At 33.2% G+C, this 144,179-nt stretch overlaps 13 protein-coding genes across 27 annotated transcripts; 2 read left to right on the top strand and 11 right to left on the bottom strand.

Annotated features, from left to right (window-relative positions):
• Positions 1-1,566: 1,566 nt before the first annotated feature.
• On the bottom strand, positions 1,567-3,882 carry LOC144567151 (polyubiquitin-like). The gene is made up of 2 exons (XM_078317209.1): positions 3,738-3,882; positions 1,567-3,076 (listed from the first exon to the last, which is right to left on the bottom strand). Exon 2 carries the CDS (start codon positions 3,074-3,076, stop codon positions 1,700-1,702), a length of 1,377 nt encoding a protein of 458 aa, XP_078173335.1. The 5' UTR covers positions 3,738-3,882; the 3' UTR covers positions 1,567-1,699.
• An 8,134-nt stretch (positions 3,883-12,016) lies between these two features.
• LOC144567704 (brassinosteroid-responsive RING protein 1-like) lies at positions 12,017-12,835 on the bottom strand. Its single transcript, XM_078317870.1, has one exon. It carries the CDS (start codon positions 12,772-12,774, stop codon positions 12,295-12,297), a length of 480 nt encoding a protein of 159 aa, XP_078173996.1. The 5' UTR covers positions 12,775-12,835; the 3' UTR covers positions 12,017-12,294.
• A 15,882-nt stretch (positions 12,836-28,717) lies between these two features.
• Positions 28,718-31,391, bottom strand: LOC144567703 (caffeic acid 3-O-methyltransferase-like). Its single transcript, XM_078317869.1, has 4 exons — positions 31,383-31,391; positions 29,268-29,442; positions 29,025-29,032; positions 28,718-28,954 (listed from the first exon to the last, which is right to left on the bottom strand). The coding sequence occupies exons 1-4, from the start codon at positions 31,389-31,391 to the stop codon at positions 28,718-28,720; spliced, it is 429 nt and encodes a 142-aa protein (XP_078173995.1).
• A 3,019-nt stretch (positions 31,392-34,410) lies between these two features.
• Positions 34,411-40,616, bottom strand: LOC144566991 (flavone 3'-O-methyltransferase 1-like). Its single transcript, XM_078317016.1, has 5 exons — positions 40,185-40,616; positions 36,235-36,440; positions 35,300-35,610; positions 34,977-35,041; positions 34,411-34,866 (listed from the first exon to the last, which is right to left on the bottom strand). Exons 1-5 carry the CDS (start codon positions 40,416-40,418, stop codon positions 34,576-34,578), a joined length of 1,107 nt encoding a protein of 368 aa, XP_078173142.1. The 5' UTR covers positions 40,419-40,616; the 3' UTR covers positions 34,411-34,575.
• An 11,070-nt stretch (positions 40,617-51,686) lies between these two features.
• Positions 51,687-53,647, bottom strand: LOC144567702 (caffeic acid 3-O-methyltransferase-like). Its single transcript, XM_078317867.1, has 4 exons — positions 53,505-53,647; positions 52,664-52,983; positions 52,351-52,415; positions 51,687-52,145 (listed from the first exon to the last, which is right to left on the bottom strand). The coding sequence occupies exons 1-4, from the start codon at positions 53,645-53,647 to the stop codon at positions 51,849-51,851; spliced, it is 825 nt and encodes a 274-aa protein (XP_078173993.1). The 3' UTR covers positions 51,687-51,848.
• Positions 53,648-53,709: 62 nt separating this feature from the next.
• On the bottom strand, positions 53,710-59,585 carry LOC144566990 (flavone O-methyltransferase 1-like). Its single transcript, XM_078317015.1, has 5 exons — positions 59,317-59,585; positions 55,563-55,768; positions 54,659-54,969; positions 54,343-54,407; positions 53,710-54,170 (listed from the first exon to the last, which is right to left on the bottom strand). The coding sequence occupies exons 1-5, from the start codon at positions 59,542-59,544 to the stop codon at positions 53,874-53,876; spliced, it is 1,107 nt and encodes a 368-aa protein (XP_078173141.1). The 5' UTR covers positions 59,545-59,585; the 3' UTR covers positions 53,710-53,873.
• A 4,966-nt stretch (positions 59,586-64,551) lies between these two features.
• LOC144566989 (flavone O-methyltransferase 1-like) lies at positions 64,552-68,553 on the bottom strand. The gene is made up of 5 exons (XM_078317014.1): positions 68,206-68,553; positions 67,453-67,658; positions 65,325-65,635; positions 65,141-65,205; positions 64,552-65,046 (listed from the first exon to the last, which is right to left on the bottom strand). The coding sequence occupies exons 1-5, from the start codon at positions 68,440-68,442 to the stop codon at positions 64,750-64,752; spliced, it is 1,116 nt and encodes a 371-aa protein (XP_078173140.1). The 5' UTR covers positions 68,443-68,553; the 3' UTR covers positions 64,552-64,749.
• Positions 68,554-72,525: 3,972 nt separating this feature from the next.
• Positions 72,526-77,085, bottom strand: LOC144567701 (uncharacterized). The gene is made up of 4 exons (XM_078317866.1): positions 77,077-77,085; positions 74,364-74,682; positions 73,833-73,884; positions 72,526-73,730 (listed from the first exon to the last, which is right to left on the bottom strand). Exons 1-4 carry the CDS (start codon positions 77,083-77,085, stop codon positions 73,646-73,648), a joined length of 465 nt encoding a protein of 154 aa, XP_078173992.1. The 3' UTR covers positions 72,526-73,645.
• An 11,511-nt stretch (positions 77,086-88,596) lies between these two features.
• LHY (Homeodomain-like superfamily protein) lies at positions 88,597-100,004 on the top strand. 9 transcript variants are annotated; one of them, XM_078317060.1, is made up of 11 exons: positions 88,597-88,825; positions 88,930-89,004; positions 89,744-89,769; positions 89,866-89,895; positions 89,982-90,182; positions 95,960-96,071; positions 96,270-96,331; positions 96,902-97,132; positions 97,468-98,580; positions 98,672-98,897; positions 99,586-100,004. In XM_078317060.1, exons 5-11 carry the CDS (start codon positions 90,144-90,146, stop codon positions 99,735-99,737), a joined length of 1,935 nt encoding a protein of 644 aa, XP_078173186.1. In that variant the 5' UTR covers positions 88,597-88,825; positions 88,930-89,004; positions 89,744-89,769; positions 89,866-89,895; positions 89,982-90,143; the 3' UTR covers positions 99,738-100,004. The 9 variants fall into 9 exon arrangements, with proteins under 9 accessions (XP_078173186.1, XP_078173188.1, XP_078173191.1 ...); XM_078317062.1 differs by lacking the exon at positions 89,744-89,769; XM_078317065.1 differs by lacking the exon at positions 89,744-89,769 and having other exon boundaries at positions 89,822-89,895.
• Positions 100,005-103,617: 3,613 nt separating this feature from the next.
• On the bottom strand, positions 103,618-104,815 carry LOC144567700 (B3 domain-containing protein Os02g0764100-like). The gene is made up of 2 exons (XM_078317865.1): positions 104,502-104,815; positions 103,618-103,945 (listed from the first exon to the last, which is right to left on the bottom strand). Exons 1-2 carry the CDS (start codon positions 104,813-104,815, stop codon positions 103,618-103,620), a joined length of 642 nt encoding a protein of 213 aa, XP_078173991.1.
• Positions 104,816-119,995: 15,180 nt separating this feature from the next.
• On the top strand, positions 119,996-121,152 carry LOC144567599 (B3 domain-containing protein Os03g0120900-like). Its single transcript, XM_078317768.1, has one exon. It carries the CDS (start codon positions 120,216-120,218, stop codon positions 120,888-120,890), a length of 675 nt encoding a protein of 224 aa, XP_078173894.1. The 5' UTR covers positions 119,996-120,215; the 3' UTR covers positions 120,891-121,152.
• A 7,105-nt stretch (positions 121,153-128,257) lies between these two features.
• Positions 128,258-131,345, bottom strand: LOC144567598 (uncharacterized). Of its 4 annotated transcripts, XM_078317763.1 has the most exons (5): positions 131,063-131,345; positions 130,094-130,582; positions 129,110-129,267; positions 128,725-128,796; positions 128,258-128,614 (listed from the first exon to the last, which is right to left on the bottom strand). In XM_078317763.1, exons 1-5 carry the CDS (start codon positions 131,214-131,216, stop codon positions 128,471-128,473), a joined length of 1,017 nt encoding a protein of 338 aa, XP_078173889.1. In that variant the 5' UTR covers positions 131,217-131,345; the 3' UTR covers positions 128,258-128,470. The 4 variants fall into 4 exon arrangements, with proteins under 4 accessions (XP_078173889.1, XP_078173893.1, XP_078173891.1 ...); XM_078317767.1 differs by lacking the exon at positions 128,725-128,796; XM_078317765.1 differs by having other exon boundaries at positions 128,258-128,796; positions 130,106-130,582.
• Positions 131,346-138,350: 7,005 nt separating this feature from the next.
• LOC144567184 (uncharacterized) lies at positions 138,351-143,133 on the bottom strand. Of its 4 annotated transcripts, none has more exons than XM_078317251.1 (8): positions 142,716-143,133; positions 141,509-141,795; positions 140,838-141,185; positions 140,439-140,696; positions 140,102-140,296; positions 139,304-139,711; positions 139,090-139,198; positions 138,351-138,909 (listed from the first exon to the last, which is right to left on the bottom strand). In XM_078317251.1, exons 1-8 carry the CDS (start codon positions 142,882-142,884, stop codon positions 138,665-138,667), a joined length of 2,019 nt encoding a protein of 672 aa, XP_078173377.1. In that variant the 5' UTR covers positions 142,885-143,133; the 3' UTR covers positions 138,351-138,664. The 4 variants fall into 4 exon arrangements, with proteins under 4 accessions (XP_078173377.1, XP_078173376.1, XP_078173374.1 ...); XM_078317250.1 differs by having other exon boundaries at positions 139,090-139,201; positions 142,716-143,132; XM_078317248.1 differs by having other exon boundaries at positions 139,090-139,201; positions 139,304-139,723; positions 142,716-143,126.
• Between the last annotated feature and the right edge of the window lie 1,046 nt (positions 143,134-144,179).

The following is a 144,179-nucleotide window of genomic DNA, read 5'->3' as shown; positions in this document are numbered from 1 at the left end:
TAATTTAATTAGAGTTGTGCAACAAAAGCATAGTACAATTATTTGCAATATATATTGGAATTTTGAGGACAAAATTCTTTTTAAGAAGGAAAGAATGTAACATCTCGAAATTTTTTGAATTATTACTATTTATGCTTAAACATTATTTTTATAATATTAAATATATTATATACATCTCTTTTAAAAAAAAAATCCTTTTAAACGAAATTAATAAAATAATGGTAACCGCCAAAAATTTATATAATCGAATTTATTTATATTTTTATTCATAAAATAATGGTATTTCCTTCCAAGCGGCTATTTGTGACAATTGTGTATAAATGGTAAAACCGTCTCATTTTTCATACCTTGTTTTTGTTTTCTGATTGATTTGATTCGATTATGGAGAAATAAAATTAATAAAAAATAATGCCACACGGATGCACCCTTTGATTAAACCTCCTATAAATAAATTCCTACTGAAACCGCACCTTTGATTAAACCTCCGTCAATTCTTGTTTTGTCTTGAGTACTGCCTCCATTTTAATTTCCTCACCGTATCAAATTCATGTGAAATCCAAGTACGATTCAAATACGACCACATCTCTTTCCTCTTTTTCTTGCACAATCGATCAAGGAGAACTTTATTGCATGTTCAATTTAAATTTCGACTACGTTGCCGTGATTATGAATTATCATTGCAATCTGACTTGAAATTTCAAAATTCTCGCTATAAGGTAATCAGACTTCTCTATAATTTGTGTTTTCGTTTTGTATGGTTGATTTGGATATTGATATTGCATATTGGATTATGATGACATATTTAACGGGATAGCGAGTCTGAGGTTGTAATTTGATTTGTCCGATACACGAGAGTCGTGGTCGGGACTGATATGCAGGGAATGCTAGTCGCAGTCAGGTTCGATGGTTGAAAATATGATATGACTTATTTTATGGATAACCTAGGCCGATGTGCTATTGCTGGTTAAATATGCATGCATAATTTTATGTGAATTTGTGTGAATTAATCCGGCCTATTTGAATGGTTGTTAAATTAAGCCAATTATAGAGAAGCGCATCGTTAAATAACCGGTTACTGAGCTTTGTAACTGACTCCATTTTGTTATTTTGTTTTCATTTCTGTAGGCGACATAAGTTGACGGGCTAAGGAAAGATGTGAAAATGCTTATATAATCACGCTCCGGATGGTAAAAATTTGGAGTGTGACCATTTTATAAACAATGTTGATAAAATTATTAATTTTTTTATTTTTTATTAACTTATTCATCTTATAAATTAATTTTTAGAATGTATAAGATTTTTTTAGTTTCCGAATGATAAAAATAATTAAAATTAATTGAATGCGTTCAGTATTGAGAAATTGACATCAAAATAATTTCAACTATTTTTATTCTAATTTTATAATAATAAAAATTATAATTTTATGAACATAGATGCTCCAAACAGATGTTTTATATATAGGGCAGGCGACCCCACCAAAATTTAAAAGGACAGAACGCCTATCTAAATAAGCAATTGAATACAAACACCACGCATAAATGATAAAAGCAGGCACAAAAACTAAAAACACAATAGAATTCCACGACTTCAATTATGTTCTTCGTTATTCAACATAGATCACAGTCCCACCTTCCAACAACCCCAAAAGATACAAACCAGAAACCAGAAACGGAAAGCAACAACATACTTCTACACGAGTTTATGCATTACCACCACGAAGACGGAGTACAAGATGAAGAGTAGATTCCTTCTGAATATTGTAGTCTGCTAGAGTGCGCCCATCCTCCAGCTGTTTACCGGCAAAAATGAGCCTCTGCTGGTCTGGCGGGATCCCCTCCTTGTCTTGAATCTTCGCCTTCACATTATCAATTGTGTCAGAGCTCTCAACCTCAAGGGTAATGGTCTTGCCAGTCAGAGTCTTCACAAAAATCTGCATGCCTCCCCTGAGACGCAGAACAAGGTGGAGCGTCGATTCCTTCTGGATGTTATAATCTGCCAGAGTGCGGCCATCTTCAAGCTGCTTGCCAGCAAAGATAAGCCGCTGCTGGTCTGGCGGGATTCCCTCCTTGTCCTGAATTTTTGCCTTGACATTGTCGATGGTGTCTGAGCTCTCCACCTCAAGGGTAATGGTTTTACCAGTGAGTGTTTTTACAAAGATCTGCATTCCACCACGGAGGCGAAGAACCAAGTGGAGGGTCGACTCTTTCTGGATGTTGTAATCGGCTAGTGTGCGGCCATCCTCCAGCTGCTTGCCGGCAAAGATAAGGCGCTGCTGATCAGGTGGGATACCCTCCTTGTCTTGAATCTTGGCTTTAACATTGTCGATGGTATCCGAGCTCTCAACCTCAAGAGTAATAGTCTTGCCGGTCAAGGTCTTCACAAAAATTTGCATCCCACCCCTTAGACGAAGAACCAAATGGAGGGTTGACTCTTTCTGTATGTTGTAATCGGCCAGAGTACGACCATCCTCTAGTTGCTTGCCAGCGAAAATCAGTCTCTGTTGGTCTGGTGGGATCCCTTCCTTGTCTTGGATTTTAGCCTTGACATTGTCAATAGTGTCAGAGCTTTCGACCTCGAGAGTAATGGTTTTACCAGTCAAGGTCTTGACGAAGATTTGCATGCCTCCTCTCAAGCGAAGCACCAAATGCAATGTTGACTCCTTTTGGATGTTGTAATCAGCTAGAGTGCGACCATCCTCTAGCTGCTTACCAGCAAAGATCAGCCTCTGCTGGTCCGGTGGGATCCCCTCCTTGTCTTGGATTTTGGCCTTGACGTTGTCAATGGTATCAGAGCTCTCAACCTCGAGGGTAATGGTTTTACCGGTCAAGGTCTTAACAAAGATCTGCATGCCTCCTCTTAGACGCAGAACCAAGTGAAGGGTCGACTCCTTCTGGATGTTGTAGTCGGCAAGAGTGCGGCCATCTTCGAGCTGCTTGCCGGCAAAGATAAGGCGCTGCTGGTCAGGAGGAATACCCTCCTTGTCTTGGATCTTGGCCTTCACATTGTCAACGGTGTCAGAGCTCTCAACCTCGAGAGTTATGGTCTTGCCCGTGAGTGTCTTGACAAAGATCTGCATCTGCATTAACCAAAGAGATTGTATAAGCAAACCTCGATTACCAGATGACTTTTCCATTTCATGGAAGAAAGGAGGATCAGGACAGTATTTAGCATAAGATAGTTGCTGGCTCTATATTGCAGCTAGTAAAGTTTGGGGAACAATGAATTGCTGCCTACATATCTTATAGATGGTCTTCCTTTTAGCATGAGTAGACTTAAAAATAATCTACCCTAATTTTTTGTGCAAAAATTTCAACATAGTCGGATTGTGCTAACATGGATAATCAAAAGATTCCAAAAGAAATCAGAATCTTCTTTTGGAATTCCAAAAGATAAGAGCCACGATTCCAAAAGAAGATTCAGATATCCTTGACGAGAAACAAGATGACATGAACTCTCAAACCATGTCTGAAATACTAAACTAATGGGAAATTCAACCGCACAATTCTGGACAATAAAGCCTAAGATAATCAAATCAAAAGATTATAACTTCTGATAACTAGGTCAAACTTCAGATAATTGCAAGAAAAGCCTAATTAGCCATAAACCAGACCGATATTTTACTTCGGAAATCAATCTCGAAAACCTAGGTCGGATTAAAGACGGCGACCCAGTACAATCTACAGGAGAATCAAGAATTATTCAAACTATTAAGGAAATTTCAAGAAAGAGATGAATACCTTGAAGGCGGTAGAACAAATATCTGAAGAGAGAGTGTGAGATTTGAAATGCTCAGAGAAGCTTTAGAAGAGAACTTGTGAATTTGTTTTGAAAGAGAGAAGAGGAGAGGGCTAATTATAAATAGCTGGGGCCTGGGGGTTGGATGTTAAGAGAGTTCGAGAATTCTCTCTAAGGTTAGCTTCCTTACTTGGGGAGGTAAACTAAGCCGTGCGGAGCAGGTTCAAAGAAACCCGTCCGAGCCGACAAGAAATATACCAAGACCATGTCAGATTTTTTTATATTGAAATTACAAATAATATTTGTTTATTTAGAGCAATCGCCAACCCTCCAGAAACAAACCTGGTCCTGGTCAAGGGCTGTTGAGGCTTAAGCCCAAACTTACATATAATGGGCCAATTCGGAGAGTCCAGAATTGCAAGTTAACAACTTAAATAATAATTTGACGACCTGGCCTAATCTCTTCACATAATTCAGAATTCGTCACGACAGCTTATTCCTTGGGTGCTTTACTATTGACTGGCCCACGAGCCTGTAAGTTCTACTATGAGAGGCCTAGTAGTTTGTGTCCAGTTCCTTGGGCTAGCGTTGTGATGTCAAGCATTTTTTTAAAGAAAATAATTTATTGATTCAAGATATTATTTTGTTTGCTGATATTAGAAGTGATTTCTCTGCAAAATCATTTATACAAAATCACCGGAGGCTGTATGTTACCTAAATCGCGTGCGTGTCGAGTCAACCCCTAGATCTTGTTCAAATACATAAATAGGGTTGATGTCACTGGTCTTTAATAAGAGTACGTTTGGATTGTGCAAGAATTAGTACAAAAATAATGATTTTTGAATTAGTGGTTGAAAATAGTGCTAATCCGAGTAGTTTGAAATAGCGCTAACTTTGAACTATTCGGGTTAATAAAAATATCGTTTGAATTGTATATTTGGAATAGCGATGGAGGGAATAAATAAAATAATGATTAAACTAATATAATATTTAAACTAACATTATATTACATTTAAGTTGATTTTTTTAATACTAATCTAACATTTCATTTAATACTAATCTAATATTTTATTTAATAATATCTAATATAATATAATCTAATATGATATTATATTTATTTAATACTAATTTAATATTTTATTTATACAAATATAATATTTTATTTAATACTAATCTAATATGATATTATATTTATTTAATAATAATCTAATATATTATTTATTACTAATCTTATATTTAAACTAATATTATATTCGATTTAAAATTTAAACTAATATTATATTAGATTTAAAATTTAAACTAATATTATATTAGATTTAAAATTTAAACTAATATTATATTAGATTTAAAATTTAAACTAATATTATATTAGATTTAAAATTTAAACTAATATTATATTATATTTAATACTAATCTAATATGATATTATATTATATTTAATACTAATCTAATATGATATTATATTTATTTAATACTAATCTAATATTTAAGTCAATATTATAGTACGTACAACACTCAACATTTAAACTAATAATTTTTTTAATACTAATCTAATATTATATATTATACTAATATAATATTTAAACAAATATTATATTAGATTTAACATTTAAACAAATATTATATTACATTTAACATTTAAACAAATATTATATTACATTTAACATTTAAACAAATATTATATTACATTTAATATTTAATAAAATATTTTATTTAATACTAATTTTATATTTAAACTTACTCTAATTTAGAAGAATGAAAACTATTTTTTTTTTATTAATATCACTAACTCCACTAGTTCTATTCTTACTAACCCACCATTTCTATGAGTTAATAGAATAGAGCTATTGATCTCGAGCTAATCTAATTTTTTAATTTGTGTTTGGATCACCCAAGATCTATGTTGCATGAATACGGGTACGGCGATACGGCAATTCTAAAAAATGAAGGATACGATATGCTTATTATATTATATTATTTTTATTATATTTTAATTCAACACTTGTATTATATAAATTAAATATACAAAAATTCTAGGTATACATTAAATATAATAGCTATTAAAATTAAACATCAAAGTTGATCTAGTGCAGTTAGATTGTATGTTGCTAGAGGGAATCACCAGGGTTCGATTTCGCTCAGGCGCAAAAAATATACAGCTTGGCGTGGTCTACAGCTTGGTTTATGGTGTATCCGGACGTATCCAGCCTCGGTGCACTAATTCAAAATTAACTCTATTCTTGCTCCATCCAAACACAACCTAAAACTTTTATCCTAAAAATCTTATTCTGATCACTAACATATAATTATTTTCCACATAACTAAGCATTGATTTTGATACAAATTATTTTGTTTTCTTCAATTCATTTTTATCATTTACATAAATAATATATAGATGCGGCGGCTTCGACTGTTGGGCGAGCGACAGGACAGGAGTCGGCTCAGCTTATTATTTTTTGCCTACTAATTCTGACCAAATTTCTGACTCGCCCCTGTATAAGGATTAGTTTTAGAAAATTGACAAACACATTACGAAATCAAATAAACGTATTTATATATTGTTATCTAAATTATGAACATTAATACAAAGTTTTGGAAAATAATTAAATAAAGATCTCAATTGACCTTCATTCTCCTATGTTCTATCTGCTCTGATGACGATTGTTGAAGTGTTGATGCTGCCATAACGGCGAAATAATAAACATAGATAACACCCTTTTTAACGTTGGCATGACTCACCAATAGTATAAACTAAAGCATGAAAAAAATTCTTCTTTTTTTCTGAAAATTTGTAACAAGCATTTATTTTCAAAGAGCCCAATAACAACCCCTGATCAATCCGTAGAAGCCTCCAATGCAATTTCTCAAATATATATGAATGCACACGTCTAACTTCCACACTTATTTAAAAAACCTTTCATATGCATATTCAGCTATTACAATATGTGCACTTGAAAAACACACTCCTGATGATCGAGTAGAACTAGGGTGTTCTTAGGTTCACTAAATTTCTTGGTGAACTCAAGTATAAAATCAATCGAATCGGCTTTAAATGAAGAATCCGAACCGTTGAAACCCTCCTATTTTACGAGTAATGCGTTTACATATAAAAATTTTAAACATTCGAATTAATTTAGTATAAAGTCAAGCGGTCAAAATTAGAAGGTTAATAAATTAATTTTAATGCATTCATTTTTTGAACCTTTTTTGACCACTTGACTCTATGCAAAATTAGTTTTAAAATTATAATTTTTTATGTGTAGAAGTATCACTCGTAAGGTAGGCAGGTTTCAACAGTTCAGATTTGTCATTTGAAGCCGATTCGATGAGTTTTAGACTTGAATTCACCAAGAGGCTTGATGAACTTAAGAACACCCAGTTTTACTCTTCTTTTGTAAAATGCACACTTGTTGTTTTGAAGTTCAATATTTAGTAAAACATTTTTCAAATGTACACTTAACTATTGCATAATACATACTTAAAACTTTGCAGATTATACACTTGTCTATTGGAGAATGCAAACTTGACAAAAAAAACAAAATTATGAAAATGGGCAAAAAAAAGCATATGATAGGTGTTTGGGGCAAGAAATTTCAGATTAGTATTCTTATTTTCATTATTATTATTTTTTAATTTGTGGCATTAACTTAGGAAGGAACATAGCTAGAAAGTCGAATACGACGGGATGAATTATAAAACCGGGCATAATTTTATGCATATATTAGAATTTGTTTTGCTAAAAAAGGTATAATAATAAATATATACTTTTGAATTAGGATTAGGGGATAACGTGGCTCCGCCATTGACTAAGTTATTCTATTGTCAATTGCAGATTTCACATTTACATTTTGGCTCAAATTTACTATCACGAGAACTTTCGTATAGAACTAGTTAATTAGTATTTTGTGATCTTATCATTTTAAGTTGCAGTTGTTTAGAAAGTCTAATTTGGTACATTTATTAATTCGATATTTCCAACTGGTAGCCGGGTAGGTCATGTATTCTCATCGATATGGTTACTTTTTAGGTGTTGTCTGAGCCCGACATCAACATATACATTTTTTTTTTTTTTTTGTGCGTGCGTGTGAAATCTAACATATGCTCAATTGTTAGGGCGTACTCCTGAATCGGCGTCTATAGAGGAAGGAGAAGAGATGGGGAGAAAAAGAAACGAGGGTTGTCTTCTTTCGAACAGTAAATTTTACACCCTGAATTGAGAGTGACAGATCAAAAATCAACACCATACCCCTCTCTCTTTCCTTCCGAACAGTAACTCCTCTCTACAACCTCTCCATTTCTCCTCTTATGGAGCAGGTGAACGACATGGACAGTCCGTCATTTTCAAACTTTTCCTTTCTTTCCCTTTAACGAAGGAGTTATACTTCTTTCTGGAGCACACTCTTACAAGCAAATTTGTTCATACCAAACTTCTTCAACTGTATGTAAAAATGGTGGCTACATAATTTATCTGTTTTTTAATTTAATAAAATAATTCAGAATTAATGCAGATTTTAATATCCGGGTGGACAATAATGATGATTAATTTGAGCAAATATCGTCGCAGAAATAATTGTTAGGATAAGGGTGGTGGAGCATTTTATTGGCCGTTTGATTTGTCTAAAAATGAAGAAAAGTATCCGAATAAGAAATCTATTATTTTCATGTTGTTTTCGTTTTAATTTTTTTTTTCTATAAAGGGAAAGCTTATGTTCCCCTTATCCTCGTCACTTCCGTTCCCCATATTTGTCTAGCTTTTGGGAAGAAAAAGTATCTTATATTATATTATCACCGTTATGATGAAGAATATAATTATTGTTGTCATCAGTCATCACCACATTTAAGCAATTTATATAGGGGTTAGGCTATGGTGCTATGGGTTGCATAGAGAACTACGGTGCTACGGCTGAATATTCGAGTTTTCAAAATCATAACGGTCGATCCGAATTGTTCATCTTGTTCTTCATATTAATATGTGTTTGGAGACCAAATTTTACATTTTTTGAAAAATTCTAACTATTTTTTTAGATAGGTAAAAAATCACTTGATATAAAAAATTCTGCACCATTCAAATATTTGATTTTCTACCTATCTAAAAAAATAGTAAATTTTTTTTTAAAAATGTAAAATTTGGTCTCGAAACACATATTAATATGGAGAACAAGATGAATGGTTCGGATCGACCGTTAGAAATTTAAAAACCAGAATATTAAGCCGTAGCACCGTAGCCTTACCCAATATAGACTTGTGCATTTATATGATACCACCTAATTTTTGAAATAGTGTGTTAATTAATAAGGACTTAGAGCAAGTGAACAGATAAACATTTGTTTTGTGAATTATGCCAGATTATTCATGTAGTAATAAAATTGATCGAGATTGCTCAAAGATTTTGATACATACAAATTTTCAATTTTGAAAAATAATAAAGTCAAGGGCTGTTAAAATCCAAGGATGATAATTTTAAATCTGGCTGTTCAATGGCCATGATTCTTACAGTCCAACAGGTAGTGGTATCTCAAGGGGCTGACATGTCTTTTCAACGACAATTAAGTGGTGTGCTGTTGCATGAATGGGGAATACTATTGCAATTGATTAGCACTCTCTCCTTTACACATAATTGTGATCACCTTGCTTGGAGATGGGAAGCAAATGGAATTTTTACTGTCAAATCCTTGTACAAATTTCTCAATTTCAGGGGGGTTACTGTTAAAAATCCACTGTTATGGTGGAAAGTTCATGTGCCACTTAAAATCAGAGCCTTTATGTGACTGGTACATAATCATAGAATTTTGACCAAAAAAGTTTTACAAAAAAAAGGTTGGATTGGAGATATGAATTGTCAGTTTTGTCACCACATAGAAGATTATAATCATTTATTTTTCAAATGTCACTATGCTAAACACATTTGGTTATGGATGGGTCAATGTTAGGTCTTACATCAACAGTGGCATTCTATTGCTGATGCGATGCAGTATGCTATTTCTCTCCCTAAATTCCAGCAATCTGCATTTCTTATTGTTGTTTGTGCAGTTATTTGGAGCATCTGGAAGCATCACAATGATCTTTGTTTTAACAATACTGTTATTTATACTTCAAGAAATCTTATCTTACAAATTGTTTCTTTGGTCTCTTATTAAACAGGTAGCGTTAAGCAAGAAGTGCGGGAAGCTACACAGCTGTGGCTGCCACAAGATATTGATGCTATTCCTCTTCAAGTGTTGGATCCTGAAGATGTGCTTCTGCTGGACTGGGTGACAGGAGAAGAGAATGAGTGATCCTCTTTGTTATTTTGTTATGACTGTGCATGTGTGCACATTATCTAGTTTACTTTCTAGTTTAACTTTGTTTTTGAGTATTTTGATCTTGGACTATATCTGTGTACACCTCTTAGTGAGGTCCAAAATTGCTAGATGTTTTTGTTTTCTTGATTTCCTGGGATGCATTACGCATGCATCTAACATTTAGTATCATGTAAATATTATATTCGTTTCAATATATGAAACGGGCAAATTATTGTCTTGCTTCAAATAAAAAAAAAAAAATGGCCATGATTCGAAAGTATGATCCATGAGGACTGCTAGTTGAAAAATGGTTCCTTTTTTATATTAAAATATCAAATTTTAGGAAGAAATTTAAATATTTGGCCCTTCATACGGGAATCCACATCACTCCAGATACCTGAGGCGCAAGTGGTGAATTTGGACAATTCATTTCACTTGGCACGAATCTCAAAGCAGCACCTCTAAGCCTCAACAGCTACCAGATTGAGTTTAGCCTGGATGGAATTAATCTGGACCGTCTATTTTTGTTAATTACACCTCAAGTACCTGGGGGGATACGGACTCTTCATACGGCCGGGCAACCAAGCCAACTGAGTGTCCTCATTTCTATTAAGATTTTAAATATATGCCCACCCTAAGTCCCTAACTAAATTTCGAAATTCCTTAATGTTTTTTTAAGTTTTATTGTTTTAATTTGAAAATTTATATTTATTAATAAAAAAATTAGCAAAATTGCTCATTTTTGTCTTCAATAAGTTGAACTCGAAAACAAGTAAAATCTCGGGGAAGCTACATCCAACATCTTGGGCGTACGTGAAATGTATTACTAATCAATTCCCCCGTCTTTTAATCAAAAAAAAAAAGAAGAAAAAGTAAAAAGCAAATGAAAAGTTAAAGTCAATTCCTCTATAACCTCTTTGTCTTTTCTTTCCGAAACACACATGGTTACAATGTTTCCCGGGTCTTATTTAATGTTTGATTTGGGAAGGCCGAACAAACGACAATGTACAATGCATGATTTTCCCTGACAAAATTGCTGAAATGATAAAACTATGCATGGGATAGGTAAGTGGGGAATGGTAATTTTGAAGGTAAGTGGGGAATGATAATTCGATATCGTACTGGTATGATGCATGGGATAGGGTCCCGATTCGATTTCTCAAAGATGGTCTGAGTAAACCACGGTTTCCAAGTATTTCGTTGAGAGAAATGTTAACAAGGTGGCCGGTCATACTCTCTATTCCAATAGAATCGGTCCCAGTGTTCTCTAATCAAGAAGACGTGCTACACTGGAGATGGTCGATCTAGAGATGGCATGTACTCCTCGGCATCAGTTTATAAGGTCATGCTGTCAGGGGGGTTATTGAACTGGAGCTACAAGGTGATATGGCGTAGTTATGCTCCTTCATAGGTGAAAATTTTTACCTTCTTGTGGTTGCATAACAGGATTTTTACACGAGAGATGATGTTGAGAAGAAATATGCACTGTTTTGCAAACTGTCCTATGTGCTCGGCAGGCCCCATGGAGACTTCTTTCCATTTGTTCTTCGAGTATTCTTATGCAAGGCAGGTATGGGGATGCACGGGCAGTTTGATTCAGATTTCGCACACAATTTTCAGCACTTGGGACTCTTCGTGGAGGCACTATAAATCAACCATGCATGGTGACAAGAGAACGTGGGTGTCTTGTTTCATGGGAGTGTTGTGGGGGATTTGGAAGCAACGAAATGAATTAATTTTCAGAGGTAAAAGAATGTCGCCGCAACGTTTGGCAGTGTTGATAAAGGAGGAGAATGCATTATGGTTGAAGTGCTGCAGGGGAGATAGGGGTAGTAATTTTGCTAGTGGTGCAAATGTAACTTGAGAAGCACTTGTTGATTTTGTAGAAAAGGTTGTATTAAACACATTTATCTTTTTGTAACTTGGTAGTCACTACCAAGGATTTCAAAAAAAAGAAAAAAAAGAGATAAAACTATCAACTTGCATAGTTACATGATGCTGATTAACAAGATTTACAATCAAGAACATTAAATCTATTCCATTAAATCATTAAATTAGGACTTCAAATTTGAACCTCTTTGTCACCAGCGATTAAGATGTTCTTGTGCTCTGTTAATTAATAACGCAATGAAGTACGTACATGGCAATGTTTTCATATGTAATTAAATTACATCATGAATTGACGCCGATTCTCTTTTTATTTACTATATATCATCAGTTTCCAGATTAATTCTACAAGTTTTATTTCACCACCAACACAAATTAAGTCATCCAACAATCAATTCCACCATCTGACCAAATCAAAACAGCCCCTCTCTCCTTCTATGCCTCCTAGCGCTCTTGGTAATAGAAGACATCTACACAGAGGGCAAGTAACCTTACCCAAATCAACCCATTTGTCGATACATTCTCTGTGAAACAAATGGGAACAGTTGCCTAATTCCCTCACCTCATGGCAAGCGTTCAATTGCCCCAAACACACAGCACACACAACGGTCTGATCATGTTTTCCCTTCTTTGATTGCAAATTCTCGAGTTTAACCAACCGAAGTCTGGATTTGATCGCAGATGACGGAGACTCAGTCAGGCAGTCTATGGTGGAAGAGAGCGACAAAAGCGGGCAGTATTCGGCCGAGTTGGTGAGGCCGATGCGAAAGAAGAAGAGGGAGATGACATATCTCAAGAGGTTTACGAATTGAAAGGTCAAAATTATAGGTTTTGGGAGGATTGTACAATAACACAAAGAAGGGAATCCCATGTTACTTATTTGGAGAGAGAGAGAGAGAGAGAGAGGGGATGATGGTGTCAGATAGGCATGAGAGTGTGGATATATATATTTTTTGAGTTGAAGGCCCTTAGGCTGAGAATGCGGAATTTGTTACTGATAAAATGTATATATAGAGTCCCCGGTGTCTTTTGAGGGGCAAGTGCCTTGAACCTCTGTCCTCTGAGGGTTGTTTTTAATTTTCATTAAATAAATGATAGCATGTAATTTAGATTCATGTCAGCCTTTTACCAGCAGTCTCAGCTAGGTAGTTGGGAATGGGGGAAATAAACTTTGGAATAACGAGAACCTGTTAGTCTGATCTCAACCATTGATCTTCGTTGAGATTCGCATATGAAATTTTTTCTTTCTAGAAATTAGTACTTGGTAAAATTTGAACAGTTGGGATCACAGGTTTCTGTTATTCCTTTGGAATAACAGCAGATTTATTTCCGGGAATGGGAGTATTGGTCATATAAAGGTCACTATGGGTAATATCAAAGCCAGGTAGGCATAATTGATTGAAGGCTGCTTGATAGAAATTCCATATGACTTTTAGAAGAACTCTTTTAAAAAATCATATCGCATCGTGAATATTTAACCTTAATCAGAATATTGAGATTGCGTGTTATAATTATTTTTATAAAAATAATGGAGAATCAAATCATACCGCAGTGAAAATAAATTTTAAAGATCTTGTGTGCTTATTTTAACATCTCATGTTTAGGCACTAATTTTATCGCTTGAAATCAATCGAGAGATGTATTTTTTTCTTTCTTGTTTCTCTCTCTATAATTCTTAGGAGCTTAGATATGTTTATTGAATAAACTGAGAAGAGATACAGCTTCTGATTTATATACAATTTGAATAGATTAGTTTTTTTTTGAGTAAAATTTGAATAGATTAGTATAAAACAATTATTTTTTTGGACAAAAGACGAGCAGGGTACAGAGCTGCCTCACATTTCTAACTAACAGGATATGTGAAGTCGCTTCTACAAACATTTATGTGGAAATTGGAGACACATATCATTTGGGGAATACATCCGTTGTCATTGTCATAGTGTCGGAGACTCGTAGTTGCGTAGATTCGTAACGTTTTGTGGATTAGAAGTTAATCAAATTTATACCCTTTCCATTCTCCAGAAGCAAAAAAAATATTGTCCCCCCAGTTGTTCATGCAATGTGAATTTATATTTATATTTTTAAAGTTTAAAAGGTCTTTGAATAGTTAAACATAATTTTTAAATAAAAATATACTTGCAAATTAAATTTTATATTTTTAGATTTTTTTCTAAAAAATGACTGCTTTTAAATAGTTCAGGTTTTTGAAATCAAGTAATCTTCTCTATTAAAAAAAGAACAGTAAAAATATTTAAAAATACGTAAATTTGGTCAGCAAATGCATTTTCATATGACATCATATTGAAGGTTCGTTGATGATCATGTAAAAATGTAATTTTTCCTAATGCAGACCGCTGTATAATTTGCATATTACCATAATCTTATTCTTATTTATGACGACGTGAATATGGGTTATTCAACTGGGAAGAGGATCTACCACACGTACCTGAGAAAATCTCAACCGAGTGATTTTATTTCGGACCGGTCTCAGCTGATACACCGAGTATTTTTAAAATTTGTATCAAATTGAAATAAACAATTCGAATCTCATTTTACCGGGTCAGATACCTACTGATCACAATTCATCCAACTGAGGATCTTTATTATATTACTAGTATTCCACTCATGCGTTACAACGGAGACATATTATAAGATTGAATATAATATGAAAAGACCTTTTTTGTTTGGCATTCCCACAAAATAAAAAAAAAATATTTAAATGAAAATACAAGACAAATGAAAAAAAAAAATTCAAATAATAACTAACAATAAAAGAAACAACAACAAATGAAAAAAAGGATCAAATATAACATGAAAAAAAATCTTGAAGTATCATTGCGATTTAATATCTCATTTTTTTCACAAGCAAGACAGACCATTAAACAATTTAGGAGAGAAATGATATGTAAATAAACAAAATCAGAAAAATATGATTAAATAATTCAAATAAGAATTTTCTCTACATATATATTCTTGATAAAAATTATTTTAACAATGAAAATTTATTCTTGATATTCTTGATATTCTTCACTTTCTCTCTAGATCAGAAAAATATGATTGTTTCTATTTTCATTATCGAAACTATAGAGACAAAGGAGAAATAAAAGAGAGCAAATAGAGAAATAATTTAATTTTAATGTGACATAAGGAGAAATAAGAAAATGGGTCACTAGAGATACATTCAATTTTAATGTGGCAAATCATGTAGTAGTCTGTGCGGCGAGCATATTTTTAATTAAATTTAGATTTCTATACATAAAATAAATATATTTAATCAAAAGAAGACATATTATGTGATTGGAGGGTTAATATTCAATTTGAAAATTCATCTTTCAATCTTAGCCGTTGGCGGATCAGAACAACTACATACATAATATAAGAATGGAGATATTTATTTTGTGGAGATATGCGTATTCAAATAACATAGGTGTTTACTGTAGGTTTGTTGCAAACATACGGCCATTTTTATTAATACCCTAAAAAAAGATTTTTTTTTTAAAACTACCCCCGCATTTTTAAAAAAAAAAACTGCCCTGACCGCCAGGCCCACGGGCGGCCCAGATCCTATAGCAGACCGCCCGGGACAGGGGCGGTCCGTTAGGGACCAGACCGCCTGGGGGTCGGGCGGTCCTCTATTTTTTTTTAGAGATCTTAATATTTTGATTTAAATAATTTTGTAGGAAAAAAGTTTCTTGTATGCCAAAAAATAAGACATTTTGATATATTTATGAAGTGATGTTGTAATTCTTTATAACTTTGATTTGATTTGTCAGTTGGATATCATAAGTCTAAAGATAACACTAATTAAGGACTTGCCTTGATTACAAAATTTCCAAGCTCTGACAGCTTGTTGTTATTCTTCTCTTTATTTCTAGTACTAAAACAGTAGTTTAGAGCTACTAAAATATGTTCGAACCTCAAATTAGATCTCTGTCCATGCACAAGCACCCCTAGACTGACCTCTGGTGTGGTACCAAGTCCAAACTCAGCAGCCAAGCATTAGGCAAAGGCCACTGGTATGGTGCAATGCACTAAAAACATCAAATTTGACATTTGCTGGTAAATCAGCAAGTATGGATTGATACAGGGACCAAATTGCAAAAGTGATTATACCAGCATGTAGAGCATTAAAAAATACACAGAATTGACATAAATTTTAATTTATTTGGATTTTTCTACAGTTAGTTATAAATTTTCAAAGTTTAGCTTTCGAAAAAACTTTAAACAGGCATAACTTTGGCTAGGAAAGTCAGATTTGAGCGTATGACCACTTTTTGCAAAGGGGGGACGAGTCGGATTTGAATATCATTCGGGAGTTTTGTCTCATCCCCCCTTTTTGAAAAGTTATCATATGCGCAAATTCGACTTTTTTAGCCAAAGTTATGATTGTTTAAAGTTTTTTCAAAAGCTAAACTTTGGAAATTCATAACTAACTGTAGAAAAATCCAAATAAATTAAAATTTATGTCAATTCTGTATATTTTTGAATGCTCTACATGTTGGTGTAATCATTTTTACAGTTTGGCCCCTATATCAATCCATACTTGCTGATTTACCAGCAAAGGTCAAATTTGATGTTTTTAGTGCATTGCTGCACTATACTAGTGGCTTTTGTATAGTGCTTGGTTGCAAAGTTTGGACTTGGTACCACACCAGAGGTCAGTCTAGGGGTGCTTGTGGATGGACAGAGATCTAATTTGAGGTTTTAGTACTAGAAATAAAGAGAAGAAGATCAATAAGCTGTCAGAGCTTGTAAATTTTGTAATCAAGGCCAAATCTTTAATTAGTGTTATCTTTAGACTTGTGATATCCAACTGACAAATCTAATCAAAGTTATAAAGAGTTACGACATCACTTTATAAATATATCAAATGTCTTATTTTTTGGCATACAAGAAACTTTTTTTCCATAAAATTATTTAAATCAAAATATTAAGATCTCTAAAAAAAAATTAGAGGACCACCTGGGAAGTTTGGTCCCTAGCGGACCGCTCCTGGCTCGGGCGGTCTGCTAAAGGATCTGGGCCACCCGTGGACTTGGCGGTCGGGGCAGTTTAAAAAAAAACAGAATGTGGGGGCAGTTTTAAAAAAAAATCTTTTTTTAGGGTATTAATAAAAATGACCGTATGTTTGCAACAAACCTACAGTAAACACCTATGTTATTTGAATACGCATATCTTCATAATATAGATATCTCCATTCTTATATTATGTACGTAGTTGTTCTGATCCGCCAACGGCTAAGATTGAAAGATGAATTTTCAAATTGAATATCAACTCTCAAATCACATAATATGTCTTCTTTTGATTAAATACATTTATTTTATGTGTAGAAATCTAAATTTAATTAAAAATATACTCGCCACGCAGACTACTACATGATTTGCCACATTAAAATTGAATGAATCTCTAGTGACCCGTTTCCTTATTTCTCCTTATGTCACATTAAAATTAAATTATTTATTTATTTCTCTCTTTTCTCTCTTTTATTTCTCCTCTTTCTCTATAGTTTCGACAATGAAAATATAAACAATCATATTTTTCTGATCTAGAGAGAAAATAAAGAATATCTAGAACTTTATTGTAGATAAATTTTCATTGTTAAAATAATTTTTATCAAGAATATATATGTAGAGAAAATTCTTATTTGAATTATTTAATCATATTTTTCTGATTTTGTTTATTTACATATCATTTCTCTCCTAAATTGTTTAATGGTCTGTCTTGCTTGTGAAAAAAATGAGATATTAAATCGCAATGATACTTCAAGATTTTTTTTCATGTTATATTTGATCCTTTTTTTCATTTGTTGTTGTTTCTTTTATTGTTAGTTATTATTTGAATTTTTTTTTTCATTTGTCTTGTATTTTCATTTAAATATTTTTTTTTTATTTTGTGGGAATGCCAAACAAAAAAGGTCTTTTCATATTCTATTCAATCTTATAATATGTCTCCGTTGTAACGCATGAGTGGAATACTAGTAATATAATAAAGATCCTCAGTTGGATGAATTGTGATCAGTAGGTATCTGACCCGGTAAAATGAGATTCGAATTGTTTATTTCAATTTGATACAAATTTTAAAAATACTCGGTGTATCAGCTGAGACCGGTCCGAAATAAAATCACTCGGTTGAGATTTTCTCAGGTACGTGTGGTAGATCCTCTTCCCAGTTGAATAACCCATATTCACGTCGTCATAAATAAGAATAAGATTATGGTAATATGCAAATTATACAACGGTCTGCATTAGAAAAAATTACATTTTTACATGATCATCAACGAACCTTCAATATGATGTCATATGAAAATGCATTTGCTGACCAAATTTACGTATTTTAAAATATTTTTACTATTCTTTTTTAAATAGGGAATAATAAATAGAATCCAAATCTCACGATTAAGTCATTCATATCAATATTCAATTGATCAATTCAAGATGTTCTAATTAGGATTTGACTTCACGATTAAGTCTTTCACCAAATCCTAATCCTAATTTCTGTAGTTCCGGTTTAGATTACAAATTGGTTAGATTCTAATTCAAATTCTAAGGTATTTAATTTCACAATTTGGTACTATCCTATATGATCTTAGCAATTTTGGTTCTTTCAAATCCAAAACGGGAGTTGTTCAATTCAAGTTCTAATTATGTAATCAACACAAAGAATAAATCACAGAAATTAACAATCAAATCAAACAATCATAATAAAAACAAAGAATCGAATAAAATAAAATTAAACAAGTTCATGCATATGACCTAAACCCCTAGAAAGGAAAACAAGCCTCTCATGAAGATGCAAGAATTCAACAAAAAATTCATCACAACAATTGGCTAAAACAAAGAGAAATTAAATAGAGAAATACATTACACCATTCTTTAGATGAAGAACCCTTATTCTTGCATTCTTCTTCTTCTTTCTTGAAATTCTTACTTAACTGTAGAATTTTACACTAAATATAGATGGGAAAAGATATTGAGATATGAGATGATTTTTGCGAAGAGATGCCTTGAATGGGAAAGTTCTCCTCTTTTTATAGCTGAAATTATGTCCAATTTGGAGCTTAGAATGTGTGGAGGTTATTAGATACTTGTTCTACATATTTCTCAAATTAGCGTGGTCTAATTGGAGCCCTTCAAACGCGTCCTGGATGTGTCAGAAATAGAAAAACTGTCAAAAACACGTTTTTTGGTTGTCTGCGGCTTCAGTGCGTCCGCACCAACGTCCCAGTGCATCCGCATTGACTCCTGAATTTCTTTTTTTAGATTCTCAAGTTGTAGACCTTCTCGTGAGCTTTCCGAAGAGTGGTAATACGCTTAAAACGGAGTTACGAGTCAAAATCTATGACTGTTTTAAATTCAGGTGCCAATCTACGTTGCCCTCTGCGTTCGCACTGTGTTCAGACTTTTTCTGTGCTACCAGAGTTCGGCTGCATCAAAATCTATGGGTCCGCACTAATTTTGATGCACAACTCATTATACCTTTTTCAAATTGGCACGTGTCCAGAAATCCAAGTACTTAGTGCGGCCGTATCAAAATCTATGCATCCGCAATAGGCATTTTTCTTCATTTCCTGCAAATTAAAACCAAACAAATGCAGTAACTTGATTCTAAGTGTATTATATTTTTTTATATGAAAATACAAGATATTTGGTATTATTTCATGATAAAAACCAGATCGAACGTGTATATAATTTATCTATCAAATTTGAATAAAGATAAAACATGAAAGTTGTAGATCTCGATTTTTTGAAAATTTCAAGCTTTAATTCATTCAAATCGGAGCTCGTATGACCAAACGGCGGTCAAAATATGAGATGTGTGCAGGCTGTTGGAATTAAACCGTTATCCGTTATATCGGTTCGGAGCCGTTGTGTAATGGAAAAATTCATTTCCGAAATCCATTTTTCTATCAAAACTCCAGTGGCTGACTATTGTGGCACCGTCACGTCGGTCTATGACCGTTACAATGGTCTATGGACCGTTACAACAGGGGCGGAACCAGGATTTGAATTTAGGGGGGCCAAACCGCTGAAAGACAAAAGAGCAACCGCATAGGGGGTGCCAATCGGTATGCATCGGTAAAAAATCATATAAAAATAATCGCCCGAATAAGCAACTTCCGATAAGTTGGGGGGTGCCTGACCCCCCTTTGCTTGTACTTAGTTCCGCCACTGCGTTACAATGGTCATCAACTATTGTGGAACTTCAGCAATCTTCAAATAGGAGTATATTGGCGCTCGAGTGTCCGATTTTGGCATATGACCACTTTTAGGAAAACTTGTGAATAGTAGATATTGATTTTGAAGTCTTAACCTTCATTGGAATAATGATGCAATCAGTTATCTCAAGAACAAAGGAAAGAACCTCAACAGTCTTGTTGCAATTCTAAATCTTATGAACCTGTACATTTTTCAACTTAAGAAAATTGTTAAATTCAATAAATATATATTTTGCAAATCTAGTCAAACAGTTAAATAGATTATGGCACAATCCAACAATAATCACATTCAACAATTTAGATTAAGCGTTTAGATATGAAAAAAAGAACATATATAATTTGAAGTACGTGTTAGCATATCAATGAAATGTTAACATTAGTATATTAGCGAAAGTCCTAAAGTTTATAATACACATTATATACCGTTTATAATACACATTATATACCAAAGCATTGTCATTTTTGTTGGACAAAACTGAGCTTTACATGTGAAACTTGAATTATACTTGCCTTTCATCATTTGAATAAAATTTGACTTATGAATGCATGATTTTGTTTCTTCTATTTTATAGGATTGAAAATTTGAAACAAGGTGTCTAGCGCGGAAAATAGTTAATGACATTAATTTATGTTGCTCTATGAGGTGTAGGTTTCAAATTCCCAAACCGGTTATCTTGCATGAGACATGAGTATATCTGCTCACTGATGGCCACAGAAGATCCCACCTCAATAAAATATTTGATTTTCCTAAATTATTCCCATACAGTTTTATAAGCAAATACATGCACTAATATATTCCAACCACAAGAAATAATTCAGCCCATAAGCAACTGGATTCACAAAAGTTATCTGACCTGATGGAGTGATGGATTCTCCAGATAATTTTATCAGGAAATTCCAAGACACTAATACCAGATAAATCCTCTGAGTTTAAAAAAAATGGAAGCCATAGACTTTTCTTATAAAAATTTAGTTGCAATACTTCAAACTTTAATGCATGAGTTTCAGGATTGAATTGAAGCCGATCTCAACAAATCTGTATTGTTAATAACAGCAGCGGGCATTTAGCAGACAAGATATAGCGGCAATACAATGCTTCCCCCTATCCATTTTCCTACCTGAAACTTTGTCTTATCCATCAAAAAACTTTACACAGCTGCATGATTACCTCTCGTTGACAAAATTCAAAAACATGACGGCAGGTGGCCGGAAAGCCAATCTGCTGTCAATTGGAGGAAGAAACGTCGTCGTCGTAGTCATCTTCATTATCATCATAATAATAATAATTTCATGATAAAAAAAAATTAGAGTCAAGTGGGCACATAAAATCATGGCCAATGCAATGAAGCATGTGTACAAAATCAGGATTTCTATATATAAAAAAGTGCGTAAAATATAATGAATTTGGATTTCCTGTTACCTCTCTCTTAGGACCGAATTTGTTTTATTTACGGCCATTTTTATTAATATCCAAAAAAATATATTTAAAAATGCCCCCGACTGCCAGGCCTACGGGCGGCCCAATAAACCCACCAGACCATCCCATGCAGAGACGGGACAGTCCACTAGCGGACCACCCCCTGCAGAGGTGGTCCTCTATTTATTTTTTTATTTTTTAGAGATATTAATATTTTGATTTAAATAATTTTGTGAAGAAAAAAATTTCTTGTTTAGAGTGTACGCCAAAAAAGAAGACATTTAATATATTTATGAAGTGATGTCGTAACTCTTTACTACGATTTGTACAGGATACGCGCATGGGAATCAAATCTGCAGTTCACATGCATTGTTTTAACTTTTGTCAAATCAACATTTTACTTTCGTCAAATCACCACTAAAAAAAAATAAAAGAGCAAACCGGAACACCACACTCAAAGAATCCGTATCTTATGGGACTTGAGGTGTAATTTATATAGACGGTCCATATTAATTCTCAGCCGAAATAAATTCAATGTCTTAAGAAAATATAAAAGTCTGTTTCAAGATGCGTGCCATGTTAAAAAAAGGTTCAGATTTTATAATTGAACCTCAGGTATCTAGGATCTGAATTCCACACTCAAGGATCCTATTAGACATTTCAGACTGTCACATGTACTACTCAAATCACTTTTGCATTTTGGTCCCTGTATCAGTCCAGACTGGCCAGGATCATATTAGAAATTTCACACTGTCACATGTGCTACTCAAATCACTTTTGCATTTTGGTCCCTGTATCAGTCCAGACTGGCCAGGATCCTATTAGACATTTTAGACTGTCACATGTGCTACTCAAATCACTTTTGCATTTTGGTCCCTGTATCAGTCCAGACTGATTTACCAGCTGAGGTCTGGATTGATACAGGGACCAAAATGTCAAAGTGATTACACTATCATGTAGAGCATTAAAAAATACAAAGAATTGACACAAATTTCAATTTATTTGGATTTTTCTACAGTTAGTTATGAATTTTCAAAGTTCAGCTTTCAAAAAAACTTTAAACAACCATAACTTTGACTAGGAAAGTCGGATTTGCGCGTATGACAACTTTTCAGAAAGGGGGGGACGAGATGGATTTGATTTTTCCCAGGAAAATTCCAGGCATCGTCGCATCCGAAGCATCAAAATTTCAAAAAAACATCGTTTAGTGCCTCAAAAATTCAATTTAAGTTTTCGTTCAATTGTAGACGTACGTACAACGATCAGTATTTTGTTTAGTCAAAAGCCTAAGAGATTATTCAAGAATTATTCATATACTTATTTTAAAATGCATTTACTATTTATTGTATTCGTTTGCCTATCTCCGAGCAAATGGTATATGTCGACAATAATCAAATAATCCAATTATTATCTAAAAAAGAAGAAGTTGACATCATTGAGGCAATCTAACTATATTTTCTTGTGTATATTTGAATAAAATAAATTATTAAGAATCTAGGCAAAGAAAACTTCATAACTATATCCCATGCACGTATCATGTATAAATTGTAGTAAAGAGTTACGACATCACTTCATAAATATATCAAAGAGTGAGTCTATCGTACTATGCATATCACGGGTTGTTACTGTGCTACGGCTCTATATTTGAGTTTTCAAATCCTAACGGTCGATCCGAACCGTTCATCTTGTTCTCCATATTAATGTGTTTGGAGACCAAATTTTATATTTTTTGAAAAAATTTTACTACTTTTTTAGATATTTAGAAAATCACTTGATCTGAAAATTCTGGACCATCCAAAAACAGTGATTTTCAATAAATCTAAAAAATAGTAAATTTTTTTCAAAAAATGTAAAATTTGGTCTCCAAACACATATTAATATGGAGAACAAGATAAACGGTTCGGATCGACCGTTAGGATTTGAAAACTTGAATATAGAGCCGTAGCACGGTAACAAATCGTAATATGCATAGTACCATAGACTCACTCTATATCAAATGTCTTATTTTTTGGCGTACACTCTAAACAAGAAAACTTTTCTTCACAAAATTATTTAAATCCAAATATTAATATCTCTAAAAAAAAAAAATAGAGGACCACCTCTGCAGGGGGCGGTTCGCTAGTGGACTGGCCCGCCTCTGCATGGGGCGGTCTGGTGGGTTTATTGGGCCTCCAGTGGGCCTGGCGGTCGGGGCAGTTTTGAAAAAAAAAAACAGATGGCAGGGTCATTTTTAAAATTTTCTTTTTTTGGAGGTATTAATAAAAATGGCCGTTTTATTTACCTTCTTTTAAAAAAAAATAATTCTATTATTTTGAAATTATTTATATTTATTAGGATCACAGTTTAAAACCACAATATCAAATTAATACACTTAATATTAAATGTTCTGCTAGTATCGCAAGGAGGTAGTGCAGTTTCAAAAAGTTATCCTAGTATATATGAAATTTTTCCGGAAAAAAGATTAATTGTTTTTTTTTTTTTAATTTTAAGATGGAAATTAAAAAAATGTCGGCTCTTGGACATAGTTCTGCTTCTGCATGTGCCAGAGTTCCTGACGTAGGCAAATGGCATATTAGTAAGGGTCCTACAAATAATAAATTTTGTTTATTCCTCTTATTAGGATCTGTAATAATGGAAAATGTGTCAGAAAGGTAGACAAAGCATAGCAAAATATTCCGACTATCAACAGAAAACATAAGGTCGCCGTCCCACTATTCCGACAAAGCATCATGCATGATTCGCAAATTCGCTCGTAAGGTTAAAGTGCTTATTGTTTTTATTATTATTATTTTTTTAAATAATGCCTAATTGATTTGAACTACATACATTCCTTGCCACTTACATGCGACCCCGACATTTTTATTTTTACTCCATTAAAAAAATATTTTAATAATAATAACCAAAATTTAGTAATTATTTTAAAAATACTCCACCTGTGGAATTTTTCCGAATTTTAATTCCATTTTTTTTTATAAAATAGAAATTTGTTTTTATTTTTTATTTTTTGTATTGAAATATTAGAAATGTTGGATATATTTCTTTGAAAATAGATGGAATATAATATAATTTGATTTATTAGAAATACTGTAACAAATAACCCGAATCAATATTTTTCAGGCCGGATTTTTCGTGGCTGTAAAAAAAATTAATATATTTCTTTATGTGTTATTGGAAAAAAATAAAAATGCTTAGATTCTGAGTTATTGATCCCGGTTCAAAAGTCACATCTATGTAATATAGAAAATTTTGTGATCCTTCTAGGACATTTAATTTATGAAAAGTTGTATCTATTTTTGAAAAAAAAACAAAAACTTTAAGTTATTTAATAATTATTATTCAAAAAGAATTCTCAAAATAGATACAACTTTTTATAAATTAAATGTCCTAGAAGGATCACAATATTTTCTAGATTACATAGAAGTGACTTTTGAACCGGGATCAATAACTCAGAATCTAAGCATTTTTATTTTTTTCCGATAACACATAAAGAAATATATTAATTTTTCTTACAGCCGCAAAAAATTCGGCCTGAAAAATATTGATCCGGGTTATTTGTTACCGTCTTTCTAAAAAATCAAATTATATTGTATTCCATCTATTTTCAAAGAAATATATCCAACATTTCTAATATTTCAATACAAAAAAAAAAAAAAAAAACAAATTTCTGTTTTATAAAAAAAAATTGAAATTAAAATTCCAACCCGTGGAAAAATTCCACGGGTGGGGTATTTTTAAAATTATTACTAAACTTTGATTATTATTATTAAAATAGTTTTTAATGGGATAAAAATAAAAATGTCAGCATGCGACCATATGTTTTGATATGCAATTTTCATATGTGACCCTACCATATTTCATACTATTCCATATTTTAAATAACGATTATCACTGGAAAAATTGAAGTGCACGCCTCTTTGCTTCTGCAATGATGCATTGATGTATTGATGCTGCGAAACAAACAAACATCAATAATTTACTACCGCAAGAATAAAAGAACGAGTGTAATATGGTTGATGAATTGATGCTTATTTTATAATTTAGTTTGGGTTTGTTTACTACTAGGAGCAGAGGCGGATTTTAATAGAAGGAATGAATTCAATTGATTTCAGTTTTTTTATTTATTTACGTATAATTTTTATATAATTAAGTGTAAAATGTTATGATACTGTAAAATTGACTATTTTTAGTAAAAATTGGAGGTCAAGCAATGACGTAATTAGGATTTGAGTTAGGGCAAAAGCAGTAATAATTTAAATTTCATCAAAATATTAAAGTACAAATTTAAAAACTGTAAATTGTATCATGCATCAGGAAATTCAAACTTCACATAGTAGGACAAAAAAAAATTCAGGCTAGAACAATAACCCAACACTATATGGGCTCATAAATAAAATTCAAAATCCATGGCAGGGCATATGCCTAACCCTGAACTATAGTAGTTTTGTCACTCAGATCAAGTTACCAAACTATTTAATATCCACGAGAGATTTCCTCCTTCAGGTTTTGAATTTGCAACCTCCCACAAGGAGGGCATTGTCTTTGTCACTTGAGAACCGGCCTTTGATTTAGAGGCAAAGCCGCAAAGGTAATATCCTCCGTGTAGGAGGTCGCAAATTCGAAACTCAAATAAGATTTTTTTTTTTTTTTTGATATTAAATAGATTGATTGGCTTGACCTCCAACCTCTACTAATTAAATAACTTTTTTTTATATGATTGACATCCATATATTTTTTACTATAGATTGAAAATCTAACTCTACCCATAACTAGAAGAACGAGCATGATCGTCAAATAACATATGTAGATTGATCTGAATAACTTGTAACTTAACGTGTTTCAGTCAATAATGAACGCTACAAACATTCTTTCTCAGTAAATTTTTAAATAAAATATATTTCGTGCTTTAGTTTATGAGTGGGAATTTACTAAAAAAGAAATAACAAATTTCATGATCTCAAAAATTCGTGTATCGAAGTACCAACAAAGGATTAAGGAATCGCTTGTATTTAAAATTTTGTAAGGAAGGAAGATAAAATTAAAACAATTAGATGACAAAGTTATTCCGAATTATATGGTGATAAACTGCATTTTTGTTTTAATAAAATATAAAAAAATTCATATTTCTGAAATCTAAACCAAAGAATGTTAAAACAATTATAAAGTTAGCCTTGAAAACTTTGTACCGTCTGATTTTTCAAATTTTTTCTCCGGACGGGATAAAGATTCCCGACCACTATTTTTTTTTATATATTTATTTTCAACAATCTGATTATAATTTAAATTAAGTTGATATGTGGACGGAGATGTCTATCCCGTTCTGCGAACGGAAATGAAATTCCCGTAATTCCTATAAGTCGACATTTTCTGAAAATTTACCCCTTTTCGATTTTTTTTCCTCACGTTTTCTATTAATAAACAAATCAACTGATTTACAATAAAAATTAGAATTGCTTAGTCACTTCTATGATTTTAATTATGTATATAAAAATACATATTTATTTAATTTCTTTATAATTAAGTTCTCTTTATAGAATGCTATATGATATTTGTAACTTTATAATTGTAGAAACATTGATTCATATTAGGACTACTATATGTTATACATTTTACGTTCCAGTCATTTGTTTTAAATTTTCTAGTTAGGGTTTGATGACAAAACCATAAGGACCCTTCAAGGAAAAGGAAGAAGAAAGAAAAGAAATGAAGTTAATAAAAATACGAAGTTACAAAAAATGTAGTTTGCAGTGGTAGGACAAGACTGGTGTCACTTTCTCTATTAGATTGGGCAAAATCTATATCAAGATTTTTTTTTTTTTTTTTTTTTGAGAGGGGAATATGATCGGTGAAGAATAATTGAACGGCGCCACTCATAAAATATTACCAGTTGATGTTTAAATAACATTAGTAGTTGGACATCGCTAAATGGGAAAAAAAAATATTATTGTAATGTTCAACCATTGGTTTTATTTAATACTACCTATATTTTCAAAAAAAAAAAAATGTACCCATTCGGATACATAGTTCCTGTTTGACATATAAGATTCTGAATGAGCGTGATGAAAAATGTCAAACTTTTATAGATTCATGCCACCTCTTGATTTCGAATCTTTTTCTTTAATATCAGAGATTGTCAGATCTCTGTTGCTATTTTTCTCATATTATTTTTTCGAGTTGTTCTTTTATCAACGCCTGAAACGGGCCTACAATGTGAAAGTTTAATAGTTTATAGAGTGAGTCTATGGTACGATGCATATCATGGGTTGTTACCGTGTTACGGCTCTATATTCGAGTTTTCAAATCCTAACGGTCGATCCGAACCGTTCATCTTGTTCTCCATATTAATATGTGTTTGGAGACCAAATTTTACATTTTTTGAAAAAAATTTACTATTTTTTTAGATATTTAGAAAATCACTTGATCTGAAAATTCTGGACCATCCAAAAACAGTGATTTTCAATAAATCTAAAAAATAGTAAAAAAATTTCAAAAAATGTAAAATTTGGTCTCCAAACACATATTAATATGGAGAACAAGATGAACGGTTCGGATCGACCATTAGGATTTGAAAACTCGAATATAGAACTGTACCACGGTAACAAATATCATAGTACCATAGACTCACTCTAGTTTATATAATTCATACGATATTTTGCGATTTTGGGTCTAATGGCCCATGTGGCAAGAAAACATCGAAACATACCAAATCAAAATTTATATGCATCTCCAGCTGATACCCTGGCCATAATGTGTCAAACTCAACATTAGTGACCTATAACCCACATTTACTAACCTCGGGCCTTGTCAGTAATTAATTCAGACCCAAAATTAGCCTATTCCGGGTCAGAAAGTAAATTTAGAATTATTACTACGCTTATTTCCGAACTTCAAAATAAAAATAACAGAAAGGCAGATGATCAAATATTATTCCATTTACCATACAATGAAATTATTATTCGAAATTGACTAGGAATAAGGACAGTGAAATAAGTTTATTTCTTCAAAGTACCAAAGACTGGTATGGTCTCTGAACACTGGTAAACAAACACAAGTACTTCAACAGCATTACTTTATTTCTTTAGCTCAATTGCCCATGTATTGGCAAAGACATGAGTAGCCTTCAAACTGGAGAAGCTTACTTCCATTGCCAAAGCCTCAAAACACTTTCTGGGTTCTTTCTTTGCCTCAAGGCGTTTGCAACAACATGATGAGGTCCACATCAAAAACACCTTGTGATTCGGGCATTACTGTTGGGTTAACCAGAAGGATTCGGTCGACTATGATCACTTTGCCATAATCTGGAAGAGCTTTGTAACAACTCTTCAGTACCGTCACACAGTGCTTGTTGCTCCAATCATCCAAGGTATACTGATAATTATTTTGTTGCTTAAATTTCTGAATTTTGAAAATCATATTGGCCTCCTACACCAAAAATTGTTTGATGATAATGACTGTAGTTAACTTTTTTTAATAGACGGGTTAAGTCATAAACAGTATTACCTTAAAATTGAAATAGGTACTTAAAAACTTAGTTCCAGTTAAATCAGGTACGATTAATTATTAATTTCCTCTGTAAGAATAGAGTTCAGTTCAGCTAACCTTTATTAGAATGGAAAAACATGGTCGTACATAATTTTTTGAAAAACATGGACATAGATTGACTAATCATGATCAATTTATTATTCCAAATTAGCTTCGTACATTACTCAAAGTTATCTACTGTTATGAAAAGTACCAGGCAAAGCTGGGGCCCTGAAGATAACATGCGGAAGATCAAAATTGATGCCATTGATGTGACTATGCTCGGAGGTGATTATGTGAAAAATAGCACCAGTGCCACCACCAACATCAACAAGTACCTTATCAAACCCTTGGTAGAATTCAAGCAATTTCTTGGTGATTATTATAGTCTAGCTCTTCATTCCCTCGCAGATAAAACAAATTCTTGTAGATATAGTCAGTCAGGTTAACTCCACAGAAAGCTAAAAGAAATAAAATTAAAATGGAAATTAAGTACCAACTCTCCATAATGAGCTAGTCTTGGCTCAAAAGACCTAAAGATGCCATCGAGACACCTTCATCGTCATAATTTGTTAGCCACTTTCAAACCCGTAATGCCAAGTCACCTTTTCTGTTATCCTCTGGCTCTGCTGTGCATGCAACTATGTTGTGTGATGCCAGAAGTCTTAAGAATTAAGATTCTCTCTATTGTCAGCTCTGCCTGAAAATACATGGATAACAGATACAATTGATGTCATAGTAATGTAATTAAGCTGCGCTCTTTACTGCAACTAAAATTATATTGCCAGCATGGGTTATTTCAGATTTTATAGAAGTCTGTTTTCGCTCTTATCAATCAACTGCCTGTTTTGTTTTCTTTGTTGTAATTAGATTTTAATTTATGAATGAAAGACTGGAAAATAAGAAAAGGGTTAATGAACTCATAATTGAACTAGTTGATTGTTCAGCTATCCGTTTGAACCATCAAATTGATGCATCATTTTTAAATTCACTTATTTTAATAGATTGACATAAAAAAAATGTCAGTTCTTTAAAAGCTTTTATAATTACACATCAACTTTAATAAATTTTTTATATTCTTTAATTATTTTAAATCATTTCATATTTAACCATTAAACAACAATATATGTGGAGTTTAAAAATAAATTGACATAATTTTCCTTCTTTCTCACAACAGAAAATTTTGTAAATATTTCCATTTATTTTGAAAAGTATTAGTATGGAGAAAAAAAATGAGAGAACTAATTTCTCACAACATCATCTTCATTTTCTCCTTCTTCCCTTTATGATTTATCTTCTCCCGCTGCTCAAATCTCAAATTTGTTTAAATCAGATTTTTTTTTTTTCTTTTAGAATAGTGACTGAGCCAAAACAGATCAAAACAAAGGTATTTTTGAGTCAGGGATAGGCACTCTATCAAATCAGGGGTAGGCACATCAAAAAATTAGTACTAATTCTAAAAATAATTCAAATTCAGGGGTAGGCACTTGCCTACCCCTAAGCCTTCATAGATCCGCTTATGACAACACACATCCTAGCTAACATAGAATTTGCCTCTTACGCAAGTTATCTTGTGTGAGCGTTCCATTTTTTAGCAACAAGTAAGCAAATATTTTTGTTGTGACTGGGCACTTGGCCACCCAGAGGTTTGAGTAGTTGCATATTTCTCTTCCTCCCCCCGTTAGGATCCGATGTGTAATGTGTTGTGTAGCACCCTGATGATCCCCACCTCCATATAATAGAATCCTGCCCGGTATTGGTTGCCCGTCTGATGAGTTATTATTGTCAAATAACAGTTTTTAAAACAAGTGTAGATACAACTGAAATGCTGGTAAGGATGTAAACAAGTTATATATATTGCTAACCCTGAACGCTTTTACAGTATTGTTGTTAAATCAGGATCGTGTACCTATTTTCGGCTCTGCATCTGGGCGATTGGCTCTTTGATTTTACTGTTATGCACAATTTAAAGAACAGTGTCTAAGCAAGGAGACTGAACGGTAAGAATTTGACTAAAACCTTACACAGCTTCACTAGTAAGGCACATGTACAATACATATCATCATCATTTAACTGGACTAGAACAAAGTATATACTATATACACATTACATTCAGACCTTAAAAATGACAACTACTAACAATTTTTTTTTTGTTAAAAAAAAGAAAAAAAGAAAGAAAAAGAAATGAGGCGGTGAAGAAAATGTTTTCAACTCTTCGGTTAGACCTTTAATTAAATCAGATGTTCTAATTTGATAACCTACTTGTACATAATATTTGGGTAATCATTGAACTACACACACCTCTATAAGAAAATATTAACCAACAAACCTTTCCCATTCCGCATTCATGCATTCTCTCTCCTCTCAATCTTTTCCTCTCTCGCTACTTCTTTTCATCTACATTTTTCAGATAGTATCCTTTCAATTTTCATTTAAAATTAATAAAAATTAATTCTTATATTTTTTTAGCACAACTCAGTTTCTATAATAGTGAATAATTTTGTTCTATTATTTTTGAAGTGAAGTAAAGGTTATTATATAAGCCTGTCAATTTCTAGTCAATCTCATAGTATATTTTTAAAGAAAGTTGAGATAGGATGGAGATTAAATCTTTCAATTTTAAATATTTACAAAAAAAAATTACAATCAACTTTGGATAAGTTTGATTAGCTCCGAAATAGCAAAAAGCAAACCGCTATTTTGTGTTTGGGTGTAAAATTAATTATTTTGAACTATTGGGTTAGCTTGAATTTGCTCGGTATTCTTTTATTATTTCACTGATTTGTTGAATTATCGGTTGTTCTGAATTTTAAATTAGCTCCCAACTTCGTTATTAAATTGATTCATCTAACATTACAGTAATTAATAAAGGAGTCTGTTAAAAAAAAATGTTGTATTTTAGCACACACCAATGCATTTTTAAAGGTGGCTGCTTGAAATCATTATTTATTTATCGGGCCCTCAAACATAGTATAAAGAAAGTGTATAGTATAATAATAATTAAGCCACCGACTTATTTCGCCCTAAATAGGAGATAATTCACGGACACAAGGTATTAATTGTCTGTTAATATATCTTTTGCGAGGGAAAGATGGTGGTTGGGACATGGGTCCCTTCACTAACCCACCTTCAGCTAATTAATGAGATATTGAAGCTCTAATCGTATCACCAATATATGTCCCATTAGGATATCATAAAGGGCGGTGCTATACTCAGCCCACAGATTCAAATATCAAGAGCTGAGAGAATTTGTTTTATTATTATACCCTAAATATCCTTCATTAAAGTCTTTGCCATTTATTCTCCTTTGTGTGCCCTGCCTAACCCCACCTCATCCTCTGTCTCGGTTGCCGCTTCCTTCTCTATGTTATAATTGGAGCTCTCTTCTCTCTCTCTATCGCCAATTTCAGCCTCTCTAATCTAGTTGTTTCTGAAACCGCTTAATTTATATCCGATTGCGATTGATCTCTTGAACTGTTAAAAATCAATCTGATATAATTGAAGCTAAATTTCGAGTTAGGATATACAAGTTATTTATTAGTTCTGCAATCTGATTTGATATTTGACTCCTTATTTTACTTATTGACACTCCTGTAAGATATTGCGAATGGAGTGTTAAAATATCAATTTAGCTATTATGGCGGATGGATGAAGCTGCTTTGTTTGGTCCTAGCTATTTTTTATTTTTATTTTTGATACTTGCGTCTCTTAAATGAAAAACATAAAATAAAATTGTTCTGTGAGATACTAATCTATTATTTAATCGAATGTTGATTTTGTTTATAAAATAATAATTTCTAAGTCACTGTGAACTAGTAATGAAAAAAAAATGTTAGAAAGAACAAATTGAGAACATAGATCTTACATAAGAGTATATAATGTTTAACCAAATGTTATTACATATAGCTTTTTATATAACAATGTTATATAAAAATAATAATAAACAGAACCTCAAAATTCACTGCTCTACAAGCATCAAAAGCATCTAGAAGCTCACTATCATGCTCTCCCTGTTTCAATACTCCTAGCTTGATCTGAACATCGTAATTTCTTATTTTATTTCATCTTGCCATGAAAAAATAACCATCGACCAAGCTTTCTCGGAATTAATTTCAGCAAGTTTTCAATAAAATGTATTTGTACTCTGATTAATTAGTTTAAGCTCTTAATAATGGCGAGGCAATGTCTCTCGCTTGTCAATAGATTTATATTGAAAATTTGAAAGGTCACATGTAAAATAAGAATGTTAAATTATAAGATATTAACTGCTGAAAAATATTCTCCCTTGTTTACTTACAGAGAATACTTACTAAAAGAGACGTCCTCTATTAATAGCATATTTAATTCAAAAACAAAAGAAGGAAGTATTTATTAAGGGTAAAATTGGTTTAAACAAAAAAAAAATTCCGTCAGCTCTTATTATTAGAATCATTGCTCTTGGAATAGCACCGCCCTATCATAAAGGGCTGAGTAGTGAATAGGTAATTTTATCCCAGTCAACATTTAAGAAAGAGGAGAAGAAGCAGAGGGTAGAGCGGGCAGAGTCTCGGGCAGGAATTTAATCAGCTATGAAAGACTGGAAGATGGGTTCACGACTTTAATAGAAGACCGTGTAAGTGGGGCCGTTACTCAGAAACAGAAGGAAGCAGGTAAAGAGCGGCACTGGAGAGGACAGCTCACTACTGTAAATGCTGAGGTGGCAAGCTGTGGTTCGTTTGGTAGATCTAAAGCAATGTAATTAGGCAATTTCTTTTCTGTTAGTTTCGCCTATATAAGGCAAATCGTTGTACCAGACCAATGAAGAAAATCAAATATCAATTTACAGAATCTCTTGGTTCTCAGGCGGCTCGCCATTGTTACTAATTTACAGTTTCCTTAAATTCTCTGACCAAATTGCAAGAAACCCAGTGAAATTGAGGGCGAGAACACAAGTGCATAACAAAAGATCACAATTAGGAAAAAAAAAATATCCCCAGCAATGGCCAGTCGGAATTTCCATCAAAGGTATTCACATGGGGGTTTATATGACATCGTCTCTTTGATATCCATCTACTGTTCTCATTCACTTGCAAAACAAATTGCGGAGGCTAGTTTTTGTTAGACTAAGTCAAAATTCTGTGCAAAACGTAATTACTGTGCCCCAAGTCAAAATTCTCCATTAATATTCTTGTGATTTATGCAAATCTGCAGTAGCAATTTTGTTGCCGAAAAGGATGCTTAATTTGCTCCAAATATTTTGTGCACACTTGGTGCATGTATATAGCATGCTTTGCTGATATCTCGAGTATATACTGTGCATTGTTTATATCAGCAGTCACAGACTAAAAAAAATAATAGCATGCAATACAAGTTTCTAATATACCGATTTTGACAATTTTGTACTTTAAGGAAAATTGGTACAATATATTTATTACATAAAAAGGTTCCCTAAAGAATTACATACTTTCAGAAAGTGCATATTACAGCGAAGACGATTTCACAATTCAAATGCAAATAAGGTGAAAGTATTGGATTAATATCCTCTATTTTGATACTTCAATGACCGAAGTATTGGCAGATACATATGTTGTCTTAAATCCGGAGAAACCGGCACCTTCTGCTAAGGATCTGAACTCTTTCTCAGTTCTCTCTTTACCTCCCGGGTTGTATGCCAACATCATCATGTCGACATGGAAGGCACATCGTGCAGTTGCATCCGGTATTGCCGGCACAATGCAATCCAATATAATCACCTTTCCATTTTCTGGCAGGGCCTTGTAGCAATTCTTCATAATCTTCTCGCAATGCTCATCGCTCCAATCATGTAAAATCCACTGCAAGTGTTCAAGTTGTTATTGCTTTTAACCTTGTAAGATATAACGAAATTCTGCTGCACGACTTGTTGAAATTTCTTCAGTACAGATAAATTTGTGATTGGACTAACCTTCATCATGATGGCATCTCCTGTTGGTATACTCGCGAACATGTCACCGCCGACATGCTCCACTCCTAAATCAAATTCAACATATTAACTATTAATAATAAATTTGATAGATAAAGCAGCAAGACACTTATTAGCACTCTGTTCCTAATTTAATCCATACCATATTTATTTGAAAATAATTTTTTTCCAGTTAACTTGTAATATTTTAGTTATTTACCAATGTTACCAGAGAACCATAACACCGATAACATCATAATGAACCTAAAAGAGAATTTTCTTTTCTCTGTTTTTTCTTGAGAAAGAGATATCTGAAGTGAACATACCGGGGTAAGGCGGCGCATCAGCAATAACATGGGGAAGATCAAAATTAATCCCCTTAATCTTTGGGTACTCTGAGGTGATCATGTTCAAAGTCGCACCGACCCCACCGCCAACATCAACAAGTGTGTTTATGTCATTGAATCCATGGTATAATTGTAGGAAAGTTTTGGTGAAGGTGATAGAATGGTTCTTCATCCCCTCATTGAATAAACGATTGACTCGTAGATCCTTTGCATTGTACTCAAATGCTGTCATTCCATGTGCCTTGTTAAAAGGGACGCAACCTTCCAAAACTGCATCCTTTAGATAGTACCTGCCATCACAGCACAGTTTTCTTGGTGAGATATATGTTCCTTCTTCAAGAGGGCTACATATGCGTGGCACAGATGCAATACAGATTACAGAATCTGACAGTGTCAATATTTTGAAGAGTTACTAAAAACAATTGTTAAGTATAAATTTAGTCTGATCTGAATTTTGTAGTCCATGATTGACTGTTGGGGTAGAACCTTCAATCCTGGGACACATATATAAATTCCATGTATGAGGACACTGGATGCTAGATTGATTAATTAATAAGATAATGGAGCAGCCTGAGTAAATTAGAACCCGAGCAGGCTAGCTCAAAACTCGGCCCGGCCCATTCATTCTTTCATTAGCAGGCTAGCTTTTTAATTTATAATTAAAAGGAGTGTTTAAATTTGCTTCATAGCAATATACTGAGTAAATTAAGAATTGCATGCGTCTTGGTTTGGTGAATGGTGATGGAACCCGTGTCAAGTTGCATACTTGGCATTTTTAATTAGATATACATATATAAATTCCCCTCAAACAATTAGTTAATTCCCCTATATTAATTACTTAACCAGATATTATGATGCATCTTTCAAAGCACAAAACACATGACTAAAGTCATCAAAAGGAAATGCATGCATACCAGCTCTCCATAAGGACCTTGTCTTGGTTCATCAGCGCAAGAGCAGCCATGGAGACGCCATCCTCGTTCTTTGTTAGCCACTTGCACACCTTGGCAGGACCATACCGTCTCGTCACATTCTTACCATCATCATTTATTTCTACTTCACATTTGATAACATTGTATGATGCAAGAAGTCTCAGCATCCTGTCCAGCATCTCTGCTGCCTGAAAATTAAACAAAGTTAGGCACGGATTGGGAATTAAATTAAGAATCATGATAATTATCCTTGCATCTCTATCATTTCCATTTATTTCTGCACTTAACTTCTATAATTATCTTGGAGACCACAAAAGCTCCAATATTTTTTTTTCTAAAGTATTAATCTCAATGCACGAAAGTATTTATACCTAAGAACGGAAATATTTATACTTATAAAGTGAATAATTTTTACATAAATAATTATTTTTCCAATCAAATCTCAAACTACATGGAGAACAATATATGTTTTTAGAAGTGGATTTTTTACTTCATTTAATCTTGTCCAAATTTATGACAATCTATGAGGAATTTTGCGAATCTAAAACTACAAACGTTCTCTACGCAATTTTATTTTTCAAATAAGATTCATGATAACATGCTTTCAAGCTCGTCGTCACACAAGTATATATAACTCGTCGTGCAAGTATTTATATCTATACTTGCAAAGATTTTTTACATATGACACTGATTGACATATGAAAATATTAATATAAAGTATTAGAAGTATTTATACCTATGCACTGCAGTATTTATATATATAGGATCAACTATTTTTGTTAAACAAAGATTAACGCAAGTCCCCACTACTTCATTTGATGAAGATTGACGCAGGGACAATTGAGGACTGGAAAAGAGGTGGTCATATCAAGTTACGCATGCAAGTATTAATATCTTATTTTGCAAATATTAATTTCTTATATTTTAGTATTTATACTTATGAATGCTAATGCAGGGCGAGTGTGGTAATTAGAAAAAAAGAACCATATAATTAGTGAAGATCATAGTACAATTTTTCTTTAATAGAAGTGCAGAAATAAATGAGGAAATAGAGGAATGATTATAATTATTCTTAAATTAAAGGCAACAAATTCCATACTCTTAATTATTTAACGTGTGTGCTACTCTGTATGTATTCATTAATATTTGTGCTGGCATGATTGCTTGCTTACTTTGGAATGTTCCATATGGACATGGTAAAAAGTTGAGAATTGGTTGTCTAAAGGGCTTTGGACACAATTTATCCAAAACAAAATTTAAACCGTCCAGTCAGCTGGTTTGAGAATCGTGCAAATGGTTTAGAACAGAGTTCTAAATAGCACGCTATAGCGGCGCTATAACGCCGCTATAGCGTTTTCGGATCATAAAAGTTATGGCGCTATCGGCGCTATAGCGCGCTATTCCGCGCTATAGCGGCGCTATTTGGGAATAACGCTGTTTTTTCAGCCGGCACGCTATGACGCGATAAACATTATTTAAACCTTTGGTTTAAAACTTAAAAAATATATAATTGTCCCATGAATCTAAATGGAAAATTTTATAAATTGCCCTACCTATCAAAAATTTCAAACAAAATACCCTTCCTTTAAAATTATTAACAAAATGTCCTTGTAAGTCCCAATATTCTCCTCCCTCCTATTTACCCTCTTCTCCTCCTCTTCCTTTCTCCTTCCTCTATCATTTTTTTTCTTCTGAAAAATCGATCTCCTCTATACAAAATATTATGAATTATATTTTAAGCACATTTGCAAAATATATATTGAAGTACATTAATGTACGTATGTACGTAGTTAATACAATTCAAGTACATTAATCTACGAACTTCTCGTTAGTGTACATATATATTGAGACACAAAATATAATTAAAAATCATACAACAATGTACATATATAGTGGTCAGCGCAAAATATTCGATCGGTGAAGTTCCTTCACTAAGCTTGGTTGAATCAATTTTAATTAACACGAATTAGATTTTCGGCACATCATCAATTGTATGTATTAGAACTAAATAAAAGCTTCTATATACTTCGATTGCTGTGAATTCAGTTCATCAATCATTTTGCACATAATCCAACCAAGTATATATTCATCAAGGCCCTGTTCGGCAGCTTACTATTCATCGTGGGAAAAAAAAATTCACTCAGAGCCAAGTTATTTTTCCCACGATGAACAGTAAAAATTAGTTCAAAATTATTGATTCCCATTCCCATTCCTTAGCAGGCCGCCGAACAGGGCCCAAGTGAATCAACACATAGACAACGTGATGATATGAATTTTTCTCAAATTTGAAATTATCAACAAATTAATGTCAATGTACGATCAATTTGTATACGAATAACTTCACAACGAAAACATATTGCTTGAATATTTTGAAGATTTAAATTAAGAACAAAAGTGGCACTTTAAGGGCTATTTGCTAAATTATTTTTATGTCAAAATGACACGACATTTTGTAATAGTATATCGTTAGTTTTACTCCTTACAGCAAAAAATATTGAGTGAGTCTATGGTACTATGCATATCACGGGTTGTTACCGTGCTACGGCTCTATATTTGAGTTTTCAAATCCTAACGGTCGATTCGAACCGTTCATCTTGTTCTCCATATTAATATGTGTTTGGAGACCAAATTTTACATTTTTTGAAAAAAATTTTACTATTTTTTTAGATATTTAGAAATTCACTTGATCTGAAAATTCTGGACCATCCAAAAACAGTGATTTTCAATAAATCTAAAAAATAGTAAAAAAATTTCAAAAAATGTAAAATTTGGTCTCCAAACACATATTAATATGGAGAACAAGATGAACGATTCAGATCGACCGTTAGGATTTGAAAACTCAAATATAGAGCTGTAGCACGGTAACAAATCGTAATATGCATAGTACCATAGACTCACTCAAAAATATTTGTTGCTTTATTTATTATGCGACACTGTTGTGTTCGTCCTGTGTTACTTTACTTAATTACACACTTCAAGTCTTCAATCAGCTCGAAATTGTTTTGAGACAACATACCTTTTTCTGTGAGAATTGACATTATTTTGTTTAGATTTTTACCAATTGGACAAAACATTTAAGTTCTTTTTGTTCTCTCTTAATTTTGACCCATGTTAAATGTAGATTACGACTATGACTGAGTTACCAGTGTGAGCTGGAACTGAGCTTGGTAATGCATCATTGCATTCTTCAAAATTGACTTTTGAGGCTTACAGGCTTCATTTTATTAGCTAAGTTATGTGGATTGATTAATTATATACACAATTTGTTACTTCTGTTAATTTGGTGAAAAAACATTACTCAGCTAAATTTGTAGCATGTCACAATATTACAAAGGTGCTCGAAACATAATTCATAATAATTTCTATACAGGAGATTTTTTTTTTTAAGCAAAAATATGGTTAAGGAGAAGAAGAAAGGAGGGGAAGAGAGTAAATTGGAGGGAGGGGAATATTGGGACCCACCAGTATTTTGTTAATAATTTTAGAAGAGAGGTATTTTCTTGGAAAATTTTGGAAGCCAGGGCAATTTATAAAATTTCCCGAATCTAAACAGTCTGCATGAATTTGGCACCGATCAGACTTTTGTCATTGCACGTGGAACTCATGATTTAAGATGGTTTACTACTGCTTTTGTATGAACCTTTTAAGTTTCGTAATGAAACTGGTGGGAATTAATCCACCAAAAGGTTCAAAATTCGAACTTGAAAGTACCTACATTCTGAGCTTGGAAGTATGATTTTGGTAATCCTATCTCCAAATTAATTTTTAAGAAAACTAAAAATTATTTTATTTTTTTCCATTCTGAATTTTATTAAATTAAGAAATATGAATTTCATGTGGATCATCTTAAAATACGCCCCGCCATGAAGATTTTTTGCTTTTCAGCACCTGTAATAGCAAAATCCAAATGTAATTAATTACACAGTAAACACCTGAGGATTGTTGGTCTTCAGATGCGATGCAACGTCACTCGCAGTCATGACGGGATTGCTAAAATGGCCACCACAGCCCTTGACAAGGATTTCAAGCACGTCGAGCTCAATTGCGGCCTTGAGGGTCATGGGGAGGATGGAGGCACTCGAGAGCTGCAACGCGTAGATGCAAGCTTCCTCGTCAGTATAGTCCTTCTGCGAAGCTACGGCAACATCTAAACCAAGAGATCCCATGTTTTTCTTTTTGATGTATAAATGAAGTGAAATTAGTGTGGGAGGAGATTATGCTAGAAAAATGGCACGAGAACTTTGTGTGTGTGAGATTGAGATGAAGGAACTCCAGACCAAGAGGTTGCTTTTTATAGTGGGTTTATGGAAAACCTTCCGCTTCCTCTCTGTCTTGAAAGGAACAAAATTCAAAAAATGGGAAATACGTACATGGTTGGTATTGCCACTTTATGAAAAAAAACTGATATTTGGGGCATGCCAACCTCATGTTAAGTAGCTGATAAACCGGGCCTGTCTTCTACCAATTATTTCAAAAAAAGATAAACCGGGCCTGCCTTTAACATCTTATAATTGGGTTTTTATAACGCGAGACCAAATTTTCAGCGAAGAATAATTTGAATACTAGATTGACCGGTGAATTAAGAGAGAAAATTTTACTACTCTCGATTTTTCTACTTAGATTTTACTTTTCCTTACTTCCGTACTATTTAATTTTTGTTTTAGCTCAAGTGTTTTGAGCAATTTATTTATTTTTATTTTTTTGCAACTACAAAACTTTTGTAACCGCAATTATCAATCAAATATGGGCTAGATCCCTATTTTTCCTCTAAAAAAATAATTTGAATACTAGTGACAATCATAAATTAGGATTTTCCTCGATTACACGTGCGTGCGATTTTGCATTCACCTCACCTCAAACAACTGCGATTGTGGTCGTCAATCGTCATATAAATTTTTATTTTTTTGGCGAAATTCCGTAAGGTTTCGACTTATGTAAAAAAGATAATGGAAATGTAGCTATTCATCAATTCATGTTTATTGACAAACACATACAAAAAAATTGTTAGAACTGAAAAAATAATTGAAGGGCTCGTTTGACAATTAATAATTACATATTTATCTTTTAAAATTACAATAACTCGCGTATTTGTTCAATTCATCATATTTAACATTAACAATATATAAATTTTCACTGTATCCTTCTTGCTTTTTTTTTTTATTCCTTTTATTCTCTACTTGACCACTTCCGTTAATTTATCGTCAGCAGCAAAATGAGTCGTTCTCCTTGCTTTTGTCGCTTCTCTTGTGAAGGGTGGGTCGAATGGAGGGACAGTGGATCAATACTTGAGCCTTATGAAGGATTATTAGTGACATGGACGATGACGAGCGTTGCTCGAATTACAAAGCAAGCAACAAGCAGTGCAGCTTCAATTCCTCAAGCTCCATGTTGTCCAGTATTTTTCTTTAATGATTTTTCCCTAATCTGGTCATTTCTACCGACATACACTCTCTCTGGTCAAAATACGTACCTCCTTTAGTTATCCTGACAACAAAAAAAACAAGATAAAACAATTATCTTACTACTGTTTCTTGTGCGGTGAAATTTTAAGTTAAATTAAATTATATAGTATTTCATCTATTTTCAAAGAAATATATTAAATATTTATAATATTTCAATACAAAAAATAAATAAATTATAAATATTTCTATTTAAATAAAAAAATCTGAAAAAAGAAAAAAATATTGAAACCGGAAATTTTTTTTACTTTTTTTTTAAGGGGCTGGTTTTGGAATTCTAAAACCGGATAATTTTTTTCCGGTTTTAGACTGAATTACCAAAAAAAAATTTCCGGTTTGAGTAGATTTTGAAATCGCGCCCAACTTTGGTTATTTTTTAAAATTTAATTATTTTTGGATATAAATAAAAAAAACGGCTCTTGTGTACTACTTTTACGACAAATACTTGTAAATTTTTGCTCACCTCTCTATTCAAAAATTGCTGAAAACCTAAGAACATGTTCAAACATTTTTATCTTCACATAAAAAAAAAATTTAATTTATCTTAAAAAATAACTAGTTTTATTTAACCTTTTTCTATACACAAAGCTTGCTCCATATCTAAAAACAGATTCAGAAATTGTATCACAGTATCAGATTATTTATTTATTTTTTCTAAGATTTAGTTTTTCTTTTGTGTCAAACAGTTGTTGGCTTTTTTTTTTAGATAAGTACAGTCTATGTGCATCATTTAGGAGATGCAAAAAATAAAAAAATGCTAACTTCGAATTTTGAGAAAGTCATGCCTTGAAGTTTTAATTTTTCAAAATGCTAGAAATAAAAATTCGGTTGTTCACCTACTACCATAAGTTTTAATTGACGAATATTGACCCACTCAAACTTGTCTGAATTATAAACTTCTCCGACTTACAAATCTAAATGTATTTTTAATGGACCCTGATAACAATCCCCGCAGGTCTATCCCCGCAAAAAACCCCGCACAAACTGCCAAAAATATCATGGGGGGGACCGCCCAGTCATTAATGCTCCGCAGAAACTGTTAGTATTTAACTTGAAGCATCAAAGTATTTATCTTGAATTCGCAAAGTATTAATCCCTATGCAATGATCTCTATTTAGGAAAGAATAAATCAACCCATGAGTTGTCCCCGCACAAAATTTTCTTTTTTTTTGAATCGTCCCCGCACAACTGGGGACCATTAAATAAGCAATCCCCTCATAAATACTTGCCATTTATCCCCGCACAAATTTTCCTTTTTTTTTTTCTGGATTGTCCCCGCAAAACTGGGGACCATTAAATAAACAATCCCCTCACCCAATGATAAATACTTCTCAGACATAAGGATAAATACTTTATGATACATTGATAAATACTATATGTTACATGGATAAATACTTATTAGACATAATTGCAACTTTTAGTACAATATCAATGATAAATACTTCTCAGACATAAGGATAAATACTTTATGATATATGGATAAATACTATATGTTACATGGATAAATACTTCTCAGACATAATTGCAACTTACAGTAAAACGTCTGTGATAATGATAAATACTTCCCATATATAATCGTAAATACTTGTCAGAACAACGATAAATATTTTCTTGAACTTTGTTCTTGAACTTGTCAATAAGTAATGTTTAATCAAATCAAAGTATTATCATGTCAGGGACAATGATAAATACTTCTCAGACATAAGGATAAATACTTGTCAGAACAATGATAAATACTTTCTTGAACATCAATAAACAGATTAATATTTATTAGCGGGAATTGTTATTAAAGGATAGTATAATTAATGCGTGGATTGTTATTAGAGGACAGTATAATTAATGTGGGGATTGTTAATTAATGCGGGGATTGTTATTAAAGAGCAATAATTAATGCGGGGATAAATGGAAATTCTTAGAGGAATTAGTGCGGGGATAAAAGACAATTAAGGGAGTTAATTTGGAGAGAGAGTGTGCGGAGTTAAATGGGGGGACAGGGTTGAGGAGATTGTTATAATTATTCATTTTTAATTAGGGAATGACCTGTCGTTTTTTTATTAACAGCAAGTGGCCTCGTCTCTCTTTTACTTTTTTGCCTTTTTGGTATATTGTCTATAAAATACTACGGTCAAAGTCGCATGTTCTTTGTCAAAGATAAAAGACTCAACAACCCAATATAGCATATTATCGATGTCTAGTGGCTTCTTACTTTATAGGTTGAAACTAATTGAAAGACACGATTGTCTTGCTTCTATTGATTTTCCTCCAGAATTGATCAATTTTTTTTTTAAGGTTGTTGACAATTTGTTGGTAACGATATATATTGATCAATTTTTAGTTGGATATTTTTCTAGCATGTACGCAATTTTGAACTTTTGATTGCGGCTTGCATGTCTTGTATATCGATTCTAAAGGCATGTAAATAAAGTTTATTTTACTATTTAATATTCATCGGATATTCTTCCATTTGAATCAAGTTTGAATTTGTGACTTTTTACATAAATTATATTGTTATATTGTTTTTGTCTCATATATAAAGATAAGGACGGAATAATATTATGCAAATCCAGACTTTTAGGCCGTGACCGTCACGGTAATTTTAATTTTGAGAATCATATAATATTATTTGTAGCAATGCAGATTCGTACCGTAAAGATTTATTTTTATCTAAACAGATAAAGGTATTTCATCTGTTAATAATGAGCAATGAAGATTAATACTTCAAATATTCTTAATAGCTGTGTTACGATTAATTAACCAATAAAATATGTAAATAAATTTCAATAAAGTTTAGAGTTTTAAGACCTTTAAAACTCGTATATATATTTGTTAAATGAATGTGTTTTAATATATTATATAGTAAATAATTTTTTTTTTATTATAAGTAAGGGTAGAGTACTCGTATATATATTTCAATTATTTATCCGCTACCATTTCGTTACCGGACAACCGTAACAAGTAAGGGTAGAGTACGAATAATGTAATTCGTAGCTAATAAGGATAAATTATGGGTAAGAACAATTTGTAACAGGTACGGATATGAAAATGCTTCCACCCGACTCTTACCGTACTTGTTGACACCCATACTTGGTGTTGCTATATTTCAATTTAAAAGAGCATGTTGTTTTCCTCGCTTCGTGCTGTCGCACATCATTTTTACCACAGAAAATCCGGACCAACGATTCAGTAAAATTGTTCGTGATTGTTTTTGGGAACGATTTGAGCCCTTTGATTCAAATCCGATGGTCTTCGACATGTTCTTTAGGTTATTTTTGCATTTTTTTTTACCTGTTCTTATACACTTTTTGATATTTCTTGCTTAATAATTTTGAAGTTCACTATAATTTATGTCGAAGTAACGCTAGCATGTGTTATGTTCACCAAAAAAATTTGGTGAGCATAAGCTTCAAAATTTATCGAATTAATTTCAAATTATGGATCAAAACCGTTGAAACCAATCTACCTTACGAGTGATACGTGTACATGTAAAATTTGAAAATTTTGAATTAATTTAGTAGAAAGTCAAGCAGTCAAAAATGCTGAAAAATAAATACATTAAAATTACTTACAAAATTCTATTTTTCATCATTTTTTACTGCTTGACTTTGTACTATAAATCAGTTCAAACTTTTCAAACTTTTGCATCTACATACATCACTTGTGAAGTATGTCGGCTTCAACGGTTTAGATTTGTCATTTAAAGTTAATCTAATAAATTTTTGAAGTTATGATGACTAAGACACCAAGTCCTTTGATGAACATAGTGCACGCTAATTTTGCTCATTTACGTAGATAGCTTCAGATTTTGCGTTAGTATAAAAGTAAAATTTAATTTGGAGCAATTTTCTACTCTCCGAATTTTTCCAATTCCTTTTAAATGCACGGGAAAAATGCACTGAGCTGGATAATATTATAAAATAATATAGAAAATATAATTTTTGCTTAGCAGGGTAGTTTAGAAAAGTGGATAAAGATTCCTAAAGAACAACACCTACGCCGGAAAAAATTCAAATAAAATCGCATTTGATAATTTGGTGTGATAGATGATAAGATCCGGTCAGTTCGGCTAATTTTGGACCTATTAGATTATAGACAAAATATAAAATATAATTCATACCATACACGACGATGGTAGTTAGCTTTCTGTCAAACAACAAAAACGCCTTCAATTATTTCATTAAAAAAAAAAAGCAGAATGCGTCCCATCTTTCCATAGGAATATTGTCTTGGTTATGCAATAATACAGTATGTATGAATTGGAAAATAAAACATATCCTACTTTATCAACCGATATCTCTAGGCAAATTAATTGTACTCTATTTCAATTCATGAACAAGATAAACATTTTTTTAATTGGTTGTCATAGAAGGAACCTTTTACGGAAATCTCATGAAATAATTTGCTTGACCAACTTTTGTTATACGTTTAGAAAAAGCACGGACTTAATTAAGGCCAACTCAACTTTTGCTTGGCCCATCAGGATTAGCAATCAATAGATGTTCTTTATTCTGGTATGATATCCTATTTCTTAAGGAGAGTGCTATATTCAAGTCAATTATTACAAAATTGATAGCTAAAAAGATTTTTTTCTCTAAATACCGATTGTAGCCTTCCACTCTCTCCTACTCTTAAATTTCTTAATTAATATAAAAGTTAAATAAAGAAAGGCTGTCCTTCTTCCAAGATAAAATAGAATCTGCTCCAAATCCATATCTTCTCTCCCTTTCCATATCTTTCATATTTCCTTTCGCCCTTCCTTCGTGTATCTCATTTCTCCTTAATTTTTTCAACCTGTACGCAGAGAAAAAAAATAGAAATAAATCAAACCGTGTAGTTAATATGAGCTCTTACGGGTAAAGAACTGTTAGTTTTATACATTAGGGTGGCGTGACCCAAATTCTTATAAACTTTTGCAATAACGTGTAGTAATTGAAATGATATTGTTTTCTTAAAAAAAACAATAGTTGCATTATATCATTGTCAACAATTGATACTGGTAAATTAAAGTGTTAGCTAAATTATTAATAATTAATCTCTAAACAATAAGATAGGGGTCTGAGCTTATTGTCAATTTCTGTGTTTATTCTTTGATTAAGTTTTGATTGTACACAGAGGAGATTCAAGATGAGAACCGAAAAGCTAATTATGCTATTAAGAAATTGACATTATATCATACTCTTACAATATGTTTTCATACCTAAACTAAATTGATATTTTTTTTATTATTCTGTTAAATTAAAAGGCATTTAAAATGAATTTTATTTGATTTGTTATTCTGGCACAAGTTCTTTTGTCTTGTGATTTATACAATTTTTTTGAACAGCAAGAACTTTTTGGTAAATTAGTGCAATTTCCACAAACTTTTTCCTATGCATTTCATGCTTCAAATCACAATTTTCAAATTCCTCGACACTGGTACAAATGTACAATTATGAAGTTTCGGTTGATGTAACCGGGGATTGACAAAGACAAAAAGCCATTTAGAAAGCAAAAACTCCACCCTAGCTAATCAAATATGTTTGATGAGGTTGATTTTGTCGAGATCTAGTGATTGAAGTGAATTGGTTGGAGTAGTGGATGGAAGTGAAGAAGCAGCAGGCAGATAGTGAGCTTTAATCAGTCCCTCTCTCGCTAAGTCTAGTCGACTGTCAGTTCACTTTCCCTGCTCGTCATGATCAACCGATGCTATATGTTGTAGGCTATCGCAAGAAGAAATCAGAGACGTCGACCAATATGAACAAATATGGAATACCGGCATACCGCCTATGTAAATTCTCTGGATAAGTGAACTCCTAAATCCATTTCATGTCCTCTTTGAACCTAATACTTAGCTCAAATTAGTTACTCTGTGAAATTCGCATTTCAAGCATTTGGAATTGCGTATTTACTCAGTACGTTTGTTTTATTCTCTTTGGCTTGAAAGAAAGAAGCTCATAATAAGTGTCAGCTAATTATATGAGCACAATTATAAAGTATGACATGAATTTAATTTCTACTGCTTTGCAGGATTAAAATGCAAATGTTTTGTTCTAAATATTGCGCATGAGTTATTTAATTCATCAAGTTTAGTTCACGATTAGATTTGCATTTAGATATTGCGCATGAAGCAGAGAAAATTCATCAAGTCTTTCTTAAAGAAATACCTTCCTTTATTAACATTTGTATTAATTGAGACATTTAAGGGAGAGAGAGAGCAAAAGGGTAAAATGGGTAAATAGTAAGAAAAATTTATCTCAGCACTCATTTTTGTAATAATTGACCTCAAAATAGCACTCCCCATTTCTTAAACATATAGTTGAATTACGTATTAATAGAACAATAGATAATGGTCAATCCACCTACTTCTGTCTAGATAATGGATAGAAGAATGTGCCTTATACTGTATATATATCCCAATTTATTTCATATTTCAAACAACCCACTTATAACAGTAGTTAATTTCTTTAGTAAGCCTCCCAATATCTCAATGCAATTTAATAGGCAATTAACAGGTATTAAACTTATTGAATGACATAATTTAGTATCCAATTTCTCTACCTCCCCTATAACTCCTGATGATGACCAAGTAATATGGAGATGAAATTCATCTGGACTCTTTCCTGTACACTCTCTATATGAATAGTTAGAATATGGTGGAATTAAAAATTGCACCTATAGCAACCTCTGGAAGACAAAAATACCCCTTACAATCAAAATTTTTATTTGACTTTTAAAGGAACGTAAAATTAAAACCAAAGACAACCTGGCTAGAAGAGGTTGGACTGGTGACCAAAAATGTCCCTTTTGTGACTCTTTAGAATCTATTGACCATTTATTTGTTACATGTGTTGGTCCCAAAGGTACTTAGAGAGAGGTGAATAGGGCTTTTTTATAATTTTTATTCTAAATTAAATTATTTAGCGTGTCTATAAGTTACTCTTGACGGAAACTAGAATAACTTGAATCTAAACTAATTAAATGATAAAGTAAATAATAGAGTTTAGAGACACTTGACACGAGAGTTGTTTATGGAGTTCAACACTAATGCCTACGTCTTTGGGGCCCGCGACCTTCAAGATGGCGTGTCTTTCTTTACTCAATGAGAAATGAGTACAAAGTGGAACCGGTGAGCCCTTATAATATTGTAGGAAGTCACACAGCTCGAGCACGCAAATGACTCAAGGAGCACTAAAGGCTCAAGATAACAAAACGAGCAACAAAGGCTCTAAGGGTGAGCAACAAGGGCTCAAGGAGTAAGTGTAAAGGGTTGATCTCGCATGATCACTCTAAGAGTTTGTATATTGGTTGAATAAGCTTGAGTTTGAATAGAATATTGAAGTTCAAGTGCACAAGCTACAATGACTTTTTCTAGATTTGAGAAATTCTTGTATTGAAGTTAATGGTGACTAGAGTGATAATCCAAACTCCAAAATTGCTTTTATTTATAGAGGGGCGATCAGAATGAAGTAATTTGCTCTAGACTATTATATCAGTCGACCAAGTTATGGCGGGTTTGGATGCCATTAACCCTAACAGTCTATGGACCGACATAACGGTCCCATCACAGTCGACCACTGGAGATTTGAGGGTGCCAATCGCATTTTACCGTTACAGGATTATTTTATCCATTGTGCAACTGATTAATTGATCATTGCAACGGTCACTAAACCGTTACAACGATAGGCCTTACTTAGGTCTATCTCAAGCTTATTTTACCAATTTGAAAGATATTTATTACTAATATTGAGGTGATGCTTCTGCTGTCCAATGTCCAGTACTTCATGACTACATCCTTGATAAGCATTCAAGTTGTTCATTCATCCTTGATGCATATATCATATTCTCTATAGTCATGAACCTGCACAATGTCTCAAGGCAAGAAAACTGTAAAATTAAATTAATATATATTTTGCAAATCTAGTCAAACAGACAAGTAGATTATGGTCCAATCCAACAACATGTCCATTAATATCAAAAATTTGGTCCTGGATTGCAAACTACAATAATTTTTCTTTCAATTGTGAATATATAGCAGATTTATGGCTTTTAGATTCTTGGATTTCACTTAGAGATTGTTTTTTTATTGAATTAATAAGAGCAGCCACACTTTGGACTATTTGGTTAGCTAAAAATAAAATATGCTTTAATAATTCTATAATACCCATTGCAGCTCTTTTAGGATCTCAAATTATCTCTCTTACTTCCTACTAGTGTAAGGCTAATTTAGATGACTCACTTTTTAAACTAACATTGATTCTGCCTATAGATACCTTAAATTTGTCTTAAGTATGCATTATAATCCTCTTGGAGATAGATACATCGAACGAGGAAAACAACACTTGGGATTTAGAGGAAGAGCCATGTCTTGAACTCGAGGATTCAACCTTTCTGAGTATTTGAGAGATAGAGTTGACTGTGATGCGATCGATGCTGTCTTCCCCTTGCTGATCCTAATGCCCAAACTTGTTCATCATATGCTAGCTCTTTCGCTGTTCCTTAGTCTCCATTACTTTTATAGTAGCTTTATCATCTTTTAAGTAATATGTGCTAAGAAAACTCTTCAAACTATATATCATATGCTATCTTAGATATCTCCTAATTGCTTCATAACTAGAAAGATCCCCAGTTAAAGTAGATCTTTGTTTTTTGGTTCTTATAATATTTACTCGTTTTGTATGAACATATTTGTTTCTATGAAAACAGGTGGTATATAATCCACTATTATCAAAAAAAAAATCCACAGAGAAAAAACAGGGACTTAAATTATTATCCATGCCAATACACAAGGGCAGAGTCAAACATTCAAGCTATATGATAGGTTGATCACATAAAATTTTCATGTTACGTATGTACCGGAATCAATTTTATGCTACATAACATTTTTCTCTATCATTATCAATTGGACTTTAGTTCTTGTAACGTAACTCTATCATTGTCAATTCAACTCTCATTTTAACAACTGAAACTAAGCTACATCTGCCTCTTAAAATGAGGTTACCAATTACAATATGCAATTCATATCACTCAAGGTACCTCATCTTGAGAAATGGGAGGTAGTACAGTAGGTGGTTAGAAAAAAAATCCTAAAACAGTTGATTATTCAAAAATTGAGAGTTTAATTTTCTCTCACAACTTTACACTTCTGCAAATTACCTCATCTTTTGAATTTAAATCATGTCCGTTCGTTATATACGAGCATAAATTTAAAAAAGCCCATTTCATTAAAAATTTGGACCATATTGACTCTGATTCTGAGAGAACAGTGGATTCAAACTCAAACGGTGAAGCAATGCAGAGGATCCGGACTCTTACCATATGGGCCAAGATATCTGGAGCCGGCAATGAACCAAATTCAGCTATGCAATGGCCTTTTTCAAAATCATTATATATGAACAAATTACAGCCAGGTTGGATACGGGGCCGTATGGGTTTGAACTTTATAATTAAAGTGTGTTTTTAAGCAGAGAAGGCCCTTAGTAAACAATACTGAAATTGACACCACAAGTATATAATTATAATCAGTCACTCACAAACAGGAAAAGGTATTTTTAACCATACTCTTAGGGACTGCTTACTAGCCATCACCTCTTTGATTCTCACTAAAATACCAGTATGTTCTGTAGATTATTGTCTAACAATAAAGAAGTATTATGTCGAGTGCTGTTAATGGACATTATTTTTATTGCAAATGTTCTTCATAGATTTGATTCAACTTCAAATTTCAATGATATAATTATTATGGTCATTTTCGTCATAAATTCTATCCTCATCCTGTCATCCATCAACACCTGTTTTGATTACAACTATTACTTAAATCCAATAACATATAATTGTGGTTTGCCTATTTGTAGCTCTGTTCCAATGATAAGTACGCTGTACATATCTGCATGAGAAACAAAAAAAAACAGACAGTTCTATCATATGTATTCATTAATTCTGTTATTTACATCTGATACGGTGCTGCTTCTTTTGTGGTCATAATTATATGTTTCTCCAGGCTCAACTATTGAACTTTGCAGAGCGAAATAATCGATTAATAACAAGAAAAAAAAAACATTGAACTATTTATTCAAAAAGTAAATAACAATCCTTTATTTTTAAAACAATAAGGAAATACTATTGCACATACATATGCACGAATACATGAATTGGAGCCTTCCTTTATTTAGTTAGTTTTAATGCCCAAGTATTTGTAAAAATATAGGTGGACTTAAACCCGGAGAATCCAGCATCATCCGCTAAGCATTTCAACTCATGCTCAGTTCTCTCTTTGCCTCCTGAGTTGAATACCAGCATGTTGAGGTCACTACGGAAGGAAAGCTGAGCCATCGGAGATGTATTGGAATTTGTTGGAACAATGATTTCTATTATAATAACCTTTCCCTTGTCTGGCAAAGCCTTTTTGCAATTCCTCAATATCTTCACACAATGCTCGTCACTCCAGTCGTGCAAAATCCACTGCAAGTTTTATGTGATTTCAGCGAATTTTGGGTAAGTTCTCAAAAAAAGGTTCCTAAAAAGGTTTAATATTATTTTTTGAATTAACAGTTCAAGAAGATTCCGTTTAATTTGTTCTTTTTGTTTGGTGTAATTGTGTATACAATCTCTGCTATACAAAGTTGTAGCATTTTCAGTATATAAGAAATCATTATTGAGCAATAACCTTCATCAGAATTGCATCCCCAGGTGGTACACTTGAGAACATGTCACCGACAATATGCTCCACTCCTATATCGATTTTAACAAAGTAGATTAACTAATCATAAACAAAAACAGCTAGATATGTAAATTAATAAGTACACACTATCAATTTTTATGACGAAATATCCTTTATACAATTATTTATAATACTAGTTTACGAACATCATAAGAGAAATAATAATCGGTTCTTTCATAGTAAAACTGAAAACAACAAACAAAGATTTTTTTTTTTTTTTTTTTTTTTTTCTTACTGGCAAGGGGTGAGGGGGTCATACTTGGGTAATGTGGAGCAGAAGCAATAACATGAGGGAGATCGAAATTAATTCCTTTAATACTTGAATGCTTAGAAGTGATCATGCTAATAATGGCACCAACTCCACCACCGACATCAACAAGCGTGTTAATTCCCTCAAATCCTTGGTATATTTCTAAAAACTTTTTTGTTGTGATAACAGAATGGCACTTCATTGCCTCATTGAATCCCCTGCTGAAACGCAGATCTTTTGCATTGTACTCAAATGCTGTCATGCTGTATGCCTTGTGGAATGGGACGCCACCATCCAGCACTGCATCCTTCAGATAGTGCATGGCATTTCATTTGAAGGTTTTAATTAGTGAGCTACATATATACATGTCTAAAGTGCTAATGCTAGGCAGAGAAACCAAAACAAAATTCCCCAGAATCATATTATAGCATACTGCTCACAATATTATTAACATGTATTTCTGTGTGGAAGATCGGACCATTGTCTGTCTTTATAAATGCTCCGTTAATTCAACAAGAAAAAGTTATGATATTAGGATGTGTTTTAACATACCTAATTATTGTTAAACAGAACCAACTATTGCCCTTATGGAAGTGAATAATGGACGTCATCTGTATGGTAAGCCGATCAGTTAGGTGCAGAACTTCATAGAGAAAAACGTATAAATTAATAACGAAAGTGGGCTCTAGTGGATGATATAACCTAGGACCTAGGCTCTAATGGAGTTGATAAACATTTTGATGTCGTTACAGTTTTGTTGGACCATAATTTATAATTTTTGATAAATTTGTGTTCAAATAAACACAACAAATGTCACTTAATCAGTTTGTCAGGGCCATGATTATTATACATAAATTCAATCAGGGCCATGCAGTACCAGCTCCCCAGGGAAACCTTATCCTGGGACATCAAACAAAGAGGAGCCAGAGAGACGTCATCCTCGTTCTTTGTCAGCCACTTGCACACCGGTGCAGGCCCGTATCGCCTGGTCATGATATTGCTGTCACCATCTAACTAAGAAGAAATATTGCAGTTTGTAATTAACTAAGAAGAAATTTTAAGGCAACATATTTAATTTATTGAAACAAGTGATTACATGATTTATAGGATGTAAAATGTAAATGTTACCACACAGCTATTAGGCAAATTAATACTCGTAATATGAAAACATACACGCATCAATAAGGTTCTCCATGGTTATCTTAATCATCTTCCTTATTCACTTGGTTAATTCTATTGCCCAAGTATTAGCAGAGATATAGTTGGCCTTAAATCCTGAGAATCCAGCACCTTTTCCCAATGACTTAAATTCTTGCTCGGTTCTCTCTTTGCCACCTGGGTTATTTGCCAACATGATGAGGTCCACATGGGCAACACATCGCGCTATATGCGATGAATCTGGATTCACAGGAACAATGGCGTCGAGTATAATGACCTTCCCATTGCCTGGCAGTGCCTTGTAGCAATTCTTCAATATTTTCATGCAGTGCTCGTCACTCCAGTCATGTAGAATCAACTGCAGTTAATTTCAGTGATTTCAATGCATTTGCAAAACACTCCACAGAAATGTTGATTTGACATATTTGATTTTCTTGTTGTTCCATGTAATTAATAATAGACAACTTCTACTCAATAATTGCACATATTATCAAATAGCTAGTATATAAAACTGCAGATAGGTTACTAACTTTCATCATAATAACATCCCCTGTTGGTACACTCTCAAACATGTCACCACCAATGTGCTCCACTCCTAATTAAATCAAATTCAATAGAAACAGATCAATAATTTATTTGGTAAAATAACTATACACAAATATCAATGCACTTTCTCTGCATGTATTCACACTTTCTTGAATTATGCTTTTCAGATAGAACGAAAGGGAATGTTTTTCTTTTCAGCTGACATTTCATGAGAATTATGCTTTTTATTATAAACCCAGAAAGAGTGGAATTTCTTTTCGCCATTTTTATTTATTTTAAGAGAGAAAGAGAGGGTCGAACTTGGTAATTTCGGTGCATGATCAATAACATGGGGAAGATCAAAGTTAATTCCTTTGATCTTTGGATACTTGGAGGTGATCATGCTCAAAGTGGCACCAATTCCACCACCAACATCTACAAGTGTGTTTATGTCGTCAAATCCTTCGTATATTTCCAAGAAATGTTTGGTGAAGATGACAGAATGGCTTTTCATCCCCTCATTGAAAAGCTGGTTCATCCGTGGAACCTTTGCATTGTACTCAAATGCCGTCATGCCGTATGCCTTGTTAAATGGAATGCCGCCTTCCAAAACTGTGTCCTTCAAATAGTACCTGCCATCACATCATGAAAATTATTTAGTAGCCATTAAGAGTGCCATTTGTTGAATCCACTCTTTTGTTATTTAGCTGTAAGCTATTGCAAAATGTTTCTGGTCAAGATATAAACATTTTTCTCTGGCCACCATATATATATCTCATAATATTATATATTTATATCGGTGGATTACCAAGTTTACAGGAAATTAAAGCATCCTGATACGTACTGAGTTCAACAATTTTTGTTGACTTGAGATAAATATTTTTGGCACAAATTAGTACAAAAATAAAAAAAAGGTAATCCGATAATTAAAACTACAAAATCACATTTGACTTTGTCGATAGATGATAAGAGGCTAGTTCAGGTAATTAATTTGTAACATTGACTAAATATATAATATAGTTCATATTGTAATACAATGATGGTAGTTAGGGTAACTTATGCTTAAAATATTTTAATCAATATATACAACTAGCTTCTTAAGAAATAATCAACCCTTACGAATTCGGTATATCTTTCTCATCTTCAATTAATTATTTATTCATGTGACAATTAGAATGTCCACACAAATTTGAAAACCCTTCATCTTAACGATCTAAATTCGTACCAGCTTTCCATAAGGACCTTGTCATGGTTCATCAGTAAAAGAGGAGCAATGGAGAAGCCATCCTCGTTCTTTGTCAAAAACGTGCACACTGGAGCAGGGCCGTACCACCTGGTCACCGTTTTGCCATCGTCAGATATCTCTGCGGAACATTTGACAACATTGTATGATGCGAGAACTCTTAGCATCCTGTCCAGCATTGCTGCAGCCTATAATACAGTATGCCTGAATTAAAAACTAAAACAAATCCTTCTTTATCAACTGAAGGTCTCTTGGCATATTAGTTGTCTGTATTTTAATTGATAATGGGTTAAACTTAAATTTAATTGGTTGTTTTAGAAGAAATTAATCTTTCACGGAAATATCATGAAATAATATACTTGACCTACTATTGTTATACACTCTTTTCTGAGATATGTATTGTAACATGACTTATGTAACAATTCATTCATCAATCAAATAGAGGCTTAGACCTCTGTTTTACTCAAAAAAAAAAAAAAAAAAAAAATCTTGTTATACACGTTTAGAAAAAGCAGGGACTTAATTAAGGTTAGCTTGTAGATTATAATCCTCAGAGGAAAATAACCCCAATTAAGTCACATAGTCCTCTTAAATTTTCTTTCCTTTATTTTTCCTTGGGAGGTTAATTATCAATTACCTTACGCTGTGGATCAAGGTATATGGAATCGGCAATGAATCAAGTTCAGGTATGACATGGCCTTTTATAAAAAATAATTAGATATCAACAATTGGAGCCTGCTTGGGTGTAAGTTTCCACTTTATAATTCAAGTGTGCTTTTGAGCCCATGAGGCCCTTAGTAAAAAACACTGAAATTGACACCATAAATATATAATTTTAATAATCCATAATTCACAAAAAGGAGTAGATATTTTTAACCATGCTCTGGGACCTGTTTTCTAGCCATCACCTCCTTAATTAATTCGCACTAACATATAAGTATGTTCTGTAGGTTATTGTCTAACAATAAATAACCATTATGTCAAGTTGAGTCCTGTTAGTTGAGACTGTTTTATTGCAAATATTATTTTTATTATTTGCATCTACTTCAAATTTCTTTCAATGATGTAATTATAATGGTCATTTTCGTCATAAATTCTATCGTTGTCCTGTCATCCATCGACACTTATTTTGATTACAACTTCTACTTAAAGTTTTAAACCCTATTATGACATACATATGCGGTAGGTATATGTAGCTCTCTGCTCCGACAATATAAGCACACTAATAGTGTTTAGTGCTCTTTAGAGCTTCTTAAAGGACTAAGGAGTCTTAAATTTGTCAAACACTTGCTCCTTTGCAAAATTTAAAATTACTTTCTTAAACCTCCTTTTGTCCACTTTCTTAAGCTTGCTTCAATTTTTAGGTCATCATTTTATATGACTCAAGTAATTGAGTCTCTTTAAGAAAGTTAAAGACTCATTTTTTTAAATTTCTCTTCCTAAACACTTTTTCTTTAGTGAAGCTTAAAGTTTAAGCCTACCCAACTTGTCAAATACAATATTATTTAATGGACTTTATGAAATCCTGACCAGATGAATTATTCAACGGGCGATAATGTAAAGTTGCAAATTGTTGACATTATATTGTGTAATAATGAAATGAAAAGCTTCAAAACTCATTATTTCCTTTGTCTTTCTCTCTATCCATTTAATGCATGTCAAATAGTCATCCTTTATTTAAGTTTTATGGTAGTGTTCGGTTAGTATTAAATTTTAAATTCCGCTAAGAAAAAATATTTAGTAACAAAAAAGTTAAGAAAGTGCATGTTTAGCCTTCTTAAGGAACCTCAAGTCCTTGAATCATGTAGAATGACTTCTTAAAAATATGCACAAGCTTAAAAATGTGGAAAAAAGAATCTTTTAAGGAAGAAACTCTAAAGATGGTGCGCCTACCAGTCCAATTTCTGCTGTTGCTTACGAGCGTGTTTGACGCCAAAAAAAAAATCTGTTGCAAAGAGACCACAAGAAGTCCTTTTTGCTTGACCAATCAAGCGAGTTTTCTCTTTGACCAGAGAAAATGATTATACTTGGTTGGCTCTGTTTCATGATACTCGTTGAATTATTCAGCGGTTATGGTATAAATCAAAATTTGCATAAAAAAATAATACATGTTTAATTTTAATATATCCAAATAAATGATACATGTTTAATTGTAGTATTTTTTATGTAGTGAATAAAAAAATTGGTTCAAATTATCTTAGAATTTTAATTAGCGTGAGCACGATGTACATAAATTTAGATTTCTTAATCTTCTTAGTTAAAGCTAGAAAATAGTTAATGACGTTACATCTAGGAGCAAAAGCTAACTTTAATTTCCCATGTTAATTATGCTGCTTTCATTGTAACAACAATTACAGCACAGTATCAACTACTAGTGGAGAGAGACGTCTTAAGTTGTTTCTAGTTCTCTCTGTACCCCACTGATATGATGACTTAAAAACAAATGTTTTCCTACTTTAGTAAGTTTTGCTCTGGATGAAGAGTTAATTTGAAATATGTAAAAGGATGTCGTCTCTTGACTTAGAATTTACAAAATTGACGAGTAGTTGCACATATGAAAAGTGCTCTCAACAGTTTTTATATATCTAGCTCTGTGAATGTCAAACTAATGTACAAATTAAAATATTGTATGCATGATAAGTCTTGAACATGTGTGTCATACTATATATTGTTGTAAAAAAATGCTTCATAAAGTTGTTATAGAGTTGTCAGTTATATAAAATCAAGAATATTGCAATACATTTTTAAAAATCCAAACAAGGAAAGGTTCTTTTATAGGTTTTCGTTTTCTAGCTACCGACATAAAATTTATTTCCAACAATAAATTTCCCTCCGCTGTATACTCACCACCTACGTAGAAAAGCAGAATTGATTCCTCATAGCTACTATTCCAAATCCATATGTGTGGCTAGTCTGTTTACTTTGTTCACAAGGTAATTAACTACATAAATAGAACCACCCTCGGAGTCACATGAAAACTAATATCCCGAGATGGAAGGCTGTGGTCCGGAGCTCAGCAATAGGGGTGTCAACGACACCCGTTTACCCGTATCGTATTCGATAAGACGAGTATGAGTAAGATTATTTTTTCGTTAACTTAATGGGTATTTGATGGTTTATTTGTAAAAATAATAAAACTATTATATTTGTATTATTCGTTATTTGTCCACTACCGTTTCGTTATCCGCTAATTTTAACGGGTATGAATAGGGTAAGGTAAGACAAATTTTAAACGGATATGGGTAGAGTATGGATAAAATAACCCATTGACACCTATCAATTCATTTTTTTTAGTCAGCATCAATTCATTTTCCTCAAAAAAAAAAAAAGAGTCAGCATCAATTCATTTTTTTTAGTTCTTAATTTCAAAAAATACAAAATAAAATATACTTTTTGCTGTTATTTATGTTTCATAACTTATGGTAAAAATTCATCCTTTTTTTGTTTCGTCCTTTCTCGCATTAGATTAAGAAATAAATAATATAGATGTGTTATTTTCTATTTTTGTGAATGAATATTACTAATCAGAGTTGGCCAAACTCGGTCAACTAATTAATTTGTAAACCGCATTTATCACATTTTGGTGCAGTACAGTTAACTATATCATCCTTTGGTAATTAAATTAAGTTTTTTTTTCCGTCCTGGATAAATAAAATTAAGTAGTTGCATGTTCCATACTCTTATTATTGAAATGAAAATTTAAAGTAACAGAATGCATGCAAATATATATACGCACCAGAGGATTATCAGTCTTCAAATTATTTGCAACATCAGCTGCAGTCATAACGGGTTTGCCCGAGGGACCGCCGCAACCCGCAACAAGGATCTCAAGAAGGTCGAGCTCGACTGCGGCCTTGAGCGTCATAGGAAGGATGCAGGAGCTGGCGAGCTGCAATGAATAAAGGCACGCTTCCTCGTCAACCTGGACCTTCTGAGGCGCCCTAACAATGTCAATAGAACCCATTGCTTATGTTTCAAGGAGAGTTCAGAGGGGATGTCAGTATTGTGACTGTGTGTTATGTGAGAGGGGTGAAGAGACAGGAGAGCGTAATCGGGTTTTTATATCCGTGGAAATGGAACGGGTACACTTACCCTCGACATATTTTGTCGGATGTGATATGCGGGCCTAATCTAATTAGAATGTGATCAGTTAACGTCACTAGGACATCTTGAAAAGATACCTCTTAATTGCCGTGATTTTTCTATCTCAAAAAAAAAAAAAAAAAAATTGCCGTGATTTTTATATATAAGAAAATTGAAAAACAAAATATTAAAAACGAGAATGGGTCTGTGAAAATTTTAAAAATAGGAAGGGATACACGACTCATGGCGTCCTTGAGGGACGCCATACCAAATTCAAGTCCGACGAAAAAAAAAAAAAATTTTGAAAAACCAGGGACGCCATGGCATACCGCAGCAAAGAATTTCAGCAAAAAAAAAAAAAAAAAAAATTAAATTCCAGGGACGCCATGGCATATCTAGTCCCATATACAAATCTCACAAAAGCTCTTTTTTCAGCTGAAAAACGCTAAGTTTCATTTTCAGCTTTTGTATATGGGACTGGATATGCCATGACGTCCCTGGAATTTTTTTTTTTTTTTTTTTTTTTTTTTGCTGAAATTATTGGGTTGGGGTATGCAATGGCGTCCCTGGTTTTTCAATTTTTTTTTTTTTTCATCGGACTTGAATTTGGTATGGCGTCCCTCAGGGACGCCATGGGTCGTGTACCCTTTCCTGTTTTTAAAATTTTCATAGATCCATTCTCGTTTTTAATATTTTGTTTTTTAATTTTCTTATATATAAAAATTGCGGTCTTAATTGAGACATTCTAATTGAAAAGTACTAAAGAAAACAATGATCCAATTACATTGCTTTGAACTACAATTGGATCATATGATGTAATCAGACGGATTTAATTTGAACAGTCCAGATTTAACATACTGTTAAGTGTTATCTGAATTGAATTGTTGTAACTTGCAAGAAGTAAAATTTTCATCAACTATTTTTGTAATCGAATGGTTCAGACTTTAGAATTAGATCAAAACTCAAAAGCCTATCTTTATACAGTCTATTATTGTAGTACAAACTGTGAACAGTACAGTTTGCCAATGAACGAACCATTCTAATTACTCAAACAAATAAATGACACCGTTGCCCGTGGCAATCAAAATGATCATGTTTGATTGTGGAGTAAGTGGTGGAGTAAATCATCTGCATCATTTTTAAAGAATAAAAAAAGAAGTAAATTTGAAAGAGTAAAATAAAGTAACATTTGAGTTAATCTAAATTAAGTTATTTCACTTATTTAGGTGGAGTAACTTACTTTATTTGTGAGTTCCATGATTAGAGTAACAACATATTATAATTTTCTCTCTTTTCATAAATTTACTTTATCAAATTTCAATTAAACTTCAATTAGATATAATTATTTTAATATAACTTAACTCATATTAAGAAATTTAATTAAATTTAATTCGAATTAACTTTGCTTCACAACCAAGACCAATGAGTGGCAGCGATGCAGACTTTTGGTAGGTATGCAAAAGTGCATGCATACTGGGGCCCGCATGTTGTAATATAATTTTTTGTAACACTTACGTCAGATGACGTGCGTGGCTTAATATGAACACTGAAAAGAAATTCAATCTTTTTTTAAGGAATATATTTTCTTTTTGGTCCTCGGTTGTCTAAATCTGTCCTCCATGTGATTTTATTCAACATATTTTTTTCAATTAGTCTTTCATCACCCTTTCGACCCTCGTTTATGAACAAGATTAATCTTTTTCTTGCCCTTCTATATTTTTACTTTACAAAATCTCTCCGCAGTCCGTACCTTTCACTTAGATTCCATTTTTAGAAAATATATTTTTAATATTCGCAAATTATGTCAAAAAATATTGTTATTATGATTAATGTACATATATACAAATGTATTTATATAAACACTACGACACTAACTATAAATCCTTATTTTGTACATGCTTAAAGAATGAATAATGCAAGTTTTATAAACAACAAATTATTCAAATTTAAAAAATCAAGGCAATTCAAATTTAAAAGCTACACTAGACAAGTTCAAATTGAAACACCAGAGTACCAGACATTTCAAAGAATATTATTGTCAAAACGTAGATGTTATTTTTTGATGAAGGCATATAAAAGTTACTTTTACTGTAGACATGTATGACATGTATCTTTTGCATATTCTTTCAATTAATTTGGTGTTATAGGGTAGTTGGTGGAGTGGTTACCTCATTGCACATTTTGAGAACCAACCATGGAACAATTCTTTCAATTACTGAATTATCATTATTTTTGGCAATTATTGATTGATTGAAGGACTGATGAATATGTCACACCTTACAACAATTCCCAATTGCAGAGGCCAGAAAACGAAATTTACATCAAGTAATCCCCTCAACTAATCATCAATTATCACTATTTTTTACAATTTACTAGATTGACTGAAGGACTGATAAATCCGTCACAACTCACAACAGTTCCAAATTAATAGGTCAGAGAAACAATTTATATCAAGTAATTAAATTTCTCAACCAATCATCAATCTTTTTTTAGTTCCTCCAAAGAGCCGGAAGTTGTTGAAATTCATCCACTAAGGTTTTTCAAAAAGATTATTTTAAGTTTGTAAAATTCGCTGGCATGTGCTTAATTAAAATTTTAAAAAACCCCGGTATATAATACCAAAGCTTTCATTTTAAAAAATTAATGAGGAGGCTATAGTAATACACATATTATGAATCAACTTGTACTATGGATTTGTATCTTTATTTTTAAAGTTTAAACGGTCGATTTGAACCATCAAATATGATCTCTATATAATGCTCTTGGAGATCACATTTTTATTTTTTAGCATTTTTTTATTATTTTTTTAGATAAGTAAAAATTAATCACTACTTTTGAATGGTCCAAAATGTTTAGATTAATTGATTTTCTACCTTTTAAAAAAAAAAAAAAAACTACACATCTGTTTGCGAGTTGTGCTCTATCATTATTATTTTGATAATCAAATTTAAGTATAATAAAATAATCGTCCTCCGTGTACAAGGTCTACATTTGAATTCCATCTGGAGAATCCTTTAAAAATATTTAATAAAAGACTTGATTTTCGTCATTTATCTCAAAAAAAAAGTAAAATATTATAATAGATATCCTAAAAATCTGTTGGATTGCCATCTGATCTAATTCATATTAAGGGTCTTAAAAATTAGAAGCATGCTTGTGCAATATATATTTGAAAAGCACAAAGGACCGTTGGGCATGAACTAGCTTAAAATAATAAAACAACTACCCCAAATTAGAGTTGAAAGTAAGCTAAATAATGTGTTTCATCCTCCTCCTTTTTCTTTCATCTTTCGTCTCTAGTCAAAGTCAGTAACTGGGTTTAGCACCAAATTCTAACTGACAAAAATTTGCATTATTTTTGAAGCCTAGTGAATACCCATTTTAACAAGTTTAGTCGAACGAACTATAGGTTTAGGCCAGTGCCAAATGAGCTAAAAACGTTCTTAATAGACCCAATGGGCCTTTAATTCTGAAAGCACACTGGAGTTGGGATGCATAAGTTTGGAAATATAGATCGAGTTAGACATGTTACCTTTCCTGCGTATTATTTTGTAATTTACATTCTAGCAACCAATGGGGCTGCGACGAGGGAATTTAATGTGCTCGCCTGGTCTGTAAGGTGTCACGTACGTGTGGCAGGTATAAGAAAACAAAATATTGTCTGGCTAACACAAAATTCGGTGCGATGCGGTGTCATGATCATAAGATTTACAAAATGGTACACATGAAATTATAATAAGGTATAATAAGAAAAGTGCAGGGATAATTTGTTTGATGTTATGAAAACAATTTCAGAAAGTTGCTAACATGTTCAAATTATCTATTCAATTAAAACTAAACAGCAATATTACAAGAGGAATTTTTTTTTCCTGGTTGGCATAAATAATGCCAACGAATGGATTGATAAAAAAAAGTTTATATACACAGTCCTAATTATCACATCTAACTAACTATAAATATACAAATATACAAGGAATTTTGTAATTTTATTGTTCCTTTTACGAACACCTCCATTATTGATTTAGTACAACTTCAAAGCAGTTTATTGAATATTGATGAAGGTGTACTCTGTTTGTTACATGAAGAAACTTAGAATATCGGTCACAGAAAATCTTGTTGGAAAAGTCTCAGAAGAAAAGAAAAGAATCCATATCTAGTTCGCACGATCGCATCTATGCTTGAAATCTTCACATTTCTAGTTATCTTGCTTTTAGTAGGGGCCCGTTATTGTGGGCTCTTTAGATAGACGGCGTTGTCTGAATTTCTCTAGTTTTTTGGATCCCTATATTGGATGAGGAGGGATCAAGTTACAACACTTGAAAGTTACAACAAAGTTACAACATCAATTTTTTTTATTTTGAAAGTCCAAATCGTCGATCCAAACCGTTAGATATTCAATCTATATTAAAATGTGCTTGGAGACCAAATTTTACATTTTTTGAAATTTTTTTGCTATTTATTAAGATGGGTACAAAATTGCTGTTTTTTAATGGTGCAGAATTTTAATAAAAACAGCGATTTTGTACCCATCTTAATAAATAGCAAAAAAATTTCAAAAAATATAAAATTTGGTCTCCAAGCACATTTTAATATAGATTGAATATCTAACGGTTTGGATCGACGATTTGAACTTTCAAAATAAAAAAAATTGATGTTGTAACTTTGTTGTAACTTTCAAGTGTTGTAACTTGATCCCTCCTCATATTGGATTATGTATAGTGTACTTAACCTTCCAGCCTATTGGGCTTTCACTCAGTACAATTTCACATGCACTACGAATAAGGCATTTTCTCCCGTACCATCCATACTCTCAAATAAGTGAAGGATATAATAACATGAACATCATCTTTAGGATGGGAAGCTGTCACAACAGAAATAATTCCAACGATTTTGTAAGGAAACAAGGAAAAACATATATATATATATATTTATTGAAACAAGTAGACAAAAGCCTTTGAAATGTTTACAACAACTATAGCACAAGGATTACGCAAACCACACAAGCCGCTTTAGCAAATCACAACCACCGGATCCAATCAACAACTCCAGAATATAAACGAAGCATGTAAACAAAAGAGAGATCGTTCTACTTGGTGAACTCCAAGGCCCAAGAATTGGCATAGACATAATTCGCCTTGAAACTGGAGAAACCGACCTCCTTGGCCAAGGCCTCAAACTCTTTCATGGTTCTCTCTTTGCCACCCGGGTTGTGTGCTAACATGATGAGGTCCAGGTGGAACACGCCTTGTGCCTTGGGAGTTGCCTCAGGGTTCACTGGAAGAATGCACTCAACAAGGATCACCTTGCCATTGTCAGGCAGAGCCTTGTAGCAGTTCTTCAATATCTTCAAAGAGTGCTCGTCGCTCCAGTCGTGCAGGATCCACTGCATGTTTGACAAGTTTAGAGGGAAAAAAAAAATCTTTCAAATTTTTTTCTTTTTTTTGTAAACCAAACAGAAGATTTTGAGTGGGGCTAACCTTCATCAATATTGCATCACCAGTTGGCACACTCTCAAACATGTCGCCACCAATGTGCTCCACTCCTACATTCCAATTACAATAATGAGATCACTCTCAGCACATATACATTAGAAATATACTTGCTGGAAATAATGTCTCATTTGCAATTATTTGTAAGAACAAATAGTATCAGGAGGCTTACCGGGGAAAGGGGGTGCCTCGGAGATAACATGGGGAAGATCAAAATTAATCCCCTTGATATGTGGATATTTTGATGTGATCATATAAACAGTGGCACCAATGCCACCGCCTACATCAACAAGAGAGCTTAAATTATCGAAGCCATGGTAAAGTTCAAGCAACTTTTTGGTGATAATGATGGAATGATTCTTCATTCCCTCATTGAACACTGTATTGAACCGCGGATCTGTGCCATGGTATTCGAAGGCTGTCATGCCATATGCCTTGTTAAATGGGATGCCACCATCAAGCACTGCATCTTTTAGGTAGTACCTGAGAATTCAAAAAAATTGTCAGTATAATTATAACAGATAGATAAGTTGCCAATAACTATCAATTTTTTAAGTGATTATTAAAGTTCCCTGTCTGTAGGTAATGTTTGCTGAGAGTAGTTAAAATAATTGTCAAAGATTTGTTGAATTGGTTTTTTTCTGACCCTTGTTTGGGGTTATCTGTTGGACCCATTCAATTGTTATATAATCTAAAGATGGTAGTTGTTGAGTCGTAGGATTAGTAGTTGGTAGGGTTGCTCAACTTCACCAAATATGTAATTGAAAGTCCTCTCATTACCTAACATTGGACCAGAAAGCCCAAAAATCAATTGTTAAAGGAAATTAAATCTAAGAGACCTAGCTGTCACTGTCATAAAACTGCATGATTAGTGTAGTGGCACTAAACTTCTGAACAAAAGGCCATCACTTAAAATGTAAGCAAGGCCAGTTTAGGTTATACATAAACATCACATCAAAATGCACTAAAATTTGGGAGAAAGGTACGAAATAACATAGGTAATTATGAAATGATACTCAATTTCTCACCTACAAGATGCTTACAGGAGTAGTGATGTAGGTGAAGAAAGTGACAGACATAGTGATCTAGTTGTAAATGCTGAAAACACACTCTAAGTGGTTCTGCCTCATGATTTGATTTGTTGGTTGGTAGAACAGTAATTACTACTTGCACTGAGTTACAGCTAACATTCTATATCAGATTTACTCAAATCTTAATTTAAATTTTATTTACTACAGACTAATGTAGTAATAATCTATAGAAAGATGGACCTTTTGTGTTATTAAGAACATAATAGACATTTTTTTTCCTTTATAGGTGTTCAGCAGCGATGGAACAGTGGACAACTATTCTAATTTCAATTTTGTTTGATAAAGTGATATTGGTCCCATTGCATAGCCTGTGGAATATCTTTATTTCATCCCCATCATTTATGGAATTCGTATCCTCTTGAGATATCTCAAACTTTGCGTGACTTTGTGGAATATCCCAACCGTTTAAATACGCTCTACACGAATCTCAAAGCACGCATAATACTGGCCCCCTACATCACCCCCTAATAGGCACCGGACACGTCGGTCACGCAACATATGAGATATCTCAGAGGATACGCACTCTCATTTATGTATGATAGTCCAATTCCATAAGATCCCCCTCACCCGCAAATGGAATTGAATATCTCAACCAATGGAAATAGAGGGGCTTAATTGCAAAATTGGAGGGGCTGACTGCAAACTTTCCTATATTCCGCATATTTTCTACTATCATCATTACACTATTCCACTCAATTCCAATCACATTCAACCACTAATCCACCTTTCAAAATCCAATCATCTATTCTACTGTACCAAATAGCACCTATGAGTTGAAGTTTTACAGCTACCAGTGGGTTGTCATGCTATTAGAATCAGAGCTTATCAGTTCAAATGTCATCAGCATTCTATCATAAACTAATATAATTCACAGAAACAGTAAAGTTAACAATATAATAGTCAGTAATTGAACTCCCATTTCTAAACGTCTAAGATTTTAGATCAACTAATTGATGTACCTCATTTATTGTACCGGATCAGCATACTAACTACAACAATACCCATACTTATAGTCAAAAATATTTATAAAAAAACTTGTGCAGGTGGAAAATTTTATAGGAACTGATTGGTTAAGTGTCATATGCAGTCAGAATTCAAACTACCGCAACTAATCTACCCGACAGTGAAATTCTCTCATAAATTAAACCTTATGATAAATTGATAATAGTAAGTCTAAGAGGAATAGTAAGAAAAAAAAAAGATGCTCACCAGCTCTCCATGAGAACCTTATCCTGGTTCATCAGCACGAGTGCCGCCATGGAGACACCATCCTCATTCTTTGTTAGCCATTTGCACACTGGTGCAGGCCCGTACTTCCTTGTCACCTTGTTGCCATCATCCTCCTCCTCAACTGAGCAAGCAACCACATTGTAAGAAGCGAGTAATCGAAGCATCCTATCCAACATTACAGCTGCCTGTATTTACACAATGTTAACAGTAGGAAATTATTCTCTGTTTCTTTTGATAAAAACTTATAATTAAAAGAATTAAGCTACAATTTTGGAGGATAAAATATATGCAGTCATTTGAAGGGAAAATAAGAAAATAAAATATACCTCTTTGGATAATATGTATTTTCTGTCAAGTGGCTTTTCTGGCTTTCTTTATTGCCTTTTTCTGTTTTTAACACTCTAGTCAAACTCCTGTAACCCACTCTAATTCTAATTTCAGTAAATTTAAGCAACTAAATTCACTCCTACCTCTTCAATTGAACAGAAAAAAAAAGAAAAAAAAAAATTTCAACATCTTTCTGGTTGCTTTCACTTTTCTCTAAAACCTTAATACTAATCACCAGCACAAAATAGTCACACTCCCACTAAAGAAAATGACAGTAACCAACCAAATAATTTCCCATAAGCAAATTCTAGATCTGAGCAACTCCTAAATCCCACTAAACAACCACTTAATTTCCATCTCAAATATGCTGATACAAATTAAATGACAGTAAACAAATGCACACACCTGAGGGTTTTCGGTTTTGAGGTGCGCGGCGACGTCAATCGGGGTCATGATGGGCTTGCCGTAGGGCCCGCCGCATCCTTTAACAAGGATTTCAAGCACATCGAGCTCGATTGCGGCCTTAAGGGTCATGGGGAGGATGGAGGCACTGCAGAGTTGTAAGGCGTGCATGCACGCTTCCTCGTCGGCCTCATCCCTCGGCACCATGGCGACCTCCACATCTCCTCCTGCGGAGCCCATGATCACTTGCTAGTGCAAAATTAGGGGATGAAGACTGAGATAGAAAGGGGAAAGCAGTACGCTTTTACGGAGGGAGAGTGAGAGCGAGGGGTTTATATTGACTGGCACCTCACCAACCGCACCTACCGTCAATAATACTTTTGCTTTAATTTTATTTTAGAATTACGAGTGAACTGTCTCAATGTATACAGTATACTGTATACTTGTATAGAATCCGATCAAATGATTTATTTCTATCAAGAATGGAAAGTTATTCAATTATATTATCTTTCTATATGTTATTTCTTATGTAGAAAATTTAAGTTACAGTTCATCGTATCTATAAATCTGTCACTCAGTTTGTGTTTAAATGAAATAATAAATTCTGCCTGCTTTGCTTGTTTAGGAATTTGTGTGTTTGTGACTTTGTGTCAGTGGGTTTTTTTTTTTTTTTAGAACTGTTTGTTTAGGAGTTGCTCTGCTCAGCTCAGCTGTGTTTGCACTGCGCATGACAGATGGTATAAACAAAGACTGCTGTTCTTTCCTAATTTTGTTAATTTAGTTTGTCACTATTTTGTACTGCAAATGTATTGTTAATTTGAAAGGGTCAAAATAATTCAAGTTGAAAGAGAAAGAAGAGAAAATCTCGGGATATAATTTATGCAAACTGTAACTGTAAGCATCACCAAGAGAAAATTATAATATCGTTTAGTGTCAAACGTAGTTTTTGTATCTGATTAATCATTTTCTAATTGGTCGTCGATGGAACAGTTTTCTTTGGAGGGATTTGTCACTTGTCAGTCCTTATTTGGTACACTCAGAAATGCGGGATGTGATCGGCTCTATTGAAATTTGAGAAAAGGTCCACTGGACCCGGTCCAGTCTTAGATAGAATATCTACAGATTTTGAGATTTTTTTTTATAGAAATATTATAAAATAATAGAGAAAACAAATAAAGAATACATTGATTTTTGGATGCATAAAAAGATCGGTGGAATTTTCTTGATTCAAACTTTGAACCAGAAAAAATTATACAAATTCAAAGATTTTTTTTCTTTCACTTACCACAACATCACAAAGTTATATACGGAAATGGTCTATTTTGGATCGAAAATAATATTACCGATTCAAATTTTGAACAGGAAAAAATTATACCAACCGAATTCAAATCAGTGAAGTAATCTAATCTTTGACATCTTGTTCTAACTTTTCCCGGTAATTGGTATAAAGAAACTACTAACAACACATCATTACATTCATTAGTCAATGTAAGTCTCCCCCAATGGATAGCAGTTGTCCAGTCGGATTTTGTAACTTTTATCCAAATTTGTCTATCAAAAATCCCCCGTCTGAACATTTCATTTTCGTCACCAACCACATCGTTGAACAGCGTACATCCACAATTTGGCTTGATTCTCATTTATTTTGGCCTTTACCTTGACCTTAAATTGACATTACATTATTCATGTTTGGAATTTGTAAGCATTTTTTAGCTCGCTGTCATCTTTTTAGTGCAAACAAGAATGTCGTGATTCAAATGACCTCGATACCTAGTGGACTGGAACATCGATCAGTTAAATATTTTTTTTAGATATTATAGATTTAAGTTATTATAGACATAATTTGAAAAAAAAGAAGAAGTTATTGTAGACATAATTATTGGTGTAGAACTTATAAATCTTCATAATTTTTTTATTAAATATAAATCTTCATAAAAAATTTATTAAATATAAATCTTCATCATTTAAGCAAGTAATTAAAATGATGAAAGTTATATGCTCCAATAGAGCCATTTGCAAAGAAAGGAGATTATCGATGTATAACAATTTTATGAACATCGAGACAAGTTTTGTGAAAAGTTAATGTTAACGAAGATACGAGTTTGTGAAATATAAATATATTATAGAAGAGCTCCTTATTAGAAAGTTCAGTCTTATAAAAAATCATTGCAATTTTCAAACATTTTTTCAATGATCAGATCCCTTCGGATGTCACTCACCCCAATTTTTTGATTTAATATAAAAAGGGGGTCTTCCTTCGAAGTGTTCATCATCTTGTGTTTATTTATGAACGTATTCAGCTCAATTTTTGTAAATAGATATTTTCTATTTTTAAACATTTAGATAGTTTAACACAAATCTAGTTAGTTTTAACATATAATTATAAAAATAATAGAACCATATGATTGTGTATTTATAAAAATATTGAACAAATTACTTCTAATGAAAAAAATATTACTTTTGTAAACACTTAATATTTTTATCAGTTTGTAATTTGTTTTCTCACATATCATTATAATTATCAAGACAAGTCTTAAGAGTTGTAAATATATAAGGATTAAACAAAAATATATTAAGGTAAGTATTCAAAAGATAAACTCCACATATTGTTCTCATATAAATAAAAGTCCGAATTTGTCAACATCCTTTCATGAATGTCCGGTGTGGTGTTAAATCTTTGTCCGGTGGCCATCTTAGTTGTTTGATAGTTACAGCATACAAACATTACTATTTAAAAAGATCATTAAATGACTGAAGCAAAGGACAAATCTCACCAAACTTTGATTTACGTTGACGAGCAACTAATTAAAGAAAGAAACCTTGTAACTAAAGAAGGATGGCATTAGGTATAAGTGCTTGCTTCAAAGCAAAGAAAATAAATAAATAATCCATAAAAGTTGATATTTTCCAAATTCCTATGTGCATATTATACTCCAAGCAGTTGCTACAATTAGTGAGGATGAGATATCCAATCGTAATAATTATTTTATCAATTTAAGTGAAATGACATAGAGAAAGAGAGAATCAATTCTTATAATTAATAATTAATTTAAGTTAATCGAACTTCATTTAAGTGCCGTAAATCTATTTTCTGTACAAATGATGAAGTTTCAAAACTTACATCCACTTCACATCATCATTATTCCCATCCATCTAATTTTATTCTCTCTTTTTATTTATTACGATCGAAGAATTTATATTCTATCATTCCTTCTCTTGTTATTTATTGAAAGTCGTAAACAGTCAAAACAGAGAGCCGTTTATTGAAGTCGTTTATTTTAATTATTATTAGACGTGGATTCAAATGTCTCGTGCTTTTCATATATCATCGTGTTTTACATTATTTATTTCAGTTTTCAAAATTTAAATAGTCGTTCTCAACCGCTTAATATAATCTCCATATTAAAATATTTGGAGATCAAATTTTATTTTATTTTTAAATTGTTTACTATTCTTTTTAAATATATACAAAATTATTGTTTTTGGACCATCAAAAACATTAATTTTATATCTATCTAAAAAATATATAAAATTTGATCACTAAATATATTTTAATATGGAGATTATGTTGAGCTATTGAATCAACTGTTAAACTTTAAAACAACGATAAATAATGTAAAACACGAGGATGCATGATGGGAGCCTGTATGAAGTCATTTGGACAAAATTGCTCTCCAAAGCCTTTTCAAACAGTTGGATCAAAATTTATCAAGATTGATGAAATTAGTACTAATGAGGATGTTCGGCAAGAATCACAAACTTAAAATTTAAGCTGCACTAAGGAGCGCCCATTCGGCAATAAAGTTGAAGAATCACTTTCTTAAGAAGACTTAAGCTTGGCAAATTGCTTAAGCCATGTAGAATTCACTACAGCAAAAAAGGCTATCAGAGACCGGTTTTCCGGTCGCTGAAAGTCACGTCGCCGGTCGCAGATAGTTATTCCGGTCGCAGAAAGCTGATTCCGGTCTCTGATACTCCGGTCGCTGAAAGCATTGTCGCAGATACTCAATCGATGACGTCGCCGGTCGCTGAATGACGTCATCCAGTCGCTGATACTTTTTCTGCGACCAATTTTTTTGATCGTTGTTGTTTTTTGCTGACGTCACGAAGAGATATCTGCGACCAAACAACGGTCGCTGAAAGTCAAAACCCGGTCGCTGATACTATTATGTCAGTTTTTTTTTTGTTATTTACTTTTTTGTTAGTTTTTTGGATTTTTTTTCATTTCACTTTTCTCAAAACATACACAATAGATCGATTCAATTATAACATCAAATATCATACAAAATTACGGTTTTTATTTGAGATACAACGGGAACAATATCAACACAACAATTCTAATTTTGCCATAGTATCAATTATAATATCCTCAAAATTCTCAACTCAAGTCATGAAATATAAAAAAACAACACATATTCCTCAAAATTCTCAATTCCAATTTTCCCAAATTAAGCTATTTATAAAGTTCTAACCCAGCTATTTATAAAAAAACAGCCTATTATTATTTTGCATAATATCAAACACCCCCGTTTAACAAAACAACACATATAATGTAATTAATAAAGTTCTAACCCAGCTATTTATGTCCAACTCAGTCATCACCTTCATCCTAAAAAAGGCCAAGAAACAAAAAATTAATACCAAAAGTATTATATGCTCATCACAAGTTCTATAAGGGATTCAATAAATCATTGAATAATCTTTACTGGTGCACATGATAAGCACACAGATAAAGGAAATGACAAAGGGACTTAACTGGTACAAAAATGACCAGAAACACAAAGAAAAATATTAAAAATAGCTGTATACCTAATTAGGCTATGTCACTTTACAGACAGTTATAGGACATCACCCTGAGCATTCCTATATAATTTTTTTCTTTTTTGGACTTATAAATTGATCTCTGTGAATTTTTGAAGTTGAACTTTTTATTTTTCTGTTTACTGTGCAAGTAGGGTCAGGTTCTCAAAATTCTTGAAATTGAACACCAATACACCATTTCTTATTTCACTATTTAAAATGGGTTTATGGTCACGTTTGATGCCTTTGCCAAGATCCTCTGTCGATAGTATTTGAGGCTAAATAAAGTAACAAAGTTCATTTATGTTTACCTCTTCAGCAGAAAGAGTAATAATCACGTTTATATGCTGCTAAAAAAGACAAGTAAGAGTAATAATCACGTTTATATGCTGCTAAAAAAGACAAGTAACAATGAATTAGCAAAGCGCTAAAAAAAATTGCATCAAATTTTCAATCTAATTGAAAAGAACAAGTACCATATAGCTGTAGAGGAGAGAGGAGCTGAAATTAATTAAATAACACACTTCTAAACCCTCGATCTTAAGCAAATTAACAGGAAATTAGAATAAAATTGGATAAGAAAACAGCAAGACAACTAATTGAAGGTAGAGGAGAGAGGAGAGAGGAGTTGACCTTGCTATCGTCACAGGCAAACTCGATCACTCAGCAATTCTTTGCAACTGCTCTTCTTCTCTAGACAATGGCAAAGCCGAAACAAGAGCATCAAACTGCATTACATAAAAAAAAAATTCCAAATTATTAAAGAAAATATAGCGATAAGTCCATTTGACCATATTCTAATTCCAATACTAACAAGACTTAGAGTTCACCTTTTACCACAGCTCTGCACCACCCCATCTGAGGACCACATGAAGCTCTGCACTAAAAAAAAAAACCACATGAAGCTCAGTTGACAATCCTCAATAACCAAGAACATAAATAAAGATAATCAGTGTGCTACCTTGTAATTATCTTTCGAGATTCAAATTGTTAGTCCGGCTAAGTCCTAAACCCAAAGATGGCTCATTACCAATCTCACAAGACATGGATTTATCAAATCAAGCAAATTATTATCAATTTATCATATATCAGGTTTATAAATATGGACAATTTCTATCAGTGTCTTTTTATTACCTACACAAGATTAGAAAAGGTCAGTTGGCTAAAAATCATTTTGAAAGGGCTAATCTCCTGTAAATTGCTTTAAATGAAAGGACTTTATCAGAAAATTGTTTTATCAGAAAAGTTCCACGGAGAAAGCTAATATCCTGAAAATTGATCGTGGCAAAGCTAATCTCATGCCGACAGTTCTGATTACCCCAATACCCATTTCAAATAAACAAATAAATTAAGAAACCAACCAGACAGTAGAAGAACGGCAGGGAAGGACTCACGGATGCCGGAGAGCCGCAGGAACGAAGGCGTGGTCAAAGCCAGGAGAGAAGACGCGATCTCTCTCTCACCATCAAATCTCTCTCCATCGCTCTCTCTCTTGAAATTATTGGCAAGGCTTTCACTCTCCCGCTCTCTCTCGCTCAGATTTGAAGACAAAGAAGCAAAATTGAAATTTAGGCAGAGAAAGTCGAATTGGGGATAAAGCTGGTGCGCGGGAGAAGAAAAAATTACGTTGCTAGGGTTTGGCGCGAGCGAGCCAGCGTTTTTTTTTTTCGGAAAAAAAGACTTTTAGCGACCGGCGACATGACCGGTCGCAGAAAACCTCCGTCGCCAAAGTTATCATTTTTTTTTCTTTTTTTGGGAAAAGAATCGTTTTCTGCGACCGGCGCCAGCCTCGGTCGCTGTTACCGGTCGCAGAAAACACAAAATGCTGTAGTGATTATGGTTTAAAATCTTGGGCAAGCTTGAGAAAAGTGGGCAAAAGGAGCACTAAGAAAGTAGCTTTAAGCTTGACAAAGGAGCACCCGTTCGACGAGCTTAAGACTCCTTAGAGCACTAAGGAGCTCTAAGCCATGGTTGCCGAATACTACCAATGAGAACTAGCATTTGGTCTAGTGACAAAGGCAATGATCTCCGTGTGGGAGGTCGTAGGTTTCAAAAGGAACAATCATGTGTGGATATTAATTAGTTGGGTGGCTTGACCTCCAACCTTTACTAAAAAAAATGAAATTAATGCTAACCAAGGTTCTAAATAGCGATTATCGCATTATCGCGGGAAGGTTTAAAAAAAAACTATTGCGAATAATATAGTTATAGCAAAAGCTATTCTACATAGCGGGTTTTTTTTCCAAAACTATATTATATAATTCTACTAATTATTAACATTATTTAAAGTCTCATAAAATAATAAGTAATGTCAAATTGATTAAAAAATTATAATAATCATATTGAACTGATGCAAAATTCAAATTCTTATTCAAAATATCTATAGTAATATCATAAACTATTTATCTTTTTTATTCAAATAACCTAAACATCAAGACATAAAAAAAATATTTTTTTTATTTAAAATAATCTAAGCATCATGTCATAAACTAACTATATTTTTCAATTTAAAAGCAAAAGAAATATGGGCTTTAAAAAAAAATTGGTCCTTAAAAGAAAATTTTAATTTGGATCTTGACATAAAAACTTATGTAGCATAGCGTGCGCTATTTGTGCTACACGTTACGCGCTATAGCGGACCGCTATTATCGCTATAACGGTCGTAGCTTAAATAGCGCACTTTTATCTCATAACTTAGCGTTTAAGGTCCAAAAACACTATAGCACCGTTATAATGCACTATTTAGAACACTAATGCTAACAGACGTTGCCTTTATCTCCTTTAAGCAAAAAAAAGGAAGAAAGCTATCTTTATTTATTGAATTAAAATCAAATCGCTTCAGAAAATATAAATCAATATATGCTGAAAATCTTCCATCCCTCCATCCCTTGTTTTTCTTGAGCACACATCTTTCAATTCATTTCTATTTTCCTGAGCACACAGCTTCCACGGGACAAAAATCTGCTTGCAAAGGGTAATGACAGGAGGCTAAACAAATATTAATCTTGCCAAGCAAACACTTAGTGAAGCTCTGTCTTTTGATCCCAAACCAAACAAACTTGTACCAGCAAATATTGCTAGTACTAGTAACAATGGAGAAAATAGCAACTGACGCAACTCAATTATCCTCCTTTTTTCTATGCTTTAACCAAGGACAACATATCCAAGCTTCTACAATAATGGAACAAGGGTTCGACTAGTAATTCTGGTTCGAGTTTGAATGAGACTGAGACTGAGACATCAGGGTCGAGTTGGAATTTATCCCTTGATGGAAAAAATAATGAACATCTCCATTTAAAATAAATAGTATATTCTTTAATTTAAATTTTAAAGTAAATAACAAGTTAAATAAATAAAAGGAATAGAAGAAATAATGTTAAGGTTTTTGAGAGATATTGAATATTATAGTGCTTTGATGAAGAAATTGGTTAATTTAGAAGTTTGTATGGACACTATAAAAATACTATTGGAATAGAGGAAAAGTGGAATTTGGAATAAACTTCAACTCTTCACTATTCCGGTCATGTTCGGTTGATGGTGGAAGAGTATAGGTAAATGAGTCAAATTTATCTCGTGAAAAATGTTAATTCCTCTATTCCATCTTTCCTATGGAATAACAAATTGGCTTATGGAGGAATAGAGGAGGAACTCAAATGTAAAAAACAGGGTTTTGACTACAAAAGTTCAAACTCAATTTCACTATTCTCAATTCTCCAATTCCACTCACTTCTCCTCTTGTTCGGCAGGAATAAAACCTCTTTTACACTCTATTCCTCCATTCACTCTTGCTGAGCAGGCCCTAACACCTTGTTTGGATGGAGAGTAGAGGAAGGGAAGGAATGGAAAGAAAAGAAAAATTTACGTCGAATCGTGTTTGGTTGACAAAATTATGTCGGAGGTGAAAGGCTTAACCTTGTATCATTGTAATCAATAGATTATGTTTTCCTCCCAATTTGAGTGTAACGAATGGAAAGAAATTTTGTTGCAAATATTTTTTTTTTAAAATAACAGAAATGTCCAGTTCTATATTTTACATATGTAATTATCATACAAATTTTTTTGTCACAATCTTACAACAGCCATCGAATTTCTCATTAACCTTCTAAATTTTAATCATCCAAATAAGAAAAAAGACGGAACAGAAAATTAAATTTATTTTTCCTCATTAATTATCCAAACACGAAGAGGTTAAATATGTTAATCTTCATTTCTATTTCATTTCATGCATTTTTATTCTTCACCTCCCCTTCCTTCCTCTAATCTTCATCCAAACAGGGTGTAAGTAATAGTTTACATTCATTGAACCTAGACTTTGTATTAGGTGATTGTTATTGATAACAGAATTATGTTATATCTGTTGCTGCTCTCTGGAGCTCAATTGTATTTCGGATAGAGAAAAGGTTTTAGTCCACAAGGTTTTATCCACGGTTTGTCCACACTTTTAATTAGATCAGTTTTAAACTGTCATTGACAAACAACGGTCCCCATTGATTAACGACCACATCTGATCCCCACCTTTTTCTTCTCTTTTAAAAGCTTCCTTGTCCGTTTTCTATTTCCTTTTTTCGCTTCTCTTTTCAAATCAGATCTAAATCTCTCTGCAATTTTATGGTGACGGTCGATTTTCTATTTCTCTTCGCTCTTTCCTTTTTTCCTTCACGATTTCTTTCCTTTTACGAGACGATCTCCTTTTCTGTACAATAACTGACGGAAGACTTAGGCGTGGGTTCAATTGAAGTTTTAAAAACAATTTTCATCATCTCCTAAAGAAAAGTTATTGAAGTAAGTTATTTATTGATATATTTAACTTCTGTTTCTTCTATTGAACTTTGATTTGAATACAATTTGAATCCACGACAGTGAAAAACAATTTGAGCAAGTTATTTACTGATCTATTTAAGTTTAGTTATTTCTATTGATTTGAATTGATAATCCCGGCCGAAACGGTAGTGACGGCCGCGACGACAGCAACGGCCGCGAAGGTCGAGACGGTAGCATGGCAGCGACGGCCCTTTCTCGCCTGATCCAGAAGAGAACTTCTCGTTTCAAGAGAGGCTAACGCAATACCTCGATGTAGTTGAAGCAGGTTTAGTTAGAGAGATTGCATTGAGATCTGATTAGATTGTTGAGGCATGTGGAAGGATCAGGGCTCTGACAGAAGATCTGGTGGGGTATGCTTGTCAGGTGCAAGAATTGAGTGATACAAGGGGCAATATAGTTGCCCTTTAGCAAAAACTCACTGTTATTCTCTACGTCAGCAAGGAGCTCTCTCACCTAAAACTGGTAAACTGATTTACTTGACTCAATATTTAGTAATTTTTTGCTTTAGATTGATTTGGTTTACCTGGAATGAAAATTAATATTCCGGATAAGATTTTGTTCGATTAATAAGTAAGCATTTGAAAAAATAAAATAAACAACACGTGTTCAATTTCCAATTGGAGACGCATGAATATATATTAAACATCATTCTGTGATTGCTTTCTCAAATTAAGTTGATAATGGGGTTGCTTTCAGTGTTTCCATTATGCATCATATTATGCGGTTAAATTTGCAAAATTTTCTAAGTTGATAATGTCAGAAGGACTAAAGTTCATTGTTACAACAGAAGGACTAAAGTGCATTGTTACAACACCACTACTCGCCGCTTGCCGTTCGCCGGCGCCACTACTCGTCGGCGCTTTCTTCTCTCCGATGGACTTCTCCGGCATCTCTCTTAGATTCTAATGGACAGAGACGATCTAAGAGAGGCAATCTGGAGGAGCGATCTGGTGGAGAGAGACGAGAGCGAGGCGATCTGGAGCATAATCGGGTTATTTTACGGTATTCACTTTGTAGTTTTACAATATGCATCTTGTGGTTTTACAGTATTTTGCTTCTGTCATTCATTTTTCGTTCGCAATGACGATTTTTTTTTAGATTACTGACTCGATCTCGTTGTTTAAACATGATCGCGACGGAAGAGTGTATTTCAATCGGATAGAAGACGGTGATATTCAAATCTAGTAAGTTTTTCTGTTGAATTTCTTTTTTTCATTGTATGCAGTAACAGATTTATCATTTTGACTGAATTTTTATCTAAATATTATTCGTATGTTGTAATTTTGTATGATTTTGTATTGTCTGTTTTTTACAGTACATATATATATGAATTACAATATATATGTCTCATTTTTCAGGATATCGAACTGTTATAAAAGTTTCTGGATGTTTGATAATGTCAAGTACATTTTTTGTAGGATTTGTTATTTAAGTTACAGCATTGAATGATGAATTTTACAGGATTGGTGCAAGTGAAATGACACCTTTTCTTTATGTTTGAAAATTGTTATTATATTGTTTTACATAAGTTACAGTTTTGAATTAGGAAATTTTACAGGATTGGCGCAAGTCAGTTTTACATGATATATATTGTTATTTTTTAAATGTTATATATATCATTTTATGTTACAAATGGGTTTGGTTTACGGTATAGGTGACAAATTTTACAGTATATAAGTAATGTTTTGATATGCACTTTGTATTATTTGTTATGATATGTGTATGTTACATTTTATATTAAGTAATTTATAGTATATAAGATATACAAATATAGTGTTATGAATACATTTTGATGTACATCATTATATATTTTTTTTTTGTGTCTAACATTCTTTAGTATTGATTTTTACAGTTTTGCCCCAATGGCTTTTGATCTGAATGAAGATTTGGCAAGTGAAAATTCAAGCATGAATAGTGTTGCAGAAATTAGGGTTGTAGAAATCGATTTAAATGCCGAACCCGATATTGTGGGAGATGTACGAATTGAAGAATCAGCAGAGTCAAATATTGTGGTGAACAGATTTTGTGTGCGGTGAACAAATTTTTTGTGTGGTGAACAGATTTTTGTTGAACAGATGATGGATGTATGTATAGATCTAGAAATTTTACAGTATACATGGTATTATTTTATGGTTTATATTTTGAAATTTTACAGTATACATGATTCTTTGCAGGTTGTAGTTTAAGCTGAAATGTAGCATTTTTTACATTTTATCTTACAGTATACATGGTATTATTTTATGGTTTAGATTTACAAATTTTACAGTAAACAAGATTCAATTGAAAATTTACAGTATTATTTGAAAATTTTACAGTATAAAAGATTCAATTTTACAGTATACAAGATTCTATTGAAAATTTTACCTTATACAAGATTCAATTTTACAGTATACAAGATTCAACCCACTGTAGACGCTAATAACTAACTCTAACTGCCAATAACCGCTAATAACTAACTCTAACTGCCAATAACTTCCTATAACTGCAAGTTCCGAAAGTATAATTTGAAAGTACATTTCTTTTCTCGTTGCAATCTTTTTCTAACTATCATGGGACCACTTCAAATAGTTGCTGGATGTTTTGTGATTAACTGATATATTTTATGTGATATATTGTATAATTATATAGCATGTAGAAGTAATTTTACAGTATTCGCGCAAGTCAAAGCTGTGGACAAATGGTGGACAAAAGGCTGTGGACAATTAGACGCTTCCTTTCGGATATGAAGTCTATATATAGACTAGTGATGTAACATTTTGAGGTTAATGAAAACAAGCTATTTCATTCATACACTGTTCTTATTCTACTTTCAATAGTAAGTTTATCATGGAGGAGGAAAAGGTCATTTTCTTCCTTGACTAATCGAGAGAAAGAAGAAAGGAGGTTTTATTTCCTCTTTTTGCTTAGCGGAGATAAGAGCATCTATATTTCTAAAACTCAACATGATTTCTAAATAACTGTTAACTACTTTTTAGAAATTATAGTCTCTAAAGTTTTTAACTCTCACATCTCTGAAACTCATTTTAGAGTTTCTATTAAGCCACGTCAGTAACAAATAAAAAATGAGAAACAATTTGAGTTAATCATTTAGCCAATATAGAGTTTATAAACAGTTTTTTAATAAGAAACTTTCTTGCATAGTTGCTAAATAAGAAACTCTCTCACATCCCTGAAACTGGATTAGAAACTGCCACGTTATATTAGAAACTCTAATAGTTTCAGGGATGTAGATGCTCTAAAGCTAATATTTGTTAGCATTAATTGACTCAACTAATCTTGATAAAATTTGATTCGGCAATGACTTTGGAGATCAGTCTTGTCCAGAGTCGACATTTTAACAGCAATGATTCATACAATTGCTGATTTTGAGTCCTGCAGAAGACGTGCAACAACAAGGTTTATGCCCAAGTAGAAAATCAATTAAAAGCCAAGTTTTTCGATAACCTATTAGCCTACAAGATGATTCAAAATAAAAAATTTATTTCAATAATTATTAAATTACTTCATCGTGAATAAATTTCACACATGGAAATGATTGGACCAAATTCACCTCTGAACTATGACAATGAGATAATGTATGATCTACTTGAGCAATTTACTTCGGAGGATACATATAATTAATATTTACAAAACAAAAATTTATTTTGAATTTTAAACTTACGATTTCTTACACAAAATTTATCAAGTCTTTCTTTTAATCAGAGTTATAAATATTGGTGTACGTTCGTCAGACGGACAGAGTACCGTTAAGTTATTAATCAATATGCAGTCAATTAATCGGAATTTTGTGAAAAATTTTGTGTTTGGATTAAAGTTATGTACATATACTTATAATTATTAAATATGATTAATTTAACTCATCAAACTTATCAACCAAACTTACTTTTATTTTATTTCATTGTTAATTAATAAAATTTTATGAAATTATCATTTAGAAAAACTCAAATAAGACAAGACAAATTATAATATATATGACGAATAAATAAATAAAAAAAAACAACTAATTGATAGTATAAATAAAAACGAATAATTTATCAGAGTTTGATTATTGCCAACAACTATAATTTAATTATAGCAATTTGATCATTATCACCAACTAATCAGTTAATTAGTCAGATTAGACGACATCTTTTACAGCACTGCTTTTCACGAATGACGTCAACGTCCTAGAAGCTTAACTATACAAAGAACAAGTCAATGAACCAATCATATTTTAAACATCTTTCTCATTTTTACTGGTCAAAACCTACTCTCATGAAATATATACTATCGCTACACGACATAAATAATAGTTGAACAATCGAAAAGATAATGTATGAATATATTAGTGCGTCACCTACCCCCGTACACCAATTCCATCATCCATGGCCTGTCAAATTTTCTACCTAGAGGCATACACCACAAACGTAATTACACGTGTCCGTTCCAATTTAAAATGCACTTTAGCAAGAGCAGTTTAGGTGGTGCAGCTTTAATTAAAGCCAGCAAGTGAAACTTTTGGGTGTACCTGATTTCTTGAAATGAAAGAGTTCATTATTACTTATCATTGCTACCTTTTGGAATTTTATCAGGTTATAGGGCCCTTATAAATTTTTTTCATAAATTCATATGAGAAAATTTATGTTGATCAAAGTAAACTTTGCAAAACAGGGATATTAGGGGCTACGGAATCTGCTCAATTACTAAATTCAAATCATTCTTAAATTCTGAGATGAAATTTAAAGCACACCTCATATATCTAAATAGACATCGAATTCTTTTAACTCAATTAGAATTAAATCCAGACCGTTCTTTTTCAATTGTACTCTCAGATATTTGAGAGGATACAGATTCGTACACTTACATATTTATATGCCAAGCATTTTGTCTACTGTTTTGTATTGAGTATTGTACATCTTTGAAACGATCATTGGTTAAGTGTCTATTCCTCCTCTAGTTCTATCAAAGTTATCATAGTATGGGAGAAACAGAAAAATAAAAATAGAGTTAAATAAAAAGTTAGGGATCCATTATTAATGAATTAATTTGAGAATATTGATAAACAGGGGTGGATGCAGGATTCATGTTAGGGAGGAGCAGAAATTAGATTCAAATAGCTTGTTAGATTGAAACTCATTAACTAATTGAATACTAGATTAAAAAAAACAATCAACATTATAAAAAACAATAAAAACAATATGAGTAAGGCTTGGGTGCTATGGATAGCATAAGGCCATCCCGTGCTACGGCCTAAAAAATCTATCGTATAACCTTCAAACTTCGATTTAAATAGCTCAATTGTTGTATTAAGGGGCACCTCTAATTGCTCAAAAACTGAAATTAAATTGCAATCGAAAGTAAATAGATGAGTTTAGAGAAATTTGACACGCGAGATGTTAACGGAGTTCGGCAAAACAAAGGCCTACGTCTTCGGGGCTTCGCAACCTTGAGTGGTGCGCCTTTCTATTACCCAATACGAAAGGATTACAACTTATGAACCGTTGAGCCCTTACACACCAAGCGGGAAGTCAAACAGCTAACTCAAAGAGATGAGAACAAGGTCTCTTAGTTCAAGCTACTCAAGAGAAACACTCAATAGATCACTCTAACCTAATCTAAGTTGAGATTAGTGAAGTGGGTTTGAGGTTGTTTGAGGGATTTTGAAGTTTTAAGCTCTCACAACAATGGAGTGAGCTAAGCCCTCAGAAATCGCTTTTGAATTAATTAGGGTCGGCTGAGATGAGTGAGAAAGAAACCTCACTGTTCTATTTATAGAGACAGCTCAAAACTGAGCAAATTGAGCTAAAACGTTACAACGTTTTCCAAAAACGTTACAACGTTTTAGCTTATAATGCGATTTTAGGTTTACACTTTTCTGATAGCTCAGCTAACTCATCCAAAACGTTACAACGTTTTGCTCTGTAAAATCTTGATCAAAAGAAGGAATTGTTTGAAGCTCAGATTTAATTAAAACGTTACAACGTTTTTAGAAAACGTTACAACGTTTTATATTTGACTTTAACATTGATACAGACAATCCTAAAATGTTATAACGTTTTAGGTCGTCCAGAAAGCCTGTGCTTCAGCATTTTTACTATTCCTAAAACGTTACAACGTTTTAGGTTATTTCTGAGTTTGATCAACCTTTTACTTCAGCGTTTTTGACAGGTTTAAAACGTTGCAACGTTTTCCCTCTGTAAAAACAACCTCAAACTTACTTTACCAAGCTTCTGATTTTACAATTTATATTCTTGATAAAGGTCTTCATGATTTCTTCTGTCCAAACATATTACATTGCAATTCCAACTCTTCTTGAACCTACATAATCTTAAAATAGAAGAAATCGTAAAATTCAATAATTGTATGTTTTTGCAAATTAGTCAAATAAACGAAAATGATTATTATATGAACAACATCAATAAATTGGTTATATAATAAACTTGTAGAATACTAATTTTTACTATTTATTATGATATGAAAGATGGCCTAAAATGACCTAAATTTTCTTTTATTTTCCTATTCATTTTTTGTCATCTTTCATAAATCATAATAAATAGTAAAAAAATTCCAAAAATAGTAAAAATTAATATTCTACAAGTTTATTATATAACCAATTTATTGAGCTATTTAAATCGAAGTTTGAAGGTTATACGATAGATTTTTGAGGCCGTAGCACGGGATGACCTTATGTTATCCATAGCACCCGAGCTTTACTCAAACAATACACTCTTACATAATAAAAAACAACAAAATAATATCATTTTACATATTAAAATACAACAAAGTTGGTTTAGACTGTAAATTTCTATAAAAAAGAACAAAGTTTCTCATCAATAGTGCTTTTGAACTGGCCTGACGGACTTTCCGGTTCCAAGGAGAAGCTGAATAATTTTCAAGGAGGAACAAAGTGATACCGAATCCGTATTTTATCATTGAATTTTAAAACCCAGGAGGAACAGTTGTCCCCTTTGGCTAGGTGGGTCCGCTTCTGTTAATAAACATCATAAATACTTATAAATCTGAAATCCAATCCATACTTTATAAATATCATATATACGAAAAACGATGAAATTTAATATAAGTTTTACTGTTAATCAAATTAAATAAAATTTACAGTAATCCATATCTAATCGAATTGCTTTCAGATATGAGATTCTTCCATGAGCAATAAACCAATAAGTCATAGAATCAAGCAGCTCAGATCTACCGAGAGTCCTGTAATCCAAATCGTCTGGCTAAGTTTACACACTAATTTAGTAGGGAATGCATTTCAAATGACACGTCCCCTGAGGCTGCAAAATTATATAGGGGGGGGTCCAGCAAGTGCAAGGCCTTGTAACAATCCAAAAGGCTGCAAAATTCTAAACTAATCAGAGTTACCCGAGTTGGGGCCTGAAATTAAAAGCAGGTATTATACAATTTTAAGTGCGACCCAAAACAAAAACATTATAATTGAGGAAAATAAAATAACTAAGGGCCCGAACAATAAATATCTTGACAACTAAGGTCTGATAACAGGCAAATAAACGCCTCTATTAATTACGGTCTTTTGCTTAAGTTTAATTACATTTAACGGGCTAATCACCTAATCCAAGCGGCCCAGGAAGAGAGAATCACTACCCAATTCGAAAATTCAACGAGCACACAGAAATGTACCCCGTATGTTCTGGTGCGTCCTCCGTTCACCAAGCGTCCCACTTCCACACCACAAATAGAAGAGGGAGCATATCGGGGTACAATTTGCGTACGCGAAGAGGGCGCTGTAAATAATTGCAATCCCAGTCAGACCTCTCGGCTTCTAGATAAGACGGAACGATTCATGGCCACGTGTCCCCACTGTGGACCCTACCTCGCGCACTTTTCTCCCGCAGCCACAAATAAATAAAAAAGAAAAAAACAACCTACTTTCGCATATAAAGGCTTCCTATAGGAATTAAGTAGTCACCGTTGATACTTGATAAATTGGATCAGGACTGTTCATTCATTCCTTTAACACCGGCCACGAATTTCCGCTCTACACTATCGGACAGGATGTAATAAAGTATCTGATCTAGCGTTGGCTCTGGCTTCGCTTAAGAAAAGTATGCGGATAGATGTAAAAACAATGCGGATCTGATTGGACCACAAAATTCTCGGAAATTGCTGGTTGTTCCTGGCGCATAGCATGAAAGCAGCTCAGGAATCATTACATTGAACTATCATTTTCATTTTCGTTGAACACAACTTATATAATTTATCATATTTTTTACAATATTTGCTGGCACTAATAGTAATGAAAGTAGTTGGTATATATAATTTGGAAAAATATGTTGGAAATATGTTGCACCTTTTTACAATTTTTTACAATCATTTTCATTTGAAAAAAATATCTAACAATTGAAAACTTTCCTCGTGAAAACTTCACAAAATTTATAAAAAAAATACAACATAAAATTAAAGAACCCAATACCATGATTTTAGAAAATTCACTCACACACACTCACACACAGATGTACGTCAATTAGTATATGTAATTTTTTTTTAACTAAGATTCATATTCAAATTAAAAATATATGTAATTATTTCCTTCATATTTATAAATAAGAATAGAACTAGGGTGTTCTTAAGTTCATCAAGCTCTTTTGTGAACTCAATTCTAAAATTTATTGAATTAGTTTCAAACGACGAATCTAAGCCATTGAAATCCATTTACATTATGAGTGATGCATTTATACAAAATTAAAAGATTTATAAATTTATTTTAATGTATTCATTTTTTAGACTTTTTTTACCACTTGACTCATATACAAAATTACTTTGAAAAATTAAGATTCTCACATAAAGACACATCACTCATAAGATAGATGAATTTCAACGTTTAATTTTGTCATTTGTAGTCAATTCAACATATATATATATATATATATATATATATATATAGAGTTAGGCTAGGGTGCTATGGATAGCATAGAGGCCTCTATGCTACGGCTCAATATTCGAGTTTTCAAAATCCAAACGGTCGATCCGAACCGTTCATCTTATTCTCCATATTAATATCTGCTTGGAGACCAAATTTTACATTTTTCTGAATTTTTTTACTATTTATTAAGTATTTTACAAAATTGTTGATCCAACGGTGGCTGCACAAAACAGTAAAACCGTTGGATTAGCGATTTTCAAAGTGGCTTAATAAATAGTAAAAAAATTCAGAAAATTATAAAATTTGGTCTCCAAGCAGATATTAATATGGAGAATAAGATGAACGATTCGGATCGACCGTTTGGATTTTGAAAACTTGAATATTGAGCCGTAGCACGGGAGGCCACTATGCTATCCATAGCACCCCAGCCTAACTCATATATATATATATATATATATATATATATATATATATAGATGGGCTATGGTGCATTGCAATGCATGGAGGGGTTTGTGCATTAGACCATAAATATAAAATTCAAAATCCAAATGGCCAATCCAAACCGTTCATCTTGTTCTCCATATTAATATGTGCTTGGAGACCAAATTTTACATTTTTCTGAATTCTTTTACTATTTATTAAGTATTTTACAAAATTGTTGATCCAACGGTGGCTTAACAAAACAGTAAAATCAGCAGCCACCGTTGGATCAACAATTTTGTAAAATACTTAATAAATAGTAAAAAATTCAGAAAAATGTAAAATTTGGTCTCCAAGCAAATATTAATATGGAGAACAAGTTGAACGGTTTGGATCGGCCATTTGGATTTTGAATTTTAGATTTATGGTCCAATGCACAAACCCCTCCATGCATTGCAATGCACCATAGCCCATCTCTCTCTCTCTCTCTCTATATATATATATATAGAGAGAGAGAGAGATATGGGCTATGGTGCATTGGACCATAAATCACGGATTCAAAGTCCAAATAACCGATCCAAACCATTCATCTTATTCTTCATATTAATATGTGCTTGGGGACCAAATTTTACATTTTTTGGAATTTTTTTACTATTTATTAAGCCACTTTGAAAATCGCCGATCCGGTGGTCCAGAAATTTTTACTGTTTTTTACTGTTCATCCAGATTTTCAGATTTTCAAAGTGGCTTAATAAATAGTAAAAAAAATTCCAAAAAATATAAAATTTGGTCTCCAAGCACATATTAATATGGAGAACAAGATGAACGGTTTGGATCGGTCATTTGGACTTTGAATCCGTGATTTATGGTCCAATGCACAAGGATACCCATGCATTGCAATGCACCATAGCCCATCTCTCTCTCTCTATATATATATAATTGGAGAGTGACTAATGTGCATTCGAATGTATATGAGCCGAAATACATACAGTCCAAATTCGACTTTTCAAAATCAAAACAGTCGATCCGAACTGTTCATCTTGTTCTCCATATCAATATGAGATTGGAGACCAAATTTTACATTTTTCTGAATTCTTTTACTATTTATTAAGTATTTTACAAAATTATTGATCCAACGGTGGCTTAATAAAACAGTAAAATCAGCAGCCACCGTTGGATCAACAATTTTGTAAAATACTTAATAAATAGTAAAAGAATTCAGAAAAATGTAAAATTTGGTCTCCAATCACATATTGATATGGAGAACAAGATGAACAGTTCAGATCGACCGTTTTGATTTTGAAAAGTCAAATTTGAACCGTATGTATTTCGGCTCATATACATTCGAATGCACATTGGTCACTCTCATGTGATAGTATATAATATATTCTGGTCCTACATGTTCGTAGACCAGGTTTATGTAATTTCCGTAAGAAGTTGCCCTGGAAAAAGCGCAAGGCTCTGCTATGCTCATCCACTATCTTTCCGACACTTGGAATCATCTCCCTCCTCTTTTTGTACCCCCGTCCCCAGAGCGCATTTGAGCCTCAAATTCATTTTTCTCCATTTGGTAATAATAAATTAGAAGCTGGGAGCTGTACCTTTTTATTTCAAAAATAATTAATTCTGTCATCTTCATTAAGATCCACAAGAAATTATAGTGGCTGAGATTTCTCGACGGCTACAGAGCTTCAGTAGAACCTTGTGAGATCCGTCCCTGTTTTTCTCTTCACGTCTTCCATTCTCTAGCCTAGAAATCTGTGATATTTGCATCTGTTTCATTGGTTCCTCCCATTTTCTCTCTCTAGATTATTGATTGAGACGAAGAAAGAGGCATGATTGAACGGGGTTGCTCTTGAGGCCTGCCATGGCGGTCGCCTGAGGTGAGTATTAGAAGTAATTTAATAGAACTGTTTAGTTCTTCAAGTAGAAACACTTTTTAAGAAAATAAATTTACGTTTTTAGTACCTTTACTTGCTAGATAAATGAGATCTCTTTTTTAAGAATTGCTCGTTTATCTTAGTGAATATTTTACTTTTTGACAAATCTTAGTGGATAATGTTCAATTTCGAAATGATATTGATGGTTTGTTGTGTCCAAGTGAATTTGAGGGAGAGAGTAGAGGAGAGGAGATGAGAGAGAAATAAATAGGAGGGGAAATTAAATCAACCATTTAAGTGGTTATTATTGAATAAAAATTAAAACAAATAAGTACCCAGTTACTCTGGAAGTGGATTTGAACCATCAAATAAAAAAATAAAAAACTCAAAAGGAATAATTCACAGTAAAATAAAGCTGGCTCTTGCATACTGATATCTGGCCATGTATCTAAAAATCAAAATATAGAGCAAATATCAAAGTAGAGTAAGTACAACCAAAATATCAAACTTCAGGCTTTTATTTTGCCTGATTTCAGACAACAGTTCTTGTTCTTTGGAATAAATAAATAAATAAGATTATGAACTTAAGGGGAAAATAGAATGATAATTATTTATGGGGCAAAATTGTACTTGGCTTGGCTGGTTGGGTACCAGTGCCCAGTGGGTGCCATTTTTCATATAGTTGTGACCTTTTTAGTAGTTGGATCAGTCACAATTTGCTTGCTTTCATTGGCCCCTGTAGGTATGCAACCATGCTGGTATTTACTGGTACATGACTCTATAATACCTTTTTATTTCTTTCCCGTCTCTTTGATATCAGTTAGCTGAAATCTCAGGAGATAATTTTCCTTTTATTTTTCTCAGATACACGGCGACTGCATTGATTGGTAGTAGGTATGAGTTTAGATTGGATGCTTAAGACTATACTTTATTGATTATTCAACAGTTTCATGGTTATTTGATTTTTCTTTTAAATTAAGGTAAATATTAGCATATGAGATACTATTTTCGGAAAATCGAGCGGCTGGGAGATATGGAGGGGGGCGAGCCTTTATTCATAGAGGATCTCAAGTCCAATTGATAGTTAAATTTACTTAGTTATTGCACTGGCTCTATATCATTCGGAAGCTGAAGAGTTGGCAATGGAGACAAATTCATCAGGGGAAGATCTTGTTGTGAAGGTAAGTTCTATACATGTTAATAAATATAGTTTAATTTTCAATAACAAAATATTCCCATACTCCATGCATCTTCCTTCAGATGAGGCAGTTATTCTTGATTCTAGGTGTCCAGGTTTTAGTATTAGTTTGGAGGGGTATGAAGGTAATTTTGAGAGGGATATTCCTATTACTTTACTAGGAAATTTTATTTGTTACATGTGCTAACACAGAAAGCCACAAAGAGAAATGCCTTGCTGAATAAAAATTTGTACTATTACCGTATTTAATCCAGTAAACGGGAATGCTTTGGATTTTAAGCATGGAGTATCGGAGCAAATTTCCCCTCTCAAATTGATGGCTTGCTTTAGTTTCATAGGAGTTGGTAATAGGGATATATAATAGCTTTTTGTTAGTAGCTTAGGAGAGGAACTTAAGGAGTGCATTTAAGAATAACCTAAAATTAAACCAGAACTCTTGGTTAGAATTTCGTCAATTTTGTTAGGCTTCATAATTTCCAAGGAAAAGAGGTGCACAATAAATGATCCAAAAATTATGAATAAAATAAGAATTAGGAAAACAGTGACAATTAACGAATATAAATAAGAGGTGGCAGGAAATGAAAATTCTTATTGAATCAGAAAACATTGACCTGTATTGGGCTGCACGTTTTGACACTATGGTTTACCTTCAAGAAGGTAAACCAGTACCCCCTACTGCTTGGTAAACCTAGAAGATAAGTACCTACTGCTGTTAACTCAATTCCTGGAATACAGCCCACTATTTATGTCACTTTATGGCCTGATACCATTGGCATTCTTCCATTCAGGCCCTTAGGCTGTAACACTTTCCTTGCTGATGTAGAGTGCACGGTAATGGTAAATAAATACCACATGAGGTGCAATAGTTAAGGAAAAATAGATGAAAATGATATTCTCGAGATTAGAATAATGTGTTATTTTACATACTGTGCTAGATCATATTCTATTCTATGGTAATAATTTCAACATATGATACCTTGTCTTTTAAAAAAAAAAATATCAGTGGACTTGGCCACCTGCTTTCATTGCTTCTCAAAGGCAAAATAAAACCATGTTCCAATATACACAAATAATGACATGGTTTACATGAGCAGTAGAGATTAATGTACATCAAAAGAAAGAACATAATCATCCATTCAGCTAAGCCCTTTTCAAGATTGACTGACAACAAAGGGAGTGCTGAAAGAACTGAAATAATAAAAACTAATCTTTCCTTTTTGAGAAGGTTGTTTTTGTTGGACGTCATGAATTAGGTCTCCCAAGCATTATTGGAAGGTCTCTCTTAACGAAATTGAACCTCTAAATAGGTAGATGGTGATTTTCAATCTTGCTATTGAGAATCTCATCCAACTGAACTGTTTCTTCCTTAAAAATATTGAGAAATCAGCTCGCTCTTGGCGAAATTGACCTTGAGGTTGGATATGCTCTCAAAATCTTGTAGTGTCCATTTCACCCTTTCCACCATTGTGATACCAATCTTAATGAACAACAAGATGTTATCTGCATACCTGCTCGGCTCGACACTGTAACATGTCGATGGGCCTATAGACAATTCAGGTCAGGCACAAGACTTAGAATGTAGCCTGCAGGCAACCTGTTAAGATTATTTTATGAATATGTAAATTTTTAAGTTTGTAAAAAGCAATAAAATCCCTATAGCTCAGTTGTACAATGTCAGTCTTGCAAACTGAATGTGTCAAGGCCGGGCCGGGCAAGCACAGGTATGGAGGAAATGCCCATGGATGTGCTGGGCATTTATTTTTAGGCCCATCTTGTTGGGCCAGTCAGGCCAGGCATGATGTTTTCGCAAGCAGGTCAGGCGTAAGCTTGACATATTACCTAGGAGTAAGACCCATTTCCATCCCTAGTCCAGAGAACTTTTTAACAGATTACTGCTATCTTAATTTCTTCCTCAGAAAAAAGTAAAAATTTAGGCATCACCCTCAAAATCATGGACTCTTTCCTCTTCTCTTCAATTATGACTATTCAACAATCCCTAATATGTCCACTATTAACCCTTTAAAAATGTATTTTTAAAATGTTGTAACATGAGTTTTGATTCTTCTAAAATTCCTATTTGATAAAAAAAAAAAAAAAAAAAAATCCTAACTTTAATAGTTCAGACCCACTGACTTCAAGGGAAGTAATAATATTTTCTTCTCTTCTGGTGGCAATTCTATGAAAGAACCTTGAGTTAGTGTGTCCTTCCAAGAATCAAGTAATTTTAGCTTCTATGCTTTTAGTTAACCTCTTCATCTTAAAAAATTTCTAGAAATTACTATTTTAACCTTAACAGTTCATTCAATTCAGAGTATCCAACTCTCTATACTTCTTATAGTAGCTCAAGTTGCTGCATAGTAGAAGAGAATTTTTTTTTAGATTAATATCCTTGTGAATATTGGCACTCCAACTTCTCAGTTTACTCACAAGATGTGCCAATTTAGACTATCCTATCCCCGAACCCTTCTTCAGATAGGATTTTTCAAACCTAAAATGTGGTGAACCCCAATTCCCCAATGTTCCACATAGTACCAGTATCCAAAACCAATGGAGATTAATTAGAAAATCTCCTAACTAAACCTTGGTCAGGCAAATAGCTATTTTCAGGCCTTATTGACCAGAAATCTAAAAGAATTGCTTGATCACTATGTGCCCCCTTAGCCCAAGTAAAGAATCTGTTGCCCCGTTTATAATCCGAGGAAGGAAGATGAGATGAGAAAATGACAGTCTCCTTTCTTGTAATAGCCTTATAGCCCTATAGCCCCATCTTGAATGCTTAGCCTATTTTATGGGGTATTGAAACCCTCAACCATTGCAAATACTGGAATTTCCCACTCCCTCACGAATCATGATTGTGTGGATTCATGGCTTCCACATCCGATTCATAGGTTGTCAATACATTGCCAGCAGAAATAAGACGAAGTCATCTATAAAGCTCAATAACTGGTATATTAACAACATGCTTCCCTATAATTAGCTTAATAAAAGTACGAAATTTTTCATATGGATTGAATTAATTCACACAAATACATCGAATAACTTGTGCATATTTAATCAGTAATAACAATTCAAGACTGTTGCTCTTGGATTATGACTTAGTGGGATAGGCTTGTTGTAATAACAATTCAAGACTGTCGCTCTTGGATTATGACTTAGTGGGATATACTTGTTCTAAATGTGATATATCTCCATCCAGAATAGAATTCGACTCTTTGTCGTGCAAGAGGTGGTGCGCAAGAGGTTGTCTATTCTTGGAATTCTCTTGTATTCTAAACTGCTCCAAGTGTTCAACACTAGTTTATATCTTTTAAAGCTCGTAACATTAATGGCATAAAAGTCCTATCTAGCTGCTGTTCCAGTTTGGCTTGAGCAATCATGGTTGGATTATAGCATTAAATGCTTGTGTTTTCTCTGGCCTACTTTGTTCCATTTTGAACACATCTCCCAACATATATTAATAACAGTACGTTCATATCTATTATATTACGCCCATTGTATTGGAAAGAGATAAAATGATATTTTCTAGGTCACTATATTCCAATGGAGATACAGCTTTTGACAAGAAAATTATTTTCTTATTGTTTCTATTAAAATCCATCTTTGAAATCAAACATTAAAACTAAGAACATGCTCGGCTGCACAGTGGGAATGAGAATAGGAATTGGAATCGGAAATTTTTGAATTGAAATTTACTATTCACGTGAGAAAAAAAATATTCAGTCTGAGTGAATTTTATTTTTCCCACATGAACAGTATTTTGTGGGTGGAGCAGCCGAACAGGCCCTAAGTGAAAATGTTGTGATGTATCCAATATTTACTCCTAAAATTTTTAAAGTATAACTTCTTGATAAGAAATATCATGTTTTTTTTGTAAATGGTCATTTATTTTTTCTCTACTAATATAATTACATTGATTCTTGAGCCCATGGGAGCTATCGAGTTACCAAGATAAGATAAAAGTAAAATCAACCTAAACTTAAGCATTGAGATGATAAGAAAATTTGATTCTATTTGTGTGTGAGCTAGAGACAAGTGAATATTAAATATAGTCCTAAAGGTGGGCCTCTATAATTAGGGGTGTTCATTGGGTCCGGTTTAATCGGTTTTAAACCGAACTAAATTAGATTAGACTGTTTGGTTCGGTTTACTTCTAAAACCGATTTAATACTTTGATTCGGTTCGGTTTAAATATTTTCAAAACCGAATATACGATTAAACCAGACTCTTCAACTGCGAATGCGAATTGAAAATTTTCAAACTCATTGCGCGAACTCAGAGAGCCAAACTCCTCTTTTCTCCCACTCTTGTACTCTTTTGATTTTTTAATACCAGCTGGGTCCCACCCTAGATCCCACTACCCACTTCCACTTTGCTTTTTCTCTTCCTTTCACTTTCTCCCCACTTTCGTTCCTCTTTTAAATTAAAACTTCTTCATTCTGCCAAGAGCACAAATCTCCCAAGAGCCCAAATCTGGTGCAGAAGTGCTGAAATGGGGTCAGCGCGGCTCTGACAAAGTAATCCATGGATCTTGATTGGTTTTGAGTTCTTGATTTCTTGCTGAGTAGTTGGAATATTGAAGAGATTTTTGTTATTTAACTGGGATAAATATTTAGTTGGGGTATTGGACGAAATCTTGTGATTTCTGTGAATTGAATTTCTATATTCGGTATCAGACAATGTATACTTGAATCTTGATGCTTGAATTTTTACAATTTGGTTTTGATTTGTAATTTTTTAATATACTTCGGTTTGAACTGAACGATCCAAACAAACCGAAACAAAACTTTGGTTCGCTTCGGATGATAGGCTAAAACGGTTCGGTTCGGTTCTATTTTTGAAACCGAAATAAAACTTTGGTTTGGGTAGTTCGGTTCGGTTTCGACCGAACTGAAGCGATGAACACCCCTATCTATTATGCCAGAGGAAAATAGACATTAGTATTAAAAAAAACTGTTGTAGAGACAGAGGAGAAGAATTGATCATAGATTTGATTGGAGAGAAGCACATGCATCATCCTTAAGGGTACGGACAGAAAAAAAATGATCAAACAATTAAAATTTTTTTTTTTTGAGACCGTGCATATGTGAAGTTGACAAAAAAGATGCATATAAAGAAGGAATGCAGGATGTTGGTTAAATATGAAGGCCATCGAATCAGAAAACAGAGAGTATGTAGATCAAAACAGTTGCCAAATACCTTAACTTGTGTGTAAATAATAGAAGAGGGATCACTTGGCAATATTGATAATGTTTAAAAAAAATTTTCAAATAAAACTGAAATTAAATAGCAAAATTTGTAGGTATGTTGTTGGACGTGCAAACAGCTAAAAATCAAATTTCATGCAATTTTAGTATTGACTCAACTTGGCTTATGAGCAGTCCTATTGACTAGCACAAATTTGGGCAACTGATCTTTTTAAGTTTCTTAAGGTATTTTCCTAAAAGATCCCATGTTTAGTGAGAGCATTGTTGCAATAGAGGTGCAGTGAAGGGAATGTAACATGTGGAGAATTCTGTAATGGTAACAAAGCTTAATGCATTGACTTGACAGATCTCAAACCGGACTCAAGTGCTAATTTTAATACATTATTATATCATAGATAAAATGAAAGCTAGCACAAACACAATACTGTATAACACAGGGATTCATGATGATACAAGCTTGACTCTACAATAAAAGGATTTATGGTGGTACAAGTTTGATGACGTAATTGATCAAGGCATTAGTTAATATCATCTTTTAATGTGGATATGGGTGCAGGTGAGAAAGCCGTACACTATAACAAAGCAAAGGGAGAGGTGGACTGAAGATGAGCATAATAGGTTCTTGGAGGCCTTGAAACTCTATGGAAGAGCCTGGCAGCGAATTGAAGGTTCTCATTCATTATTTTTCTTTCACTTTAACATTGTTTATTTTTTTCGAAATTCCTTCTGACAATACCAACTTTTGAGTATATTTATTCCCTTGCATTATTATTTTAACTGTTTATAGAATAAAATTAATGAACAAATAAAAAAATGGTAGCACTAATTCAAAAGGAGTTTCTGGTCTACATGGGATTATAAAACAGAGCATGTTGGTACAAAGACTGCTGTTCAGATTAGGAGCCATGCGCAAAAGTTCTTCACAAAGGTCTAGTGAATTTCTCCTTTCATATCTTATTTTGGTGATAATACACTATTCAGCTTATGTCTTTTCTCACGTCTTTTAGTTTTGCTGCTTTTCCATATTACTTGAAGGAATCTTTCACAAGCCTACCAGCTATGTTGCCCCAATACTTCATATATGGTCCCGTACCCATATCCGATACGTATCGTATTGCTGTATCGATACCTGTATCATATCGCCCGATACCCGTATCGTGTTGAAAATTGTTGTATTGCCATTATCTTGTATCGGATATCGTATCCGATAAGATACCTGTACCCGTATCCATGCAACATAGCCTACCAGTTTATACCTGGTGATCCCAATTCATCTAAAACCAACTTTGATACCTAATCTATGTGGCAAGTTTTGTACCCAATATGTTGCCATGAATTGAGTTCTTTGTTTGGATGTAAGTCCTCTGTTAAGCCTTTATACATGCCCTTTTAAAATGTATAGTAAACATGAATAAACCCAAAATAAAGAAAGAACAATATTTTTCATTTGAAAATTTAGTTTATAATATTCCTCATGATTCAAGTAACAATAATACAGTTGGAAAAGGAGGCTGTTACGAAAGGGGTGGCTCCAGGACAAGCACATGACATAGACATACCTCCACCTCGCCCAAAGAGAAAGCCAAGCTGCCCTTATCCCCGGAAGACTAAGAGTTATTCTGTAAATTTCCAACCTCTCACTGTTGACTTCTCAAAGCCCAAGGGCTTGGTTCCTGCCTTGGCCACAAGCAGAGAGGCTCCACGGGCAGAGATTGATGCATTTCCTGAGGTACTAAAGAACGGTACTTACACGGACAAAACACAACATTTTTAAGAATAACTTTGTCCTTGTAAAAATCAGTGAATCCTGCAAAATTCTAAAAAATGACAAATTTTCCTGTAATTAAGCACAGATGGTGGTTGCTTTGGTAAAGTTATATTTTTTTTATTGTATTATTTAGAAAATAATACAACTTGTAAGCCTTGAATAAGCCCATAGGCCTCAGGCAAATCAAACTTTAGCATATGTGCTAACAACTAGGCAATAAAAGACGGACAGATTTCACTTGAAAAAATGTTGTGATTTTCTGGTATTTAAGGTATGCTAACTTTTACTTTCTCCAGGGAAATATTTTGCCAGAGAAATATCGAAAAACAGAAACCTCAGAAAACGGGAGCTGCTCAGAAATTCTCACTTTCTTTCGGGAGGTCCCATGTGCCTCTATTTCCTCGGTCAACGAGAACTCTCCAGTTAATACTGGAACCAAAGAGAAGAAATCTCCTATGGAGACAACCACTAATGCTATCACCAACATAGAAAACAATGCTCCTACTGATGAAGCCAATATGGATGTTTCAGAGGCAACCGAAACAAAAGCGAACCCAAGACCCATAGATATGACTAATTGCATCATGTCAGATATAGAGGGTGGTAAAGTTAGTGGATCCATCATTAATGAAAATCAACCAGCCAACCCCACAAACAATGATCACTGCCCTCATATGCCCTCATATGCCCTCAGCTATTCTGGATTTTCGCCTCCTCTACCAAATTGCCACTGTAACAATCAGGATGCTGCTTACAGATCATTTCTTAACACCTCTTCCACTTTTTCAAGCCTTCTAATATCAACCCTTGTACAAAATCCAGTGGTTCATGCTGCGGCCAGGTTGGCAGCTTCATACTGGACACCTCCAGTAGAGGGTGGTGCTAATAATGTAATGGATTCGCAAAACCCTAACCCTAGCTTGGCGGCCATTGCGGCTGCCACAGTAGCAGCAGCTTCCGCCTGGTGGTCCGCACATGGAATGTTGCCTCTCTTTTCTCCAATAGCAATCCCTTTTGCACCAGGACCCACAAATGTCACACCTGACTTACAGGCAACTCAGAATAATGAAAAAGATAGTGTTATTACAGAGCCGCGAAAGGAAGATGCCTGTGACTCAGATGAGAGTGCAAAAGGAGGGAACAAGGACTTAAAATCCACTATCCTGGCAAACGGGTCTAATAATAATAAAAAACAAGATCCATCATCATGCGGGTCCAATACACCCTCAACCAGTGATGTCGAGACAGATAACATCCTTGGAAAACACGAGAAAGCACCAACCGGTGATAATGGAATAAATGAAGAGCTTTTCGGAAATAATAATGACGCCCTTTCTTTAGCAGCAGAACTGATGAACCCCAGGAGAAGCAGGACCAGCACAAGTGCAAATGAGTCGGTCTCCGAAGAGGTTGTTAAGTGCCGAAACTTTGTTAAAATTAAGAAATAACGGGTTTATGAGCAAAAGTCACTCCTTGTCTAATGTATATTTGTCCTGTCAGGGTCGGCTTGCATTTCAAGCTCTTTTCAGGAGGGAGGTACTGCCGCAGAGCTTCTCACCGCCGCATGCAAAGGAGGGAGAGCAAGGTACAGGAAAAGAAGAGAGAGAAAATGAGAAGGAAGAGGGAGAAATAGAGGAGAGGGAGAGCACCATTGTGCCCACTGTCGACTTGAACAAGAATGCTTGTGTGGTGGCTCATCTCCTTAATCCTTTTGTAACTTGTCAAGGTATTTTGAAACTGTTTGTTTATTTTTTAAATGAACTTTTCGTGTCTAAAGTGGTTATGCCAAAATATTGCTAAGGTGGCCTATATGCATTTTTTTTAATTATAGCCTTTGCTAATAGCGTACCTCTTTTATGATGTACTTAATCTTGTCTATTGCTTTTGCTTTTGGTACAACATAATTTTACCATTTTACCATTTCTGTTATCTGTGTCTTTTGGACTTACTAGTTGATTTCTTTAACACAAGCACACCATGCCACTCTTATCTTTCAACAATAATGAAACAAAACAAAGAAAGGGTTGTTGTGGATATTATACTGTATCAATATGTACTGCCTACTCTTCATAGAATGCCAGTTGCTCCCCAAAATTGCCTGTTAGGTGTCTGATTTTCTGGGCATCATGTAAATGTTTGAACTGGGCCTTATTTGAGGGTCGATCATTTAGTCCTGAAAGGTTGTTCATTTAGTTCCAACATAACTGATAAGTAATATACTGTTGAGACTTGAGAGTTCAAAACAGTTGAATCCCATAAGAATACAATCTGGAAGTTTTCTATGGAAAAGGCCATTTTATGATGGTATTTTTAGTAAACTTCTGTGCATATTTCTTAGAACAACTTAATTTAAGTGTATCATGTCAAATCTCCTACTTGGCTGGTGAACTTGACTATTTGAATTGATACTACAGGGTCTGATTTACACGCAAAGTTGAAGGCCCGAAGAACTGGGTTCAAGCCTTACAAGAGATGCTGCTCAGTTGAAGCAAAGGAAAACAGAGCAACAGCCGGAGAGGAGGCTAGCAACAAAAGGTTACGCCTCGAGGGCAAGGCTTCGACTTAAAACTTACCACGTGTAGATTTTTCTACTCTGCTTAATATGTTTAATTAAGTCCTAGTAAGACTTGATGTCGGTTTGCAAAAGAATTTGCTATACTTGTCTATATATTTTCATGTTGTTATCATGTTGTACTGTTGTGTTTTAAAGTCTTTAGCAGCCCCTTGCATTAGTAGTGGGTTAGACTGCTTTAAAATGAACTTGCTATGTTTGCTTAAGATTTTTGTTTTTAAAAAAAAAAAAACCATAATTCTATTTTAAAACTTTTTCAAACGTTGTTCTCCTTGATAATGCTTGTGCTTGTCTTGATGTGGAGATTCCAAAGTAATCATTTACATATTTAGTACAAGTGTATAGCGGAATATGGATTGCTTCATTTTTTAACAAGATTAGTGTACCGACAGTTTGCAAAGCAATAATTAGACAAAATCATGCATTTATGTGTAACGTAACCTAATACCAGGTGATTGGTTGATTTCAGTTTTCTTTATCTTGACACTGATGTAAATGAGGTTTTATTAATAAAATCATGTTGAACCAAAAAAGAAACGAGAAACATGTATACAACCAGATTGCTACCTTGCCGTCGGTTGCAAACTGTGCAGTACTGTGTAGCCAGTACCACCATTTGTCATTAAATTTAAGTGACACTTAGCATTTAGAATTTCAGTAATATCGCAGTTCATGCAGGAGCAGGTTTAAAATATCATTTTATCACAATTTAAAGCAGCAATTGCAGCAATTCTTTTTTATGTTTAATTTTGTGAGATTGATCCGTTAGCTTTTTAGCAATCAAACTTATATGTTAGACAATTACACAGAACAGCATATGTAATATAGATTTTTTTTATGTTAGTAGGAATGGATTTTTTGAACTTGGTTGGGGTTTCATGAAAATGAGAGGGCAAGGGACAAATTGAAGAAACTGTAGGATGCCTTTTGGGAGGACAATTCTTTTAGTAAGCTTTGCATACTAAATTTTATTTGATCAAATAAAAAGAGTTTACAAGACAAAAAGATTAAGGAAATCTAATAAAAACGGAAAAAAAAAAATACAAGTTCGGGGTCAAACTTGAAATATATACAATCATGATTAACTTGAGTTGGCTTTAGAAACTACCAAATTAAGCAACTTGCTCAGTTGCAGAATTTTTTAAAAAACAGAACCAACCAATTAAAGTCAGATGCGACATTGGCAATCATAGGCCATTAGGTTAATAGGTTATTTTGATTTAGTTACAATTTGGTTTAATATTCAATTTGATTTCAAGTAATAATTTGTACTGCTGGATGGTTGTTTAAAAGGTAATAATTTGATTTCAAGTAATATTATATAAAAATAACTAGATTTTTTTTAAACTCTATTACTGTTTAAACAAAATTAGTTATGTTTTGCTAAAAGATATACATGATCTTAAAAGAGAGATCACAAATCTACAACATTTTTTCTTTCTCAGCCATCATTTTTATGTAGCAATAAGACTGTTGAGCCTACTTTGTGTTACCCAAAAGAGAGAAAAATAAAAGATAGTGTAGTTGCTCTAATAAACCAGACAACCCAATGTGCACTCCACAAAATTGATGTTCATGTCGTTGACATGCAATAGAACACACGTGCTTTCATATTTGAGCTCAATATTGTATTCTGGTTCCAGCTAATTAAGATACCTTTGTGAAATTCGTGGCCATTTTTATTAATACCCAAAAAATAAAACTTAATTTTAAAAATAACAATTAGTTTTGTTTTTTTTCAAAAATAACCTAACCGCCAGGCCCACAACTAACATTCAATCGATTCGAATAAAAAACTTACCCGAGAGAGAGGAGTGACAATGCAGCGAGGTAGAGGGCGGGGGAGGCGCGGGTGGTGAAGGTGAGGGTGGAGCACCGGCAAGGTAGAGAGAGAGAGCGAGGGGAGCACCAGCAGGTGGGGCGGGTGGGGAGGCGCCAACTTTTTTTTTTTTTCCTTTTCGTTCGTCTGGTGCGGAGTTGGGTGAGACAGAGAGGAAGGAAGGGAGAGATAGAGGGGCTCACGGGATGTATAAGGTCCAAGCTTCTAAATAGCTAGCTATAGCGCCGCTATAGCGGTTTTGGACCCAGAAAGCTAAGCTACGGGCTAAAACTGCGCTAATCAAGCTACGACCGCTATAGCGGTAATAGCGGTCCGCTATAGCGCGTAGCGGCAATAGTGGTCCGCTATGCTACATGGGTTATGATTTTGCAATTTTTTTTTTCTGAAAACATGATTTTGCAATTTTAATGGGCCTTAATATCTAGATTGGTTTTTTTTTTCTACTTTATTAAGCTATATCAATACAATGGAACATGTGCGGGCTATACCGCTATATCAATTAAATTTTGTATCATGCATTAATATATGGTAGTGGTATATTTTGAATATAAAATATATCGATAGTTTTTGAATTAGGGATATTTTGAATGACAATTTGAACTTTGTATTGGTTTAATATGAATAATATTAGAACTTCTTAATTAATTTGATATTTTTTTTCTTGATGAGACATTTTTACTAGGCAAAGCCTTCTATGGACATAAGGACCTATTTGTAAAATGAACATATTTTTATTTTTAAAGTTCAAATAGTCGATCCGAACCGTTCATCTTGTTCTCCATATTAATATGTGCTTGGAGACCAAATTTTACATTTTTCTGATTTTTTTTACTATTTATTAAGATGGGTACAAAATTCAATGGTCTGAATTTGATATTTTTTATACCCATCTTAATAAATAGTAAATAAATTCAGAAAAATGTAAAATTTGGTCTCCAAAGATATATTAATATGGAGAACAAGATGAACGGTTCGGATCGGCTGTTTGAACTTTGAAAATAAAAATATATTCATTTTACAAATAAGCCCTTATGTCCATAGAAGCATCACTCTACTTACTATTAGTAGAAATATAAAATATAATTTTTGAAATAAAAAAACACTATTTATAATAGCTTTCGCTATAGCTCCGTTATTCGCTAAAGCTTTTTTTTTTTTTTTTGTCTCCCCGCTACACCGCTATAAACGCTATTTAGAAGCTTGATAAGGTCCCTAGGGGACCGCCCGTGGGGAGGGGGGGGGGGGGTTTGTCCCCTAGGAAATCGCCTGTGGGGGGACGGTTTCCTCCCTAGCAGACCGCCCGTGGGCCAGGCGGTTTGCTTATTTATTGGGCGGCCCGTGGGCCTGGCGGTTAGGTTATTTTTGAAAAAAAACAAAACTAATGGTTATTTTTAAAATTAAGTTTTATTTTTTGGGTATTAATAATAATGGCCGTGAAATTCGTGTGATCGTATGATTGGCGTGACTAACAACAAAATTATTTATCAAATAGTTTCAGTTATTCATCGTGCGTGCTTATAATTTTTTAGGTCAGTTGTGCAATCAGATTGTCACAAATCACATGCTAATTGAATAATATATCAATGCGTGCTGGGAGGAAACCAACCTGTTAGTTATTAATTAATTATAACTAACGCTGCCAAGTGTACATAAAATAAAAAAATACAAGGTTTACCATGAACGAATACTATCTTTTTCTACCAGTTATAATTAATTCCGACATAATTCATTTTCCTAAGAAGGTAGAAAATTAATTAAGATTAAAGGAAAAAGTATGCTGCTACTTAAGTACTGTGAGTACTTAAGCTCTCCTTAAAGAGTACTACAGGATTCATGCTCTCAGATCATCCCAATTGCTTGTGTACGATTCTTGATGCCAGCTTCATGATAGAAATCTGAAGAATTAGCCTCTTAATGTTTACTTATGTGTGTAGTATGTACTACTACGAGAAGCAAAAAAAGATAATAATAAATAAATAAAAACCACCAATCTCTTTAATTAGCATCCTTGTATGTATATGTGCAGATGATTAGTTAGTTAATCACCTTTTCGGCCTTCACATAATTACATACCTCTTGCTTACATTCTAAATTGACACCAAAAAGCCTAACAACTCTTATTTCCTGGAGTTCCGTGACCCCATCTGCCGACGATCTCGAAAGGAAATCAAAGCTGGGCCTATCGACAGCCCGGGGCGAGGGGCCCGCATGTCGCTTGTGGCAGAAATCAATGAAGAAGCAGCCATATTTGGCATCTCGAAAGAATGTCACTGTGTCCCCTGGATGGAGGTTATATTCTCTGACAAAGCGGCTCCATCCCTTGGTCATGACGTAACTTTGGCTGCTCCCCCAGTAGCAGTACCTTCACATTGAGAGTATAGGAAAAAAAAAATCACTGATCATTCCATATATCATATTAAAGTTACCACTAATAGTACAAACCAACAATTAGATGATGATCATTCTCATATTAAATTTACCACTGATCATTCTCACTTCTCAGCAGCTTTAGTACATCTTTCAAAACCATAATATATTATCGGATAGAAACACTTCACACTTGTTACTATTTCAAATATCTTTCCTAATTACATGTGGCAATTTGTTCATACACTCACAGGTGCTGTTAAATTCAATTGGTATTGCATGGATGCATTGCTAAATATATAATTAACAAGTGTGTTAATTTGGGAGAGGTGGTCTTTACTATGCCATAGTCTCAGATTTCAACAAAAGGTAGAGTTGTTGGAAGCTCGACCAGATGTATATTGTATACCTTATGCATATAATTTCAATTAAGCAAATAATGTTGAACCCTTCAAAAATGAATACATCAGATCAAGTTTCCCAAAGGGAACTTCATTAGGGTATGTGTACTTACAATAGTTTTCATGAGATATAATTTTAAGAAGAAGTACCTGAAGTGCCATTTCATTCCTACACGGTCGACAAAGAGCAACTCTGCACCTTTGTAAGGGGAGGAGAGGCCGAGGAGTGGGAAGTAACGCTCAGCCTGCTGCTTCGGGATGACAAGGCGGTTAAGTTTGCCGACATCGCTTGGAGTGAGCACTTTGCTAAACATTGGCTCCCTTTCTCCTATTTCTTTCTGAATTTCTGTAGATATAGAAGACGAAGAGGAAGGAGATGTGATGAATTGAATTGTGAAGGGTTTGGGGTCGGTATCGAACTCTGTATCGCCTGTTGATGAACTGAATTGTTTCTGGTGATCCATCTTAATTGGAATTGTAAAGTTTGTCTCTTTCTGTCTATCAACTAGGTATATGGGCAGTGTGTATGTATATATATACCCCTATTGTATATACAACTTGTTTTCTTGAAATGGCTGCCAAACAATAATTTATAGCGTCTCCTGAGTGGTTGGTTCCTTTGTTGCTCTTATCCCCTCTTTGCTAGGAAGAGATTGAGAGAGAGTCCTATTGGAGGTATTTTACTTTTCAATTCAGATTTTATAATGATATTAGAGTAGGGTTAAAAATGTATCTTGTCTTTTGTGTGTGTCATTGTGTCTCGCATTCTTTATCTCTATTTTTAAAGTTGAAATAATTAATACGAACAACTCAACATAATCTCCATATATATTAAAATATGTTTGGAGATCAAATTTTATTGTTTAAAGAACTTTTTACTATTAGATAGGTACAAAATAATTATTTTAATTTAATGATTTTGTAACTATCTAAAAACTAGTACAAAGTTTTTAAAAAAAATGTAAAATTTGGTCTCCAAACACATTTTAATATGGAGATTATGTTGAGTTGTTCAGTTTGAACTTTCAAGTAAAGAATGTGAGGCACGATAGTACATAATAGGCATGATGCATTTAAATTCCTCCCCATGATAATATTATTATTTCAAAAAGTATCGTTATTACTGACAAAAGTATCTGTAAGAATATTAACGTTGTTAAGCACTTTTATTCTTGTGGATACTAATAAATTTGTGTATATATATGTAAGAGTTGACAATGCTAAAAAGTAAGAAAATAAATAAATGTTTGTATCTGATGTCCTACACGTCTTCTAATCATGTACATTCATATTTCAACAGGAACATAGTCATGTAATAACAGAGTGGTAAACAATTTTCAAGATAGATAATAATTGTATTTTTATTAAACACAAACATATTATTATAGAATTTTCAAAAAAAAAAAAAAAAAAAAAGACCAAAGAAACATATATTAGAAAAAAAAAAATGGACCAGAAGCATACAAATGCCTCCCCTGGGCCCTAGTGACCCACCCCAAATTTCATACATAATTTTGTATTTGTTTGGAGAAAAAAAAATGATTGTTTTCTATTTATTTTAAAAAAATATATTAATTAGACAAAAGCTCCATAACAAGAGAGGATACGAACTTTTTGAGTTACCATTTCACAAAAAGATAGACGGAGTCGACGTACGTGGATATATGCACATCCTTGAGAATCTAGACACACAGCTATTATTTGTGCACTCCTAAACTGTATTAAATTTGACTAAATTCTACTAAATATTATTGCTTAGATAATGTTTGTGTTGCAGGGTGTGTAGATATTATTTGTGTACCTGGTAAATTTTTTATTTTTTTTAATTTCAAGTCAACTCCGTTTATTCCTTTTTGTGAAATAGTAACTAAAAAACTCGCGTTTGGTTTCAGTAGAATTAGAAATAGATGGTAAAAAAAAAAAAATTATTCGGTGGGGTTCAATTAAGGTAATATATATGGATCCAATTTCGAAGCTGGGGGAGTAACTATATTCGACCGCCATCATATCTATCCAATAAGAAATGTGTTTTGTGTACATAGAAATGAATTACAAAATTTCTGCTCTATTTCATATGTTATTTCACAATCCCTACATTTGCTTTTATTTTATTCCAAATGTATTGAACTATTATTAACTTTTTCAACTCAATTTCAATTTGCTCCATTATTATTTATTTTTTTCCAACAGGAGATCATATTCCTCTTGTATGGCATGCTTTTTTTTTTTAGGAAAATTGTATGGCATGTTTATGTTATGGTGAAAGAGAGGATGTAAACGCTTCTCCCAAGGGAGGAAGAGTGGGACCCACAAGTTATCTGAATGGGATCAAACTGGCATGCATGCTCAATAAGTTACATAATCAAGCTGAGATTGCTTTATTGGAGGGACGGTGATAGTTTAATTAAGTATACACAACTATTCATTAACAATATATTGAAGTTAATTGGTTGATCGTGCGGGTTTTTAATTTAATTTTTTTCGACTTTTTGCAAATACGTCACTAAAAAAATTAAATTAACAGATGAAAAAGATATCTTGTCCTTCATGGCTTCATCCCACTAGTCATTATATTTATACGAACTCAAATTATTGTAAGCTAATACACAAAACTACCATTAATGTACAACCAGCAAATAATTAATGCATTAATAATGATCTTATTAATTTCTCGAGTTGTTAGGATTGTTGCTCGGAAATGGTTTTGTTGATAACATTTTCGCAGTTGACTTGTTACATCATAATTTGACTCTCGCTGTAATAAATTGGACTTCTTGATAAGACTTCTAGAATATGATTATTACCTGAAATTTTACATCCATTGTTTACAATTAAGTATTTTATCCTAATTGAGGGTATTCATCTGATCTTATGTAGTACCTATTAGAAATGTCTTTGTACCTGCATGTGTGGCTTTAGATCTTCGGTACCACAGCTTGTACCAGCAGTTAAATAATTTTAATACAAGTTTTTTCAAGTGATTTTCCGGCACATTTATTTTTATCAATGGATACAAGGAGAAAGCAAAAACTAAGAGAGATTGACTTTTATCTTTCAAATTTTCATCGCAAAAAAGATCGACAGCGCGCCATCGAGATTTGGATTTTGTTATAGTTTTACACAAATATATAAATGCTGACACTGGACACTTCATATCTGATACTAATTAAGATTAACAATTTATTATACAATTTTTACATTCCATTAGATTAATATTTAGTTACAGTTATATATGTTGACACCGAATATGATTACAAAACGATTGGCTTTTATTTAGATAAAGATGGGAGTTTAGCTATCCAATTTTTTTTAGTAAAGGTTGGACGTCAATTGTCATCCAATTATTTAATATCTACAAATGATTGTCTTTTAGATTTCGAACCTGTAACCTCTCACACGGAGAGTATTGTCTTTGTCAATAGACCAAAAACTACTTCTCTTAGCCATCCAATTTTAAATATCACAAAGAAATCTTCTATTCGACTTTTGAATCTACGACTTTTTATACGAAGGACATTGTCTAAAACAGTGGCATAAATGCTGGTTTTGAATTGGCTACTAAATATTAGTTTCTATGCACACATTAATTTGTCATAATTCCTTTTTTTTTTCTTTTAAAGAACAAAAATAAGTACCACCGGCTTCTCGTTAATGAAACTTTTAGCAGCCTATTTCTAATCTAAACCCCTTCCTTTTTTTAACACATTGCCCCTTTCTACCCTTATCTAACTTCCAAGCATAACGGAATACTGTCTGAAGATGAATTTTCCTTTTTAAATGTCCCTCGTTACAGTACATGCATATTATTTAACGAGTGAGTCTATGGTACTATGCATATTACGATTTGGCACTGTGCTACAGCTCTATATTCAAGTTTTCAAATTCTAACGGTCGATCCGAACCGTTCATCTTGTTCTCTATATTAATATGTGTTTGGAGACCAAATTTTGCATTTTTTGAAACTTTTTTACTATTTTTTTAAATTTTTTTAAAATTCTAACGGTCGATCCGAACCGTTCATCTTGTTCTCCATATCTCTTTAGGCCCCCCAAAAAAAAAAATCCAAACCCTAGGTGGTGGCCAGCCCTAGAAGAGAGAGAACCGGCCTAGAGAGAAACAGAGGGTTCGGGTACTGTAGCAGCGGAAGTACTGTAGCGGCGATGAACAGGAACCCACTAGGGTTAGAGCTCTGAAACCAAGTTGTTTTGAGCCAAATTGAATTGATATTTTATTCAAGAGCTTCTTGGGCTTATATAGAGCTTACAATATTCTATTTAGTCCCTCATCTTTCTTTAATATCTCTTTTACCAAAAGAATCCTAACAATAATACTAATATAAAACATACAAATAGTACCAACAAGTAGCCTCTCTCATAAAATGAATTACATAACACTTATTTATTCATCCCCTCTATCTCAATTTTTTGGTTCTGTTCCGACGCACATAGTAATTTTACAATTAGCCATGCATATTCTGACGGTAATTGAAAGTTTATGATAAGTAAAAAAAATTAAGACAAGTTCACACATGAAAACAAAAAAGCCCTCCTATATCAGTAAGTTAATCTAATTCTGTACGGTATACAAATATAGTCTTGATAGTCACTTCCACAATGCATACATCATAAGTTGGGACAAAATCGCGGGACTGTAAATTTGTTTTCTGTCAAGAGGAGGAAAGGAGGATCATAAATTTGTTCTACCGAGAGACGCAGATCCAATTCTTGCAAAAAGTAATCAAAAGATGTTCGAGTGTCCCGGGATCCTTTAATCAAAAAAGAAAAAAAGAATAATGAAGTGCACTAAGCCACTAACTAAGACTTGAAGATTTTATTATGCTTTGCTGGTATTATATATTGATGGTGCATGGATGTGCGAGTCAAAACTTCAGTATTACCATAGCACTGCGAGTTAAATACAATAACGTATTTGACTTGAGAGTTAGAAGGAATAAAGATGGAATCATAGAACAACCAAAGTTAGATTCGCCTAATTCAACTTCATAGCTTACCACCAGAAAACAAACCAAACCCAAAACCCAAAGTGTATTGATCCATACCTCTCCTCAGGGGACCACTCAAGGATAAGGATCACTGACTACTACTCTTGCAACAGTGTATGTGGTACCGGGTCTATTATAGCTTATTTATTCATTAATTACACAACAAAGCCTATTCACAGTATATTGAGCAGTATATCAATATATATACTAGAAGATATGAGGATTGAGGGGTAGTATATTGTTTTCCGAATTGGTAAAAAATGTCAACGGGTTTTTGGGCCTCTAACGAGCTTTCTTGTTCAGGCTAAGCAAATATGACTAGTGGGTTGTTTCCCTCTTTGCAAAACCCAGGGGGGAGGAGGTTAATGGGCCTGGATTAGGCCCATGCCTAAGTGCATATCAAACGGTATATAAGCCGTCACCATTTTTTTATTTATTTATTTGAAATTATCAAATACAAATGAACTAATTAAAGTTCACTTTTTTTAGTGAGATACACATTATAAAGGAATCCCGCTAGTATAATATTAGTGTTATGTCATACTAACTTCAAAATTTATTGGATGTACTTACGACTAATCCAAACCTTTCAAACCAATTTACCTTACGAGTGATTTTTACATGCAAAAAAAATATTTTTTTGAGTTATTTTAGTATCAAGTCAAGCAATCAAAAATATTAAAAAATTAATGCATTAAAATTAACTTAAAAACTCCCACAATTGACTGCTTGACTTGATACTAAATAAAGTAAAAAAATATATAAATTTTGCATGTAAATATACAACTAATGAATTAGATCAGTTTGAACAGTTTAGATTCACCGTTTGAAGTCGATCCAATAAATTTTGAAGTTGGTGTTATAACTCACTTTAAAGATGAGATTATTACCATTTTTAACTCTCTATATAAATTTAGAGCCATGTTTTGATGATATATAAATATAAAAAATAATATAGACTTCCGAATAAATATTAATTAGAAATGTTGATGATATGGAAACTAATCTCCTATTTATGAGAAAATGAGGCTGTACTGGAGCCACTACTGAGAAACTTTATCAGGGAGGCAGTAATATGGATTAAAATCAAATAAAATATATTATAAAATGTAATCGTCCATCGGTCAAATCCACAAAATTTAATTAAAATATTTTGGCCATAACTATCGAATTCGCTGTGAAATACAAACACCGATTCTAATTTTATTAATAATGCATATTCACTGGCAAAATAATATTATTTAGTAAAATATTGTTTGGAATAAGCGAGACCTAAAAAATTTTAGTCCTTCTTTAGCTGTACACAATCATGCCTAGAGATATTGATTATCTAACCTCTTTCACATGATTTTAGTTCTTATTATTTAATTTCATTTGCAAATAAATCTCTGAGTAATATCAATAAACTTATAAGCGCACATTAAATTGAAGAGATGGGTTTCATTGTTAAAAATAAAAATAAAAACGTTATCGGACCAGTTTGGCAGTTTTTTATTTGTATGAAATATATATTTTGTATGAGCATGGAATTATAAAATCATCTGTATGAACTTGCATATTCATGAAAGTTTGTAGCAAAAAAAAAAAAAATTAGGCCTCAATGAACTTTTTGCATTGGAATTGAGATTTCTATGAAATTTGTTCAAAGTGTCTATAAATGGCATGAAAAAAAAATTCCGCATTACTTGAAAATATATATGTATATTGTTATAGTAATGGAACTCACCAAATGGACTTCTAAAAAAATTGAGTTGGCAGGTAGTGCTTGCTAAGTGGTATTTCACTATTTCTTATCCCAATTGCTAGGTACAATAATTATGATTTATTAACCTTGAAAAATGAGTCAAGGAATCAAAGATGCACTTGCAATTAATTTTGTTAAACCCCATGAGATGACGTCACACACTTTATGAGTGCTGACGTGCATAATACAAGTGGCTTCTAGCAAAACAATTACCTGAAGTTTTCAACATACCTGTCTAGGCTGTATTCTGCCAGGTTTTCAAATAATATTTAATGACATGTACATCTCTTTGCAACCTTTTTTTTTTTTTTTTTTGTCTACCACAGTCTTTTAAATAAATCACAATAATAATATTTAAAATATTTATGTTTGAACATATGTTTTAAGAGTTAGATGGTATAGATAGTATAAGGCCTTCCGTACTACGGTTTTAAAAATATATTGTATATACTTCAAACTTTGATCTAAGCAGTTCAGTAAATTGGTTATAAAATAAACTTGTAGAATATCAATTTTTATTATTTTTATGAGTTATGAAAGATGGTAAAAAATGACTTAAAAAAAAAAAATTGCCAATGTTTTAAACTATTTTTTGTCATCTTTCATAAATCATAAAAATAATAAAAAAAATTCAAAAATAATAAAATTGATATTCTACAAGTTCATTATATAACCAGTTTACTGGACTACTTAGATCAAAGTTTGAAGTTTATACGATAGATTATTGAGACAGTAGTGTTGGCTTTTGGAGCCCTCTACTTGTTTGTTTGACTAGATTTGCAAAACATACATAAATTGTATTTTACAGTTTTCCTTCCTGAGACATTGTGCAGATTCATGACAACTGAAGATTCAATAAATACACATCAATGATGAATTAATGAACTGCAATATAACACCAAGATTGTAGTCATGAAACACAAGATATTGGACAACATAAGAATTAACTCAAGATTAAAGACAATAACTATGTAAAATTGGTAAAATAAGCTTGAGATTGACCTAAGTGAAGCCTACCGTTGCAACGGTCCAGGAACTGTTGCAACGGAATAAATAAATCCTCAACTGAGTCTGTGATGGTTTAAATCGATCAGAACCATCACCTGACGGTCGACATTCTAGAGGATTACCGTTGGCATGACCATTGCAACGGTCATCTATCATTGTCAACGGTACCCCACCGTTGGCCACCGTTGTCAGTTCATAATCCAAATTTGTTCAAATTAACCTACCTTTGTAACACCTAATTTATTTTTCTCAGCTCTCTATAAATAGAAGCTATACCAAAGTTTGAATAAGCTCTCTAGCTGCCTCAAACTTCAATATTTTGTATTTTCAGATCTAGAGAAAGTCGTTGTTGCTTGTGCACTTAAACTTCAATACTCACAATCAATGCAACAACTCCTAGAGTGATATTGTGTGATCAAATCAATTACTACCTTGAGCCTTACACTCACCTTTGCAATCCTTGAACTCTTGTTGTTTTGATTGTTTCCTTTGAGCCTTTAGTGCTCGTGCTCGGACCGTGTGACTTCCCAGAAGATTGTAAGGATTCACCGGTTCTACCTTGTATTTCTTTCTCATTGGGTAAAGAAAGGCACACTATCTCGAAGGTCGTGGGCCCCGGAGATGTAGGCGTTAGTGCCGAACTCCGTAAACAACTCTCGTGTCAAGTGTCTCTAAACTCTACTCTTTACTTTATTTATTTCATATTTTAATTCAGATTCAAGTTATTTGAGTTTCCGCGCGTCAAGAATAACTTATAAATATGCTAGATAATTTAATTAAAATTAAAAAGTTTAAAAAAAACCTATTCACTCCTCTCTAGATACCTTTGAAACCAATACGTAGCACGGAAAGCCTTATGCTATCTATAACACCTAAATCTTACTCTTACTATAGTATATATCTACGCCCATGCATTCAAATGGACATCTAATTGCAACAACATATTGTTCATGAAAACAATATTTGAATTTTATTTATTGCAATCTACTGCAACTAGTTCGTTCCCACAAGTGAAAGAAAAATTGTGATTCGCTAATAATCTCTGTGGATGTTTTTCATTTGAATCATCTATCAAGACTTTGCTGACACGTCATGCAGAGTGCAACAGCCAACAGGGTTAAGCTATGAAGAAATTAAAAATTTACCTGTCACAGTGTCACCTAACCTGTTCACATGCTTGTATACTTCTATGAAGAAAAATATAAAAATAAAACGACGACACTGCCTGCTAGCTAGAAGCATGATGTATTATGTATACATGTTCCAAATATAAGAATCCGTATCAGGCCTCCAGGCTCCAGGTACCTAAAAGAGAATCTTTTACGGTTAGTGAATATAGACCGTTCTTTTTAACTTGGTAAGGATCTCAAAGCTCAATAATACGGCTCAGTGCGCTAGCTTGAATCTCAAAGAAGCTGAAAGTAAATCTCAAAGAATGTGTATCCTTCTAGGTATCTGAAAAGAAAATATTTTATAATTAGAGGATTCAGACCGTTCTTTTAACTTGGCACAAATCTCAAAGTTCAATAATATTGTCCTTGTATTAGTCTGAATCTTAAAGTGGTTGAGAGTAAATCTCAAACCGTAAAGTGAGAAAATTTATTTACGATACCTGAGAAGATATTTGTTCCAAATATAAACAAGTCTTACGCGCAATAGTTTAATTACTTAACTATAAGAATTACATTTATCTGATATTTTCTATTAATCTCCATTTTAATTATTTAGTACTAAATCTAATATTATTTGAGCGCTAACATGCATGAAGATGATTATATAAAATCAAATGGACAAGATTTATGTTTCACAAAAATAATGACTTGATTCATACTTTGACAACATAAGTTTATAAAGAATTCATGTTTGACATAATAAATTTTATACGGGATCGTATGCATTTGGCATATTAATTAAACTTGTATAAGATTGTTGGAGATTCATAATACAACTCACTCTGTGGGAGCTACACCTATCGGGTTCCCAGACCCAGAGCACATTACAAGGGAAATTTGCATATCACGCCCACCTTGTTTGGATGGAGAGTAGAGGAAGGGAGGGAATGGAAAGAAAATATAATTTTCCGTCAAATTGTGTTTGGTTGACAAAATTATATTGGAGGTGAAATGTTTAACTTTGTATCATTGTAATTAATAGAATCGATTTCTCTTCTAATTTGGAATGTAATGGATGGAAAAAAAATTTTGTTGCAAATATTTTTAGAAAAAATAACACAAATGTTCAACTCTATATCTTGTCAATATAATTCTCATACAAGTTTTTTATCACAAACCTACAACAGCCACCAAATTTCTCATTAACTTTCTAAATTTTAATCAACCAAATAAGAAATGAGACGGAAAGAAAAGTTAAATTTATTTTCTCTCATTAACCATCCAAACACGAAAATGTTAAATTTGTTAATCTTCATTTCTATTCCATTCCATTCCTTCTATTCTTCACCTCTCCTTCGTCTACTCTCCATCCAAACAGGGTGTGAGTCCTCTTCTCTTCTTTTCTCCGCTGCTTCCAATGTTTACCTTAAAAAGTAACATGTACCTTAAATAGAAATTTGCATACTACACCCTTGACTCCTCTTCTTCTCTCTCTCTAGACTCTATCCTTGCAAGTATATTATATAGAGACTTGAGCTCTTCTGTAAAAGGATGAACAATTAATTAATAAAACAATAATTCAATCAATTGACCAGTTTAATCAGCAAAGATTCAGACTAGACAAAATATTCATGAACCATGCACAAATTTTGTTATATCATGTATGAAATCGATATAAACTATTATTAAATATGAAGTATGTTTGATCTGTAGCAAATTCTTTTTTTTTTCAGAAAAATTAGAATCTAGTTCTCATTTGATTAATATGGTAACATGATTACCTCATTATTATTAATAATAATAGAAGTTGCTACTGTTGGCTTTTTATGATTCCCCAACAGCTACAAGTCATTTGATTTGTAGCAACTTCTCTATTATTATTTTTAGTTTAATTTAGAAAGGATATGGGTTAAACTGCTGGAGATATCGGTAAAAAATCTTGCTCTCCAACATTTGCACATGCACCCATGGTATAATAAAAAAATAATAAATATATAAATATTATTCGAGAAAACTTCTGGAGTGAGTCTATGGTACTATGCATATTACGGGTTGTTACCGTGCTACAGCTCTATATTCGAGTTTTCAAATCCTAACGGTCGATCCGAACCGTTCATCTTGTTCTCCATATTAATATGTGTTTGGAGACCAAATTTTACATTTTTTGAAATTTTTTTACTATTTTTTTAGATATTTAGAAAATCACTTGATCTGAAAATTCTGGACCATCCAAAAACAGTGATTTTCAATAAATCTAAAAAAATAGTAAAAAAATTTCAAAAAATGTAAAATTTGGTCTCCAAACACATATTAATATGGAGAACAAGATGAACAGTTCGGATCGACCGTTAAGATTTGAAAACTCGAATATAGAGCCGTAGCACGGTGCCAAATTGTAATATGCATAGTACCATAGACTCACTCAAACTTCTGACCAGAAAATGATTTTCTCTAAAAAATTTAGGTATATAAGTTTCCTAAATTCTTTTTGACCAGACATGCATATTTGTCTTCAACTTATATAGATTAGCAATAATCTATTTTTCACAAAAATTTATGATAATACGAAACCTACAAACACAATTATATATGTTTCTTAAATTTCCTTCAGTAGTCTACTTAAAAGTCATTAAAAAAAAATTTAGATAGTATAATCACGAAAATGGTACCAGTAAATCTCAATTAAACAGAATAGAAGATATATAGTTAAAATGTAAACATATATAAGTGTCTAATAATTAAAACGTGCAATTGTATAAAGCGGAAGATTATTAATGCATAATTATATTTGTTAAGAACTTTATTTAATTTATTGCACATGTAATTGTTCTATGGCATGCATATTTGAGACGAGGGAGCGGAATATCCGAGAGGCAACAGAGAGGATGTCCAGTATGGATCTTTCGATCTGGATATATATTTTTGCGGAATACAAAAATAACAAATCACTTGTCAAATCTAAATTAGGCACGAAAATTTCAACACATATAATTGTACTGAATTTGATTTGATATCCATTGTATTGTTCAAACAAAATTATCTATATACATGTCTTACCAAATTTGATAAAAAAATCTTCAGCACTCCTAGCAATTAAGCAGATGCTTTGTACTCTGACCAAAAAGTCTATTTTAATTCACCTCATTAATTACTCCGTTACGCTACTTAATGCACCATGCGTCCCGTTCCCTTTAAATTACTTAACCACTGATCATGTCGATAGTTTCTGTTTATATCTTAAACAAAATTCACCATTATTGGGATCTCAGTGGTATCAACAACAAAAAATAAATATTATTATATATTAAAATCATGTGACATGCATGCATCCATTAATATCAAAACATGCCGCGTAGGTCTGATCCACTTGACTACAGTAGCAGACCGCCAATTAGAGACAAAAGATAGTATGGGAGCCAGTGCTCAACATTTTGACTTGAAAACAAGTTGACAATTGATGAACTAAAATAAAGAAATGAAATTAAGACGTGGTTGTTGTCAACTTAAGATGCATTTATTGTGTAAAATTAAGCAGCTGTTTGCATGGGTGTCAAGTATATATATAATTTGTTTGGTACATATCGGACATGTCTAAAATATACATGACATGCATTTATTGTACTTCTTAATTAAGAATCTTATCATGAATTGCTATTCTAGTCAAATGGCAATGAAAAAATAAACAAAAAAAAGAAAGAAAAGAGTACGCATCTCGAATTAATTATCTGTCGAGAATAAAAGCAGTACATCATCCAGGCACTTAATTATAATTATTTCTGTACTGAAATCAATATAAACACGGAAATGCAAGTACCAAAATCAACGACGTGTAAATTAAGTTTTGCAGATGTCAAATTTGCATCTTCGTGCTACCTTATCATGATAGTGCAATTTTTAAAATAACAGTGTTATTTTAAATTAGAGTCATCTAAACAATCTTAGTTGTTATTTGGAACAAACATAATAGCGTTGTTCTGCTGTTCCAACAAAAAGTAGAAATAGTTTCAAATTCTCTATTTTATTCATTTCCTCTAAACTCTATTCCAAATAATGCATTCAAACAACTTTTTAACTATTCCGAATAGCTTTGAGTTAGTACTATTCTTTTACCATCAAGGTTAGTGCTCTTATTTTTTTCAAGGTTAAGATTAGTGCTATTATTATCTACTATTCTCAGATAGTAGCTATTTTAGCTATTTTATAATGCATCTAAACGTATCCTAATCTTCTCCCTATATATATATGGTGTGAGTGTGACATCTATCAGTTTTCCATTTTAGGAAAAAAAAAAACTATTTGATTTCAATTTATTTTTTTAGAAGAGTATAAACCAATTAAGTTACGCAAGATAGAGCATAGAATTATTATTTATTTGTGTAAAGCATGGAACAACAATATATTCAAGGTTCGAAAAATATTTTTTGATTTAGTAACTAAGACAATATTTTTTATATGTAAATTCATAGGTTGAAACTTAAATTGAAAATTCTTTGTGAATATTTAAATTAAGCTTGATGACTTAATACTATATGTATTTAAAAATAAAATATTCAGGAGTCCAAAACTTGTCGAATTAGTCTAAAATATATTTCGTGTGAAAATCAAAAATCAAAAATCTAAATAAAGTCGAACGACTTAAGATCATTTTTATTTGAAAAGAAACATGATGAAAAAGTCGTTTAACCGTTAGAGTGTCAATAGGATAGAGATAAAATTATATTCATATTCATTTTTATTTTTTGAATACATATATAAATTGAATATTAGACAAATACGGGATACAAATCGGATCAAATATTTATTAGAAATATGAGGAGGGTTCAAATGCACCCAAATTTTTGTGCACCCAAATGCACCCTATCTTTCAAATCCTTTTTTTTTTTTCTTCTGTTTTTAAAGTCCAAATAGTCAATCCGAACCATTAGATGCGATCTATATATTAAGATGTGCTTGGAGACCAAATTTTACATTTTTTGGAATTTTTTTTACTATTTATTAAGCCACTTTGAAAATCGCTGATTTTACATTTTCTGGACCATTGGATCAGCGATTTTCAAAGTGATTTAATAAATAGTAAAAAAATTCCAAAAAATGTAAAATTTGGTCTCCAAGCACATCTTAATATATAAATCGCATCTAATGGTTCGGATTGACTATTCGGACTTTGAAAATGGAGAAAAAGGATTTGAAAGATAGGGTGCATTTGGGTGCACAAAAATTTGTGTGCATTTGAACCCTTCTCTAGAAATATATAAATATAATTAAAATATCAAAGTTTATAATATTTATCTAATTTTAATAATGAATAACATTTTTTTTTTCATAATAGATATTAAACTATATTGTTTAGTATATATCTACTATTAGAATACTGATAATTGAAATATAAAATCATATTTATATTATATCCATACAAATATCCGTATTTTTTTTTTAAATAATGATTGGATATTTTCCACTCCGTTTTCACCATAAGTGTCATTCATAAAAATCCTCGTGCATATTCAAACTTTGTATTTTAATTTATTTTTTATGACATTTCAGTGGGCATTTTGCTTTTCACTTCTAGAAAAAAAAAGGAAAATGAAAAAAGACACTACTAGTGTGTCTTTTTCCGGTTTTTTTTTTTAATATTTAATTGCCTTCTGGATGTTCATCTGAGTTGGCATTAGGATTGACACTGTGTGCTATTAATTCCCACCTCTTTCCAAGTTAATCAAAGTTCAATAATTAGTTTTTTTTTTATATAATTGTTAAGATTTCGACTATCCAAAATTCATCTTTTTTTTACTTGAAAAAGGATAAATTATCTACAATTAAAATGTGGATTATGTACAAGTTAAAATAAATAAAATTATATATAAACACTCTAGCAGATAGGAGACAATTTTTGAATGATAATTAGCACCTCAATTGTTATTTATTCAACAGGATTTTTTAACATCGATTGTAGCATATATATTTAGGGTGTAAGTATTATCATGTGGTATTTTTATTTAACCCCAAATGTAATTGGGATCTTTTAATTGCCACTTCACACATATAAACATTAAATTATGGGACCAAATATCAGGGGACTAAAAAATCAATATCTGAAATTATCCATTAATTTAATCCAGTTTTGTATGTAAAGTAAAACCGGATCGCACTTAACTTGTCGTTGTGTGGCAATTAAAGGTCATGGACCAATAAACAGGCTTTGAACTTCGTGGTCTTATCACCTGTAGCTTATTAAAATAGCAACAATAATTATAGCAAAAAGAAAAAGAAATAGAACCAATTTACTATTGTACGGGCCAATACAAGAGATCCAGAAAAAGTTGTACGCGACTAATAGACTATAACACTTCGTGTAGCGAGTCAACTTCATGGGGAGGAAAAAAATAGAAGACTACAATAACAATAATTAGCATCTCTTGCTAAAGAGAGAACTTGCAGCTGCCTTTTATTGATCAGCATTATATACGAGTTAGATTGACAACTAATTAGGGGATTAATTTGAGACCTAATTATCTGACCCGTCAAACGATTTGAGGAGTTTGCAATTGCATCTCGAAAAGGAGCAAAACTGCAAAAGCATGCAAACAAAAGGGGAAAGTGGTGAAGAAAAGGACCTTGCCTTTTCCTCTTATCTCATGGATCGCTACAGCGAATTAATGGAGTGTATATATCACACAATATTCCACACAAGAAGCTTCCAGCCAGTTTGCATGTGGGACCCACTACCCCTTCTACTCTCCTAGGTAGAATCTTGTATCATACCCCCCCCTCTTCTCATCAGGTCTACCATCAAATCATATCTTCTTACATTATTCCTATCACCATTATCTTCATTCATACCTCTATGTAAACCTAGCTTGATATTCTTGGACCCCCCCCCCAAACCTCCCTTCAAAAAATAAATAATGTCATATTCTGACCTACATGACGGAACATAGAAAATAAGTTTCCTGTCAATTCAAAAAGCAAAACACTCCCAAGCACTAAACAAAAATTTGATGGAACCAAATGATCAATCAGAATCACACCAGCAGTTCACAATACAAATCCCTTCATCTTCTACTAATTCTGGTACTGCTGCTTCTCATGCTCATCATGTGGAGAGGGAGGGAGAGATCGAGCGGATGTTTGACAAAGCATTAACCCCTAGTGACGTTGGAAAACTCAACCGCCTTGTAATTCCGAAGCAACAAGCCGAGCGGTGTTTTCCTCTCCTAGGTCATGGCTCGGTTGAAAGAGGTACCGAGCTTCTATTCACCGAGTTACGCACAGGCAGGCAATGGCAGTTCAGGTACTGCTACTGGGGAAGTAGTCAGAGCTACGTCATGACCAAGGGATGGAGCCGCTTTGTCAGAGATAATAACCTCACTCCAGGTGACAGTGTATTGTTTTTACGGGACATTAGAAGAGGTAACTTCTTGATTGACTATCACCATAACCAACCACCCCCGCCGGTGCTGTATCGATCGCTGCCATCGGATCTGGGACTAGCGCCTGATGGTAGACCAATGCATAGTGCGCCACATGTGTTTTTAGATTTCTCGGCACCGCAACCAGCCGTCAGAGAGACGAGGAGAGTTAGGCTATTTGGGGTGAATATAGATTCTGGCAGAGAGGATCATGGTACTGGTAGAGGCAGAGATAACCAGGACTGGGGACCGAGATCAATCTAGTTGAGCAAGCTTCAAAAGCGGCAAACAAAAAAATTTTGGTTTGTTTCCCTAATTTAATTAGATGTACTTTTTTTCTCTTTCTTTATTTTGTTTGTTCTAGAGGATTAGCGATGTTTTTACTTTTTTTCTTTCTTTTTATTTAATTCGGAGTCATTCTTTGTACTTTCTTTTTCTTTTCATTTCAAAGGGGAATGATTTGATCAAAATTGATTGCATATCATAATAGCGATTATTAACTAAAAGATGCTTGGGAAGCTCCTAATGGCCATCGAAGTATTGGATAAAAAAAATTTAAATCTACAGACTGCTTCTTATTTACTTGTTTCATTTTCATTTGCCAATCATTTTTTCCCTTTCATTTCAAGTAAGCAAAAACGTAACATACTATTTTCTATTTTTCCGTGCATCATAAATTGATGTGCATCTATCGTACGTGGGACAATATTTCAATATGAATATACGTTTGCACTTCAGTAATGTGTATTTAAACCAGTAATTTAATTAGATCCAGTTCTATAGTAAGCAGATGCATCCCCTTTTAGCATCGAGTTGTATCAAAATAGTAGTATCATTGCTCATTAAGGAACACCAAAATCTCAATACTAGGAGAAACCTCGATGCATAAATTCTAATTTCATTACTTCTTTTTCAAGCTACTGAAGCTTAAAATTACCACAAAATTACTAACCCTATTTTTTTTTTGAAGGTTTACAGCGAAGTGCCATAAACAATTGTATTAAGAAGAAAAATAATTACAACCCAGGAGTACCTGGTTTAGCCTCGCGACAGATTCGCACCTAGATTAAATGTTAAATAATACACTAATTAGAACAGTGTATTCCCTTGCCCAATCTCTATCTGAGATCCAGAAAGCGTTGCCAAACCAAAACCTAACAATTAACCATCCATTGACAAATATCCAGAATTGACTCATTAATAAGTATATGGACCATTTTTCTTTTTTGAGAGAATACCCTACTGTTCCTCTCCTTCCATAACGCCCAGGACCCAGCCGCCCAAAGTGTGTCCCACACTCGCTTCTTAGTTTGGTCCAAAGTTATCCTTATGTTCCACCAAATGGCTAGCGGTCTGGCACCGACAGCCGCCAGCACGGGTATGTTAAAGTGTAGTGTTAGCACTGTCCACACCGACTTTGAAAAGGGACAACTCCATAGAAGATGCTGGATAGTTTCAAGGCCAGGTCCGTTACAGAGAGCACACCCCGGAACAACTACACATCCCCTTCTCGTGAGAATTTGCTGCGTTAGGACTCTATTCTGCCAACACAACCATATAAAGATTCTAACCTTTAGCGGAGCTTTAATTTTCCAAAGCTGTCTCCAATAAACACATGTTACCCCCTTGTGATGCATAAGTGCATAACCTTATAGGTACTAACCCTATTACAAGTGAATTTTCTATTTCCTTTTCAACCATTGATTGGTTGAAAACTTAAAATCTACCTATGTTACTTTGCCTGACTATTACTGTTCAATGATTTAATTTAATTTACACTTTACAGCACAGTCATTAAGCTGACAACTAACAGCCTTTCTATTGTTTTATGTTGTGCGCTTCAATTATGGTTAGATGTGGCTGGAATACATTGTCTTTTTACACTTCTACTAGCTAGACGTGGCAATCGGACTGATTGAGTCGGATTTCAGCCATTTTAACTTTGAATGTTCATTGGGTTGAGCTGTCACGAGAAGGGTAGGATTGGATTGGATATTGGGTCTTCAAGTTTCAGATCATTTCAAGTGTTCGGGTCATTTCAGATCAGGTAATTATTAGGTCCATTTTTCAAATTGTACGGCTTCAGGTCATTTTTCGTTTCGAGTAGTCTTAAACTCTTAATTCGGGATCCAGCCCGGTTAAGGTTTGTTAGTTATTTGGATCATTCTTGAGTTTCGAATTGTTCAAATTTGAATCATGTTGGATTTTAAGTCTAATCGAGTTTCAGATTGACATGAATTTAGAGTTGTTCGAGTTCAATTTACCTCTTTTTGAGTAATTTTATTGATCATAATAAACACAATACTGAGAATAGGATCTCAAAACCTACTTATGGAGTTGTGCTTTTCTTATAAGAAGATACGAATTTTTTTTCATTTAAATGTGAAACAAGCTGTTTAAAGGGATCTGTATTCCAGATCAGGTAGCACTGTGAGTCATTTCAATTTTATAGTATACCATAGACTATCAAGACGGCTAGCATATAATAGAAACCAATTGACACTACTCGGTACTTTAGAGTACGTGTAATTGGAGTTTTATCTGCAATAATTACTTGACAAACATTTCGGTACAAAGCACAGTTGACACTCATCGAAATTCTGCCAATTTGAAAAACTACCTCTAGTTGCATCTTAGGACTTCATAAAAAAAAAAATTAAAAGGCCATTTTCATGCACGAAACTACATATATATTGTGATCCAAGATATATAAAAGAAAGCGAACATCATCACCATCATCACCATCATTCTCAATGGTAATGGCAATTGCTGCTACTACCACCATAATTATCATTATTAACAATACTGGTAAAAGTACTAGTAGTAATAGAAAACTAGCTAGTGGCACTCTATTGTACTAGTATAGTTATACGGTATAAAAATTTCCATGTTAAAATCAATGTAAATCAACTTAATTTCTTATATCCATTGTCGTGCCACAAGCCCACAACATTCTTCTAACATACACGACATCTTATCCAACATTTGAATCATGTTATAACTTATTCTTTGATTGAAAAACCCTTGTGAATCGTACAATACGAAACGGTAAAGGAATTTGCATCCATTGCATGACCTGAAGCAAGCTTTCAAGGTAGGGGTTCAAAAGCTGAGGTATTATTTGACAAGAAACAATGGAGCGGAGGTTAATAAAACACAATATATAGAGTGAGTACTATGGTACTATGCATATTACAGGTTGTTACCGTGCTACGGCTTTATATTCGAGTTTTCAAATCCTAACAGTCGATCCGAACCGTTCGTCTTGTTCTCCATATTAATATGTGTTTGGAGACCAAATTTTACATTTTTTGAAATTTTTTTACTATTTTTTTAGATATTTAGAAAATCACTTGATCTGAAAATTCTGGACCATCCAAAAACAGTGATTTTCAATAAATCTAAAAAAATAGTAAAAAAATTTCAAAAAATATAAAATTTGGTCTCCAAACACATATTAATATGGAGAACAAGATGAACAGTTCGGATCGACAGTTAGGATTTGAAAACTCGAATATAGAGCCGTAGCACGGTGCCAAATCGTAATATGCATAGTACCATAGACTCACTCCAATATATATATATATATATATATATATATATAGAGTTAGGCTGGGGTGCTATGGATAGCATAGTGGTCTCTATGCTACGGCTCAATATTCGAGTTTTCAAAATCCAAACGGTCGATCCGAACCGTTCATCTTATTCTCCATATTAATATTTGCTTGGAGACCAAATTTTACATTTTTCTGAAAATTTTTACTATTTATTAAGTATTTTACAAAATTGTTGATCCAACGGTGGCTGCACAAAACAGTAAAACCGTTGGATTAGCGATTTTCAAAGTGGCTTAATAAATAGTTAAAAAATTCAGAAAATTATAAAATTTGGTCTCCAATCAGATATTAATATGGAGAATAAGATGAACGGTTCGGATCGACCGTTTGGATTTTGAAAACTTAAATATTGAGCCGTAGCACGGGAGACCACTATGCTATCCATAGCACCCCAGCCTAACTCTATATATATATATATATATATATATATGAGATTGGCTATGGTGCATTGCAATGCATGAACCCTCTTATGCATTGCACTCTAAATCATGGATTTAAAGTCCAAACGACCAATCCGAACCGTTCATCTTGTTCTTCATATTAATATGTGATTGGGGATCGAATTTTACATTTTTTGGAATTTTTTTACTATTTATTAAGCAATTTTGAAAGTCGCTGATCTGATGGTCCAAAAAAATTTACTGTTTTTTACTGTTCACAGCAAAACAGCAATTTTTAAGAATGCTTAATAAATCGTAAAAAAATTTCAAAAAATGTAAAATTTGGTCTCCAAGCACATTTCAATATGGATTAAACATCTAACGGTTCGGATCGGTCGTTTGGACTTTAAATCCGTGATTATAGTGCAATGCATAAGGGGGTTCATGCATTGCAATGCACCATAGCCCATCTCTATATATATATATATATAGAGGTAGGCTAATAAACAATCGATTATTCCTAGCTTCTCGTGCAACCAAGTCGTTTTCTGATTTTTAAAGTCCAAATGATCGATCCAAACCGTTAGATATGATCTCCATATTAAAATGTGCTAGGAGACCAAATTTTACATTTTTGGAATTTTTTTACTATTTATTAAGCCACTTTGAAAATCGCTGATCCAACGGTGGCTTAACCAAACAGTAAAATCAGAAACTACCGTTGGATCAGCGATTTTCAAAGTGGCTTAATAAATAGTAAAAAAATTCCAAAAAATGTAAAATTGGGTCTCCTAGCACATTTTAATATGGAGATCATATCTAACGATTTGGATCGATCATTTGGACTTTAAAAATCGGAAAACGACTTGGTTGCACGGGAGGCTTGGAACAATCGATTGTTTATTAGCCTACCTCTATATATATATATATATATATATATATATATGAGGTGGGCTATGGTGAGTTGCGAAGTAAAGTGACTATTTTACTTCACGCTCATATTTTGTGATTTTTAAGTTCAAAACGTCGATCCGAACTGTTCATCTTGTTCTCCATATTGAAATGTGTTTGGAGACCAAATTTTACATTTTTTGGAATTTTTTTACTATTTATTAAGCAATTTTGAAAGTCGCTGATCTGATGGTCCAGAAAATTTTACTGTTTTTTACTGTTCACAGCAAAACAGCAATTTTAAAAAATGCTTAATAAATAGTAAAAAAATTCCAAAAATTGTAAAATTTGGCTCCAAGCACATTTCAATATGGATTAAACATCTAACGGTTTGGATCGGTCGTTTGGACTTTCAAAATAAAAATACGGCGTGAAGTAGAAACGTGTTTTACTTCGCAACTCACCGTAGCCCACCTCTCTATATATATACATACATACATATGTATATGTACGTACATACATATGTATATGTACGTACATACATATGTATATGTACGTACATACAGATATGTATGTGTACATATGTAGATATGTATGTGTACATATGTAGATATGTATGTGTAGTACATATGTATATATGTATATATATATATCGAGAGAGAGAGTAAGGCTATGGTGAGTTGTGAAGTAAAATACGTTTTTACTTCACGCAATATCTTTATTTTCAAAGTTCAAATAGTCGATCCAAACTGTTAGATGTTTAATATATATTAAAATATGCTTGGAAACTAAATTTTACATTTTTTGAAATTTTTTTTACTATTTATTAAGCCACTTTGAAAATCTGAAAATCCGGGTGAACAGTAAAAATTTCTGGACCGCTGGATCGGCGATTTTCAAAGTGGCTTAATAAATAGTAAAAAAATTTCAAAAAATGTAAAATTTGGTCTCCAAGCACATTTCAATATGGAGATCATGTTGAGCTGTGTTCGGATCGACATTGTGAACTTTAAAATCGTAAAATATGAGCGTGAAGTAAAATAGTCGCTTTACTTCGCAACTCACCATAGCCCAACTCATATATATATAAAGTGGTAGTTCCTGAGCTTTGGTGCTACCAATTCGTTTTTTAATTTTTAAAGTTAAAAACGTCGATCCGAACCGTTCAAGTTGTTCTCCATATTAAATTGTGCTTGGAGATCAAATTTTACATTTTTCTGAATTTTTTTTACTATTTATTAAGCCACTTTGAAAACAGCTGATCCAACGGTGGCTTCTGATTTTAAGCCACCGTTGGATCAGTGATTTTCAAAGTGGCTTAATAAATAGTAAAAAAATTCATAAAAATGTAAAATTTGGTCTCCAAGCACAATTTAATATGGAGAACAACTTGAACGGTCCGGATCGACGTTTTGAACTTTGAAAATTGAAAAACGAATTGGTAGCACCAAAGCTCGGGAACTACCACTTTGATCTTAGCCAACCTCTATATATATATATATATATATATATATATATATATATAGAGGTGGACTACGGTGAGTTGCGAAGTAAAACGCGTTTCTACTTCACGCGTATTTTTATTTTGAAAGTCCAAACGACCGATCTGAACCATTAGATGTTTAATCCATATTGAAATGTGCTTGGAGACCAAATTTTACATTTTTTTGGAATTTTTTTACTATTTATTAAGCATTTTTGAAAATTGCTGTTTTGCTGTGAACAGTAAAAACAGTAAAATTTTCTGAACCATCAGATCAGCGACTTTCAAAATTGCTTAATAAATAGTAAAAAAATTTCAAAAAATGTAAAATTTGGTCTCCAAGCACATTTCAATATGGAGAACAAGATGAACGGTTCGGATCAACATTTTGAATTTAAAAATCACAAAATATGAGCGTGAAGTAAAATAGTCGCTTTACTTCGCAACTCATCGTAGCCCAGCTCATATATATATATATATATATATATATATATATATATATATATATATATGGTCCATGTTTCTTCGTTCCATGCATCATGGAGGATTGATTCAAGGCATTCTATCTCTCTGACAAGGTAATTTTCACCTCCTCCTGTACTCTTCCTTGTTCGTTTTGTTCTCTTTTGGTCACTTTTCTACTCAAATACTAAATTGAAGGTTGCGTGGCATTTCAAGTAAATTGAATGCAAGTTGAGATTCTTTTGAAATTCATAATAAAATATATTTGTACAAGATCGCACATTTAGCTCATGTAAATTCAATTCCAAATCGACATTTTAGAAATCATTTCAAACTTTTTTTATTCTGATCAAATTTCGAAGTGTAAGAAGTAATGTTTGCAATTTAAAGAATGATAAGCACATGCAAATTATTTCACTTTGAGTTAGTTTTCCTTTATATACATTTATGGGATATATTAATTTTAATCATTTTTTATCCAGCTTGACCACATTTAATTTGTGACTTCGGTTAATTTAAGCTTCTGTCTTCTGCTTAAAAGCTATTACTATATATTGATTCGTTTTAGGGCTAGTGTGCACACTTCCTTTAATTTACTTAGTGACTGTGTAGTACAACTTTGGCAATTGGCATGTCTTTTTTTGGAGAGAAGCCCTTAGGCGGCAATTGGCATGTCCTATAGAAACCAGCTTACATAAACCACTAGACTGATCAAATATGAAACTGTTTTAATAGCATTCATGACAACTGTAGTGCTATAAAAACTGGTTTAAAGCCTTCATAAGCAAAAGAAAGCAATAAAAAACCAAGAAAAAACTTCTTCACGGTTCCATATTGTTGTCAGATTTTGCTTTAAAAGCATATCTACAAGTACCTCTTAATCTACATGTACATCACGTACAACAATACATTGCAACTTCTCTCAAAAAATAAAATACATTGCAACTTTCTTTTTAAAACAAAAAGAGGAGTATCGATAAATCTGTTCAATTTTTTTTTGGCATTGTTTTCTCACTTGTTGGTCCCTGCATCAACCACCGTGCGAGCATGTAGGAGTTTGTACTTCAGTTCACACTTTTCTAGTTCAGCATTTATCCACATGTTTTTGTATACAGCTGCTTCTATATTTTCTTCATTATCTTCAAAGTACCACTTCTGGAAATTCTCAAGGGCCGAAATATTTGTGAGGCAATGTTCAAAGAAGAACTTGTGATAATAAGATTATGGGAGATGATACATGTATTTGCCCAAATATAAGGATATACCTGAGAATAAGTATGTTCTTTGCCTTTCTCCTTATCCAACCTGTAGGCTCTAGTATGTTTGCTAAGATTACCCTGTGGAGAATTTATTTCCCAGTTAGCCAATTTAATTGATGAAGAAAACAGGTATTAGGTGCATTTCATAAGCAACCGATACAACATCAAGCCACAATTTTTATACCTAGATTAAAACATTTTATATATGGACTTCCTCGAGTGCTGCAATTCTCCCGCAAAAGGTACACATGCACTCATTCATTTTTTTATCTCCGTATGAATCAACCATATCAAGGGGGTACACAAGGTTTATGCGGCGACGTGGTACAGAATTTTGAGGGATATTTGACAGTTATATTGTACTATTAATAATAAGAGCTATTTAACACACCTTTTTAGATTTTTCCATAAGCTTTTCAAGATCTTCAATTATCATCTTTACCTTCTTGTAATTCCCCTGAGCCAGGTCAGCAGCATTCGAAGGGATCTGTAAAAGCATATCAGAGAGATCAACTATTTTCTGAAGTAGCATCTCTTCTCTGCTAGAACCTGACAAATTCAATATTAAATAAATGTAAAAGAGAAGGGTACAAAGTTTGAGACACAAATTTAGCCTAGATATAATTTACTGGAAACTGTTTTATTCTTCCAAGAAACCATCTGTCTTTAGGAAAGTCCAAGGAAACACAAACCACAAGGACAAAAAAAAAAGGATAAATGGATATAATATTGCACAGCATGGGGCTGGTGCACCATTCGAAATACCTTAACATGTCAACAATTACAAATACCCCTACCAGTATTTAAAAATGCATAAGAGCCCTTTTCTGGAAAATTAGCCAAACATGCCTAATTTGTTTGAAAAAAAAAAATTGATTACTTCCGAGTAGTTCACCTTTAACATAGTTAGTATAGTACTTGAGCAATATGATTAACTATGAGGATGAGAATATTGATCCTTGCGAAACAAAAAAGAGACTTGCATGCAGATATTAGTAATATAACAATTTGAAGTAAAGAACTTCACATGAAAAAATACTAGCAAACATTTCTTTAAAAATTATGGATAATACATTATTTTGATTAAGGTTAATTTTGTTCTCCGTTATTGATAATTCCTTCTTTTAATGTAAATGACAATTTCTTATGATAGTGAATGATTTTAACAGTGTTAAATGCTAAATAATCTAGTAACCATTCTTACAATTTCATTAGCAATATTCCTATTTGCACCAATTCTTTGTGGGTCTTGATTGATTGATGGTCCTTTTAAAATACTGAAAAGTGCAAATGTGGATAGTGCAGGGGCTTTCTTGCACTCTCTTATTATTTTTATTCACATTTTTATTTACAGAAGATGCATTTTGAACTGTACCTGCCTGCATACCAGGATCAAGTTTTTTCTTTATTGAATTGCCCCCGTAAGAACCAATTTCAAGTCCAGAATCCAGGGGCACCGCCGGTACAGGCACAGAAAGTCCCTTCTCTTTTTCATCAGAAACCATCAAGCGTGCAATTGGAGTTTCTACAATTGACAAATTATGCTCCTCTCGTAACTTCTCAACAGTAACAAGAAGTGGTGCTGATGTCTCCCCTATGTGATGCGGTGTGGTTTGAGACCAGTTACGCCCTTTATAACAAGGCGAATCGATCAAACTAGGGTCATCTGAAGAGAGTTTGGAAGTGGGGTCACATGCAAATTCTAGTTTCTTTAATGTTAAACAGGGAGATAGGGCAAGTTTTGCATTAGGAGATGGATAGGATGGAGAAGGGCTTGTAGAGACTGGAGCTGGGGCCCACTCGCCAGAAAAATGATATGGGATATATGGACTCTCGTAGTAATTTTCGAGAATGGCGTAGGACACTGTCACATTAGTTTGTGAAAAGGTTACATACGGTTTATTGATTGAATAAAACTTAATAATAATCAACTTAACAAGCTAAATTGTCCGCAAAAATGTATATTTCAGGGGCATAATTGCAAATACCTAATTTGGATATTGGCACCACTTTTCTCCTACAAAGTAGGACATCTATATAGTTGATGTAAACTGTAAAGTGTACCATTTCAGTCGGGAGTGCTAGAGGTCCAGTATCGGGAATTATAAGAGTACACAGCTGCATTCCAGTAAAGCACCAAAATTGACCACTTTTTTTCAATTTGTTTTCAATTTGTCGTTTCCATTATAATTTTGTGTAAAAATGTTTGCTTATAAAACGTGTTATGAATGGTTCATTGGCCTGTACAGGTATCAAGCATTACACTCATATGTTTCTCATATTAACTGGATAGAAATCAAGAGTAAAGAAGAAGTAAAGAGGGATGTATAAGCATACTGCAAACCTTGAGGTTGAAATGGAGAGCTGTAGTAAGTGTCGACTGGAGAGGAAACGAATGAGCTGTCCTCAACAGCAGAGCTACAAAAGCGGCGACTGAAGAAAGGTTCGGCGTGAGGAGAGAGAGTAGAAGTGATGGCGCTCGCCTTGGTGGATTTCATCGGAGATTCTAGAAAGATTCTAGAGTAGAGAGGAGAGGAAGAGTCGAAGAGAGAGACCAGCGCTTTGGTCGGAGAGAGGGGCTTTTTCGTCTTTATACGCGTGTTCTTTTGGAATTAGGAATTTCATTGATTGCTGCATTTTTCTTAAGGGTTAAGTTAATTTCAGCTATTTTTTTTTAACTCTTTCATATTTTCTTATTTATCCTTTAAGACTTTAATATATTATATTTAGCTCTTAATTTTTCTCATTCTTTCTTATTTACTCTTTACACTTAGTTAGCACATTTTAATTTTAATATTTTCAATTATATCTCCTTTATTTCATCTCCTTCAATTAAAGTAAATAAAAGACATGTGAGAGAATCCATGGTGAGACGAAGGATGAGGAGAAGCCGTTGTAATGTAGATTTGGATCTCTCAGTTACTTTTTGCACTTGATCAGAAAAGTATTAGGCGAGCAGAGACCTTGAAGGGTAAGGAGACAAAAAAATGTAAAGCGAACATTGCCAAAAAAAATATATTTCAGTAACCCACTAATTCAATGATGAGTTTAGTTTTACACTCCTACTGAATCTAGAGTAGGATGCTAAAAGCACTAACTACTATTGTCTTTCTTCTCTATGCCATGCTTTCATTTATTTTAATTGAAAGAGGAGATGAAATAAAGGAGAGATATATTGAGAAATATTAAAATTAAAGTGTGTAAACTAATTGTAAAGAGTAAATAAGAAAGAATTAGAAAAGTTGAGAAGTAAATATAATATATTAAAGTTTTAGAGAAAAAATAAGTAAATAACAAGAATTAAATGGCACATAAGAAATTAACCATTTTCTTAATAAATAATTGGCGCAATCTCTGAGAAAGTAAGGGAGGGAGACGAAAAAGAGCCAACAAAAATATCTGATAAAATATTTTTAAATAGAGTAGAAATTTCCCGCGTGCTCGCGGTTCCGAGACCGAGAGATTCATTTCCTCTGCATTAATACACCGTTTGACTTTAGATCTGGACCGTTCGATTAGAATCCGCACGAACATTAAAGGACCTGTGCATTACAAGCGTGGACCGGATTGACCTGAATTCTGATCGGACGGTTCAGAGCTAACTCAAATGGTACGTTAATGCAGAGCATTCATAACTCAACTGGGAGAGAGATCCAGACAGAGTAAAACAGGAAATTGCCTCTAGTCTGGAATGTTCCGTGGATACTGTTGTGGGACACGGTTATACACGTAATATCAAATTCAATTAATACTTTTTCTCAAAATTATTTCTTTAATTACTTCTGGTTGTGTCGGTTCAGCAGCGGGAAGTTCCTTATTCAATTTTAATAATGTAAAAGAATCTAAGCATGAATTATATATATAATCATCAATGCATGAATGAATAGCACTCAGAAATTTGTTTTTATATAAATTATTAAGGGACGAGCGATGTCACAGTTCTTAAAAAAAATTATTAATAACAAATTGTGGCAATGCCACGATACTTTAATATCTTTTGTCTTGTTGCTTATTATGTGTGGAGGTGTGGCCAATAAGAAAAAAAAAAGGTAATATTGCTATAGTTCTTTCAAATATTTCAAAAAGATCGGATTAATATTATGATCATATCACTTTATTAAAAATGTCGTCCATCATATAAATCCCTGAAAGTTTACTATTATTTACGTCATGAAAAAGAAATGCCTCCTTTTTATGTTGAGCCCATCTGACCTACACCAATGTTAAAAAAAAATTAAAAAAAATGAAAACTTCAATTGATCGGTTAATCGACTGATTAATCCAAAACAGAAGTCTATGTATCATGTAGGATCTGTTTGTTTGTCACAAAATTACATGAAATGGAATTTAACGGAAATCTTTGATACAAACACACATAATTAATTATGAAAATATGTTAAAATGAATGTTCGGTTGTATTCTGAGAATTATCATAGGAAATTCTAAATTGTAGATTATATGTTACATCTTCATTCTCATTATGGTGTTATTGTAAAAAATATTAGATATGACTTGAGAATTAAAATTTACTTTAGTTCACTAAATCTCTACGTGTTATATAGGAATCAATACTTTTAGACGTTTGTTAAAAATTTTGAAATATAATGTTCTAAATATATTAGTTTTATTGATTTCTTGTTTAAATTTTTTTTTATAAATTGTTATATAGTAAGGTGTTACAAAAGATGCATAATTAATGTTCTTTTATTAATTTTATAGAAGAGGGAGCAGTCTTCTGAACGTGGGAAAAAAATATAAAGTCTGAGTGAATTGTGAAATTTTTATGAAAATACTTATGTGGCACGAGTAAAACAATTAATTTTTTTTCCCATAACAACCAATGGAACACCTCCTTGAGGGCGTGTTCGGCATTTCCAGTGGATATAGAAATAGAAATAGAAACTGAAAAATTATTGTTTATGTGAGAAAAAAAAATTCAATCTGAATAAATTTTCTTTTTTTCCACTTAAATAGTATCACGCTGAACATGTTCTGAAATTAAATCCCATTGAGCGGAACTTCCATTGAACTCCCATGGGGAACTTAGCTGTCCAAACATGGCTGAACAGTGTATCCGTTGGATACTATGGGCTCTTAAATGTCAGATTTGATAGTTGCTTTTCAAGATCAATTATTTCGTGTAAAGTCAAGTCTTTCAAAAACGTGTAACGACATTCAATAATAGAGAGATTGAAGTATGTTATATAATATAGTCTCGGTAACCTCTACCAAAAAAAAAAAAGACATTCAATAATAGTGTCATTTAACGATTTAAATATTTTTTTTAAAACGTCATCTAAAGAGATGTCTTTAAAGAATTTTCATGTTACGGATTCAATAAAAATATTAATAGTTTAACGGCAAGTTTAATTGTAGTTTTGAAAAGCTTGTGTAAATTTCAAAAAATTACACCGCGAAGTACAGTTGTGTGTTGTTCAACAATATTTTCTTTAGCTTTCTTAGCAATTTTTATGAATACCAATTTCTGAGGGCATATAAAATGGAGAGAGTAACAGCCTGCTGTCCTCTTCAAGCAGAGGCAATCGCGCTCTTGCAGGGGGTAGAGTATGCTATCTCAATTGGCTTGTCAGATTGCTCTTTCATCACCGACAACAGCACCTTAGCAATAGCTTGTTCTGATCTTAATCCCCCCTTGGAGGTGGATTGGAGGGCACATAGGGAAATTTTTGATGTATGGAAAAAGATGAGATCTAATAGGGGGTTCACAGTCCTGCATGAAAGCAGAGAAAACAATGGTATTGCAGATAGCTTGGCAAAGAGAGGAAGGAGAATGGGGGACTCTTTTTTGGGTTTTACTTATCCAATGTTTCCACCTTGGCCGGGTTCATCAGCTGACCAAGAAGAGATAGAATGCTTGTTTGTCTTTAGTTGAGATAGATAGATAGTGAAAAAGAATGTTTTTGAATCCTACCTGCTGATATTTGACTTTTAGTAATCTTTTAGTGTGATGTTTTATGTTTTTCTGTGCTTAAAGAGAACTAGCTTGAATGTAACACTTTTTTGTGGTAATAAAAAGCCTAAGGGCATGATTTAATCAAAAAAAAAAAAAAAATTCTTAGTGCATAAAAAGACCACCTCATTTGTTCTCTTTTTATGGAAATCCTAATATTTGCCCAAACCTCAAAACACCTCTACTCAAGAATTAAATTTCTATAGGCCCAATGCCGATGATCTAAAACAACCTATCATGATCTCCTGAGAATAAAATAAAATGCAATTCAAATTGTGATGATATTGTTCTTAACAAAAAAAAAAAAAAAACTGCAACATAGCAATCATCCTTTTTATATATATTTAACTATTATAGTATTATTTGGACTTTAATATTTAGAAAATTATTTTGTAACTGTGATTTGCTCTAATATTTAGGAGATATTTATAATAAGTTTGGCTAGTATAACATCAGTGTCATTTCAACCTATATAACACCAACTCTAAAACCTATCAATTTGACTTCAAATGGTGAATCCAAACCTTTCAAACCGGTCTACTTCATTAGTTGTGCGTTTACATGCAAAATTTATAACTTTTCAAATTTATTTAGTATTAAGTCAAGCGGTCAAATGTGTGAGTTTTTAAGTTAATTTTAATACATTAATTTTTTAATATTTTTACCGCTTGATTTGTTACTAAAATAACTCGAAAATATAAAAAAAAAATTGTATGTAAACGCATCACTCATAATGTAAATCGGTTTGAACGGTTTGAATTAGTCGTTCGAAGTTGAATTGATAGGTTTTAGAGTTTGTGTTATATAGGCTGAAATGACACTGATATTATACTAGCCAAACTCATTTATAGTATCTCATCACGTACATTTTATACAAAAAAATATATATATAAACATTCATTCAAATATTGTTATTATTCTCAATATAAAAACATATAATAAATTATTTTATTCAACTAAGTTATTTATATTATGTAAAAATTAACATCAATAAATAATTGTATGTAAATTTTCATTGAGTCGGCTGTATAATAATTAAGTACTCGACGACATAATATCCGACCAATCGTATTCTTTCTATAACAATAATATTAATCTATGACTGTAGCGTAAGCAAAGGAAATGCTTTCATACTAAACTATTAACAACCGACCAAGGAAAACGAAAAGGAGATTTGACGAGACTTCCTTTCTTCTAAATTCCTAAGTTCAAACGTCGTGATATATTAAGAAAATTATTTTTCACCTTTTTGTCCTGAATAAGTAATAGATTAGAATAACTGTCTTCTATGTTCAATTATGTATAAATGGAAGGTACTGCATTCAGTTTGATAATAAGTTGAGATTAAGATAATTTTGTTTTCTTTTATCTCTCTTTTATTTTCTTAACTCCCACCTTCTGAAATGGTCGACGTCTTTTTTATAAAAAAAAAAGGGAAATCATGAAAGAATTGGCTTCAGCGAGATTTGATTTTTTTTTTTTTATATATATCGTTATATTCTCTAGTCAACTCATATATATGTAAAATACGACAAAGAATTCATTAGGTTTCTGTTAAAATTTAATATAAAACTCGTTTTTTGACTCAAGACTTTTTTTTTTTATTAAAGCCTTCGTATTAAAACCGCATCATAGTTGCACCATTTGAGTATTTGACATACATTTGAATTAGGCTGGGGTGCTATGGATAGCATAGTGGCCTCCCGTGCTACGGCTCAATATTCAAGTTTTCAAAATTCAAACGGTCGATCCGAACCGTTCATCTTATTCTCCATATTAATATCTGCTTGGAGACCAAATTTTATAATTTTCTGAATTTTTTTACTATTTATTAAGCCACTTTGAAAATCGCTAATCCAACGGTTTTACTGTTTTGTGCAGCCACCGTTGGATCAACAATTTTGTAAAATACTTAATAAATAGTAAAAAAATTCATAAAAATGTAAAATTTTGTCTCCAAGCAGATATTAATATGAAGAATAAGATGAACGGTTCGGATCGACCGTTTGAATTTTGAAAACTCGAATATTGAGCCGTAGCATAGAGGCCTCTATGCTATCCATAGCACCCCAGCCTAACTCTACATTTGAATGGAATAATCTCAACTCTAAATAGCCTATGATGACGTATGTGTAAATGCAAGTCTTAACGAGTGTGCATTCATACACATATTAGGAGCTTAATTGCAGTTATCAAGCATATAGTATTACTCAAAATGAGCACGACTTGAAAACCCGTATGTGACCCCTTTTTGAGTGTTTGGATCATTAGCGGGTCTTTAAAAATGATACTCTCAATTGTACCCTCTCTTTCTGCAATTGCTAGATCATTACTTAGCGGATTGCCAATAAGCTAGCTTAAAATATTATGGGACTCGACATGTCACTTACCGAGTCCATGCGGTCGTCTCATGTACTCTGTCAATTAGCGCTTGGTAGCACCAGGCCGTCTCAATTAGGGGTGATTAATGAGCGAGCATGAGCGAGTTAGGGTATGCTCATGCTCGCTCATTAAGTAAATGAGCGAGTTGTTAATGAGCAAGTTTAAATGAGCGGATAAATGAGCGAGTTGTAAATGAGCGAGCTTTTAATGAGCGAGTTATGAGCGGCTCACGAGTTATGACTCATAACAAAATTATATAGTGTGCCCACGCATAACAAAATTTGTTAAAAGTCATCATAACAAAATCCAACAAATTGTCATAATTCATTTAAATGAGAGAGTTGTTATGACTATTACTTGTTTTGGGATTTAGGCAGAGGTTTTGGTTCTGCCGATTTACAAAAAAAAATGAATATGAAACTATGAATATTAGTATATTACACACGATTAAATGTTACATTGTGCTCACTATATTACACAAGATCAAATATGAAACTATACTTACTATCTATCAATCTTAATGAGGCAAGGTTGATGTTACACAGAATTACATAAGATTAAATGTGGCAAGGATTAGATGTGGCAAATGCTTAATGAGCGAGTTATGAGCGAGTTGGGTCATGCTCATGCTCGCTCATTAAGTAAATGAGCGAGTTGTTAATGAGCGAGTTTAAATGAGCGGATAAATGAGCGAGTTTAGATGAGCTTTTAATGAGCGAGTTATGAGCGGCTCACGAGTTATGAGCGATTTACTCACCCCTAGTCTCAATCAACAATGCTCTGTTATTGATATTGTATTACTGCTCTCGACTTCGCAGGAAGATAAGATGATGATTCTTCTTCTTTTTTTTAATTGATGATTATATTTGTTCGGAAAAATTGTCAGATTTTCGTTCAATACAAAACTTACTTATTTTTGGGAAAAAAAACAAACACTGCATATTTAGAAAAGAAAATTATGTACGGTTTTTATTTAAAAAAATTGTTAATCTTATATTAAATAAGAAATTTTTCGTAAACAATAATTAACATTCTCCTCCTTCAAAGGCCCATTAACAACTCGACACTCGTACTGTAATTAGTCTGTGTTGCGTCGCCATGCTAAATTGAGGCATTATACTGTCGCGACACCTTTTGCTTTCGTGCTTTGTCGCCATTTGAAAATTCTATTTCTGACATGAACGGGAGATTTGCGTTACTCATCCACAGAGAGAAATAAATTAAATAACTAAGCCAGAGAAGGGAGTTAAAAATACAAAAATAACTAAGCCTATAAAAATGTTCTGTTGGGACGCTACATAACATACTATGGGATTCGCATCTGCAATTTTACAAGAAACCAGAGTTATACATTTTGGTAGAATATATCTTACAAGAAAGACAATATCCTCTAAAGTACACATTTCGCCTGCTACACAGTCAAACTACAACACTACAACACTACATTTACTAAGCATGCGGGAGTATTAATTTACAAGATAAACTTCAAAAACCAGTATAGTACCAGAAATGCTATTAAATCCCAACTTCACACCCAAATATCTGTCAGCACAAAGTTTGGGCTTATGAACTGCCACCTACGACTTCATGGAGTTAGATTAGACAGTAAGATTGTACACCTACATTTTTCCTCTTAACAATACTACAACGAAGTGACCACATTACAATGCAGAGGATGACAGCTGCAACAAACCAGAATAGATATGAAACTGAGTACATTCTCGGGGCTCTTTTACGGGATGCAATGGATTTTGTTTCCACAGATTCAGCTTCCACTGGACCTGTTGTCTTCTTGCGAAGCCTTGCTGTGTCTTTATCTTTAGGTGCATCACTATCATCTGCATATAGAAGAAATCGAGTTTTAGTACGAAAGAGATTAACAATTTATAACCCAAGAATTGGATAATCAAAATCATAACCTCTATCACCCATTAAACAACTGGAACATCACTAGATTTGCAATAATTCTATATACTAGATACAAATAGAACAATATATTGGCAGATAATTTCTATTACCATTTACAGAGAGCTCCTCAAGCTTGCATACACTGGAGGCATCTGAAGAGGCAGCTCCACATTCAGCACTAAATTCATCAGAGTTCTCATCATCCACTTGCTCACTAAGCTGCTGTCACCACACAATACAAAGTAAATATAAACTCGACCCACGATAAGAGTGGTGAAGAAAAAGAAACAAATCCCAAGCAGTATAACATTTAGGATGACTAACCTCAGTTTCATCTTGTTTCACTGATCCACGAGGGGAACAAGACATGGTTCCGATATCCAACCTGGTCTGCAGGCACAGCCTTCTCTGTGCATTTCCATGATTTGAAATACCGCTTGTTTGTACAGATTGTCTCTGGTAGGGCCCATCTCTAGTCCTTGTGATTATCCCTGTGCCTTCAATAGTATCATCGTTGGCCGATATCTGGTTAATTTGGTAACTTGAGGAGAGAAAATTTGTATTTTGTTGATTCCCGACTTCGAACCTTCTGGGTGCAACATTGTGGGTGAATAAAGGCTCGGGTTGGCGGGGCATAATGGTGATACCAGTGGCCTCAAGGGCACTGGTATTGTTGCTTGTCATCAAGTTGTTCTTCTGAGTGCTTGACTCCTCCAGCGAGTTGAACAGATCCTGAAAGATAGGCTACGTAATGTCAGATAACTAAAAAAAAATAAGTAGATAAGAAATCTACAAGTACCTAAAGCAACTTGCACTTCTTTCCATCTTGATTCTGACAAGTTATAAATATATCGAATTTTCATCCCAGATAATGACCAGTTTTTTGTGGTATACAATGGTATATCATTATTCTTTAATCCTCCAAAGGGCTGTGAAATTATTTGTCCGGAAATACAAGTCATAATTATTTGTCTGAAATTATTACAAACTTTTGCCATTTACTTTTACGTTTATTATCCAAAAGTAACACCGGGTATAGACGAATAAATAAGTAACAAATGAAATCAGAATTGAAGACAAAATAAAACAAATTATTGATTAATTGGCTGTAGCAGTATAGACCTGCAAAGAATCTGCTCCGGAATCAACAGAATACACATCCTGATCAGTGCTTTCGTATGGGAGAAGAGCAGCATTTTCATACTGAGATCCATTCATAACATCATCAGTACTGAAATCAGGCACATCCAGCATTAGCAGCTCCTCTACGTTGATCATCCCATCTGGCCACACAACTTCATCCTGATTCACAACCCCCTGCAATCATTTATGAAGAATCAGAGAAAGGATAGAACAAAATAGGTTGGTATATACCAGCACTAACAAACACGCCAACCCTTGCAATATACCTACAGGGGCTTTAAGGCACCATGCACCGAGTAGAAAAATGTCTAATTACCTGATTGGGACTTTCCAAATAGTCGGATATGGCAACATCAGCTGAATTGCCCTGCTGTGTTGACTCATCAGGTGAGCACACATGATCTGCAAAAAAGGAGTCGATAAGAAACCCCTCATCTGGCTGATTATTGTCATTGCCCGAGTGCACAACCAAGTGATGATTCTCTTGATTTGCAGGACCAAATATATACTCGCTCTTCTCATACTGAGGATTAGAGATCTGATCTAGAAGGGCGTCAGGTGGGGGGCCCATGTACTGTTACAAGCAAAAGTTCACAAATTAGTGCTCTATTAATTTTTCTAAAATATGTAACATTGTATTAGTTACATGAACATTGCAACCGCATAGAACAGGACGTCCAAAAAAAAAACTAAAAAGAAAAAGAACTTCTCTTACCGTTTTTTGAGGTAGTAGACCAATGTCAGAATTGGAATTATTATCATCTTGCTTTGCTGGTTTGCAATCTGTTCCCTCCAGCCATCTCTGGATACCGACCGTCTTGCCGGCAACAGAATTTGGCAAATTTGATCGGCTCTCTTGCAAAACAGATTTGCGGCCTACAGGAGCAGTAATTTCATCCGAGATTTCACCATCTTGCTGTGTCTCACCAGGAGATGAACGGGAAGGGGCCGGCGAGAAGCCGCTCCTGTCAACCTCATCAACATTTGGGAGTTCAGCCTCGTCAGTTTGTCCAGGGGCTCTCTCGTCTGCCTTTCTAAATAGCTTGTAGAGAACATAACCACCCTGTATTGTAAATAAAATAATATTACATTTACTCTGATAAAAAAAATAAAAAACTCGGGGGGAAGGGCCCAAATGTGCAGAGAAATGCAGAAAAACACATTCATGTCCTGACCAAAGCACGAAGTAGTGTCCTACCATCAGTTCATCTGAAGTTTCCACAATAAGTACACTAACATGTGAATATCAAACTTACGATACAGAGAACTGTTTACATTCCTGGTAGAACAAGCACTTCTTTTGAAAATTCAGACAGGGAGGGCTACTGCAAATCTTATGTTAAATATAAGCATAAATTTCAATAGCAAAGATAAACAAATCCAAACCTGTTCGCCAGAATCGTACTCAGGCTCAGTAGTGCGATACTCATGCATAATCCAGTGGGTGCGCTCACCACGAGGTGCCCGCCCCTTGTGGAAAACCAGAGTTTTCTTCATACCCACCATAGTAGCCTGACGAGTGGGGCCCTTGGAACGGATAACTCTGTCCTTCCCAGTTGCCTTCCAGTAGCCTTTCTCAGTAGCTCGATTCGAACGGCTACCGTTTGGATATTTTCTGTCCTTTGGAGCAAAGAAGAACCATTCTGGGTCCTCTGACCTTATCAAAGCCTTGACTGTGAATGGATTAAATTCAGAGGTAAGTACAAAGCAGGCGGTCTTTAAAAATACTTCAATATGGTAAAAAAAAGCTGAAAGGTGTTGATTAAATTTGCATTGACTAATAGTTATGGTATAATTTAACACAAAGTTAAGGATCATTAGTCACTAAATTAGGCAAGTTACATTTAAGTGTAAGAGATGCAGTGTACACTTGTTTTTTACAGAACATAATTTATAAATTTGAACCAAGTATAAGGAGATGATTTTGAAAAATACAAAAGATGAAAAGCTTGGACCTAAATTAAGCTTCATATATTGTTAAACAAAAGCTGTTATATGGCCTTGCACCAAAGAGAGAGATATATATTTACTTATGACACACACCATGTATCTGTAATGTATTTTTTTATTATAAGCTAAACACCAGTAAAATGACCAAATAAGCAAAACCAGTTTACTTGTTAGCAGTAGTAACTAGCAGTGGAGATTTTCAGAGTTTTGGTTTATCAAAATAATACTTGGTACTCTTTATCTTAGATCGTAGAGTACAGCAAAACTTAGAATCCATTCATTTCAGACAAATTTTATTAAACAGTAAAAACCCAAAATAAAAATTATACAGGTCGGGCCAGGTCCAACCTGCTTGCTGTTCAAGTCACATTGACACACCCAACCTGCGGCTGTTTCAGGTCAGGTAAGCTAAAGAATTGCCACCTCTAATTACTGCCGCTGCTTAGTTTTAGCCAAAATCAAGAGAAAATAAAAGTATGAAATGAAGCATTTTTCCCGAGTAACCTGCCACGCGGAAATCAGGTATCAAGTGCGGTGATCATTACCAGTAAGGCCAAAAACAGCAATATATAACTAAGAGTTGGGGATTCAAGATAAACAAAATAAAAAATCTACGAAACAACAAATAGTAATGAGTTGCTACCTGGCAGATCCCATGGTTCGCACTTGCACACATCGATTTCTGGTATAACCTCCCGTTCAGACCGGATCTCTCCAGTAATCTTCCTCTTGAGGTAGTGGTTCACGAGCTCCTCATCCGTCGGCCGGAATCGGAACCCTAGCGGGAGGGATTCTAAGGGTATTACCGTCATTTTCACCTCTCAAGCACAGATAACTTACAAGCTAAGGAATTTCAGTTTGAACAAATATATCGACGAAATTCGGCGCTCAGGTCTCGATCTAGGGTTTGGGTTTAGCGAAAAAGAAAGAGTTTATCTGACTTCTTTTCAGCTACGTTTCTTGTATTTCTTTTGCTTTTTCCTCTTTGTGTCTTTAGAGAAGGAAGAGCAGCAGTGTTAACACAGAGTTATGGACCAGGAGATTTCGCTGTATATACCTACTGAGAAAGTGGGCTACGAATGGAACAGAATTACAAGATATGCCACAAAATAGACAACTTTGCCCTCGGTCGTACTATTTGCTCACTTGATTTTTCTCCAGTTGTATAAATTGTGCAGATGCCCGTTGCTTTTCCGCAAATTTCAACCCGGCCACTTGTCAATTGTCATCAAGAGAAAGGAATCTGTTTCTTTTCTTTTTTTCAAGGAAACTGATTTTTTAATTTCGTTAAATTTAAAAAATTTATAGATTTATCTTTTTTTTTCTTTTTTTGAAACATTCGCAAAAGCTACGAAGTCGTGAGAAAGAATCGAAATCTCGACCTTTGGATACAACAACTCTAAGACTTCTTCCTAACCAATTGTGTCACCTCCCCTTTCTTCAAATTTATAGATTTATCAACATCGGATCGGATGATTTCGTTTTACACCATAGCTGCTGAATATTTCATGGTTGAAATATATTGTTATGAGAGAGTTGATTTTTCTAAAAATGATAATTTGTAGTATAAAATGAAAAATTTCAAAAATAATGATATGCATGAAATATTGTTATTCTTTTATGCTATAGATAAAAAAGATCGTGAAAGGAAAAAAGGCAAGCATCTTGAAAACGGTATTTATATCCATTTTTATTTTTCAGATACAAATACTGATCGTATCAAATATTTATTAAAAAAATTATCAAAGTTCGTGATATTTTTTTAGCTTGAATACCACGGATCGGATTTGGAGCTAATAATGATAAAATCATATTTATATCTATTTTTATTTTTCGAATACGAATACATATCGGATACATATAGGATCAGATATTTATTAAAAAATATCAAAATTTATAATATTCATCTAATTATAATGATAACTAACATATATTTTTTTCATAATATATATTAAACTGAAATGTAAAATTATATATGTATTTCTCTTTACAGCTATTCAGATAGAAGGTATTCATATCTAATTTTCTGAATACATATAGAATTAGATATTATCCATTCTGCTTTCACCCCAAAATTCACACTTCAAAAATTGTATAATTTCGAAAA

The sequence above is a fragment of the Carex rostrata genome, chromosome 16, assembly GCF_964058835.1.
Source record: "Carex rostrata chromosome 16, lpCarRost1.2, whole genome shotgun sequence".
In the NCBI taxonomy this organism is placed as follows: Eukaryota; Viridiplantae; Streptophyta; class Magnoliopsida; order Poales; family Cyperaceae; genus Carex; species Carex rostrata.
Note: the sequence above shows the minus strand (reverse complement) of the source record. Positions and strands in the feature narration are given on the sequence as shown.

What these genes read in the sequence shown, in the direction of transcription:
- LOC144567151 (XM_078317209.1), bottom strand. Translation starts at nt 3,076, where the DNA reads ATGCAGATCTTTGTCAAGACACTCACGGGCAAGACCATAACTCTCGAG.
- LOC144567704 (XM_078317870.1), bottom strand. Translation starts at nt 12,774, where the DNA reads ATGGGATTCCCTTCTTTGTGTTATTGTACAATCCTCCCAAAACCTATA.
- LOC144566991 (XM_078317016.1), bottom strand. Translation starts at nt 40,418, where the DNA reads ATGGGATCTCTTGGTTTAGATGTTGCCGTAGCTTCGCAGAAGGACTAT. An exon ending in TGAAGACCAACAATCCTCAG is followed by an intron (nt 36,441 to 40,184) that starts GTGTTTACTGTG and finishes TTTAATTTTCAG; the next exon opens with GCAGCAGAGATGCTGGACAG. An exon ending in TGATGCGCCGCCTTACCCCG is followed by an intron (nt 35,042 to 35,299) that starts GTATGTTCACTT and finishes AATTTGATTTAG; the next exon opens with GAGTGGAGCATGTCGGCGGT.
- LOC144567702 (XM_078317867.1), bottom strand. Translation starts at nt 53,647, where the DNA reads ATGACCAGGCGATACGGGCCTGCACCGGTGTGCAAGTGGCTGACAAAG. An exon ending in TTCTGCTCCACATTACCCAA is followed by an intron (nt 52,416 to 52,663) that starts GTATGACCCCCT and finishes AAATCGATATAG; the next exon opens with GAGTGGAGCATATTGTCGGT. An exon ending in GGGATGCAATTCTGATGAAG is followed by an intron (nt 52,146 to 52,350) that starts GTTATTGCTCAA and finishes TAAAACTTGCAG; the next exon opens with TGGATTTTGCACGACTGGAG.
- LOC144566990 (XM_078317015.1), bottom strand. Translation starts at nt 59,544, where the DNA reads ATGGGTTCTATTGACATTGTTAGGGCGCCTCAGAAGGTCCAGGTTGAC. An exon ending in AAGGTCCTTATGGAAAGCTG is followed by an intron (nt 54,970 to 55,562) that starts GTACGAATTTAG and finishes ATGTGATGGCAG; the next exon opens with GTACTATTTGAAGGACACAG. An exon ending in TCATGCACCGAAATTACCAA is followed by an intron (nt 54,408 to 54,658) that starts GTTCGACCCTCT and finishes TGATTTAATTAG; the next exon opens with GAGTGGAGCACATTGGTGGT.
- LOC144566989 (XM_078317014.1), bottom strand. Translation starts at nt 68,442, where the DNA reads ATGGGCTCCGCAGGAGGAGATGTGGAGGTCGCCATGGTGCCGAGGGAT. An exon ending in TCAAAACCGAAAACCCTCAG is followed by an intron (nt 67,659 to 68,205) that starts GTGTGTGCATTT and finishes GTGTAAATACAG; the next exon opens with GCAGCTGTAATGTTGGATAG. An exon ending in GTGATGCAATATTGATGAAG is followed by an intron (nt 65,047 to 65,140) that starts GTTAGCCCCACT and finishes TCAAACATGCAG; the next exon opens with TGGATCCTGCACGACTGGAG.
- LOC144567701 (XM_078317866.1), bottom strand. An exon ending in TGCCGTTCTTCTACTGTCTG is followed by an intron (nt 73,885 to 74,363) that starts GTTGGTTTCTTA and finishes TTTTTTTTTTAG; the next exon opens with TGCAGAGCTTCATGTGGTCC. An exon ending in GTGCAGAGCTGTGGTAAAAG is followed by an intron (nt 73,731 to 73,832) that starts GTGAACTCTAAG and finishes TATGTAATGCAG; the next exon opens with TTTGATGCTCTTGTTTCGGC.
- LHY (XM_078317062.1), top strand. Translation starts at nt 90,144, where the DNA reads ATGGAGACAAATTCATCAGGGGAAGATCTTGTTGTGAAG. An exon ending in GGGAAGATCTTGTTGTGAAG is followed by an intron (nt 90,183 to 95,959) that starts GTAAGTTCTATA and finishes ATATGGGTGCAG; the next exon opens with GTGAGAAAGCCGTACACTAT. An exon ending in AGCCTGGCAGCGAATTGAAG is followed by an intron (nt 96,072 to 96,269) that starts GTTCTCATTCAT and finishes ATTATAAAACAG; the next exon opens with AGCATGTTGGTACAAAGACT.
- LOC144567700 (XM_078317865.1), bottom strand. Translation starts at nt 104,815, where the DNA reads ATGGATCACCAGAAACAATTCAGTTCATCAACAGGCGATACAGAGTTC. An exon ending in GGAATGAAATGGCACTTCAG is followed by an intron (nt 103,946 to 104,501) that starts GTACTTCTTCTT and finishes CTCAATGTGAAG; the next exon opens with GTACTGCTACTGGGGGAGCA.
- LOC144567599 (XM_078317768.1), top strand. Translation starts at nt 120,216, where the DNA reads ATGGAACCAAATGATCAATCAGAATCACACCAGCAGTTCACAATACAA.
- LOC144567598 (XM_078317763.1), bottom strand. Translation starts at nt 131,216, where the DNA reads ATGAAATCCACCAAGGCGAGCGCCATCACTTCTACTCTCTCTCCTCAC. An exon ending in CTCTCCATTTCAACCTCAAG is followed by an intron (nt 130,583 to 131,062) that starts GTTTGCAGTATG and finishes CTAATGTGACAG; the next exon opens with TGTCCTACGCCATTCTCGAA. An exon ending in TTATGGAAAAATCTAAAAAG is followed by an intron (nt 128,797 to 129,109) that starts GTGTGTTAAATA and finishes AATTCTCCACAG; the next exon opens with GGTAATCTTAGCAAACATAC.
- LOC144567184 (XM_078317248.1), bottom strand. Translation starts at nt 142,884, where the DNA reads ATGACGGTAATACCCTTAGAATCCCTCCCGCTAGGGTTCCGATTCCGG. An exon ending in AGTACGATTCTGGCGAACAG is followed by an intron (nt 141,186 to 141,508) that starts GTTTGGATTTGT and finishes TTTACAATACAG; the next exon opens with GGTGGTTATGTTCTCTACAA. An exon ending in ATTTGGAAAGTCCCAATCAG is followed by an intron (nt 140,297 to 140,438) that starts GTAATTAGACAT and finishes AAATGATTGCAG; the next exon opens with GGGGTTGTGAATCAGGATGA.